The sequence below is a fragment of the Prionailurus viverrinus genome, chromosome E1 (genome assembly GCF_022837055.1).
Source record: "Prionailurus viverrinus isolate Anna chromosome E1, UM_Priviv_1.0, whole genome shotgun sequence".
NCBI lineage: Eukaryota > Metazoa > Chordata > Mammalia > Carnivora > Felidae > Prionailurus > Prionailurus viverrinus.
Window position 1 is genome coordinate 47,330,299 of NC_062574.1, and position 121,488 is coordinate 47,451,786.

At 54.3% G+C, this 121,488-nt stretch overlaps 4 protein-coding genes across 28 annotated transcripts; 3 read left to right on the forward strand and 1 right to left on the reverse strand.

Moving 5' to 3' along the window:
* The first annotated feature begins 27,140 nt into the window (after positions 1–27,140).
* Positions 27,141–61,036, forward strand: TMEM94 (transmembrane protein 94). 13 transcript variants are annotated; one of them, XM_047832047.1, is made up of 34 exons: positions 27,154–27,284; positions 27,492–27,580; positions 36,301–36,396; positions 37,349–37,478; positions 46,752–46,871; positions 47,206–47,333; positions 47,555–47,691; positions 49,365–49,567; positions 49,941–50,092; positions 50,469–50,571; positions 50,794–50,880; positions 51,155–51,271; positions 51,611–51,667; positions 51,923–52,027; positions 52,170–52,334; positions 52,556–52,765; positions 53,219–53,534; positions 54,019–54,192; positions 54,588–54,690; positions 54,815–55,032; positions 55,734–55,915; positions 56,005–56,143; positions 56,403–56,518; positions 56,647–56,746; positions 56,999–57,107; positions 57,303–57,492; positions 57,722–57,799; positions 58,087–58,172; positions 58,435–58,516; positions 58,764–58,912; positions 59,001–59,095; positions 59,204–59,297; positions 59,481–59,651; positions 59,818–61,036. In XM_047832047.1, the coding sequence occupies exons 4-34, from the start codon at positions 37,455–37,457 to the stop codon at positions 59,888–59,890; spliced, it is 4,083 nt and encodes a 1,360-aa protein (XP_047688003.1). In that variant the 5' UTR covers positions 27,154–27,284; positions 27,492–27,580; positions 36,301–36,396; positions 37,349–37,454; the 3' UTR covers positions 59,891–61,036. The 13 variants fall into 13 exon arrangements, 12 of the variants coding, with proteins under 12 accessions (XP_047688002.1, XP_047688003.1, XP_047688001.1 ...); XM_047832045.1 differs by lacking the exon at positions 36,301–36,396; XM_047832048.1 differs by lacking the exon at positions 36,301–36,396 and having other exon boundaries at positions 52,170–52,322.
* CASKIN2 (CASK interacting protein 2) lies at positions 60,846–74,440 on the reverse strand. Of its 9 annotated transcripts, none has more exons than XM_047832051.1 (20): positions 74,308–74,440; positions 72,620–73,162; positions 68,433–68,484; positions 67,804–67,901; positions 67,260–67,405; positions 67,065–67,160; positions 66,848–66,978; positions 66,555–66,663; positions 66,153–66,261; positions 65,814–65,908; positions 65,365–65,626; positions 65,124–65,245; positions 64,972–65,032; positions 64,803–64,894; positions 64,491–64,601; positions 64,311–64,412; positions 64,060–64,198; positions 62,420–63,895; positions 62,108–62,330; positions 60,846–61,682 (listed from the first exon to the last, which is right to left on the reverse strand). In XM_047832051.1, exons 2-20 carry the CDS (start codon positions 72,711–72,713, stop codon positions 61,592–61,594), a joined length of 3,609 nt encoding a protein of 1,202 aa, XP_047688007.1. In that variant the 5' UTR covers positions 72,714–73,162; positions 74,308–74,440; the 3' UTR covers positions 60,846–61,591. The 9 variants fall into 9 exon arrangements, with proteins under 9 accessions (XP_047688007.1, XP_047688010.1, XP_047688009.1 ...); XM_047832054.1 differs by lacking the exon at positions 67,804–67,901 and adding an exon at positions 70,201–70,285; XM_047832053.1 differs by having other exon boundaries at positions 72,620–72,733; positions 74,308–74,432.
* Positions 74,441–75,442: 1,002 nt separating this feature from the next.
* TSEN54 (tRNA splicing endonuclease subunit 54) lies at positions 75,443–82,792 on the forward strand. The gene is made up of 11 exons (XM_047832060.1): positions 75,443–75,594; positions 75,718–75,882; positions 75,990–76,053; positions 76,137–76,220; positions 76,545–76,643; positions 77,655–77,707; positions 79,213–79,314; positions 79,540–80,183; positions 81,257–81,317; positions 81,670–81,786; positions 82,302–82,792. Exons 1-11 carry the CDS (start codon positions 75,545–75,547, stop codon positions 82,450–82,452), a joined length of 1,590 nt encoding a protein of 529 aa, XP_047688016.1. The 5' UTR covers positions 75,443–75,544; the 3' UTR covers positions 82,453–82,792.
* Positions 82,793–83,933: 1,141 nt separating this feature from the next.
* Positions 83,934–118,835, forward strand: LLGL2 (LLGL scribble cell polarity complex component 2). 5 transcript variants are annotated; one of them, XM_047833196.1, is made up of 26 exons: positions 83,934–84,088; positions 95,506–95,600; positions 105,118–105,215; positions 106,442–106,523; positions 106,817–106,932; positions 107,371–107,529; positions 109,276–109,438; positions 109,581–109,713; positions 110,028–110,082; positions 110,680–110,834; positions 112,931–113,148; positions 113,221–113,288; positions 113,435–113,588; positions 113,678–113,782; positions 114,200–114,492; positions 114,594–114,744; positions 115,059–115,209; positions 115,842–115,958; positions 116,082–116,248; positions 116,645–116,909; positions 117,171–117,324; positions 117,581–117,609; positions 117,855–117,902; positions 118,096–118,138; positions 118,265–118,326; positions 118,496–118,835. In XM_047833196.1, exons 2-26 carry the CDS (start codon positions 95,526–95,528, stop codon positions 118,501–118,503), a joined length of 3,069 nt encoding a protein of 1,022 aa, XP_047689152.1. In that variant the 5' UTR covers positions 83,934–84,088; positions 95,506–95,525; the 3' UTR covers positions 118,504–118,835. The 5 variants fall into 5 exon arrangements, with proteins under 5 accessions (XP_047689152.1, XP_047689153.1, XP_047689151.1 ...); XM_047833197.1 differs by lacking the exon at positions 83,934–84,088 and adding an exon at positions 84,185–84,310; XM_047833195.1 differs by lacking the exons at positions 83,934–84,088; positions 95,506–95,600; positions 105,118–105,215; positions 106,442–106,523 and adding an exon at positions 105,270–106,339 and having other exon boundaries at positions 118,499–118,835.
* Positions 118,836–121,488: the final 2,653 nt, after the last annotated feature.

A 121,488-nucleotide genomic window follows, 5' to 3' on the forward strand; every position in this document is an offset into this window, starting at 1 on the left:
TTTCATTTGGAAGAGGATTGCTTGTAAAGTAATTCTAATGCTTTTTGTTTTTCCGGTTTCTCCTCCTCCTCCTCCTCCTCCTCCTCCTCCTCCACCCTCCTCTTCCAACCCCTCCTCCTTCAACTTTGTCTAGCTGAGGGTTTTATGAGACTTTACCCTGTCACAAAACACAGGGGAAGTTTACTGATGCCATCCTGTCCTCCTGCTCTGAGCCCCAAAGAAATAAAGCAACTCATTTCAAAGTCTTGCTGGCAGCCTTTCTGGGGCTAGGAGTCAACTGCTGAGTTCCTGAGTCTTTGGATCTGCTCAAGACAAGAAATTTCCATCCTCTCCCAAGTTAACACGAATATTTGGGCTTTAGGAACATGAAATCTCTGTAAGCATCACCGTGAGCTAAGATCAATATAAATTCCAGAACTGCCTAGAGACCAGAAGGGAGTGTCTTTATTCATGCACTCTGATATTTCGGAAAGTCAGAAAATCTTTTCCTTTGTAAAGCTGTGCTTATACACACACAGGCCAAAGATGAATTCAGACAAGTGGCTCCAAAGGCTTGTAGGATGCAGGGAAAGAGGATGCTTGTAGAAAGTGACAAATAGATGCCACCTCAAGGATCCTTCCCTATGTTCTGTGGAGGGAAAGTTCTTCAGGAGTCCCTGGCCTGTTTCGGAGGCCCTGAAAAGGAGAGAACACGCAGACCTGAACCGAAGGAGTAACTGAGGGGTTAGAAATTGAATGTAAATGAAAGATGAAGGAACTTGGGTGGACTTTCATTTAGAATTAAAAGGACAGAAACGCCTGGGTGGCTCAGTCTCTTAAGCATCCAACTTCAGCTCAGCTCGGGATCTTGCGGTTTGTGGGTTCAAGCCCGCGTCGGGCTCTGTGCTGACAGCTCAGAGCCTGGAACCTGCTTCAGATTCTGTGTCTCCCTCTCTCTCTGCCCCTCCCCTCGCACTCTGTCTGTCTCTCCCTCTGTCCCCAAAATAATCAACATTAAAAGATTTTTGAATTAAAGGGACAAAAGCTAGTGTCTTCAAGCACACAGAAGACGATCACCACTATTTTCCTTAAATACTGGCTACCAGAGGAACTGCAGCTGTAGCGAACTGGGGTTAGATCCAAGTGGGAACTTCCTGACATAGAGTTAAGTACTGGAATGTGTTGCCGAGGTCACAGAATCTCTTTCAATTGGGGTGATTAAATACTCGTTTGTTTGACAGAAGACTGAAGGCAAGTGAGTGAGCTCTCTTAGCTCTATATATACACACACACTCACCCTACTAACAGTGTGGCGACAAATAGCCCTGTTTATCCAGTAAACAGGTGCATCTTACGACCTGGGCAGGTTTAAATTCACCAAGTCGACCATGGATAAATATAAGATCTTTGGATTTTACGAAAAGAGACACCGGACTCCAGCAGGCCAGGGAGAGAAGGAAGGAAGGGATCCCTGTTCGTTCCACCCGGCCTCTGCCCGTTGCCTTCTCTGACCCGTGCTTCGGACCCTCCGGCAGCTGAGGGCAAAGCTAGGCTACCTCAAGTATCTCTGCCCAGTAGGAAGGCAGAGACCCTAAGCCCTGGGGGAATGTCAGCAATGTGGGCTTGGCAAATGCGGAATGTCGGGAATGAGTCCACAGTGCAGAGTTCAGATCCCACAGTGTGGCTTTGCCCTGCCCTGACGTCCTCCACCGCAGATGAGGGGCTCTCTGCTCTGGGAGCTACGAATCCTGCTTCTGAATCATATTGCTTTTCTGAGCCCATGTGTCTTATTATAGCTAGAAAGACTTTATCCTGTCTGGCTCAGGCTGCAGACAACTAGCTATACTGTCAAAATACTCCCTAAGCTTGGGATCCAACAAGACCACACAGACAGCTGTCTTTATTATCAAACTGTTCTGCCTGGTGTTTAGCAAGGTATTCCATTGCAATGCTCATCAAAACGAATTTCACTCAACTGGGGTGTATGGCTGGCTCAGTCAGTGGAGCGTGTAACGCTCGATCTCAGGGTTGTGAGCTCGAGACCCACACTGAGTGTCGAGGTTACTTCAAAAAAATTAAAATCTTGGGGCGCCTGGGTGGCTCAGTCAGTTGACTGTCCGACTTCGACTCAGGTCATGATCTCACGGTTCGTGGGTTCGAGCCCCACATCGGGCTCTGTGCTGACAGCTCAGAGCCTGGAGCCTGCTTCGGATTCTGTGTCTCCCTCTCTCTCCGTCCCTCCCCTATTCGCACTATGTCTCTCAAAAATAAATCAATGTTAAAAAAAATTTTTTTTAATTAAAATCTTAAAAAAAATCCGGGGTGCCTGGGTGGCTCAGTTAAGCATCCAGCTCTTGGTTTTGGCTCAGGTCATGATCTCACAGTTTATGGGATTGAGCCCCTCAATGGGCTCTTCGCTGACAGCATGGAGTCTGCTTTGGATTCTTTTTTATTTTTCTCTCTTTAAAGAAATAAGCTTTAAAAAAATAAAAACAAAAATCTTAAAAAATAAAAATGAGGGGTGCCTGGGTGGCTCAGTCAGTTAAGCATTCAACATGAGCTCAGGTCATGATCTCACGGTCTGTGAGTTCGAGCCCCGCGTCGGGCTCTGTGCTGACAGCTCGGAGCCTGGAGCCTGCTTCGGATTCTGTGTCTCCCGCTCTCTCTGCCCCTGCCCCACTCACACTCTGTCTCTGTCTATCCAAAAATGAATAAACATTAAAAATAAATGAATAAGTAAATAAATAAATAAAAATAAAAATGAGGGGTGCCTGGGCGGCTCAGTCGCTTGAGCGCCCGACTTTAGCTCAGGTCATGATTTCACGGTTCATGAATTCAAGCCTGGAATCAGGCTCTGTGCAGACAGCTTGGAGCCTAGAACCTGCTTCGGATTCTGTGTCTCCCTCTGTCTGCTCCTCCCCTGCTCATGCTCTGTCTCTCTCTGTCTCTCAAAAATAAATAAATAAACATTAAAAAAATAAAAAATAAATAAAAATCTTAAAAAATAAAAACAAGGGGCATCTGGGTGGCTCAGTCTGTTAAGTGGCCAATTCTTGACTTCAGCTCGGGTCATGACCTTGTGGTTTGTGGGTTTGAGCCCCACATCGGGCTCTGTGCTGGCCATGTGGAGCCTGCTTGAGATTCTGTCGCCCTCTGTCTGTGCCTCCCCTGCTTGCTCTCTCCCTCTCTCAAATAAAAATAATAAAACTTAAAAAAATAGATAAATAAAAACTAATGTCCCTCACAAGGAATTTTTTCAATAATGACAATTTCTGGGAGGATTCTCAGGAAACTTGTATATTAGCTGCCTCTGGAGAGGGGACCTGGAAGGAAGGGACAGGGCTGGAAAGGGACCTGTTTCTCACTGTATACCTCTTTGTTTCCTTTGAGTGACTTAAGTTGCATGTATTACCTATTCCAAAATAAATGTGATAATTTTTTAAACATAAGGTTTGTAAAATTCTGTGTGGAATTTAACTTGGCTCCTTCTCTTCCAAAGCAGGTTTTTTCCCCTTTCTTATTGAGCTCCCCATTTCACTGACGGTCACGACAGCCACATCCACCTGGTACCGACCACTTACTACGTACTGAGTGCTGTGCTCAGTATCTCCTGACCATTACCTCGTGATGTCGCTTAGCAAGCTAATGAGAAGGTTCCCTGGTTTTCCAGCTTCTACGGATGAGGAAACTGGGGCTTAGAGAGGTCCCGTAGCCCGTAAGTATCAAATGTAGAATTCAAATCTGGGCTTATCTGGCTAGGCCCAACATAACCCCCAAACATCCCGCCTCAGTAGCAATTAGAACACGGAAGTATAAAGTGCATCAGACATATTGGGGGGGGGGTGCCGTTGGGTGGTTCAGTTGGTTGAGCATCCCAATTTTTGATTTCTGCTCAGGTCACGATCTCAAGGTTCTTAGAATGGAGCCCTGCATCAGGCTCTGCGCTGACAGCATGGAACCTACTTGTGATTCTCTCTCTCCCTCTCTCTCTACCTCTCCCCTGCTCATGCACACGTGCTCTCTCTCTCTGTCTCTCTATAATTAAATTAAAATAAATAAATTAATTAATTAAAAATATTTAAAAATATTGTGAACTTTCTCACAAATTCCTTTGTCAGCCAAACCCTTAAAAGTCACAAAAGTGATGAAAAGCACTTAATGCACATTTTTCCCTGATAGCAAAGCTGGGTTTTTCAGTACCTGGGCCTTTTCATGTTGGGGGCACATCATTCTGCATGATAACTGACTAAGCCGGCTTATCGAAGTATGAGGCCTCTGATCCCCCGCAGCTAAACCCTGAGCGAGGGCCCTCTCAGCGGGACACGTCACAAGCAGCATTCAGATGGGAAAGAGGACACTTTTGGTCTGAGTTAGAAGACACCACCAATAGATACACCAGCTCTATTTCTGGTTTAAGTGGGGAAAGCTCTGGGGTTCAGAGCAAAGCTGTGAGAATCTCAGAGGCCCCTTGAAAGGACAGGTCCCTGCCTTACTGGCAGTTTCTATGGACACAAGAAGAAAGGACAGGATTGCAATGAAAAAATAAGTAAGCAGCCAGCAATTTGAGACAAGGCTGCAGAAGGCCAGGTGGAAAAACAGCTGATAATATATCACACGCTCTCATGAAGGCCCTGCCGCCCAAAGATAGAAAAGGGCTTTTATAAACAGTCATCAATTATTTCAGGTTTGTGCGGTAAAAATCAAGGAAAGGATCTGGTCATCGTCCTTAAATAAACATGCCCTCCTTCATGCAGCTTATTCACATAGTTAGAAGGAAGACTTATGATATACTTTAGACTTGGCAGTTCAAAAGCATCTTCACATACAGTATCTCATGCGATCAGGCAAGGGTCCTCATTCTCCCCAGTCCTGGGGTCCACCAACTTCTGTCTTCACACCCGCCCCCAACAAGCAACCACGTTAGGCATGCTGCCTTTATTTAAAAAAAAATTTTTTTTAATGTTTATTTATTTTTGAGACAGAGAGAGACACAGCATGAGCAGGGAAGGGGCAGAGAGAGAGGGAGACACAGAATGTGAAGCAGGCTCCGGGTTCCGAGCTGTCAGCACAGAGCCCGATGTGGGGCTCAAACTCACAAACTGTGAGATCATGACCTGAGCCGAAGTCCGACGCTTAACCGACTGAGCCACCAGGCACCCCTGGCATGCTGCCTTTAAAGAGCGGACCTTGGGAAGCAGCAGCAGGTGAGGTTCTAGGTCTACAGGTTCTAAGGTCAAGTGTTTGGGGCTGTATCCTTGACTTTAATTTGTGGGTTTTTTGTTTGCTTGTTTTTGTTTTTGTTTTTAGACAGAGAGAGAGCACACGAGAGGGGGAGAAGGAGGAGAATGTTAAGCAGGCTCCACGTCCAGCATAGAGCCCAACGGGGGCTTGAACTCACGACCCTAAGATCAAGACCTGAGCTGAGATCAAGAGTCAGACGCTTAACGGACTGAGCCACCCAGGCGCCCCTTGGGGCCATATACTTGATTTTAAACAATGTGGCTTGAGGTGATTCAGCGTTGGCACTGGAACAAAATTTAAGAGAGATTTCTCCCACCTTCCTTCTCAAAGTTTGCACTTTGGACGTTCTTGCAATTAATCACTTCCAAGTACAAGCAACCACCCAAGTGAGCCATGCGGCTGAGAAGCACAGGGGACAGAAACAAGCCTGAGCCATGAGACATGTTCTTTCCCAGTGCTCACACTTCTCTGCCCAACAAATTCCAACAGACTCCCTGGGGGTCTGGCTCCCAATTAATAGTTAAGACTTCTTGGGGTGCTTGAGTGGTCAATCGGTTGAGTATCTGACTCTTGATTTTGGCTCAGGTCATGATCCCAGGGTCGTGGGATTGAGCCCTGAGTCGGGCTCTGTAACTCAGCTTGGAGTCGGCTTAGGACTCTCTCTCTCTCTCTCTCTAAAAAGAAAGAAAGAAAGAAAGAGAGAAAGAGAAAAAGAAAAAAGTACTAGACTTAAAAAAATAGATAGTTAAGACTTCTAGAAACGATAAGAGGTAATGGTAGGCCATGACTGACGGAGAGTTTGTAGGAGAGAGCAAACCTTCCCATAAAGCGGTGTTTTAAACCTTTTCAGGATTTCATTATTTCCCCCCAAAGAAAAAAAGTAAATTGAATTCAAATAATCCTTAATGAGGGAAATTAAATACCAAGAAATGAAATTTTGTTGGGCAGAAATGAGCTTTGGAGGCTCACCAACAATTGGAATATGTACAGCTTTTTTCATCTTCTGAAAACCAATTTTCTTTATTCCCCTTTAGGGGCAATATTAGTCCTGTGGAGAGAATGCATTTCATAGAGGAAATTCAAATGTTTATCTTTTAGGGATATATTTTTTTCCTGGATGGCCATATCTGCATTCTTTCTTCTTCTTCTTTTTCTTCTTCTTTTTTTTTGAATTTTAATTTTAGTTAGTTAACATACAGTGAAATATTGGTTTCAGGAGTAGAATTCAGCGATTCATAACTTAGGTACAACACCCAGTGCTCATCACAAAGTGTTCTTCTTTTAATGTTTTGTTTTTTTTTTTTATTTTTGAGAGAGAGACGGAGACAGAGCGCAAGCAGGGCAGGGGCAGAGAGAGAGGGAGACACAGAATCCGAAGAAGCAGGCTCCAGGCTCCGAGCTGTCAGCACAGAGCCCAAGACGGGGCTCGAACCCACGAACCGTGAGATCATGACTGGAGCCGAAGTCAGACGCTTAACCGACTAAGCCACCCAGGCGCCCCACCATGCATTATTTTTAACTAGAAAATTATGAGCTATACCAAGCAACTAGTATTCTAATGCTGAATGGAAAATGAAGTTTGTTGTATATTTTTTCTTGTTTGAATTTTTCTTTCTTTCTTTCTCTTCCTTCCCCGCCCCCGCAAGGTAAATTTGGTCTTAATCAGTTTTTCAGTTTCCAAATCTGAAGCTTACATATCAGCAGCATTGGCCAAATTGTAACTCTGCAACCCTGAAATAGCCTGGCGTGGCCTGGCTGTTTATCAAGGATAAAGAAAACATACTGTACCTTCAAGTTCAGCTTGGATTTTCCCTTCTAGTCCAGAAGCTGGGAGGGCATGTTCCAAGTGGCTGGGATCCCCAGGCGGCTGTGCAGCAGGCATCTGCCCCCTATAGAACCTGCCCCTCCCCTGGAAAACTCAGAGGCCAGTGGAGAGGCGCTTTAAGCTCACCCGCTGAGGGAAGGGTGTGATGAATGACAAGCTTAGGACTTTATTTTCAGCCTCGACCCACAGCCCATTTATTGTGTGATCCTGAGCAAAACCATTTAGCGTGGTTGTCCTACCATTTTGCCTTGGAGAATGTGGCTACGATTTTGCGGACTGCGGCCCATCTCGCGGGGATGTCCTAGGCAGAAGGGAGGTAGGACCTCAGGAAGCAGCTGTGAGAGGACCCCAAGGAAAGGCAGTGAGTGAATTCAAGGCTTTATTACGAGAACAGCAAACAGCTCTGAACTTCAGTCCAATAAAGACGTTCAGGGAGCACGAAAGTTTGTTTGGCACTGAGTAACACACTAACCACACCCAGGATAAAATCTAAACACAACCAAGGCAACAACCGACATGGGTTGGCCTTTTCACTCAAGATGAACTGCTCAGCTGCAGGGCTGGCTTCTGAACACCTGCAGAGTGTTGTCCCAGCGAGGCCTCCGGTGTCTATTAGCTGACATTGATCACACAGCCATTACTGCACCCACAGGCCCCCGAGGCTGTCCCCCTGAGGTGGGGAAGATGGTAGTGTAGAAGGAGAGGGGACAGCTGAGTCATCGGTGTCACCAGCCCGGCAAGGGACTTCAGCAGAGAAACCGGAAGAATCTTAGGTGCCGTCCTCTGGCAAGTCCTGAAGCAATCCCCCCTCAAACCTTTCTGCTCTTTGTGTGGGGCTTGTTGGCCATGCAGATTCCACAGCTAACTTCCATTCATCTGCACGCCCTGAGACAAGTTCCCTGGGGGAGAAAGACCCATCTCTCTGAGCGGACACAGCCTCCAGTGCTGAGGGGCTGGAAAGGGGGTGCACGCGTGAGCTGAAGGGCTGGGAAAAGTACTCATGAGACTTCTGTTACACTCGATACCTAAACTGACCAATTATTTTTTTTTTTAAAGGTTTGTTTTTATTTCTGAGAAAGCGCAAGTGGGGGAGGGGCAGGGAGGGAGGGGGACAGAGGATCCAAAGCAGGTTCTGCACTGACAGCAGTGAGCTGGATGCGGGGCTCGAACTCACAAACTGTGAGATGGTGACCTGAGCCGAAGTCAGACGCTCAGCCTGAGCCACCCAGGTGTCCCCTTAAAGTGACCAATTTTTTTTTAAGTTTATCTACTTATTTTGAGAGAGAGAGAGAGAGAGAGTAAGTGCGAGCCAGGGAGGGGCAGAGAGAGAGGGAGAGAGAATCCCAAGCAGACTCCACTCTGTCAGCACAGAGCCTGATGCGGGGCTTGAACCCGCGAACTGTGAGACCATGACCTGAGCCGAAGTCAGACGCTTAACCGACTGAGCCACCCAGGGGCCCCAAAACGACCTATTTTTAAACATAGGAATATTTTATTCCTCTGTATTAACAGCACATCCAGACACTAACCAGTCCCCTTGCAAATTTCTGCCCTTGAACAGAAAGGGCCATGGATGAAAGGGAGCAGGTGAACTGATACAAACTCATGTCTCCCTTTAGAAAAGGAAGTGACATCAACCTTGTCGGGGAATGACCTGACATGAGGAATCTGCAACTGGCAAGGGTTTTTCTTCTGGGGACATTTTCTGTCATTCTCAGAGGCAATCCCTCACCGCTCGGGTTTTAGGTCACCCAAAAAGTCAGGCGGGTGCCAACTATGCAAAGAATCTCAAGACTGATGTTAACACCAAACTGGCCATTTGATTCATAGGATCCTTCACTACAGGAGGCTCAAGAGAGAGGCATTTAAGAAACTTGTCTCTAGGGGCGCCTGGGTGGCGCAGTCGGTTAGGCGTCCGACTTCGGCCAGGTCACGATCTCGCGGTCTGTGAGTTCGAGCCCCGCGTCGGGCTCTGGCCTGATGGCTCGGAGCCTGGAGCCTGTTTCCGATTCTGTGTCTCCCTCTCTCTCTGCCCTTCCCCCGTTCATGCTCTGTCTCTCTCTGTCCCAAAAATAAATAAATGCTGAAAAAAAAAATTAAAAAAAAAAAAAAAAGGAAAAAAAGAAACTTGTCTCTAGGGGCACCTGAGGGGCTCAGTCAGTTAAGAGTCCAATCTCGGCTCAGGTCATGATCTTGAGGTTTGCAAGTTCAAGCCCCACATCAGGCTCTCTGCTGTCAGTGTGGAGCCTGCTTTGGATCCTTTGTCTCTCTCTCTCTCTCTGTGCTCCTCCCCTGCTTGCTCTCTTTCTCGCTCTCAAAAAAAAAAAAAAAAAATTAAAATAAAAGAGACAAACTTGTCTCTGTATCCCACATGACCCAGCAATTTTGCTCCTAGGTAATACCCAAGAGAAATGAAAACACACGTTCACACAAAAACTTACGCACAAATGTTCCCAGCAGCGTTATTCATAAGGGCCAAAGAAAGTGGAAACAACTCAAACGTCTGTCAATGAGTGAATGGATAAACAAAATGCAGTCTATCCTTAGAATATTACTAGTTATTATTATTATTTTAAATTTTATTTATTTATTTTTTTTTCAACGTTTATTTATTTTTGGGACAGAGAGAGCCAGAGCATGAACGGGGGAGGGGCAGAGAGAGAGGGAGACACAGAATCGGAAACAGGCTCCAGGCTCTGAGCCATCAGCCCAGAGCCCGACGCGGGGCTCGAACTCCCGGACCGCGAGATCGTGACCTGGCTGAAGTCGGACGCTTAACCGATTGCGCCACCCAGGCGCCCCAAATTTTATTTATTTTTGAGAGAGAGCGCGAGTGGGGCAGGGGCAGAGAGAGAGGGAGATACAGAATCCGAAGCAGCCTCCAGCCTCTAAGCAAGCTTTCAGCCCAGAGCCTGATGCAGGGCTGAAACTCACGAACTATGAAATCATGACCTGAGCAGAAGTCAGATGCTTAACCGACTGAGCCACCCAGGAGCCCCGGAATATTACTGGCAACTAAAAAGAATGAAGCACTGGGGCACCTGGGTGGGTCAGTTGGTTAAGCTACTGACTCTTGGTTTTGGTTCAGGTCATGAACTCACGGTTCACAGGTTGGAGCCCCGCATTGGGTTCTGCGCTGGGAGTGCAGAACCTGCTTGGGATTCTCCCTCTCTCCCTCTCTCTGCACACCCCTCCCCACTCACTCTCTCTCTCTCTCTCTCTCTCTCTCTCTCAAAGATAAATAAATAAACATTTATAAATCAATCAATCAATCAGTAAATGGAATGAGGTACTGATACATGTTACAATGTGCATGAATCCTGAAAACATTGTGTTTAGTGAAATAAGCCAGTCACTAAAGATCACGTGTGTTCTATGAATCTACTTATATGAAAAGTCCAGAATAGACAGTCCGTAAGATAGGCAGTAGATTAGTGGTTGCCTGAGGCTGGAGGAGGAGGTGGAGGGAAAACGGACATGACTGCTAGGGAGGATAGGGTTTCTTTTTCAGATTCTAAAAATGTTCTATAGTCACTTGCTAGAATGGCTGCACATATCTCTCAATATACTAAAAGCCACTGAATGATAACTTTCTTCATTTTTAATGTTTATTCATTTTTGGGGGAGAGAGAGAGAGAGGGAGAGAAACAGAGTATAAGCAGGGTAGGGGCGGAGAGAGAGGGAGACACAGAATCCATAGCAGGCTCCAGGTTGTGAGCTGTCAGCACGGAACTCGTGAAAGTGAGATCATGACCTGAACCGAAGTTGGACACTTAACCGACTGAGCACCCATACTTTATTCATTTTTATTTTATTTTGTTTTGAGAGAGAGAGAGAGAGAGAGAGAGAGAGAGTAAGCGGCAAAGGGGGCAGAGAGAGGAAATCTTTTTAAAAATTTTTTTTTTTACTTTTTTACATTTTATTTTTGATAGGCAGAGAGAGAGACAGAGCACAAGTGGGGGAGGGGCAGAGAGAGAGGGAGACACAGAATCCGAAGCAGGCTACAGGCTCTCAGCCGTCGGCACAGAGCCTGATGCAGGGCTCGAACTCACAAACTGCGAGATCATGACCTGAGCCGAAGTCGGACGCTTAACTGACTGAGCCACCCAGGTGCCCCTAGAGGGAGAGGGGGAGAGAGAGAAAGAGAGAGAGAGAGAGAGAGAGAGAGAGAGAGAGAGAGAGAGAGAATCTTAAGCAGGCTCCACATTCGGCACAGAGCCTGACATGGGGCTTGATCCCACGACCCCAGGATCATGACCTGAGCTGAAATCAAGAGTCAGACGCTCGGGGCGCCTGGGTGGCTCAGTCGGTTAAGTGTCCGACTGAGGCTCAGGCCCTGATCTCATGGTTTGTGGGTTCGACACCCGCATTGGGCTCCATGCTGACAGCCTGGAGCCTGCTTCAGATTCTGTGTCTCCTCTCTCTGCCCCTCCCCTGCTTTCGTTCTGTCTCTCTCAAAAATGAATACATGTTTAAAAAAAAGAAGTCAGACACTGAAACGACTGAGCCACCCAGGTGCCTTTGAATAGTATACTTTAAATGGGTGAATTGTATGGTATGTGAATTGTATTTCAGTAAAGCTGTTAAAGAAAGAAAGAAACAAAGAAAAGAACCTAGCCTCTAGAGCCAGACTGCCTGGTTGGAACCCGGCAAGTTACTTGGACCCTACGGACCTCATTTTTCTCATCTCTGAAGTGGAAATGATAGTATTTCTAGCCTAATAGGGTTAGTATGAGTTACGTAAAGCGTTTAGAAGAGTGCAGAGTACATAGTAACCTTGCATAAAGGTTAACTATTGCTGACACTGTCATCGATCCCGTGTGTCCCCCAGTGCATCACCCAGCTGGTTTAGAACTATTCAGGAAAATGAATCGGAAGGATGCTTAGTAGTCAGTACTCAGTACTTGGTCCTTAATGCTTAGAAAGCACGAAGTCAGAAGCCGGTGGATATTCTTGTGGGTTACTTCACAGCCTTTGGAAGGCCCTTATGCACTCATTAGTCAAAGTCATCGAATGCGGGCTGGGACTGTTCTAAGTGTTGAGAAGATAGTAATGATCAAAATAGACACAATTTTCTGCTCACAAGGCCATTCCAGGAGTTCCAGCAGCGGAGTGACACGATCTCACTTCTGTCATGAGGAGGTCCCTGTGGCTACTGGGCAGAGACTGGGTGGAGGGAAGCTGGAGAAGCAGCAGGAACTGAGTTTGGCAGTGAATCATGGCAGCCGGACGGCAGGTGCTAGCAGTGGCCTGGACTGCGGTGGTAGAGTTGGGAGTGAGAGAAGTGGACAGATTAGGGCTGGGGGCACCTGGGTGGCTTAGTCGGTTGAGTGTCTGACTCTTGATCTGGGCTCAGGTCGTGATCTCTTGGTGGTGAGGTCAAGCCCCACGTCGGGCTCCACACTGAGAGTGGAGCCTGCTTAGGATTCTCTCTCTCTGCCTCTCATCGCCCCCTCTTAAAGTAAATAAATAGGGGCGCCTGGGTGGTTCAGTCGGTTAAGCGTCTGACTTCAGCTCAGGTCATGATCTCACGGTTCATTAGTCTGAGCTCCACGTCGGGCTCTCTGCTGTCAGCACGGAGCCCACTTTGGATCCTCTCTGTTCCCCTGTTTCTCTGCCCTTCCTCCACTCGTTTTCTCTCTCTCCATCTCCCTCAAAATAGTTACATAAAACTTCAAAAAAAAAACGTTAAAAAAAGATTAGGGCTGTAATTTGGAGTTAGAGTCCGCAGAACTTGCTGGTAGTTGAATACAGATAGTGAGGGAAAGGCAGGACTCAAACCTGACAGGTTGCGGCTGGAGCAGGTAAGTGTTTGCTCATGCTGTTTACTGCCAGGACGGGGAAGGAAGCTGTTCCAGGGAGAGGCCATGAGCATGTTTTGGATGTTCCAAGTCTGAGATGCTTCTTAGACCTCCGGCAGGGGTGGGGAAAGATGTCAAGTAAGCAATTGGCTAAGTGAATGTGGAGTTTAGGGGAGAGATTAAGACTGATACAAGGAGCACCTGGGTGGCTCAGTGGTTAAGGGTCTGATTTCAGCCCAGGTGATGATCTTACGGGTTCGTGAGTTTGAGCCCCACATCGGGCTCGTTGTTGTTAGCGCAGAGCCCACTCTGGATCTTCTGTCCCCTTCTCTCTGCCCCTTCCCCACTTGTGCTCTCTGTCTCAAAAATAAATAAACATTAAAAAAAAAAAAGACTGATATAAATGTGGATAGTCCTCAGAATATATCCAGCATTCAGGGCCAGGGGCTTAGAGAAAAACCTGAGCAGAGAAGAGTGGAGGCCCTCCTCATGCCAATATCCAGAAGGGGAGCCAGCACGGGGACTAGGGAGGGGTGAGCAGTGAGTGGGAGAGGAACCAGGACAGAGCAGTGACCTAGAAGCAGAAGGAAAGTCTTGTTTAAAAAAAAAAAAAAAAAAAAAAAAAACTTTTTAAAGTTTATGTATTTTTTTTTCAACGTTTATTTATTTTTGGGACAGAGAGAGACAGAGCATGAACGGGGGAGGGGCAGAGAGAGAGGGAGACACAGAATCGGAAACAGGCTCCAGGCTCTGAGCCATCAGGCCAGAGCCCGACGCGGGGCTCGAACTCATGGACCGCGAGATCATGACCTGGCTGAAGTTGGACGCTTAACCGATTGCGCCACCCAGGCGCCCCAAAGTTTATGTATTTTGAGAGAGAGCACGAGCACAAGTGGGGGAGAGGCAGAGAGAGAGGGAGAGAGAGAATCCCAAGCAGGCTCCGCACTGTCAGCGCAGCGCCCAATGTGGGGCTCGAACTCCCAGACTGTGAGATCATGACCTGACCCGAAATCAATAGTTAGCGGCTTAACCGAACGAACCATCCAGGCAGTCTTTCTAAGAGGGTGAGGGGTGAGCCGAGAGTACCATATAAGTTTCAGGAAGCTTGTCTGTTACCCCGAAGGAGGGGTGGTGACTGCTCACTGACAAAGAGCACTTCTCTGCAGGAGGTTTGACTGTTTCCTTGATGCTCTGCATCCTGTTGGACTGATGTAGCCTGGTCACGGTCACTTCTGGTCCCGGCTGAACTGCGTCAGGGATCCTCCCACAATCCCACTGGAGTGGTGCCTCATCCAACGGTACTGACGGAGATGTGAAACATCCCTTGCCCCTGAATTTTCTCCAAACCAACCCCCCACACAGGCATCTATCTACGTAGATGTCTCCACTGAAGGGTTGGGGAGGTGTGGGGATTTACATTGTAGAAACACAACCTTAAATTCCTATCAGGGACATTTTTTTCCTGAAAGTCCCTTGCTGTTTCCACAGTTCAGGCTCCAACCCCCGTCCACATTGCTCAGCCTTCCTCTCTGCTCTTTCCTCTCTTGTCCAGCTCCAGATTTTTGGTTCGATTTTCAGTGTAGAACATTTGGGTGCACTCTCTTCCCACTTTGGCGCTTGCGGACCTAGGCATTTGGGGCCTCGTCTTTCCTTAAAACACATATCAAGTCTTTTCCTAAGCAAAGACAGTGTCCTCACTATCATTTTTCTGTGCTACTCTTGGGACACAAACGTATATGTAAACAACCTCTCTGATAATCTGCGAGGAACTAAAAGCAGAAGGGCACTGTCTGTGCTCCCAGAGGGCGTAAATGTAGTTAATGAAATTGTCTTTACACCCAAGTGCTAAGAAGCAGTGTAAAAAATGAGTCCCAAATGCCAGGCAGAGAAGTCTGGAGCCGGTGTTTGGGAAATAAAGTGCTGGAGAAGGTTCCTGAAGTTGGGGTGGGAGGTGAGGATGGCCGGCTCCCTGTCTCCATGGGCTCCTCTTTCTAGTTTCTTTTTGTTTTTGTTTTTGTTTTCTGAGAGAGAGTGTGTATGTAGGAGTGTGAGCAGGGAAGGGCCAGGGGGAGAGAGAGAATCTTAAGCAGGATCTGTGCTTATTGTAGAGCCTGACGAGGGGCTCGATCTCACAACCCTGGGATCATGACCTGAGCCAAAATCAAGAGTTGGATGTTCAACTGACTGAGCCACCCAGGTGCACCGTCCTCTTCCTAGTTCATTTTCCACTAATATATCTTTCTTCTTCCCAAGCCTATCTTTTTTTTTTTCTTTTAAGTTTTATTTAAGTAATCTCCACATCCAACGTGGAGCTTGAACTCTTGACCCCAAGTTCAAGAGTCACATGCTCTAAGACTAAGCCAGCAAGGTGCCCCTCAAGGTGCCCCTGACTGTCTATTCTCCTTCATTATGTATGTATGTATGTATTTTAATAATTTATTGTCAATTTAGCTAACATACAGTGTATACAGTGTAGTCTTGGCATTGGGAGTAGATTCCCATGATTCATCGCTTACATACAACTCCCAAGGCTCATCCCAACAAGTGCCCTCCCCAACGCCCATCTCCCATTTTCCCCGTCCCCCTAGCCCCCACCCCATCAACCCTCAGTTTGTTCTTTGTATTTAAGAGTCTTTTATGGTTTGTCTCTCTCTTTGTTTGTAACTTATTTTTCCTTCCTTTCCCCTATGGTCTTCTGTTAAGTTTCTCAAATTCCACATATGAGTGAGAACATATGATATCTGTTTTTCTCTGACATATTATTTTACTTAGCATAATACCCTCTAGTTCCATCCATGTTGTTGAAAATGGCAAGATTTCATTCTTTTTCATCTCCGAGTAGTATTCTATTGCATATATATACCATATCTTCTTTATCCATCCATCACTTGATGGACATTTGGGCCCTTTCCATAATTTGGCTATTGTTGATAGTGTTGCTATAAACATTGGGGTACATGTGCCCCTATGAATCAGCAGTCCTGTATCCTTTGGATAAATTCCTAGTTGTGCTATTGCTGGGTTGTAGGGTAATTCTATTTTACATTTTTTGAGGAACCTCCACACTGTTTTCCAGAGTGACTGCACTAGTTTGCATTCCCACCAACAATGCAAGAGGGTTCCCCTTTCTCCACATCCTTGTCAACATCTGTTGTTTCCTGAGTTGTTAATTTTAGCCACTCTGACCTGTGTGAGGTGGTATCTCAATGTGGTTTTGATTTGTATTTCCCTGATGATGAGCGACGTTGAGCATCTTTCCATGTATCTGTTGGCCATCTGGATGTCTTCTTTAGAAAAGTGTCTATTCTTCTCTTCTGCCCATTTCTTCACTGTATTATTTGTTTTTTGGATGTTGAGTTTGGTAAGTTCTTTATAGACTTTCGATACTAGCCCTTTCTCTGATATGTCATTTGCAAATATCTTCTCCCATTCTGTTGGTTGCCTTTAGTTTGTTGACTGTTTCCTTTGCTGCGTAGAAGTTTTTATCTTGATGAGGTCCCAAAAGTTCATTTTGCTTTTATTTCCCTTGCCTTCGGAGACCTGTCAAGTAAGAAATTGCTGCGGGTGAGGTCAAAGAGGTTGTTGACTGTTTTCTTCTCTAGTAATTTGATGGTTTCCTGTCTCCAATTTAGGTCTTTCATCCATTTTGAATTTATTTTTGTGTATGGTGTAAGAAAGTGGTCCAGTTTCATTCTTCTGCATGTTGCTGTCCAGTTCTCCCAGTACTATTTGCTGAAGAGACTGTCTTTTCCCCATTGGCTACTCTTTCCTGCTTTGTCGAAGATTCGTTGGCCACACATTTGTGCGTCCAACTCTGGGTTCTCTATTCTATTCCATTGGCCTATGTGTCTGTTTGTGTGCCAGTGCCATACTGTCTTGATGAGGACAGCTTCGTAGTAGAGGCTAAAGTCCGGATTGTGATGCCTCCGGCTTTGGTTTTCTTTTTCAACATTACTTTGGCTATTCGAGGTCTTTTGTGGTTCCAAACAAATCTTAGGATCATCTGTTCTAGCTCTGAGAAGAATGCTGGTGCTATTTTGATTGGGATTGCATTGAATGTGTAGATTGCTTTGGGTAGTATTGACATTTTAACAATATTTGTTCTTTGAATCCATGAGCATAGAATGTTTTTCCATTTCTTTGTGTCTTCTTCAATTTCTTTCATAAGCTTTCTATAGTTTTCAGTGTATAGATTTTTTGTCTCTTTGGTTAGATTTATTCCTAGGTATTTTATGGTTCTTGGTGCAGTTGTAAATGGAATAGATTCCTTGATATCTCTTTCTGTTGCTTCATTTTTGGTTCACAGAAATGCAACCGATTTCTGTACATTGATTTTATATCCTGAGACTTTGCTGAATTCATGTATCAGTTCTAGCAGTTTTTTGATAGAGTCTTTTGGGTTTCCACCTAGAGTATCATGTCATCTGCGAGAAGTGAAAGTTTGACTTCTTTGCCAAAAGGGATCCCTTTGATTTCATGTTGTTGTCTGATTGCTGATGCTAGGACTTCCAACACTATGTTAAACAACAGTGGTGAGAGTGGACATCCCTGTCGTGTCCCTGATCTCAGGTGGAAAGCTGTCATTTTTTTCCCCATTGAGGATGATATTAGTTGTGCGCCTTTCACATATGGCTTTTATGATGTTATGTTCCTTCTATCCCGACTTTCTTATTAAAAAAATTTTTTTAACGTTTATTTATTACTGAGAGACAGAGAGAGACAGAGCATGAGCGGGGGAGGGGCTGAGAGACGGGGAGACACAGAATCCGAAGTGGGCTCCAGGCTCTGAGCTGTCAATACAGAGCCCAAAGCAGGGCTCCAACCCACAAACCACGAGATCATGACCTGAGCAGCCACGCAGGTGCCCCCTGGAGGGTTTTTATTAAGAAAGGATGCAGTATTTTGTCAAATGCTTTTTCTGCATCAACTTCTCTATTTAAAAGTGTTGGGGAGGGGTGCCTAGGTGGCTCAATCAGTTAAGCGTCCGACTCTTAATTTCAGCTCAGGTCATGATGTCACTGTTCTTGAGATGGAGCCCTACGTTGGGCTTTTTACTGGAAGTGCTGAGCCTGCTTGGGATTCTCTCTCTCCCTCTCCACCCCTCCCCAACACAAGCGCACGGTCTCTCTCACTCTCTCAAAATAAATAAACATTTTTTAAAAAGTGTACTTTAAAATATATAAAAGTGACAGGAGAAAGGGTGTTTTCCTTTATCTTCAGAGAGTTAATACTGGCTCTTCAGAAAACGGCTCCAACCTCCTCTAGAAGGACTTTCCAAAACAGTCCCTCCACAAAATGCTCCAAGCTCTCTGACCACAACAGGCAAGCTAGGTTAGGCTCAATTCCTATCGATGAGCAGTGAAATATGGCTTCTATTCTGGAAGATTAAAAATAGCTGTTTTGCAGCATGCAGAAGACCTGGATGTCAGTGAGATGCTGTTTAGTTATTTCTGGAAAGCAAAGAAAATAGAGGCCCCTCCTACACTGAATCCCAAAGATCAGTGGAAGGTGATACACTAATGGCATCATGGACATTGTGAACCAGATAATTCCTGGGTGTGGAGGCTGTCCTGTGCATTGTAGGGCATTTAGTAACATTCCTGGCCTCTATGCACTAGATGTCAGTAGCAGTCCCCAGTTGTGACAACCAAAAGTGTCCCCAGACATTGCTAAATAACCCTAGGGGCAACATCGCCTCAGTTGAGAGAGGAGATTGTTTTATATACATATACATATACCTTTTTCTCTTATTTCTCTCTCTCTTTCTCTCTCTCTCTCTATATATATGCCTTATTGAGGTAATGTATTTTTTTATTGAATTAATTTAAATACACTAAAATACACAGATTTTTTTTAAGGTAGGCTCTGTGCCCAGCGTGGAGTCCAACATGGGGCTTAAATTCACCACCCTGAGATCAAGACCTGAGCTGAGATCAAGATCTGGCTGGCTCAGTCGGAAGAGCATGAGACTCTTGATCTTGGGGTTGTGGGTTTGAGCCCCACACTGAGTGCAGAGATTACTTAAAAATAAAATCTTTAGGGGCACCTGGGTGGCTCAGTCGGTTGCGTGTCTGACTTCGGCTCAGGTCGTGATTTCGTGAGTTTGAGCCCCACGTAGGGCTCACTGCTGTCAGCCTATCAGCGCAGAGCCTGCTTCAGATCCTCTGTTCCCCTCTCTCTGCCCCTCCCCTGCTTGTGCTCTCCCCAAAATAAATAAATATTTTTAAAAAATCTTTGGAGGCATCTGTCTCTCTTAGTCAGTAGAGCACGTGACTCTTAATCTCACGATTGTGAGTTCAAGCCCCATGCTGGGCATACAGCCCACTAAAATAATAATTTTTTTTAATCTTAAAAAAAAATAAAAGAGAGAGAGGTGCCTGAGTGTCTCAGTCTGTTAAGCCTCTGACTTCGGCTCAGGTCATGATCTCACGGTTCACGAGTTCAATCCCTGCATCTGCTTCTGTGTTGACAGCTCGGAGCCCGGAGCCTGCTTCGCATTCTGTGTCTCCCTCTCTCCCTGTCCCTTCCCTGCTCACACTCTGTTTCTCTCTCTCTCTCTCAAAATAAACATAAAAAAAGAAGAAGTATAATCAACATTCAGGCCATTTCCAGTTCACAGTCACCACCCCAGAGGCCTGGCCCTGGCATCTGCCCCCTTTCTCAGCCTCTGAGCCATTTCCTCATGGCTTTTTCCTCCCCTGCTATCTCCTTCCATCCCTTCCTGCTGTGCTGTCGGAAGCCCTTGTATTTTTGTGAGGAAAATCTCCACCAGCCTCGGGATCTTCAAAGGACCCTCTTGCTATCTGCTTCCTTGCTCTAAAGAGTGACCTTCCCATTAAATTAAAGGGTCATTTTTCGGGGCGCCTGGGGGGCTCAGTCGGTTGAGCGTCCGACTTCGGCTCAGGTCACGATCTCGCGGTTCGTGGGTTCGAGCCCCATGTCAGGCTCTGTGCTGACGGCTCGGAGCCTGGAGCCTGCTTCGGATTCGGTGTCTCCCTCTCTCTTCTCCACTCATGCTCTGTCTCTCAAAAATGAATAAACGTTAAAAAAAATTAAAAAAAATAAATAAAGGGTCATTTTTCCCACGGTCCCTGATCAGAAGAAGCACTTCTGCCAAAGACAAGTACCTCGGGGCTGGGAAACAGCAGCCCCGTTTTCCCTGCTTTTGTGCCTAATTCCAGACCATTCCCTTTTTTCCTCATGAAAATTCCCTTTCAAAGAGCATGCCATCTGGCAATCATCTGTGACCCCACATGTTCCAGTCTGCTCCACGCTCTACCATGACCCTGTTTGGATAACCCATCCAGTTGCTTAGGCTATTCTTGCTTTTTCCCCCTTAAAAGAATTGAGATCTAAGTGGCATACAACATTGTGTAAGTTTAAGGTGTACCCGCCCACCCACAGCTTTGGAACTATTTCCTAAAGTTGCATTACCATGGAAAGAGATAATCAAGACAGAGAGTTGATCATTTCGCCGTCAGATGGGCCAGCAAAAATATTGTAACCATGTATGATGCAATGCAAAAAAAAAAAAAAAGTATAAACATACAAATTTCACCATAGACTCAGCGTTATTAAATTTTATTATTATATCTAATAGGTGAGAAATGGCACCTGTGTGTTACTTTTATTTATTTATTATTTTAATGTTTATTATTTTGAGAGAGAGAGACAGGAGTGGGCGTAGGGGAACGGGACAGAGAAAGAGGGAGACAGAGAATCCCAAGCAGGCTCTAAACTGTCAGGATGGAGCCCGAGGTGGAGGCTCGAACTCATGAACCGTGAGATCATGACCTGAACTGAAATCGAGAGTCAGATGCTCAACCAACGGAGCCCCCCAGGTGGCCCTGTGTTTGTTTTAAGGTAATGTTCTTTGCTTATTAGTGAGATCGAACCGTTTCCCCCCAAAACTAATTCCTAATATTCAGTTTCTTCTTGTGTAAACTGTCCGCTCACGTCCTTTGATCCTTTGGTCCACCCTTCCAAAGAGCCTGGAAGTGCCTGGAGGTCTGTCTGGAACTTCAGAGCAATAGAGGTACTTAGCGATTGGCAGGATGTGGATCCCGCCATTGATTTCTGACAAAGGACTCTTGATTCTGATTGCGGTGTTTAGCTCAGTGGAGTTAAAAGAATTTCAGCCCAGAGATCTTCGACCATCACCATCTCATGCTGCCACCTTTAAACAAATGATTAGGTGGAAAGGCCAGGAGGAAGGATGTTCTAGCACAGGGGGAGGGGCTTGTTCAAAACCTGCATCAAGTCCTGCGGAGTCACCCACGTTCTCTGACCCAGGTCTCAGATCTGCATCTAAATTTTTTTTTAACGTTTATTTATTCTTGAGACAGAGAGAGACAGAGCATGAACGGGGTAGGGTCAGAGAGAGGGAGACACAGAATCCGAAACAGGCTCCAGGCTATGAGCTGTCAGCACAGAGCCCGACGTGGGGCTCGAACTCACGGACCATGAGATCATGACCTGAGCCGAAGTCGGACGCCCAACCGACTGAGCCACCCAGGCGCCCCTCAGATCTGCATCTAGATGAAGTGAAGTCTCATAAACAGTCAGAATTGTTTCCTGGATGGTGCTTCTTTGTTCTGTGCTTTGCTCTCAACTGGCTGTTTCGAGGCATCTGGGGCTGAGCAGAAGTACCTTGCCATTAGAACTGATGCCATGTGAGGTCCAGCATGTAGAAACCTAGGTATCATTCGTCCCTTTTTCTCCCCGGACCTTACATCCCATCAATCACTACCTTTTGCCTAGTCTACCTGCTAAATATCTCTTGCACACATCTACCTCTGGCCACGCCGGCTGCTACCCCCTTAGCACAGGGGCTACGTCGAACAGATTACTGCCAAGCCTTCTCTCTAGGTTTCTCCAAGCTGCTGTTGCTTCTCTGCAATCCGTTCCCCACTCGGCAGCCGAAATGAGTATTTTTATTTTTTTAATTTTTAAAAATATGTTTGTTTATTTAGTTTTGAGAGGTAGAGAGAGCACAAGCGGGGGAGGGGCAGAGAGAGACACAGAGGGAGACACGGAATCAGAAGCAGGTTCCAGGCTCTGAGCTGTCAGCGCAGAGCCTGAAGCAGGGCTCGAATCTGTGAACCGTGAGATCGTGACCTGAGCTGAAGTCAGACGCTTCACCGACTGAGCCACCCAGGCGCCCCCAAAATGAGTATTTTTGTAAATGCCAATTGGACCGTGGTACTCTCTTGTTGTTCAACTCTCTTGTTGAAAACCCTCCAAGAGGGGTGCCTGCTTGGCTCAGTCCGTAGAAGAGGGAATTCTTGATCCCGGGCTCGTGAGTTCGAGTCCCACACTGACTGTGGAGATTACTTACCAACCCCCCCTACCAAGAAACCATCCATGAGTTTTCCAGAGCCCTTAGAATAAAGTTCAAAACCTGCAGCGTGTTGCAGAAGACCCCGGATGAGCTGCCCCCCGACACCCCTGGCTTTGTCTCCACCATTCCACTCTCCCCCTTCCCTGATCCAGTCATGCAGGAATCCCCTTCAGTTCCTTGGTCTCATATCTTCCTTCCTCAGGGCCTTTACGCCTTCCACCTCTCCCTCTGAGATGCTTGTTTTCATTCCCTTTGTCTGGCTAACTTGTCATCCTTCAGATTTCAGCTTCAACGTTACTTCTTCAGGAAAGCCTGCCCCAGCCAACCGAGATGTTAAGATGCCATTAGAGATGCTTCTTTGCAGCACTTTGCACACTTGTGATGAAGTAATTATTTCTTTAACACCTTGTCTCCACTAGAATATTAGCGACTTGAGGGTGGGATCCTGTCAGTTTTCTTCACCACCGTGTGCCCAGCGTCCAGTTCCGGTCCTGGCACATACAAGGAACTCAGCAAACATGTGCTGACCAATTGGCAGGTAGGTCAACATAGTATGATGTCGTCGGTCAGTTTCGAGCTGAGGTTTATTTTGGGCTGATTGGAAACATGTTTCTTAAATTCAAATTACACTGAAATGTTCAGCTCGATCTCTGAAATATTCCACAGGGTCGCAAAATGAATGAAGCAGTGATTTTCTGTTGGCTGTACTACCTAAGGTGAGGTCACTAGGTGTTACTACTGGCTAGTATAACAGAGACATTGCATCGCAGAAGGAGAAGGAGCTGGGGTGCCTGGGTGGCTCAGTCAGTTGAGCGACCAACTCTTGATTTCGGCTCAGGTCATGATCTCCCGATTGGGGAGACTGAGCTCTATGTCAGGCTCTGTGCTGACGGTGCAGAGCCTGCTTGGGATTCTTTCTCTCCCTCTCTCTTTCTACCCCCCACCTTCTCAAAATCAATAAATAAACATTAAAAAGAAAAGGAGGGGGGAGCCTGGGTGGCTCCATGGTTAAGCATCCGACTTCAGCTCAGGTCATGATCTCACAGTTTGTGGATTTGAGCCCCACGTTGGGCTCTGTGCTGACAGCTCGGAGCCTGGAGCCTGCCTCAGACTCTGTATCTCCCTCTTTCTCTGCCCCTTCCCCACTTGTGCTGTGTCTCTCAAAAATAAAATAAAACATTTAAATAAATAAATAAATAAATAAATAAAGGAGAGGGAACTTCCTGCTGGCAGATCCATTAGCTATATGGCAGAGTGTCACATAGGACAGACCATGGAGTATGCAAGGCCTTCATCCTTTCTCCTCTTTTCCCTCTACCGCCTCTCCCCTTTTGTTTTAAGGAGAGAACTATGAGTGTTTATACAGCTGGGGGGAAAGAACTGATAGAAAGGAAGCAACTAAAAACGCAAGAGAGACAGGATAATTGGGCACCAGTTCATTTATTCCACAAGCATCAGATGTCTATGGTTAAACAAAGCCAGGCACTTTGTTAATCAATACTGACACGCAGATGAGTAAGACACGGTGCTTGGAATTGAGGGGATCACAGGAAGAGAAATGTCACATAGATAATGCTATTAACTATACGAAACCTAGCAATGGGCGTATCCATTCTTTACACAGAATTATATACAAAGAAATGTTAGCTGGCACCCAGAAGTAATCACAAAGCAACTTCAAATATTATTGTATTCTCTTGAGAAAAATGCCAAAGGGGGAATTCCATACATGGTTCATAAGAAACCTTCTTAAACTCCTATTGTTCATTTCTCTTTCCCTCCTCCTGTCTGTTAAGGAGGACTCTGTCTTTACCTATTAGGTTCCCAGATCATTGCACAGTATTGAATAATAGGGGAAGGCATTTTACCTATTCACCTAAGGTATTTCTTTAAAAAAAATTTTTTTTTTTTTTAGTGTTTATTTTTGAGAGAGACAGAGAGAGAGAGAGAGACAGACAGACAGAAGCAGAGCATGAGCAGAGGAGGGGCAGACACAGAATCCGAAGCAGGTTCCAGGCTCTGAGCTGTAGGCCCAGAACCCAATGTAGGGCTTGAACTTGAGAGAACCGTGAAATCATGACCTAGGCCAAAGTCGGATGCTTAACCGACTGAGCACCCAGGCACCCCATCTAAGGTATTTCTCACTCTGCCCTAAAGCCTCTCTCTTCCATCGCTCCAAACTTCTTCCACCTCTTCTAGAATCCACACCACCTTGGCTCTTCTCTTTGCTTGCTCCTCCCCTCTTTTAAAACCGTCTGCTCTCATGAGCTGGTAACTCCTCTTCCTATCCAAACTAAACCAAGTCATTCAAGACTTGGCCCTTCTCAGTCCTACCCTTCCCCTATTAATCTACTGCTGGGCAATGATCTGGGAACCTAACAAGCACAGACAGAATCCTCCTTAGCAAGCAAGAGGAGAGAAAAGAGACTGGAAATACGCATGATTATTACTGTTACTGTTCTTATGAATTGTAATTTCTTAGTTGAAATATAGCTGAACACTAGTGCATTATTAATATTATTTTCCCGTGGTAAGTGAAGTGATACGGTTATCTAGGGGCATTCGGAACAAACAGAGCAGGACCATCATCATAAAGGACGATAGGGAGTTAGCCAGGAAGAAAGGCGGTAAGAGGCATTTCAGGCACAGTGAACAGGATAAGCTAAGGGCTAGGGATGGCAAATAGCATGTGAGACTGGGGTAGGGGGAGGGACTGAGGATACAGATGGGGAAATGAAGAGGGGTCTCTCTTTTTTGCAGGCACGTTGAGAAGGAAATAGAAGTAGCTGGAGTAGATGAGAAATGTCCAACTGGAAGGCCTTGGTTTCTTCATCTAGGTTAATTTGGAAGGGAGACAGAGGAGGCTCCAGAACAATGAAGGGTTGGTACAGCTGCCTGATATTGCTAGACAGCCATCAAGACATGACCACTTTGACCTCAGAGCTGCCAAAAGTCTTGCCAGGGTGAACTTAGATTGGGTCCACTGGTATGCTTTGGCTTGAGTGATTTGATTTACTTCTTCAGCAAAGTTTTACGGCTGGGGGTACTGGCAGAGGGAATGGTCAGGGGGTAAAAGGAGTATAGCACAGACCCTGAAACTGGTAGGTGCACAGTTCAAGTTTGTTGGGTGATATTCATAAAACACAGTGGAGCAGAGAAACAAGTGTGGCTAGAGGAGACAGGGGTACAAGGCAGAGCAAGGCAGGATGACTGTGTTACATTTGTTAACTTTCCAAATGTAGCCACGTAAACCTTCTGGGATGAGGTGGAAAGACATAAGGTATAGGCAATTGGCTAGTTCAATTCAGCAAACATTTACTGGGTACAAGGCTCTGAGTAAGGTGCTGTGGGGACTTCCAGGGTAAGCCGGCTGCCTTCAGGGAGCTTCAGATCTTACAAAAATAATGCTGTACAAAGCATTATTTTTGTAAAGGCGTCAATGGAGACACAAAGAGGCATAGCACTACACAGAATTTCAATGACTAAAAGTCAGGGAAGGCTTTGAGGCAGGGAGCGTTGGAGGTGAACTTTCAGGATGTGTGCATATTTGAAGGTTGGCTTTATTGGTAGGAGGGAATCTTTAAAGGTTAGGGAAGCTCTTGGGTTAAAGAGCAGAGAGGTGGGATGGTCTCAGACGCATTTTAAGGATGGAGAATCTGGGGTGCCTGAGTGGCTCAGTTGGTTAAGTATCTAACTCTTATTATTATTTTTTAATTTTAGAGAGGGTGTGGGGGAGAGGGGCAGAGGGAGAGAGAGAAAACCTCAAGCAGTCTCCAAGCTCAGCATGGAGCCCAACTTGGGGCTTGATCCCATGACCCTGGGATCATGACCTGAGTGGAAATCGAGAGTCAGACACTCTACTGACTGAGCCACTCAGGCGTCCCAAGCCTCCAACTCTTGATATCATCAGCTCAGGTCTTCATCTCAGAGTTATGCGTTCAAGCCCCACGTTGGGAGCCTAAAAATGGATGGTGAATCTATGCGGCTGCAGGATTAGATTGGCCTGTGGGGAATTAGCCTGGAAACCTATATCTGAGTTGATTTATGAGGGGCTTTGAATGTGAAGCAGAGAGATACAGACTTTGTCTATAGGCAAGGATAAACTGCAGAAGATTTTTGTGTGCAGAACGGTAACATGATTCAATCACTGTCTTAAGCAAGGCTAAAACAGTTGAAACACACATGATTAGGTACCAAAAGGATACCTTCTTGAGAAGGGAGATTTTAGTTACATAATTCATTAACAGGGGAAAGGGGCTCTTACTTCCCAGGGCCAGTCATGACCCTCTTCCGATTTTATAAACAGATTGAAAAACAAAACACAAAAAACTTAAGTCTCCAGACTTCCATCTCTGGGAAAACAGAAGTAAATACTGACACAGGCTTGCTTTGTTTTCCCAAGAGAGCTCTCCTAGACGATTTCTCTCATTATCTAGGGGGGAAAAAAATTAACTTGTTTTTCCCTTTAGAGTACAGCTGAGCTGAAGGGAAAACTGAAGTATCGCCTTAGATTCTCCAGCTTTGGTTTGGTTGCAGTATTAGTCTCTGAGCCAGGTGTTCACAGCAACAAGAAGGGAGCTTACTTAGAAGAAGTAGGAGACGCGGGTGCTCTGCAAAAGGGCTGATTTTAAAAAGAAAGAAAGAAGGCGGCTGGGGCGGGGCTCTGTCCATCTTTTTTGGATAATTACGTAGGAAAAGTAATTGAGGTGGAAGCCGTGCCCTCGCCTCTAGTCAGGACCTCTGAACCTGAAAGCGCCAGAGCACCATGCCCAAGGATGGACAGGGGTTTCCTACTCTCTTGCCCGCATCACTCGGCGTTTAATTCCGCCAGGCTCCCAGAGGGACGATTTTGGCTACAGTCTAGCGCGCAGTGCAGCCAATAAGAAGCCAGGAATCTCCACCCGTCTGGGATTTCAACCAATCGGCGCCCAGAACTTTAGCTTGCTAGCGGCGTCCCTGTTGTCCGAGAAAGGAGGCAAGCCCCCTTAGAGTTGCCAGCAACGGACATGGCCGCGGCCCCTGGAGGAGGGGACGTGAAGTGAGGAGGGGGCTGGGAGGGAAGAGGACGCGAGCAAGGAAGACAGCCCCCTGGGCCCCGGTAAGTACGAGAAGGCCAGTGGCCCGAAGCAAGGGGAGCAGGGAAGCAAGGGGGCGTGGGGCTCGGCCTTCGACGTCCTCTGGATTCTTGGCCAAGGAGAGAGGAGTCTGGGGTCTGCACCCAGGAAATGGCCTCGGGGGATCTCTTCGAAGGGGGAGTCAAGGGACGGGCTCTTGCCTCCAGCTCCTGGCCATTTCCTTTCCCCAGGTGCTCACACTTGTCCTTGGTCCTGGCTTGGCCCCTTGGGGGTCCCGCGTCAGATCGAAGCCTCCTGCCAACAAAGAACCCTGCCCCAGGTTTGTGGTGGCTGGGCCCTGGCGCAGGGGGGCTTCCAGCGCCGAAGCCCAGTGTATTTACAGGCCTCTGGGGGCCCACACCCCCAGCCCCAGTTCAGACCGTTGTCCCCGCTGCGCGCGCTCTCTGCTGCTGCCCGGGCCCTCGTGCTGACCGCGTCCCGTGTCCAGGTGGATGGAACCGGATGGGGCTAAACCCTGAGCGGCGACGGTGCAGTTTGAGCATGCCCTGCCTTTTTTTTTTTTTTTTTTTTTTTCTTTTCTTTTCTTTCCGTCTTTCCAGAAACGTTTAAAGACTCCTTAGAAGCAACTATAGGAACACAGTACTTGCCATCCTGCAAACCGACTGCTGTGCTGTGCCCTCCTTCCCCTGCCGCACACCCCAGAAGTCCAGTCTCGCAGTCCCTCGCGTGCCACGGCGTGAGCCCCTGCCGGGTGCCCGGTGCCAGATGCCAGGGAAACCTTGCCCTTTCATTGGTGTGGAACCACAGGCTGCACTTTGGCGTGTTCGTTGATTTTGGTCACGTGCTGCTACATCCCACCCTCTCTTCCGAGTTTTTGTGTGGCTCTAGGGAAAAAAAAAAAAAAAAAAAAAAGGAGGAAGCCTTGCACTGAAATCTGTTTCCCTTCAGGCATGTAATTTTAGCTTTGGAGATGTTAGTTTTCTCATGCTTTGTTCACACACTCAGCTTCAGTGACATCCTTCAGTTATTCCCCGGGCACCCTTCGACGACGGAAGTGGGGAAGGAGGAGCTGTAATGTTTTTATTTTACAAATGTGGAGAGAAACTTTTGGGAGGGGCAAAGGGGCGGGGCCGAGGTCACCTGGAGCCAGGACTGGAACTCTGAGGTCCAGATGCTTCAGTTCTTTATCCACTACACCAGTTGTTTCCTAGGCGAGATTGAGAAATCAAGTTCCTTAACTTCTCTGAGCTTCTTGCAGGGTGATTGAGGGCCTTAAACGAGAAAGTATACGGAGGATCTCTATCGATAGGTGTATATATAGCATAGGTACCAGCGCTTACTAGGTTGTTAATACATGTTTGCATTTGTTATTTGTAAGTAACCAACAGGTAGTTCACTGGCGGATTTCTTGCATTAATATTTATTGTGGTCTTTCTATATGGAGCCAAATGATTTCAGTGATTCTCAGTTGAGAGAGCAGGAAGGGATGGAGGCAAAGCATCGTAACCTCTTCCTCCATTTTGGCGGAACTGTTGTGTTATTGTAGTGTTACTGACAGGGATATGTCTCCTATAAGAACAGTGTAGAGGCAGAAAGACGTTGGGAACCACTGCAGAAGAAATACTACTGTGGTATGTCTCTGTGGTAATCTTGGCAAAAGAAGGGCTGATCTTCGTATTCCAACAGGTGGTTTTAATTTTTTTTTTTTTTTTAAGCAATGGCACAGATAAGGCACATCATCTGAAGAGTCAAATGAAAATGGTCCATGGGATAAAAAAGTTTGAAAATCACTCTAAAGATCAGAACACATCAGAATGTAGCCTATTATGAACCCTGGAACAGGGGCAGCGTGTTCAAATAAAATCCACAAATTATCTGCAAGTCTTATATTGGCCGCCCTGTTAGCTTTAACATCCTTGCTCACTGGTTCTTTTTGTTAGAACTTCAAATAGAGAAAGTGGTGGATACCACGGAGCCGCTTCCTTGACCGGGGAGGTGAAGTACAAACCATCCCCTTGATAATCAGCCTCCAAACAATTGAGAGTTAACTGCCCTTGAACTCCCCCCCACCCCCACCCCTACCCTGCCCCTTGTTTGTGGTGACCCGACATCAGAAGATTAGACCGGGAGAGCCAGGGCTGGGCGGTGAGATGGAAGAAAACAGAAAGCCCTTCACAATTCTATTTTGAGAAGTTGCTAGGGAGTGCCAGCTCCAAGTGTTGAGAATCAGCCTTTTGGAAAGCTTAACTCCTGCTGAACTAATGAGAAGTGAAGGTCACAGTACTTTGGTTCTGTCCCACTGCCCTTTCCCTAATGTTGGGCTTGGGAAACAGTGTCTATGAGGAGGGGGAAGGGCGCTAATGTAAATACTACCTAAGCCCAAGGCTTTACTGAACCTTACCTGGTGAGTTGAGTCTGAGCTCTCACAGTAGTGAGTTGGAAAGACACAAAACCTCTAAACCCATTCCTGGTGTTCCGAGTGAGAAAGTCCCAGGTCACGGTTGGCACTTCTCCACTGGTAAATGTGTGTCAATATTTTTTATCTTGTTATAGTGTCAGTGTTGTTTCCTTGAGAGTGTCTTTCTTTACCTAAAAGCTAGGTTCCTTTAAAAATATTGTTTGAACCCTGGTTTCCAAGCCTGCATTTGTCTCTAGTAGCACATTCCAAGCACAAATTCCAAGCCTGCATTTGTCTCTAGTAGTCTCTTAGTGAGCTAAAGGGTAGGTCAAAGCTGTAACAGGAATGTTTTTCTTCCGGAACTGACGCGCCAGCCAGAATGTGTGGTTTGGTGATCAGGGGTTTGTATAGTCATAAGCTTCGCCTGTGGCTGCTGAGACAGTAGTAAACAGTATTGGTCACATGGTGTGGCAAGTAGGGTAAGGGCCAGATTTAAACCCGGCCTGATGCCTGCCTCAAGCTCGGCACATCTCACGCTGATTGCTTTGGGTTTCCCTAGCTCCAAAGACCAAAGTGGTGGGGGAGTCAGGGGTGCCCAAGGGAAGGAGACCCTTCCAGGGCTTACAGCAGCCTTTGGGAAACCAGAAATCTCAGTGTAATTATATGAACCCAGTTGTTTTTTCTTTTTAAATGTTTATTTATTTTTGAGAGAGTGAGCAAGAGAGTAGGGGAGGGGCAGAGAAGGAGGGAGAAGGAGGATCCAAAGTGGGCTGTGTGCTGACAGTAGAGAGCCAGAGAGCCTGATGCAGGGCTTGAACTCGTGAATCTTGAGATCATGACTTGGGCCGAAGGCCGACGCTTAACTGACTGAGCCACCCAGGTGCCCCTGAACCCAGTTTTATTAATTTCAGGATCCTTTTGAAAAAGAAATTCATGATAGCAATATTCCTTAGTAGGGAGGTGAACAGAAAAATATTGGGAAGTACTTGGAAAAGATATATACTGGAGAGAAAATCAAAGATGTGTTTAAAAGAGCATAAATATCCCTGAAGTTGACATGGAACTCAAAAGGGGGAGTATTGCTTAGTAACATAAGCCAGATCTAATTGCAAAATCAGAATCAGAAGTTGGTGGGTTTTTTTTTATTGTGATAAAATCGATCATTTTCTTTTTTATTTTTTTTAATGTTTATTTTTGAGAGACAGTGCACGTGCACACGTGCACACACATGCATGATTGGGGGAGAGGCAGACAGGGAGAGAGAGAATCCCAAGCAGGCTCTGCGAGGGAACTTGAACCTGATATGGGACTTGAACCTGATATGGGACTTGAACCTGAGGCAAAATCAAGAGTTGGATGCTTGGGGCGCCTGGGTGGCTCACTCAGGCGTCTGACTTCAGCTCAGGTTATGATCTCGTGGTCCATGAGTTTGAGCCCCACATCGGGCTCTGTGCTGACAGCTTGGACCCTGGATCCTGCCTCAGATTCTGCGTCTCCCTCTCTCTCTGCCCTTCCCCTGCTTGTGCTCTGTCTCTGTCTCTCTCTCTCAAAAATAAATAAACATTAAAAAAAATTTTTTTTAAAAAGAGGAAAGAAATCTAAACCAAAGTCACAAAGATTTTCTTGTATGTACTTTTAGAAATTTTATATTTTTACATTTAGGTGTAGGATCCATTTTTAGTTAGTTTTTGTATATAGTGCAAGCTGTATTTCCAAGTCCTTTTTTTTATCTCAATGTTCAATTTTTCCAGTATAGTCTGTTGAAAAGACTTTTCTCCACTGAATTGCCTTTGCAGCCTTCTCAAAAATCAATTGACCAAATATATCTGGATCTATTTCTGGATTCTCTATTACCAGGCCAATACCACACTGCCTTGATTGCTGTGGCTTTACAAACCTTGAAGTTGGATGGTGAAAGCCTTCCAAACTTTGTTCTTTTGCGGTAGTCTAATGTGAATGTCTCTTATTACAAGTGGAACTGAGCATCTTTTCATATGTAGAAGCTGCTGGATTTCTTGATCTCTCAGGGTTAGAAGACATTATAAAAGGTTATTCCTTTCTTATTTGCTCCCTGATGTATTTATTATCTCCATAATTTCCCAGCCTCTGCTTGGATCCTTCCGGTGCTGGGGAGCTCGTTGCCTTTCAGGGCAGCCTGTTCCATTTTTTTATACAGTTCTAATTTTGTAAAAGATACCACTCATGTTGAGTCCCAGTCTGTCCCCCCTGGAGTAAGTCTGGCCCTCCATTCATGTGGCAGCCATTGTGTCCTTCTAGACGGCTCTTGCCAAGTGGCTAATCCTTTCCAGCATTTCTCATATCAGAATTTCCTCAACCTTTCTGCTGCTGTCAGAAAGCTCCCCACTTTTGTCAGTGTGCGTGATGGGCAAATGAACAAAATATTCCAGGTGTGCTCCGATAGGTACAAAAATCAGACTTACCTCTCTGTTTTTGGGGGATGTGGCATGTTGATTAATTAACATGTCTGTTAATGCAGCCTAACTGGAATGAGCTTGGGGTGGCCGTGTCACCTGTATTGAAATTGCACTTAATTAAGCCACTTAGAGTAGTTTTACACAATAGTTTTTGATGTTTAGTTATTTTTGAGAGAGAGAGGGGGCGGGGGTGGGGGAGGGAGGACAGAGGATCCGAATCAGGCTCCAAGCTATGAGCACAGAGCCTGATGCAGGGCTCAAACTCATGAACTGTGAGATCATGACCTGAGCTGAAATCAGTAGCCGGCCATTTAATCGACTGAGCCACCCACGCGCCCCTATACAATAGTTTTTGAACCTCAGCGTAGGACATAATATCGAATCTATTATAGTTAAATTGAATCTGTTAGGTGCAGCCTGTTGACATCTTCTTGGATCTTGACTTTTATCTTGTTTCCAGATTTATGCTATCTGAGATTAGCACACCATCTGTTTTCTCACCCAAGTCATTGATAAAAATATTGATTAGGATGCCACCAAGGAGAGAACCCTGAGGCTTGTTATTAAAAACCTCCTTCCAGCTGAACATCAATCCATCAGTTAGTACCCTTTGGGCACAGCTATTCAGCTGAATACAAGTCCCCCGCATTGGTTTTCTGGGTGTTGGGTATGGCTAGAGTATAAGCAGAGCTAATGAAGATTGTATTGGAAGGGATTAGAAGGACAGCCAACTCCTCAGCTCGCCCTCCGCCTGAACCTTGGGCATCCACTTAGCTCTTTTGGATGCCGGATCTGAACTTGGCACCAGGAAGCATCCGTCCCTTTGTTTCCATGGCTACTATGCTGCCTTTGTCTAGATACTCGTCATGGCAAACCAAAATTACTGTAATTTTCGTCTACCTCTTCTGCCTGTAATTTCTTTCCCTTCCCCCTCTGATCCGTTCTCTACCCTCTTAAAATACTGGGACCTGCTCAGAAGCCTTCAGCGACTCCCCAGGGTCACTTTGTTTTGGCCTTCAAGCACCTATGCATTTCAGCTCCTGATTCCCCTCTCTATGTGGCCTTTCATTTCTTCTCTCTTACTTAGGTCTTCTGCTCTAATCGAACAGATCAGATCACCGTCTTTCAAAAAGGCTCTGTCCACTTCTTCCTTGGTGCCTTTGTTGAGACTCCTTGTTCTCCCTCTTCTCACCCTTAAGCTTTCCTGAGTGCACCACTTGGGTCTTGGCTTCTTCCAGGAAGGGATCCCTGGCCCCGCCAGACCCCATTTGCAATTCTCATTTGGTATTTCAATGCCAGTGTGAATATTTAGTTATGTTTTCTCATAATATTCAAAACCTGGCTATAGTAGAAATCCCTCTATGGAAGGGACCATATCTTAGACTTTTGTCAAAGCAGGACCATTCCGTACGCTTAGTAAATATATACAGTTATTATGTGCAGTAGGCACTTGATAAATGTTCACTTCCCTCATCAACCCTTCTCTTTTATATCCACCATATCTTTTGTGTGCTAGGCATTTTAGAGCTTGGTAGAGCTGATTAGTTGGATCTCAGATCCCACCTTACTTTTTAGAAATGAACTCTACTGACGCAATATTTCCACAAGATAGGATGCACCTATTTATGTAGTTCAAAGAATTTTTTTTTTTAATTTTTTTTTCAACGTTTTTACTTATTTTTGGGACAGAGAGAGACAGAGCATGAACGGGGGAGGGTCAGAGAGAGAGGGAGACACAGAATCGGAAACAGGCTCCAGGCTCTGAGCCATCAGCCCAGAGCCTGACGTGGGGCTCGAACTCACGGACCGCGAGATCGTGATCTGGCTGAAGTCGGACGCTTAACCGACTGCGCCACCCAGGCGCCCCTGTAGTTCAAAGAATTTTGACAAAACTATACACCCTCGTAACTGCCACCCACAATCAAGATATTGAACAAAAGACCCCTGTGCCCTTTGCAGTCTTTCCCTCCCCATGACCCTAGGCAACCCCTTCCCTGCTTATTGTCACCATAGATTAATTTCACCTGTTCTCAATTTTATATAATGGGATCATATGCTATGTGCTCTTTTGTGCTTCTTTCACTCAGCAAGTGTTTTTGAGATTCAGCCACATTGTTGTATGTATCAGTCACTCCTCTGTTTGGTCACTCCTTCTGGGCAGAATTCCATTGTATGGATATACCACAGTTCATTCACATGTGAACAGACATTTGGGTTGTTTCCAGTTCTTGGCTATTTTGAATAAAGATGCTATGAACATTTGTATACAGTTCTTTTTGAAGAAGTATGTTTTCATTACTAAGATATATAGTGAATGTATACTTAACTTTCTTAGAAACTGCCAAAATGTTTTCCAGAGTGATTGTACCATGTTACATTCCCATCAACAATTTATGGGTTCATATCCTCACCAACACTAAATATTGTCAGTCTTTTTCATTTTAGGCATTCCAATAGGGTATGTATGGGTATTAATATTGATAAACATGAATATATTAATATAAATTTTAGCATTTAATTATTTAAACATTAAATGTTAATATTGAGTCTTCCAATCTATGAACATGGTCTCTCTCTCCATTTATTTAGGTCTTTATTTCTCTCAATAGTGTATAGGCCATATATAATAATTTTTAATGTTTATTTATTTATTTTTGAGAGAGAGAGAGAGAGAACAAGCAGGGGAGGGGCAGAGAGAGAGGGAGACAGAATCTGAAGGAGGCTTCAGGCTCCAAGCTGTCAACACAGAGTCCGATGTGGGGCTCAAATCCACAAACTGTGAGATCATGACCTGAGCCGAAGTTGGATGCTTAATTGACTGAGCCAACCAGGGACCCCTTACATATATATTTTAAAAAGTCATCCCTAAGTATTTTTGTGGGGGTTTTTTTTGGTGCTATTGTAAGTGATATTGAAAGTGTCCTATTTTTCTATATTTCATTATAGCACGTACAAATTTAATTTATATTTGTATTTTGTATTTTGACCTGTATCTTGTAACCTTGCACACTTATATGTTCTATTCCTTAGAATTTTTTCATATATTATCTAGCCTTCTGCAAATAAAGACAGTTTCACATATTTCTTTACAATCTTTATGCCTTTCATTTCTTTTCCTTTTTTTTTTTTTTTTTTTTAAGTGAGCTCTAGGCCCAGTGTGGGGCTTGAACTCATGACTCCGAGATCAAGAGTTGTATGCTCTACTGACTGAGCCAGCCAGGCACCCCTGTTCTCCTTACTTCTGAGTCTTTATTCTTTATCTAGGTGGCACTTTGTTCATATTTCTTCTTTCTTGGTGATAGTAATGGCAAGTATTTATTAACACCTACCATATGCTAAATACTGTACTAGACCCTTTGCATATAATATTTTATGTAATTCTTGTTCCTTCTTTGTGAAAGAGGCATCATTCTATGAACAAGGACCCTGAGGCTCAGAGAGACAAGTAATTTGCCAAGGTGATTTGGCAGTTGATACATGTTGGAGCCAGGATTTGAACCAGGGGTATTTTGCTTTGAAGCCTGTGCTTTCTTTCACATTGGACGAGGGGTAGAACTGGCCCTGTAAGGATCTAGCTGCTGGTTTCAGATCAGGCAGTTGAGGACCATTCTTTCCCAGAATCCCATGTATGGAATGATGGGAAAACAGAGACTCTTAGAAAAATGTCCTGCTCCTGGCTGCCCTCTCTGAACACTGTGGTTCCAGCTGGCCGCAAAGTTATTTCACTCTCGTCGTGTTGGCAGAAGGAGTTAAGCACAATCCCCATCTGGCTTCTGGTGCCTTGTTCTGTGTGGCAACTACCTCATCCAGCCCCTGCTGGGATGGGGCGTATGGGGAGCTTGCTCTGTACGCTGTACTTGTAAACATGGCCTGGGCTGCGTGACTCAGAGCGGCCTTGGGGAGACGTGGATTCAGCCGCTCAGGATCCCATTTCAGTTGGCTGCCAAGGACCAAATGTCACTGCACTGCGAGGCCACTTCCAGTGTCACTGTCTGTCTCTGACCCTCGGGGGCTGGCTCACTCCGCTCTGAAAGCCTCGGCTGCAAAGGCAGGCGTAGGGAGAGGCGTGGAAGCACAGACGCATGAGGTCAGCCCTGGTGCTGCCATGAGAGGAATCACACGGGGTCCTAGAGTGGAGTGGGTGACTGCAGAGCCTAGGCCTCCTGGCTGGGGTCCCCTGGACACAGCTTTTTTTGTTGTTTCTAGACAGCTCTTTTATGGATCATTTCTCCCGGGCTTCTGACCAGCTCCTCTTAACAAGGCTTTGCTACAGGCCCCAGAAAGAACTGCCCTAGTCAGCAGGTTGGTGCTTACTCCACAAGGAGTCACTGGGCACCAGACCAGATTACTCAGTGGCACCCTACCCAAACACTCCCTGGTCTGAAACCTTTACAGTGTGCCGGCTGCCAGGATGGATGGGTGACAGTCAGGGGCTGTGTGGGGAGGTAGGGCTAGTCTTCATTTTCCAGATTGTCGTCGAGATCGGATCACCCGTCCTGGTAGGTGTGTGCCCGGGTGCCCGTTGAGCGCTGCCCTATCAGCAAAGCACACGAGAGGTTCGGCTACGTGACACGTGGGCACGTGTGTGTGGACACGTGTGTGGGCATGTATGTGCGGGCATACATGTACGTGGGGGGGGCGTGTTTGTGGGCATGTGGGGGGGTTCCAGTTACCTTAATGCTCACTTTTATTTATTTATTTGTTAAAAAAATTTTTTTTATTTTAAATCTTAAGTAGGTTCCATGCCCAATGTGGGGCTTGAACTCACGACCCTGATATCAGCAGTTGCATGCTCTACTGACTGAGCCAGCCAGGCGCCCCCTAACTTTTATTTATTCTTAAAATGAATGAATGAATGACTTTCCCTGATCTTTTTTTTTTTTTTTTTAAGTGTTTATTTATTTAAGTAATCTCTACACCCAACGTGCGGCTCAAATTCAAAACTGAGCCAGCCGGGTATCCCTAATCTTTACTTTCTAAAAAGCTGAGAAATCAACGTTTTTCCTGCTTGCCGGAAGTCTGTGAGTTAGAGTACATGCGGAGCAAAACATAGTGTGCCTCCGAAAATGAGGGCTCACAGAGGGGACACTTCACCCCTCCGGCGTGGCCTGGGCAGGACCGGCCGGGCTCTGGTGCCCAGGGGTCAAGTCTTCCCCATGTAGTGCTCTGTTGTATGAACGACACCATCGTGTTTCTCAGTAGCTGCTTGTTCAACAACCGGGACTCACGGGATCTCTTCCGTCTTTCTCCCCAGATGCCGTGACTGTGACAGAGTCACTGGGCCTTGTACATGCTGGGGAGGAGCCTTCCTTTTGGGGGTGATCACATTCATCTGGGCATGCCTGCAGTACTCTGGGCCCATGGATCTGAAGGAGAAGCACGTGGTAGGCCATGCTCGGTTCCCTTATGGGTATTGTCTGTGTGCCTCTGTTGGACTCTCCCTACTTGTGTTTGCCTGGGGGGTCCTCACTGGGGGAGGCTTTAAGCCAAAAGTGACAGGGGGTGTGTGGCTCTGAGGATTGGGGTACGGGATGGTGACCCCCCCTGAGAGGGTGCTGTCGCTGGGCTGGGGAGCGCTCCGGGAGCCGGGAGCACAGGACAAGGGGTCGACCAGTTAGCGCAGCGGCATGGGAGCAGGTTTCTGATTTGGGTTGGCACCAAGCCAGTCTTCCACTTCTTGCCCAGGGGTGTGTAATTTCGTTGGCTTGCTCTTTGTAGGGCTCTGCCCCAACCTGCTGAGCCATGTTGAGTACTGTTGGGCACCCTCTCTGTGGTTAGAGAAGAGCTCCCCAGTCAGACTCCAAACACAGCTGCGTAACCAGCTGGAGGTGAGAGCCAGGAGGCCCAGGCATCTGCGAGGTCGGCCCCCCCCCTTCCTCCTCATTGCCTGACGCAGGTACACCTCCCAGCCTCCAGGTACACTGCCTCCTCCTGGCATCGGTCTGCCGTCAATCAGAGTATCCCTCTCCCGTGACGGAGACCACCCTGGCAGAGGTCCTTCCGTCTCTTGCCTGGACTTCTGCCACAGCTTCCCACGGGTCCCTCTGTCTCTGATCTCCTTCCTCCACTTGCTGTCAGACGAAGGTATCCAGAATGCAGAGATGGCCTTTTGTCCCCTCTGCTTAAAAGTCACCAGTGGGTCCACACCACCTGCTGAAACCTTGGGTGTGGTGGGCAGAGCCCTCCGTAATCCACTGCTGCCTGTTGGCCCAGTGTCCCTAGCCTCCCCCGCCGTGGTCTTTAGCACTAGTAATTCTGAATGCTTCAGAGTTTGGGCACACCGTCCATGTTTAAGCTCCTATTTTTTTTTTTTCCTGACAAACTCCTGCTATTCTTTCTTCAAGAGCCATCACCTTCTCCTGATAAGTCCTCCCTCCCCTCCAGAGGACCCTCTTTCCAGCAGTCATAGTCCCTCCGCCACTGTGCCCACCACACGGTATTGAAACAATCTGTCTGTCCCACTTGATCCCAGTGTCCCTGGCTCCTAGCGTAGAGCCTGGCATGCAGCAAAGGCTTAGGAAATATTTATCAGCTTGAACTTATGGATAATGATCTTCCTGCCAAAGAGATCTTGGAAGGTCTGGAGAGGGAGCTGTGGGTCTGCACGCTGGGTCCCTGGTGGAGCCTGGCTGACTGCTGGCTCGTTCAGCTCCAGGCTTCACATGCCTCTGGGCCAGCTGTGGAAGAGCTTGTAGGCCTGAACTTGAAGCAGGTATGTTCAGCGTCCTGTTCACAGATACCTCTGGCTGCTCTCCAGGGGTCCATCCTAGTAGGACTGGCACAGAGGGAAAGCTACTAGCCTGGCTGCAAGGCTGCTGTATACAGCTGTAAGAGCTGTGCACTGTTCAATTCCAGGGAGCACCCCCTTGAAGCTTTGATATTGTGTGATGTGGTGGCCTGCCTGGGTGAGGCTGAGTGTCTCAAAACAGAGGACGGTGTTGTCCTCTGGTTCCAGCGTGTTGCTGAAACACCAGGTTTCTAGTGAGTTGGGGAAATAAAGTTCTGTGATCCAGCCAGCGGGCTGGCTTCTCTCTCGAGCCTGAGTAAGAACAGTTGAGAGCCCAAGATGGTTAGGTCTCAGGGGTCATTTTTCCTAGAGAATTTTTCTTTATTCTCGTCTTTGTCCTTCTGGAGAGATGAGTCCTGTCCTAGAAACATCATCAGCTGCATTCATGGAACCCTTCCTTTGGGTTGGTGGAGCTCTAGGCCGTGGGGAGGTAGCCCCTGGCTTGGAGACACTTACAGTCCAGCTGAGGAACTGACAGTACAAGCAGTTAAGAAATAGAACTAGACACGGTTTCTACCGGAGGCGCCTCCTCGTGAGTTGTATACGTGGGCTTGTAAAGTTCACCCCGGGTGGCCTCCAAGAGTCAGGGCTTCTCGGAGGCATGGGAACAAAGAGAGCTGGATGGCAGAGGTTGATGGAAAGGGCCCGTCGTCCCCTGGCTGTAGCCCAGGATCAGCTTGGCTGTTGCCGGTTGATTTTTTTCTCCCCCCGCTCCCCTTCATGACCTACTGGTCCTCATTGTCCCCGTCAGAACCTTATCTCCTCGTTCCGGGTCCGCTGTGGAGGAGGTGCTGTGGCAGTGAGCGCCTGGGCTTCTGTTTCTTGGGTGCAGCAATCCCTTTTCACTTGCTGAGGCTGGCAGTGTGGCAGGGGCGGGGTGGGAGAGGGCCTCATTGGGGTCCCGCTGAGCCGCTGGCTTAGACCCTATGAAGCTGTTCTTTCCAGGGCCCATCGCACAGCAGGGAGAGTGCTTGCTTAGTTGTGGTGCCCACAGAGCAGGGCCCTGGCAGAAAGCAGAAAGGGAAAGTGTCTCCTGGGAGCAGGGGACAGGGGGATGCCAGTCTCTTCCTGGCGGTTTGCTAAGGCTACAGCCCACTGCACTGCTGCCTCCTCCACCCCCTGGCCTGCACCTCGCGGAGGCTTCCCGCCCTTAACCTCTGGACTGCCTGGCCCCTCCTTTTCTGCTCCTGTTCAGATCTGGATTTGGCAGAGGAGGGAGGGCTGGGAGAGGGCTGCGCTGGGTGGGGGGAGGAGAGAGGCGGACTTGAACTCAGCCGAGGCTCTCTCTTCCCCTCCCTGCAGCTGGAGATGGTGGAGATGGTGTTGTTGGTGTTGTCTAGGAAACAGGGCCCTGGAGAAAAGTGTTCAGGCTCTCTAGTTATTGGACCTGTTGGGCTGCTTCCTCTCCCTTGGGGTTTTACAGCCCCTTCCTAAAGGTGGTCTGGACGCAGGCTGAGAAATTTGCGGTCCACTCCCAAGGCCTTTTGAGGGTCTGCGCTGAGAGCTGCCCGTGTGTCAAATTCGGGGTCCCAGTGCTCGTGGAGCCCCAGGTCACTGGCTGGGAGATGAGGGCCCATGTCCGCAGGGGTCTCCTGTCCCAGAAGCTCTTTGGCAGGTATGTCTAAATGTGACTGCGTGATTATCAGCTGCTGGCCCATCTCTGCTGTTGGGGTTCCTCGCCCCATCCTGGTGGGAAGCTGTTAGGTCTTAGGTATTGGAATCCTCAGAAGCCCTTCCTGTCTGCTGGCTCCTCCCCCTTCAGCTGGATTCTTCCACTGGATTCTTCCGCCTGATTCCGGGCCCCCTGCTCTGCCTCTTAGAAGCCACTGCTCCAGGCTTCTCAATGGCCTGTCCTTCCCCTCCACACGGATGTGCTGCTATTAATAACTGGCAAGTCCCCCCTCCCCTCCTTCCTGCAGCTAGAACTGTGGGAAGAGCTGTTGCTGGCGTGGCTCCGTTCGGGGAGTCTCTGAGTGATTTGGGGGAGCTCTCATGGATGGCGGGCGCCCACCTTGCCCAGTGAGTTGGGGGCCAAGGAGAGGTGGTCTGGGGAGAGAGTCCAGGTACCCCTGGGTGCCACGGTTGCCCCCAGGTTCCAGCAGCCACCTCCTGCACGGCCTCTCCTCCCCATGCATGCACAGCCCCTTGACCGCGGGTGCCCCTCCACTCACCCCTCGGTGGCCTCTGATGAATGGACCGAGCTCCTGGGCATCTGGCAGAGCATCTACAAACTTTCTCCTCTCAGCCCGGCTCCTCCCTCCCCCCTGCTCGCCTCTCCCTCCCTCCCACGGCGCTGTTGCAGCACTGCCTCCTCCTCCCTCCCTAAATCTGCAGCGTGACTGGAAATAGGCTGAATTAATCAGCAGGCTGAAGCTCCACTCTGCACGGATCCGGATCCGCTGCGGCTCCAGCTCCTAGCTCCCCAGCCCTCGCCTCTCTTTCTCTCTCCTCTCACCCTCTCCCTCTCCCCCTTCCTGTCTCTTCTCCTCTCTGCTTGAGGGTGGCGGTGGAAGTTCTGTAGTTGACTTCTGTGGCTCAGGCTCTACCCCATGCTCTTTAAGCAGACAGAGCTATGGATGCCCCATCGGGGCAAATGCACCAAAGTGAGTATATGCCAACTTGGTTTTACATTTCTGTTACAAACGCCTTGTTCTCTGCTTTGGGTGCACGGCTTTGACTTAGCAATTTGCGCCAGTCTTGAAGGTGGGTGCCGAACCGCAGGCAGCTCAGATTATGAGGTAGCTGGGACTGAGGAAGGAGGCTGAGAATGGGAACCACAATGCCCGTGTGTCCAGGGAGCTGCCAGCCAGGCTTCCGAGGCACCCAGAGTAGGACTGGAGCTGAGTGTCCCAGTGGGGCATCCTATTGAGTTATGTTGGGACCTGGGTCTCCATGCACAGGTGACGGGAAGCCCTGGGCCTGGAAGCCACCCCTCCTTGGGGCCAGCAAGGAGGCTTTTTTTTTTTTTTTTTTCCCCCCCGGATCACATGGGTCATTGAGGTGGGAGCAACCAGGGCCAGGCTGATTTCTTCCTCAGTCTGGGTGGTCGCAGGAGGAAGAAGATGGGTCGATGGGTCGAAGTGCCAAGGTCAGCATGCGCCCGGAAGAGGAAGAAGCTTGAGGCTTTGCTTTGCCTGGCTGAAGACAAGGCTGATTTGTGTCTGGCCATGCTCAGAAGAGATTTATCCTAAAAAGGACCAGCTTCAGTGATTTAGGCACTATGTGGGTCCCTTCCCCACCTGCACTGGCTAAGAAAGCTGTGACCTGGAGACTTGGTTCAAGGGCCAGCCAGTTCTAATTAGTGGCTATCTGCTGTTGTCAAGGCTAAGGGTCCCCGTCTGTGTTTGTAACCTATCTACCTGAGCCTCTGGGACCTGGTTTCTGCTCCCCAAATAGGTGGAGTGGGAAGGAAAAGAGCAGCTGTGTGGACCTGTGAGGAGTCCTGAAAGGACAAGGGCTGGGGGCCAGGGACTTGTGGCTCCGGGCCACCTGGGAAACCTGACCGAGGTGGTGCGGGAGAGCTCAGGAGCGTTAGTTCTGGAAAGGCTTGTTAGACTGACCCAGATGCTCTGCGTCAGGCCCTGCAGATCTGGTCCTATTCAGTAGCGGGTTTTTTACAGTTCTGATTTGATGGATAGAGTCCTTTCCCCACCCTTCCGCTCCTTTAAAGCCCCATGCCCTCCCCGTGTCCCCCCTTTGATGACGGAGCAGGCAGGAGAAGTCCAGCTCATGAGGGGCGTTTGTGGCCAGCATCCCCTGAGCCTGGGTTTTGTAGGGGCTCAAGCTACTCTGTTGGGTCCACTTGAGTCTGACATTTAAAATGGCGGGATGGGGTTGCTTCTACCTGTAAAGCATCGGTGTGAGTGGGGAGGCAGGAGCCTGCCTCTGGTGTAGAGATCTCGACCAGCCATCCTGCCTCACCCTGGGAACGTCTTGGGAGGTGTCTGGCGGTGGGGCGGAGTGGCAGATTTTGAGCATCTGGAAGCAGGAAGAATCTCTTACTCCCTGTGGGTACTTAAGGCTGGGGCAGCTTTCTTGGCCCTGTGGACAAGAAAAGCAGACCTTCGGGTGGCGTGTGTACAAGTCAGGTCCTTCTTTCTCAAACCAACCATACGCATCCGTGTACAGGGTCCCCCCCCCCCCCCCCCCCGGTGCCCAGCCTCACTCGTGTATTGAGAAAGGCCGGCAGGGCCAGCTCGCGCGTGGCTCTTTCTTAATTTCCCTTGAAGATGCCCAAGTTCCGCCAAGTTCCTCGGCTTTGGCTCTCACGTTGCAGCAGGGAAGGTGCCGTGAGAGAAAACAGTGATTTTACCTGCAACCGGGACTCTCCCGCTGGAGACAGGGTGAGGTGTTGCTGTTCCGTGTCAGCGAGGGGGCCGTGGCATTTAGATGAGCGTGGCTGGGGCCAGGCAGAGGAGGCTGGCCCAGAAGGCTGTGTCCTCGCCCCAGGGCCTACCTGTACGGGCAGGCACTTTCTTCGGGAAGCATGTAATTACAGAATGGCTACTTTTGCTCTGCTGTGCTGTCTTTAATCGCCAGTCTGGAGCTGGTGTTCCTGGCCAGACACAACATGCGTGGGCAGACACACACAGTCCGTTCCGCAGGCCTCTGCTGGCCCTGACCCAGGAGCACTTTGCCCTCTGGCCCATACCTCCCACACCTGGAGACGCCTGGAGAACAGCAGTGTGCGGGTCCCAGGAAGCCGGGTGCAGAGAGAAAAGGAATCGGTTTCTGGGTTGTGGAAGGGGAGGCCCTGGGTTTGGGGGCACCTGGCATGAGGCAGCGGATGTCAGGACAGCCACAGGGCAAGCAGACGGGAAGTGTGGCTGTCCAAAGTCTAAAAGCCTGGCTGGAGGAGGGGCGCCACCCTGGTTCCCTGGTTGCTCCTCTTAGCCCTTGCCTGCCTTCCTGAGCATGGTCCGCATCCCAGACCCAGCAGCTTCCCACGTGACCTGCAGCCCCCTGGGATTTATCCCGCCCTCCCTCTGTCCTGCCCAATCCCCATCTCTTTGGCGGGCAGCCTTTCTACCTCTGCAGGCCAGCCCTTCCCTGCCTCCGGGAGGTTTTCTCACTGCAGCGTTCCTGGAGGCCCTGGCAAGTCCCAAGCTTCTTGGGAAGCTTCACGTCTCCCCCTGCGGAGAGGGAGCTCATAAAGCTCCTGGGGGAGAAGTGGGCAGGGGTGGAGGGGTGGTGTGGGAGGCCCTGTGTACCCAACTTCTTCTTCCCTGGCCCAAATCTTCTTCCCTGGCCCAGGCGTCACCCCCTGGGCCAGTCCCTTAGACATGAGAAGGCCTCGGGTCCCCTTTTCCTTTCTTCCTCCCCTCCCCCACTCCCGTGCAGGAGTCAGGGAAGCAGACGTACAGACCTCAGCCTTACCTGACACTCATTTGTCCTGGACCCCGGCTTTTCAGGAAGGCCCCAGGATCTCTGCCAGAGGGAGGTGGATGCTCTGGAGTATAGTATTTACCCATGCTAGGGTACGGGCCCTCTGCCCAGAGGGCCATTTCTTCCTGAGCTGAAATACCCAGTTATCCCCTCTGGGAAGAAGCAGCTCTTATCTTCATAATCCCCCAAAGCCAGCATGGAGAGTGGGGATTAGGGGAGATTTAGGCAAGGGATCTGGGAAGTCTTGGGGCCAGGTTTGCTCTGGAGCCCGTCCTAATTTCTCGGACTGAGAAAGCTGGCAATGGGCCAGTGTGGGGGCTCCACTCAGGTGGGTCCTACCAGGGCGGGTCTGCAGCCGGGAGACACTGCCCCCGTGCAGCATCCCATTCTAGTAATGGAGACGTGTGTCCTGTGAAAGACGAGGCTGCCAAGGAGAGGGCTGGATATGGAGAGAGGCACAGAGGAGGAAGTCTGGAACATTAGTGGGCAAAGCCAGGGCAGACCCCAGGGAAGGCAGGTGTGGAGTAGGGGAGGGCAATGGGCCGAGGCAGCCAGGGCGTCACCAGCTCAGCCACCCTTGATCAAGACTCAGTAGATGACCTCAGTCCCTTTCTTGACGCCCCAAGTCTAGGGCTTTGCTCCTTTTACTCAAGAACCTTTCCTGGTGGGAGCTCACACTGGTGCTCTTGGGATGGCCCTGGGAAAGACCCAGTTCTCCCCCAGCCCTCCTTTCCCCGGGGGTGTTCTTTTTCCCAGGACCCCCGACCTGGGGATCTGTGCATCAGATTCAATGTGTGCATCAATCCCAACTTCTGAAGTTTTGATTTAGTGGATTTGGGTGGGACCTGGGCATCCACCTTTTTAGAAGCTGCAGGTGTTTCTGCTAGAGATCCCGGGCTGACAACCCCTGATGGAGATGTCACTGGGATCCCAGAATCCGTGCGTGCATTCACTCAGCAAGCGTTCACTGAGCTGCTGCCGTGTGCCAGGCCCTGTCTTAGCAGTTGGCTGCAGGGGTGTGTGGAGATGGAAGAATTCAGACCTGTTTTCAGGGAACTGACAGCCAGGTGGGAGAGCCAGACAAGTACATCTATAATGACAGTTCTCCGTGATGCAGACTGTGAGCCAGGTTGTCCAGTGTGCTATTGGAATACAAACCTCTCCTGTAAGTGCAGCCCTTGGTTTTGGGAAAATTTCCCAGAGCAGGTGATCTTTGAGCTGAGTCTTGAAGGGGGAGTAAGAGTTGTCTGGGGCAGGCAGGGTGTTGTTGGTAGGAAAATGCAGAAAGGTACTCGCCCATCAGCTAGGAGAGCATGGCTTGCGTCAGGAGTGGAAGAAATGCCGGAAAGGGGACTGGAGAAACTAGCAGATCACAGATCATGCTTTGGAGTTTGGGCTTGATTGGCAAGATAAACGCGGTCAGTTGATCTGATGTCTGCTACTGTGGCTGGATGTCACAGTTGGTTTGGAAAAGGTAGAGACTGGAGGGGGGAAGGGGAGGTAAGGTTGGGGGGAGGGGGGTCACTGCAGGAGCTGTGCTGTCTGGGCCCGGAAGGGCCACATTCCAGGGTTTTGGATGAAACCACTCCTGGGCCCTGTGAAACAGCAGTACAGCAGTTGAGTAAACAGGCCAGAATTCAGGGCAGTGGTCAGGCTAGAGGTAAACTTCAGGAATTGTAAGCTTGGTGGTGATGAGCAACTACTCCATGATGGTGGCTGAGGTTGCCCTGGAAACTTATATGAATTTGTCGAGATGTCTTAGGGTGGGCTGTGGGGTTAGATGGACAGGAAAGAAAAGCCAGTCAGAGAAGGAGAAAACAGGAGCGAAACCCAGGAACGGGGCTGTCAATAAGAAGAGGCCAGGCTGGGGTCACACAGGACAACGTGGGTGGTCCCCAGTGTTGCCCAGGACCACCCCCATCCGTGCCCCGTTCCACCACCCTCGGTGACGTGACAATCGTCCCTTTCCTGGGAGCAACTGTCTTTTGTCTGAGATTGTGTCCTTCCCGATGCTGGAGCATCCTCCCTTCTGTGAAATGGTGGAAACAGAAGATCGTGGGTTTTTTTCTTAATGCTTTTACTAGGAACAATGAAGAGACAGCGTCTCTTTGTTAGTTATCCTCTCCCTGCTTAAAAACACACTATGTTTCGGCCTGTGAAATATAAAGACGGCAGCAGAGATAGAGGGGAGGTGAGGGGCCAGATCGGTGCGAGGGGTGGGGAGATGCCGATGGCCTTGGAAGGTGGGTTAGGAAACCCTGAGTAGAGAGAGTTGCGGGTCTGTTTCTGTTTTAAACTTGGCCTTGAGGAGTAGGGGATTTTTAACGTGGTGGAGATTTGAGCCAACACCCTGAGGGCTGGGACTAGTGGAGGAAGAGGAGGGAGGATTCAGGGGGGAGGGATGAGGGAAGGCCACTCCAGGCAGTGACTGGGTGGGGGGGGGGGTGCCCAGAGAGATGCTGAGGGCCTTCTGCTTCCCTCCCAGGGCGAGCCACCCTTGGCCCTGGGCCTGTCCACCCGGAAGGCCCTCAGCATCCTGAAGGAGCAGCTCGAGGCGGTGCTGGAAGGACACCTGAAGGAACGGAAGAAATGTCTCACGTGGAAGGTGAAGGAAGCTTCTTCACAGGGAGCCCAGAGCCTGAGTGGGATGGCGGAGAGGCGTGGGAGGCCCGTGACTCTCCCCGTGACCCTGGGCTGCCTCGCAGACTCATGTCCTGGGTGCACTTGGCGCAGGAGCCCGGGAGGAGACCGAGGCAGCCCTGGGGGGGAGGGGAGGGCGGGGGGGGGGGGGCAACCAGTCGGTCGGAGGGCTGGGGCAGGGTCAAGCAGCTGTGGGAGGAAGGCGGCCAGATTCCAGCAGGACGCTGCGTCCCGGCTCCTTCCCCGGGCCCTCGCTCCCCGCCGCCCTTCCTCACCTCCTCACCTCCTCACCTCCTCAGGAGATGTGGAGAAGCAGCTTCCTGCACCACAGTAACCGCTGCTCCTGCTTCCACTGGCCGGGCGCCTCGCTCATGCTGCTGGCGGTGCTGCTGCTGCTGGGCTGCCACGGGGGCCAGCCGGCGGGCAGGTGAGCTGCCTCCCTCCTCCGAGCCGCCCCACCCCTGCCTCAGGTTTAGCATGTCTGCACCACCACCCTCCCCCCCCCCCCCCGCCCCCCGCCCGGGTTGTTAGGAATCCTCAGTCCCTTGGCTGGCTGCTGTCAGCACCAGAACCAGACACGCTTTCCAGAAGGGGCCGGGGCGGGGGGCCCCTCTCCCTGCTAGAACCCCCTTCACTCCTTCCTGCCAGCCACGGGGCCGAGCTGGTGAGCGCCTCGGCGCTGTGCCTCCTGCTCCTTCTCAACCTCATCCTCATCGGGCGGCAAGATCGGCTGAAGCGCAGGGAGGTAGAGCGGAGGCTCCGAGGGATCATTGACCGAATCCAAGGTGAGGCCAAAGGTCAGGCGTGCCAGGCGTGATGCGTCGGAGCCCTGTGAGCTCTTCTCCCGAGTCCCAGCCAGGAGCCTGGCACACGGGTGGTCAGCATTCTGGCGGCTGTTGGCGTCAAGAGAGTGAGAAGGCTCACCTGCCCTCTTTTGAGCAGGACAGTGATAGCCAGGGACACCTAGGCGCATGCAGGTGTTGGCCTGGGCACGGCACGCAGGCTTGCTAACGGTGGGAGACTAACAGAGAAGACCCTCTCTTGGCAGGAGAACAGTGAGATTTTTCCCTTCCACGTCTGTCTTGTCCGGTGCTACTGGGCCGGGGCAGGTGGGAAGATGGGCCAGAGAAGTCTAAGACCTGCAAGAATCAGGGGTGGGGGCCCGGAGCCGGGAGCCCCAAATGGAGCAGCCCTGATCCTAAAGAAGGGAGTTGCTCAGTCAGATTTCTGCTTGTCCTTTCATTCAGGTAGTGGTTACACCCCAGCTATGGATCGGGGGTGTTAGGTTCTTCAGAGAGACGGTGGTTCCCACTTCCCAAGGGCATGTGGTCTTGTAAGAGAAACACCTGTTGTCTGAGACCTTTCTCTAACTGTACTGGGCAGCAGACATTTGAATGCTAAATGAGGGGATGCCTGGGTGGCTCAGTTGGTTGAGTGTCTGACTCTTGATTTTGGCCGAGGTCATGATCCCAAGGTCATGGGATCGAGTCCCATGTCGGGCTCTGTGCTGAGTATGGAGACTGGTTAAGATTCTCTTCCTGTCTCCCTCTGCCCCTCTCCCCCACTTGCATTCTCTATCTAAAATTAAAAAAATTTTTTTTAATTATTATAAATAAATAAATAAATAAATAAATAAATGCTAAGTGAGAAGACGTTGCTTCATTCTGAAATGACCAATGAGTTGCAGCCATGTGCCAGGCACAGGAAGTGACTGAGAAAGATGGGCCCTGCCCTCCGAGAGCTTAGTCTCTTGCTCAGGAAGCATCCATGGCTCCCTGTTGCTCATCAAAGCATCCCAGAAACTCTGGCCCAGGCTCCAACCTTCCTCTCCAGCCTCTTCTCCTGCTACTCACCCTCACGTGAAAACGACTCCCCAGTCCTGAAACCACTGTGGACTTCCCTGCTTCTGTGCCTCCGTCCTGCTGTCCTGCCTGCCCTGCTCCTCCCTCACTCGGCTCTAACTGAAGATCTTGCCCCTCCTTCAGGACCCACCCTTTTGCCCTGAAGCCACCTCTGATCACATCAGCTCCTCTGTGCTCCCTGCAGCACTGGGATCTTTCCTAACACTCTGAGCACATGCTTGCCTTGCTTTGGTGTTATCTGCCCACATGCATCTCTCTTTTCGGTTATGGCTCCTCAAGGGCAGGGACTGTGTCTTCTTTGATCTTTGCACCCCTCAAAGCCCTCGGCCATGGTTATGAAATGTCTTTGAATGGAACGGGGCTACAAAGAAGAAGAGCTTCAGGTGTTCAGAGGCCTTGGCGGTGCCTGGGCTGGAGCGGTGGGAAAGGCTTCACAGGGGAGGTGGCCTTGGGCGAGTCGGAGTGAATGGTGTGGGTTGCGGCAAACCTTCTGGGAAAGGAAGGAGAAAGAAGGCCGCGCTCCACGGTGTGTGCTGCCGGGTGGCTGGGGTGTGGGGCTGTGGGTGAGGTGCTTTTCCTCTTTCCATTCTCGTCAGATGCGCTCAGGGATGGCAAGGAGATCAAGTGGCCGGATGCCATGTACCCAGACCTCCACATGCCCTTTGCACCATCCTGGTCCCTGCACTGGGCATACAGAGATGGACATCTGGTCAACCTGCCAGTTAGCCTGTTGGTGGAAGGAGACATCATAGCTCTGAGGCCCGGCCAGGAATCGTTCGCCTCTCTGAGGGGGATCAAGGTAGCTCAGGACTTTTCTCCTCCCCTGGAAATGCCGTGGGAGCATCCACAGGCAATGGTGGGAGGGCCCCAGGGCTTAATCCTGAAGCTTCCTGGCCAGCTCACAGGCTTCTTGGCAAGGGCTCTTAGGAGAACAGAGAAGGGCTAGAATATTTTTCTCCTTCTTGGACTGTTCTTTCTTTTCTCTGCCCCTTAAGCTTGTGGGAATCCAGTTCCACAGCTGCCCCAACCCTCCGCCCCACAGCTGACTCTTTGCTAACTGATGGTCCCTAACCCAATGAACTGCTTCCATTTAGCTGGAATTGTCAAGGAAGGGTGGCTTCCGAATGAACCTGTTAATTGCCCTCAACCTCCTCCCCCTTCCTCCCTGGCAGGATGATGAACACATTGTCTTAGAGCCGGGAGACCTGTTTCCCCCTTTCTCTCCACCCCCTTCCCCCAGGGGAGAAGTGAAGAAAGGGCCACAGAACCCCCAGCAGCACAGACTCTTCCGCGTCCTTGAGACCCCTGTGATTGACAACATCAGGTAGGGTTGCTACCCTGCCTTCCTTCTGTCCCCTGACTTATCCTCGTCCCTAGTGGCTCTGTGAGCTGGGGGCAGGGGGTGGGTGACAAGGAGCCTTGTTTACGCTGAGGTTCCCTTAGGGCAGGCACCTCTATGGGGTCTTTTCTTTAGTGTCTCATGAGCATTCCTAGACTGGGTGATTGTTCCTCTCCCCCCTGTTGGAACTCTGAGGGGACAGCTCTGGAGGCTGCCCCAGACCCCTCTCTTGGGGGGCGGGGGACTTGGTGGGGGCCAGGGAATAGGAGAGATTGCCTGACTCAGTGATGCCCCGTAAAGGTGCATGTTTCTGGCCTCTTCCTGAGAGCTTGCACAACTGTAGGGTCACCCCTTTCTGCAGGTGGTGCCTGGACATGGCCCTGTCCCGCCCAGTCACTGCTCTGGACAACGAGCGGTTCACGGTGCAGTCGGTGATGTTGCACTACGCTGTGCCTGTGGTCCTGGTGCGTGAGGCGGGCCGCGCAGGGCAGGGGAGAGGGCCAAGAGAAAGGGGGAGCCTCAGGGCCAGATTCAGGTGAGCGTGTGAGTGAAGACAGGGATCCCAGAGTGAGCTGGCCAGTGCTGGGGTTGGGGGCGTGTAAGTGGGCAGAGGAAAGGGAACCTTAGAGCCCGAGTGTCTCTCTGGGTGGTGGGGGCTAAGGCTGCACCTCTCCTGTGCCCCAAAGGCCGGCTTCCTCATCACCAATGCCCTGCGCTTTATGCTGAATGCCCCTGGGGTCACGTCCTGGCAGTACACCCTCCTCCAGCTACAGGTAACCCCCACCCTATCCCGACTGTCGTGCTTTGCACTTTCTGTGGATCCTGGGTCCCCTCATGGCACCCTGACTGTTCCTTCCTCTCTGTAGCCCCAGGGTCCCTCAGGCTTCAAACTTAAGAATGCCTGCTTTCCTTCTTCTCTTCTTGCCCTGGACAGCTGTCCCTTTCTACTCAGGGAATGGCTTCAGGGCCGGGGAAGCCCTTCCCTCCCTCCCTCCTTCCAGGCCAGCAGCTCCTTGGGAGCCTTCAGTGTGGTTCGCGCTTTCCCAGGTGAACGGCGTCCTGCCCGTCCTCCCCCTGCTCTTTCCAGCCCTCTGGGTTCTGGCGACCGCCTGTGGAGAAGCCCGCGTCCTGGCTCAGATGAGCAAGGCCTCTCCCAGCTCCTTGGTAGGTTGTTCCAAGGCATCTGGGGGACAGTGCAAAAAGAATACAAACCAGGAGCAAAAAGAGGGTGCCCAGCGAATGGGTGCAGAGGGTGCCCAGCGAATGGGGGCCCAGCGAATGGGGGCCCGGCATGTGGGCAGGACTTGGGCAGCTCTCCAGGCCAGGCCTGGGAGAGGCCGGTGAGCGTCTGTCCTGGCGCTCAGCAGACAGGGGATTCGGGGACTGCCCAGGTGTCCTTTACCAACGGCGTTCGGAGCCTTGCTGGCGTGGGGCCCCCCACCTTCCAGCTCGGAGGCCTGTGTGAGGGTGGCCCCCTGAGCCGGCTCCCTCTTCTCTGCGCAGCTGGCCAAGTTCTCGGAGGACACTCTCAGCAGCTATACAGAAGCCGTCTCCTCTCAGGTATGCTCACCTGGGACACCTTTGGCCCCAGGCCCCCGTAGGCACCGACCCGAGCTCCCTCAAGCTGGCCCCTTGTGGAACCCTGGGGCTCCCCTGCCTTGTGGCCATTGAGTCTCCTGTCTCATGAGGGCAGCGCGCTTTGCCCAGACAAATGCCTCTCCAACCCCAACTTCCTGGCATCCCTGCACTGTTTCCTCTGTTGGCCCCAGAGGCTATCTCTAGGGAAATAATGCTGGACTTTGCCTCTTCCGCCAGGAAATGCTACGCTGCATTTGGGGTCACTTCCTGCGGGTGATCCAGGGGACGTCGCCGACGCTGAGCCATAGTTCCAGCCTGTTGCACAGCTTGGGCTCTGTCACGGTGAGGCTGGGCCCCGTGGGAGGACCCCGCCTCAGCTGGCCTGCCGCCTGGCTATGTGTGGGGTGCCTTTCTGCCACTTACGCGGACCCTGGCAAGTTGGGGAATGCCAAGCCCCCTTCCCAATTCCTGTCTCTCCCTGCAGGTCCTATGCTGTGTGGACAAACAGGGGATCCTGTCGTGGCCAAACCCCAGCCCGGAGACCGTGTTGTTCTTCAGTGGGAAGGTGGAGCCCCCCCACAGCAGCCACGAGGACCTAACAGATGACCTGTCCACCCGCTCCTTCTGCCACCCCGAGGTAGAGGAGGAGGTATGGCCGGCTCCCGGGGACCCAGCTCTGGGCCCGGCCGGTGGCCTCGGGGAGGGCGAGGCTAAGAGGGAGAAGGACGGCTCGAGCGCCATTAGGGTCTGCTGGGCAGTTGAGGCGGAGCCCCCACAGCCAGCAGTGAAGGGACGTAACTGCCCTGCCTCCTTGGTCCGTGGCAGCCGTTGGGACCCCAGTCCGAGGCCTGTGCTCCTTGTTCTCTTCAGCCCCACGAACGAGATGCCCTCCTGGCTGGCTCCCTGAACACTTCCCTGCACCTTTCCAATGAGCAGGAACGCGGTGACTGGCCCGGTGACGGTCCCAAGCCCCCTGAGTTCTACTCTTGCCACAAAGCACACGGCCGCAGCAAACACCCGTCCGGCTCCAATGTGAGCTTCAGCAGGGACACAGAGGGTGGTGAAGAAGAGCCTGGCAAGGTGAGAGGAAGGTGGAGAGCAGCCGTGGGGTGTCCCGGCCTCCCCGCCGAAGAGGCTATGGGGTGCAGATGTCACGGCCTCCATTCCCAGGCCGCCAGGCTTGGCCAGGCAGGGCCGTCTCCCAAGGCCTCATCTGGGACCCTTCCGGGAAGTAGGCCCTTTCTCCCTTTCTGGATTTCGCGGATGGTAATTGGTCGGGGCGAGGCCCTTTCTCCTAGTTACCACCTTCTAAAGACAGAAAGCTGGCGGCTTCCTCTAAAATATTTCCACCTGCCTGAAAGAGATCCTTCATTGTTCCCTCCCTGGCCTGGGTACTGCCATCGTTGGGGGTAGCTACTAGAAGCAGCTGAAGGCCAGCAAGGGCAGGGAGAGGGTGTCGGGGAGGGATGCACAGAGCGTGAGCACGAACCCTCCAGTCTGACGCTGTCCTCTCCCCTCCACGTTTTCCTCGAGGCCCAGCCCGGACTGGAGGGCGAGCCCTACGAAGCGGAGGACTTTGTGTGTGACTACCACCTGGAGATGCTGAGCCTGTCACAGGACCAGCAGAACCCCTCCTGCATCCAGTTCGATGACTCCAACTGGCAGCTGCACCTTACCTCCCTGAAGCCCCTGGGTCTCAACGTGCTGCTGAACTTGTGTAACGCCAGCGTCACGGAGCGGCTGTGCCGGTTCTCAGACCACCTGTGCAACATCGCCCTGCAGGAGAGCCACAGCGCCGTCCTGCCCGTGCACGTACCCTGGGGCCTCTGCGAGCTGGCCCGCCTCATAGGTATGCTGGCCGCCGCTTCCGAACCTACTGGTGCCCTGTGGCCGCATGGAGAGCGCCGTCAGCCCTCTTAGCTTCTTTTTTTTTTTTTTTTTTACTGTTTATTTATTTATTTTGAGAGAGAGAATGCAAGCAGGGGAGGAGCAGAGAGAGGGAGAGAGAATCCCAAGCAGGCTCCATGCTGTCAGCACAGAGCCTGATGTGGGGCTCGAACTCATGAACTGTGAAATCATGACCTGAGCCAAAATCGAGTCGGACGCTCAACCAACTGAGCCAGCCAGTGCCCCAGCCCTCTTAGGCTCTGACCACCCCCTTTAACCAGGCACCGTTCGGCAGTGCTTCCTCATCTCGTCTTGGAAAGTAACCAACAGCGGGATGAGCAGGGGAAAAGAAGCAGCCCAGCCTGACTCGGCTTGTCTCCGTGCCAGGGAGGGCGGTGCAGGTGCTTCCTCCCGGACGCTCTGAGTTGCTATCCCTCCCCCTGCAGGCTTCACTCCTGGGGCCAAGGAGCTCTTCAAACAGGAAAACCACCTTGCACTCTACCGCCTCCCCAGTGCCGAGATGGTGAAGGAAACCTCGCTGGGAAGGCTCTCCTGTGTCACCAAGCGGCGCCCCCCCCTCAGCCACATGATCAGCCTCTTCATCAAGGACACCACCACCAGTGAGCCTTCCAGGCTTGGCCAGCATCAGGCCAGACCTTCCTGGAGCTTGGCAGGGCGGAGCTTCTTTTAGGCATCCCTCTTTAGCGGCAGCCCGGGCAGATGAGCGGTAGATAACGTCCCGAGTCTTCTTTGCACGTGGCAGGGATTGGATTTGGGGACTGGGGCTGGGATGGCGTGGCCACAGGGGCCGGGACTGTTTGAAGGACGGGTGGCCTAGTGTCTGTATCACAAGCCCGGCACCTCCCACATAAGCCTGGGGTATTGTGTGGAGACCCCCAAGGTCTCCTTAGCACCCTTCTCGAGGATGGCAGGGTGTTCCCTGAGTGAGTGAGCCGGGAGGAGGGCAGCGGTGGCTTGGGGCACTCACGGCTCGGCCTCTTCCTCCCTGCCTCAGGTACAGAACAGATGCTGTCCCATGGCACGGCGGATGTGGTCTTAGAGGCCTGCACGGACTTCTGGGACGGGGCCGACATCTACCCTCTTTCGGGTTCTGACAGGTGGGTGAGGAGGCACATGCCAGTGCTGGTCGCAGACCGCCCTGCCATCTGCCTTCCCGCCGGCCCACGGGCAGGGGGGCATCTCAGGACTGCTGGCCTCACTCCTGCCCTGCTTCCCTGGCAGAAAGAAAGTGCTGGATTTCTACCAGCGAGCCTGCTTGTCTGGCTACTGCTCTGCCTTTGCCTACAAGCCCATGAGCTGCGCCCTCTCCTCTCAACTCAACGGCAAGTGCATTGAGCTGGTGCAGGCGCCTGGCCAAAGCAGCATCTTCACCATGTGCGAGCTGCCCAGCACTGTCCCCATCAAGCTCAGCACCCGCCGCAACAGCTGGAGCTCTGACGGTACCGTGCACATCCGTCCCTGTGGGGGCCCCGAGTGGGGAGGGCTTCCGGAGGGCCGTGGAGTCCATGATAGCAGAAGGGACAGTGGGCGCAGCATCAAGGTGGCACTTACCGCCTGGTGATGTGGGCCAGTCCCTTAGCCTTTTCGTGGATAGGTAGGTGCTTGCTCTGCTCTGCTCTCCTCACAGGTTTCTTGTGACACTCCGGTGGGATACTGGATAGCAAAGGGCTTTCTTTGAAAGTTATAAAATAGCAGTATTTATAGAACATTGGCCTTACTTGAATCAGACAAAAGGCCAGGTCACAACCCTGCTGAAACAGAGGGACTCAGAGCCACCCTGCCCCTCCCCACTCCACCAAACAGACAGACTCACAGGGGTCTTATGACCCAAAAGACCATGAATTGAGGCCATTGCTGAGAGTGAGGGCAGCCCCCTAGCCTCGGACCAGGGCTGGGCTCTATCGTTACTCCTGAGGATTGTCACCTGACTGATGAGTACCTCTCGTTGTCTTTTCTCCTGTGTCCGTTGGCTCCTTTGTATGTCTTGGCTGTGTGTGTGCGTGGCTGTGTGTGGTCCCCCGGGGCCCACGTGCTCATTGATTTGGGTGTGGCATCTGTGTGTGTGGCCTGGGCCGCCTCCTGGAATCTGCTGGCTCCTGGGTGTTCCTGGCCGGGCTCTGTGCCTTGTGCCTACCTGAAGAAGGGATCGGGGAGGTGCTGGAGAAGGAAGACTGTATGCAGGCCCTGAGCGGCCAGATCTTCATGGGCATGGTGTCCTCCCAGTACCAGGCCCGGCTGGACATCGTGCGCCTCATCGACGGGCTGGTCAATGCCTGCATCCGCTTCGTCTACTTCTCTTTGGAGGATGAGCTCAAAAGCAAGGTGGGGAGAGCCACCCCTCTCTGCTGCCCCTGATCCTTTCTCCCATGGGCTTGTGGGCCCATCTGTTCATGGCCATCTGCCTTTTGCAGGTGTTTGCAGAAAAGATGGGCCTGGAGACAGGTTGGAACTGCCACATCTCTCTCACGCCCAATGGGGACATGCCTGGCTCTGAGATCCCCCCCTCCAGCCCTAGCCATGCTGGCTCCCTGCATGATGACCTGAATCAGGGTAAGGGCGAAGTTTTGTGGTGGGGACGAGGTGGGTGTGGGCACTTCTCTCCTGGGAGCTACAGCTAGAAAGAGCCTCCGCAGATCCTTCCTGATAAGTACATTCCCTTGGAAAATGGCTCTCGTCTCCCCGCGGTAACAACAGTTGACAGCGAAGGAGAGGAGACCCAGATGCAGGAAGTTCTCTGCCATCTTCAGGGCAAGGAAAGGCCCCCAGAAAGGCTGACTCCAAGGTGAAGGACAGGCTTTCATCTCCACAGTGTCCCGAGACGATGCAGAAGGGCTCCTTCTGATGGAGGAGGAGGGTCACTCTGACCTCATTAGCTTCCAGCCGACAGACAGTGACCTCCCCAGCTTCCTGGAGGACTGCAACCGGGTATGACGGCAGGGTCTGTGCCCCTTCACCCCCAGAGGTAGCTGAATCACTGGCCCCGAGAAGGGGGGCAGGGAGGGACGGACCCTTCTCCCCAGTCCTGAGGCTCCTGGCATCTCTGCTCTCTCCAGGCCAAGCTGCCCCGAGGCATCCACCAGGTGCGTCCCCACCTGCAGAACATTGACAACGTGCCCCTGCTAGTGCCCCTGTTCACCGACTGTACCCCCGAGAGTGAGTACCGTAGAGGAATCTGGGCTGGACGAGCTTGGGAATCCAGGGGGCTGGAGCTGTGGGTGTGCCCTTTCTAGGGAGTCAGAAGTGACAATCGTTCCATGATATTCATGCTCCTGGGGGTAGGATTGTCCCCAAGAGGGGCCTGCTTCCCCTGTCTCCTGCTCTCCTGCCCCGTGGGTCTCTTCCCAGAGCCTCACACAGGGCTCTGCCTACCTGACTCTTGTGCCCCCCGACTGCACCCCACCCCAGCCATGTGTGAGATGATCAAGATCATGCAGGAATATGGGGAGGTGACCTGCTGCCTGGGCAGCTCTGCCAACCTCAGGAACAGTTGTCTTTTCCTCCAGAGCGACATCAGGTCAGGATGACATCCTAGAGCGGGGGCTTACACGGGCTGGGGCATGTTCCACGGCTGATCTTGCCCTAATTGGGACTGAGGGACCTGGACATGGTGGAAAGAGAGGGAGCAGGTGCTTGCCTAGTCCTATGGGCGATGGGATGGGGTCTTTGCGGAGTGTCGCTGAGGGGTATGCTTTCCCCCTGCGCTGAGCAGCATCGCCCTGGATCCCCTGTACCCATCCCGCTGCTCCTGGGAGACCTTTGGCTACGCCACCAGCACCAGCATGGCCCAGGCCTCGGATGGCCTTTCTCCCCTGCAGCTCTCGGGGCAGCTCAACAGCCTGCCCTGCTCCCTGACATTTCGCCAAGAAGAGACCATCAGCATCATCCGGCTCATTGAGCAGGTGGGGGCTCGGGAAGGCAGTGGGACGTGGGGCCTGCATGGGGTGGGGAATAGTGAGTGACACAGGCTCCACCTGGGCTCCCTAGGGCAGATGTACCTGCAAGAGAGCCTTTCCCGGGCACTGTTATTTGCCTCCACCCTTTCCTAGCAGGAGCATCTGGGGCATCTGGCTCTTGGCTGAGATCTGTCAGCTGTAGGCCTGGCCACAATCTGTCCCTCCCGGTCCCTAGGCTCGGCACGCCACCTATGGCATTCGCAAGTGCTTCCTCTTCCTGCTGCAATGCCAGTTGACTCTCGTGGTCATCCAGGTGAGGTGGGGCCGGCACAGGCATTGCCCCTCCCCCGCCCGCTTCCCCCGCCCAGGGCCATTTGAGTCTGAGGTGGCAGTTCGGGGGGATGCCGCACAGCCTAGGGGCCCCCTAGCCTCTGTGAAACCCCTGGGCTTTCGGTAATGATCCCATCAGCAGAATAGTGGCCCCTGTGGCCCCAGCTCCTCTGGGCACCTCTCTGGGCACAGGGCCAGGCGGTCCTGGGGCTCCAGGCATCCCACTGTTCGCTAGAATCTAATCATGCTTCCTGGGCTCTCCTGGTCCAGTTCCTATCTTGTCTGGTTCAGCTGCCACCGCTGCTGAGTACCACTGACATCCTGTGGCTGTCCTGCTTTTGCTACCCTCTGCTCAGGTGAGAGTCATTCTGCCCCTCCGTGCCCAGGCAGGCAGGGTTGGGATGTCACCGAGCAGCCCCAGGAGCCCAGGTTCTGTGAGACCCGCTTAGTGCTCATGTCTCCTGGTGCAGAGGGCACTGGGGGGCTCTCTCTCTTTCGTCTTATCCCATCCCCTCAGACCCCCCCCTCGCGTCCCAAAACTCCCGAAAGGCTACCCATGCGGGAATTGGGGGACAGAAGGCCACAGTCGCCACGCTTCACCAAGTCCCTGCTTTTCAGCATCTCTCTGCTGGGAAAGCCCCCGCATAGCTCCATCATGTCTATGGCCACGGGGAAGAACCTTCAGTCCATTCCTAAGAAGGTAAGCAACGTGGAGCCCTGTGAGCCTGGGCCTTTCCTGAGGGACGGGTGCGTGGAGGGGACGGAGCCTTGGGGGAGAGAGAGGTAGGGGCCTCCATCAGGACTTACGCCAACCGCAGGGGAGGTGGTGGTGTGGAGCCGGGAAGCGTCCTCCGCCCCTGGGCCTGCCCGTGTCCTGGAGAGCCCGCCGCGCCTGGTGCCGGAGGGGCCGCTGCCGTGGGAGTGACAGGCCTCCCTCTTCTCTGCAGACCCAGCACTACTTCCTGCTCTGCTTCTTGCTCAAATTCAGCCTCACCGTCAGCTCGTGCCTCATCTGCTTTGGCTTCACGCTGCAGAGCTTCTGTGACAGCTCCCGGGCCCGCAACCTCACCAACTGCTCCTCCATCATGCTGAGCAGGTGGGTCCTGATCCCACCCCCCCTCGCCCGCCCCCTGCCCACTTTCCCGGGGCCCAGAGGGGGCTGAGTCCACCCCTTGCTTTGGCAGTCATGCCGACACAGCTCCAGCCTGGTTTGACGACTTTGCCAACGGGCTGCTGACAGCCCAGAAGCTCACGGCGGCCCTGACCGTCCTGCACACGGGTGAGAGGCTCCCAGGGAGGGGGCCGGTGGCGGCCAGTGGGGCACCCCGGGGGCAAGGCCTCGGCCGGTGGGAAGTCTAACACTGCCCACTGGCCCTGTTTTCTCCAGTCTTCATTTCTATCACCCACGTGCATCGCACCAAGCCCCTGTGGAGAAAGAGCCCCTTGACAAACCTCTGGTGGGCCGTGACGGTGCCCGTGGTGTGAGTATCTTCGGGCGGAGGTGGGGGAGGGGCAGGGGACTTCGGCAGAGACTAGGGGGCTCGAAGGCAGGAGTTGAGCCAGAGGTTGAGTGCTGTCCCCCCTTGAGCTACTCGTACTGGGAAAAGCAGGGCAGGAGGCAAGAAGAGGCAGGTTCACGCAGGGCTGTCACTTCCCCCCTGCAGCCTGCTGGGGCAGGTGGGCCAGACGGCAGTGGACCTACAGCTGTGGACGCACAGGGACAGCCGTGTCCACTTTGGCCTGGAGGACGTGCCTCTGGTGACATGGCTCCTGGGCTGCCTCTCCCTGGTCCTTGTGGTGGTCACCAACGAGATCGTGAAGCTGCATGAGATTCGGTGAGCTGCCAACTGGGCACTCCCTCCAGGGTCAGGCGCGTTCCCCAAGCCTGTCACCTCCTGGGCACTTGCCCGCTGCCTGGACTTCCATCCTTCTCTGGGGTCCTACCCTGTTCCCGGTCTGGGGTTCTGCTCTAACCTGTGCTTTAATCTCCTGCCCCACCAGGGTCCGGGTTCGCTACCAGAAGCGACAGAAACTGCAGTTTGAAACGAAGCTGGGCATGAACTCCCCCTTCTGAGCCATTGGCCACAGTGCCCATAGTTGCCCTGGTCCTGGGGCTAAAGCCAGACCAGTTTCTGAGTCTGGGGAGTTGGTATCGCGAAGGTTTCAGGGTTTCCTCTTGCGCCCCATGGCACTGGAGGCCCAGCTCTGTGTCAGACCCAGCTGTCATCCTGCCCCCTCCCCGGGGCTTAACCGTGGAGGAGCTGGTGAGCCATGGCCTCGGCATCAGGCCAGTCTGGTCTTGAATGTATGACCTAGTGCACTTAGTAGAGGGGCCCTTAGCCCCCTCCACCTGTGGGCTGCCCCCCTCTTTAGGGGCTCTTAACCCAGGGCCCTCTGCTCTGGGGTCTCCGGGCAGAGCCGTGAACTGTGGGGCCAGGACCTCAGGGGTAGCAGCCGTGGGAGGTCCAGACAGGCCACTGTCGAAGGCAGCGGTGGTGGTGTATCCTCCCTGCACCCCAGCCTGCTTCCTGGGGCAGGAGCCTGGATGTGGTTGAGTGTTTCCCCTCCCTCCTTCTACGGGGGAGCCTCACGCTCAGACCTGAAGATGAAGAGCCCGCCCCCCCGCCCCCGACCCCACCTGGCCCTGGCCCCTCTTCCTGTGCTGCCTTCAAGCTGGCCTCGAGCGTCAGTCTTGGGGATGTGGCCCAGGGCTCCTTTTAGCCCCCTGCCGTAGTTCTCGTGTGAGAATGTTTTTACTGGTGTATATTTTTTACTGGAAATGAGCCTTTTAGGAATGAATGTAGACTGGTTTGTATTAAAACTTGTAAATTGCCTAAGAAAAATCTGTGGCTGGTCCATGAGGCAGCCACTAAGGGGCCCACCCAAGACTTTGGCTGGTGAGGGAGCCCCGAAAGCGAGGGGAGGGCCCGAGCCTTCCTCCTTCCACACTGGCAAGAGCCCTCAGGTCTGGCTCAGGTGAGAACCCTGGGCTCGGAGGTCCACGGCACAGATCCAAACACACAGCCCGATCACGTGGAATGACACTTTCATTGGTGTTAGTTGGGAGAAGAGGTTAATGGTTACAGAGCCGGGGCCTGGGCCAACCAGATCAGGCTTCCGGCCCCGAGGTGGGCAGTGGGCACTCTTGCTGTGGTTCGAAGCCCCTTCCCTTGTGTCCTCTCAGGTGGTTATAGATAGAATAAATTCCATTTAAAATATATGCATTTCTCTCTGCTTAAAAAATAACATTTACAGTTGAAAAAGTTTGGACTTTGGGCATCTGTTAATCCCACTGCCCCCATGCCCGCCAGCTTTGCCTCACTGAGGGCAGGCAGCAGCGGGAGCAGGGGCTGGCCTGGGCACCGCCACCGCCGCTGACAGCAAGCCCCTGGCTGCCTATTTCCATGTCCTGTGTATACCTGTGGGAACTGGGTCAGACACACAGCTTTCTCCAGCCTTTTAGAGTGCCAGGACAGCACGGCACAGCAGGCGTCAGTAGGTCCTCGGCACAGACACTTGAGACATTGGAGGTGGTAGGAGGGCGGAGGAAGCTCTTACCAGGGTCCCTGTCCACGGGGGCAGGGCTGTCTGGTCAGATTACATAGCGGGAGAGAGCCCTGCTGACATGTGAGGTTCTGACACGTCCCCTCAGCCTGCCATGAAGACCGCCCCCTAGAGCTGCAGTGCTGAAGGTCGCTGGCTTGGAGCAGCAGGGGGGAACCCTGCTGGGGGCAAAGGCAACGGACGCTGCACCATTGACGGCTGCCAGAAAGTCTCAATCAAGCATGGCATCCAGCTGGTCAGCCAGGGCATCAAACATGGTGCTGATGTCATCCAGAATGTGCTTGGTGGAGGTGCCGGGAGGGCTGCAGCGGGGGAAGGACTGGGTCAGATCAGAATGCACCCTGCTGGCCCTGGGCGGGCAAGGGGCTGTTCCTGAACACCTGGCTGGTGCCAAGCACTTTGTGTGCCCCTTGCTTCTCCCAGCCTGCTGAGGCAGCAGGCGCTAGTGTCCATTTAGTGAGAGCTCTGGGGCCCAGGAGGAAGTGCTGTGCTCGAGCTCACGTGCCTCTAAGCGATGGCCCCCAGGATTCCCCCCAGGTCACCTCTGGGGAACTTAAGAACCAGGGCTCCTCCTGTTTTAATAGGGGTCGCCCGGGCCTAAGGATCTGTCTGGGACCACCCCCCCTCCCACATTCCCAGGACCCCGGGGAAGAGGATTCAGGGGGAGCTGTTCCTTCCCTGCAGCCTTCTCTCCCTTCCTGCCCACCGGGCACCCAGCACCCCTCACCCTTCTCGTTCCTCTGTGCCAATGCTCTTCTCTGCGGCCCTTAATGCAGCTGCCAGGGATGAGCTGGTCTGTTCCAGTCTCTGCTGGGCCCGGCCAGAGCCCACGGCTCCAGTGTTCTCTGGCCTTGGAGGGGGCACGGGGCGGGGGCCAAGCCGAGGAGCCAGCTTAGGACCAGAAAATGCCAGCTGGGTGCAGGCCACAGACACAGGCTTGGGGGCTGTTCCTGCAGAGACAAAAAGGTTGGCCGTGACTTGGCTGGGCTTGACACAACCCTTGCAAACACTGCCCCCTCCCGCAGACCCTGCCTCGTACCTGCACCTGGCACCTTGATGAGGGCAGCGGGGGAAGCTGGGGGCTCGGTCTCCCCATGCCGCCAACTGCCCGCCGAGTTCTCCAGAGCAGGCCCAGAGCAGGGGGGAGCAGGGGGCGGGGCTGGGGAGCCGGAAGAAAGAGGGGCTGGAGCTCCCTGAGTTGGAAGGCTGCTAGGGTCAGGCCGGGGAGGGCTGGGAGAAGCTGAGGAGGGGGCCTCGCCGGGGGTCTGGGAGGGCAGGGGGGCAGCGGGGCTGGGCGTGGCACTGGCCACTCCGAAGGCCAGAAGTGCCGTCTGCAGCGGCTCTCTCTCCCGGCATTTGGGCCTCCGCTTAACAGTGTCTGATTCTGTGAGGTTGAAATCGAGGCCAGCGGGCACAGGCGTCTCCCGGGGTGGGGGGCCAGCTGGCTTCGGCCGCTGTTTGATAGTCAGGTTCCCCTCCTCGGCAAACGGGAGCCCTTCTCCTGAGCTGCCCCGAGATGGGGGCGTCCCCTCAGGTCCTGGCTCCTCCTCCTCTGTGTCCGACACGGGGCCAGCTGGGGCAAGTGGGCCGGGGGGCTCTGATGGGCCAGTTGGTTCACTTAGTGTTCGCCTTCGGGGCACAGAGGCCCCCTCCTTGGGCCCCGGGCTTCCGTCTAGTGGAGGCGGCTCCGTGGTGGGGCCAGAGACAGAGCTGAGGCGTTTAGGGGGTGGGGGTGGGGGGCCTTTGCGTCGGGCACGAAGGGCAAAGGACTGGCTGCGGGGGGCCCCTCGAGCTGGAGTCGGGCTAGGGCTGGTCCGAGCTAGGGCACTGCGTCCCGGTCGCCGAGTGAGGGTGGCGTAGCTCCCCAAGGCACTGCCCACTGGCCCTTCAGCCTCTCCCTCTGCTTCCCCCTCGGTGGGACCGGGGCGGCTTAGGCTATGGGACCGGCGCTTGGGCCGAGGTGGGTCTGGAGGAGTGGCGGGGGGACCAGCCAAGTAGGAGAAGGCACGAGGTGCACCAGGAGGTGGCCCCGGGGCTGGGCTGGAGGGTGAGCCCTGGGGATACATAAAAACATAAGGCGGGGGGCCTTGACCAGGAAGTGGGGAACAAAGCTTAGGGGGCCGCTCTGTGCCCTCTGGAAGGTTCCTCTCCTGTGGGGTGCTCGGGTCTCCACCACTGGGCTGGGGGGCCGGCTGTTCCTGGGAGTGACCGGACCCTCGTGAGCGTGCTCCAATGCTCTCCTGGCTGGGAGAGCGGGCAGGGGGCAGGGGGAGGGGCTCGGGGCCACCCCCAGCCATGGCTGCCTGTAGCTCTGGGCTCAGCTCACTGCCCTGAAAGGTGAGGAGGCGTGGGCCAGCTGCAGCCGGACCGTCCCCATTCTCCAGCCCCTCAATGGCCATCAGCTCCGGGCCTCTGGCTAGACGGCGGCCACCTTCAGCTGGGGCCTCCCCCTGCAGTAGGCCCCGCCGAAGCTCGGCCAGCCGTTTCACTCCCAGCATAAGCTTCTTCTGATGACCTGAGAGGGGACGGGTAGAGGCAACAGGGCTAGTGGGGGCTACAAAGGGTCACCTTGTTCCCCTTGGGATCCCATTCCCCCTTCTGGGCCTGACCCCTGAAATGTTTTAGACACCCTGGGAGGCACGTGGGGGCCCGGCCACAAGGCCCCAGGGCAGTCCTCACCGAGCTTGTTGACCCCGATCTCTTGCAGCTCCTCCCAGGTGAGGTCGGCCACCAGCCCCATGGAGTCGTAGCCACTGCTCACCAGCTGCTTGTGGTACTGCGGCAGCCCCAGCGCGCACAGCCACTCCAGCAGGTCCGCCTGGAAAAGGACCCCAGTGGAGCCGGGTCCCCAGCCAGCCTCAGCCCCCAAGCCAGGAAGGGCCCACACAGCCATGGCTGAAGATGGGTGCTGGCACCAGCCACCTGCTTACCGGGATGTAGTTGGGCAGCCACTCGGCGATGCTGAGCTGAGCAATCTCCGAGGCGATCTTCTTCCTGTGCCCAGGCTTGGTGACCCCGATGGCCGTCAGGTCCTGCCACACAGACTCGTGCCGTTAGGCCCCCTCCGGTACCCACTGGGCCCTCTGCTGCCTTCCTGCTGTGGCACCTACCTCAGGCGTCATACGGCTGATGGTTGGCACGTCGTAGCCAGCCTGCAGGAAGTGGGCGGTGTAGCCTTCCAGCTGGAACTCACTCAGCCAGTTATGAATGGCCTGCGCATCCTGTGGCGTGCGGGCAGAGAGTGAAATTAACAGAGCGGGGTCTATGGAGGAAGAGCCGAGGCTGGGGCCCAGCCATCAACCCCAGCCTCCCCTCGGGGCCCGGCCAGAGCAGGGGCTTGAGTCCATACTGAGGCCCATCCCACGCCGGGCCCACAGCCCACTTCTCAGTGCGGGGGGGTGGTGGTGGGGGGGGTGTCACACCTTCCCCTCCAGCAGCTGCTCCGGCCTCACGTCCTGGGTGAAAAGCTGTTCCCCAGAGTGGTAGTTGACCAGAGGGCGGTGGCTCAGGTTGTCTTCAAGAGGGAAAGAAATGGAATCAGGGGTGGCAGGATGGAGGAGTGCCCGCCCGGGTACCGTTTACCCTTCCTACCTGCCAGGGACGGGGGGTGCAGTCCTGGCAACACCTGGTCCTCTCCGGGGGAAGGCAGTGGCTAGAGACAGGACAGGAGCTACTCAGCACGTCGGGGAGCTGACAGCAGGGCGGAGGGCTCTGTCCTAGCCCCAATGCCCCCTCCCTCCTACCTGAGCATTCTCAATAAGAAGGCCGGTGCCATGGCCGTTGGTGCCCTCGGAACTCTGCCCGCTGCCGGCACTGCGGATGCTGCCCACGCTGCCCTCGCTGCCCACGCTATTCCTGTCACCTGCTGCAGGGGCACAGGCAAAGGGGTTAGAGCCCCAGTTGGCCTCACCAACAGCTGACTGGCAGCTTGCCAAGACCAGACACCCACCCCAGTGCCCAGCATTGCCCTCTGGGAGGATGTACCTGGGCTATCTGGGCTGAGGCCCACCCGAGGGAGCTGGCCATAGGTCAGAGAGTGCAGGGGGTCATCGGCAGGGGGCTGCTGTGTCCGAGAGAAGCCTGGGCGGAGGGGGGTGGGCACCGATGGGAGGCGGGGCGCGAGGATGCCCACTCGCTTGCTGACCACCTCCACGATGCCTGGGGGGAAGTAGCCCACACGGTCCGTGCCCCTCTGGCTCTCATGGATGTGGCCCTTCCAGCGGCCGTCGGGATGTTGCTCAAGCACCTGAGGCAGATGGGGCATGGGGGGGTGATGGCATCGATCACTTCCTGCACCAAGCAAAGGCAGGCAGCCAGCCCTATAGCCATGGTCCAGCTTTTCCTTTCCCCGCAAGGAGCTGATGCCCAAGTGCACCCACAGTTCTGCCCTTCCTGCCAGCATCCGGCCCAATCCACCTGTACCGGGGCCTCACCGTGATGACATCCCCTGCCCGGACATTGAGAGCAGTGGGATCGTGGAGGTTCCAGAAGTCCTTGAGTGCTCGGACCTTCAGGATCCCCGAGGCCTCTGAGAGAAGATACAGGGCTGGCATCATCTGAGGGTCCTTAGGGTGTCTTCCCACCCTTCCTGTCCCTTTCACGACCCTCCCCCAGGTTCCCGTTACAGCAGTCCCCTGACCAGCCCTAGGTTTGGGGGTATGGCATCTTGCTCCTGGGACATTGCTCCTGCTCCACTTCCTCGTACCCACTGGAGTGGCTCTGGCCACCCCCTCCCCCAACCCTGGGCTGGGTCTCCCCTCACACACACTCACCACGCAGCAGCTGCTTGATTTCTCGGCTGGCCTGGGAGGTGGTGAACTGATTCACAATGTCCAGTGCCGTCTGGTTATACGTGTTCCGAATGTTCACATCCACCCCGCCCTGGGTGCACAGTGTGAGCACACACTAAGAGCTTCACTTACCACTTCCCCCAGTCCTCGTGACTACCCAGGAGGCGAACGGTACCCACTACTTTCGAATTTTACAGACGAAGAAATGGAAGCTCAGAGATAGGATCAAGGACGAACTCAAGGTCATTCAGCTAGTGACAGGCAGAAGTGGGGCTTGAACCAGGTCTGTCTGCTTTCCAGTCACAAGGCCACTGCTTACCCAAACACCACCTTGTGGGTGGAGACCCCCTCCCACGTGCAGGCTGCCTGGGTGCCCACACTTACCTCCAGGAGCAGCCGGACTACCTCGGTCTTGCCATACAGCGCAGCCTCGTGGAGTGCAGTGCCTGTCTTGGTCTGCCGGTTGATCTCGATCCCAGCTCTCAGGAGCTGCCTGTGGCATGGGGGGGGGGGGGGGGGGGGAGTCACGGGGGTGGTGGGGGCAGGGGAGGAAGCAGACTGCCCCCGGCTGGGAGAGTGTTCCAGAGCGAGAGTGAAGAGGGCGGCAGGGCACCGAGGGGACATCACCCATTCCACAGGAAAGGGATGAGGAAGTGGGGGTGGGGGGCGGTGGGTACCTGATGACCTCTCTGTGGCCGTTCTTGGCAGCCAAGTGCAGGGGCGTGGTGTAGTTGGGGTCACACGGGTCCTTGGCCTCACCCTCCAGCAGCGCCACACACAAGTGACTGTTCAGTAGTAGCTGGGCCACCTGCAGCAACCAGCACCCAGGTTGGGCTTCCTCCTGAGACCCCACAGATGCCCACGCCCTGGCACCCTAAGGGCTACAGGCCTCACCTTAAGTCGCCCAAACTCGCAAGCCAGATCCAGGGGCGTCTTCTTTGCCTTGTTGACCAGGCAAGGGTTGGACTGATGCTGGAGGAGCATTTCTGACTGGGGTGTGGGGAGCGGAGTGAGGCGTCTGGCCTGGCCAGCGCCCCCCACCCCCACGCCCCGGCCCCAGCGCCCCTGCAGGCAAACAGGCTCTCATACCACTTCATAGTGTCCGTACTGGGCAGCCAGATGCAGCGGGATCTGCCCATCCAGCGAGGCGGCGTTCACGGCCGCGGAGGCCCGCAGCAGCAGCCTCACGGGCTCCAGCCGGCCTTGCCAGGCTGCGTAGTGCAGTGGGCGCATGCCTGCAAGGAGGGAAGGCGGATCGGAGGAGGTCCTGGGATGTGGTGGGGTCAGGGGAGGGAACTGAGCAGACTGTAGAGTCACCCTAGCTGCAGGGGGAGACGGACCCAAGGGCGGGGATGCTGGTCTGGTCAGGGAAACGTCTGGTCGCCTGGGGCTGAAGTCAGAATCCCACCTTGCCCACCATGGGTGATTCCTCACGACAGGAAGGTAACCTCAGCCTCCTCATCTGGAGAATGGGGTGTTAGTACCACCTACTACCCCAGAAGGCTGTGAAGATTAAAGAGGTAAAGCATCTGCAGGCCAGAGAAGCTGTGCCAACACGTATTAGCATTACTAGAGTGTAGCAGGAGCAAACTCTGAGCACAGGGTCTGGCTAGGGGACACACCGGGGTCTCACCATTGCTGTCTTTGATGTCAACGGTGGCCTGAGCCTCCAGTAGCAAGGCTATGAGCTCCAGGCTGCCCCCCAAGGCGGCATGATGGAGGGCAGAGAATCTGGTGTGGTGGGTGGGACACAGGGCAGGGGTGTTAGCGAGCGGTGCCCCACCCCCCAAATCCTGGTCTTCCACACCAGACTCATCCTGGAGGCTGGCAGGGATGAGTTACTTGCCCACTGTGCCCCGGCTCCCCCACCCTGCCAGCCCTGCCGTGGGAGCGCAGAGCAGCGGGCTACAGCATGAAAGGGCTCAGTGTCTGGGCTGAGAGGCCTGTTTGTCTGGCCTCCCCCCCCAGCCAGCCCAGGGGAGGGGGCCGTGGGAGCAGGAGCCCGAGGGCTCCTACCCTCTGGGGAGAAAAAGGGGGCCTAGCAGGAATCTGACCCAGGAGGCCCCTCAGAGAGGCACCAGGGCTCCCTCCCCTCACTCAAGGATAGCTCCACAGGCAGGAGGGTGGGCAGGAACCAAAGCTCTCAGCAAACACCACTCAAGGGCCAAGTTTGAGAGGGGAAGGGATTCTAGGGCCCAGGGCTTTCCCTTTACCCCTCCCCCACCCCCACAGCTCTCGAGGGGGACAGGGGCTCACACTCACCCATCAGCATCCTGGTAGTTGACGTTGAGTCTCTTCGTGGAGCCGAGGAGCTCTGGGGGATCAGAGCAGAAGGCATCAGGACACGTTAGAATGATCCGCCCTTACCTGCATCCTAACCAGCGCTCCCACCCCACCCTGCTCCCTAATCCAGCTGACCTCTTGGTGTGCAAGAAAGCACCTGCCCCATGGCCCTTCTGTGATCCTGTCCCTGTGGTTCCCCACCCGGCCGGCCAGCCCATCAGCTTGAGGGCACCCGGTGCAGGGAGCTGCTGCAGCAGTGGCCTGGCTTCCCTGGGCCCCCAGCCCAGCTTGTTTATAGAGCCAAAGGGGGCGGGAAAGGGGGGGACTGGCATGCCGTGCCCTCAATGGACAGGCCCACGAATGCATGGTTAGCATTCCTGCCTGAAAGGGCCAAGGAGTGTCTCATTGTCCCACTGGGCCGAGGGGGCTGCGAGAGAAAGGAGAGGGGCACTAGAGGCTGGAGGGCTGCAGGGCAGACGCCAGGACTGGGCCCAAGCCCGGGGACATCCCTGAGTGGAACGTGGTGAAGAAGGTGGCATCAGACAGAACCTGCGCTGTGCCCAGCTCTGCCATGTACCGGCTGTGAGATCCTGAGCAAGTCACTTAACCTGTCGGGCTTAGTGTCCTCATCTGTAAAATGGGCCAATCACAGAACCGGCTCACCAGGGTTGTGAGGATAATGCCTGACCCTCGTCAGCACGCCAAAGATGGGAGCCGCTGCCCTTTAGGACTCCTTACACGTTAGCCATCAGGGCCCACATGCCGTCCTCTGGTACAGTCCCCCCACTGGCTCCTGTCAGGGAGATAACTGCTGATTCTGCACCCACAGGCTCCCCAGCAGAGATGTCCACGCCCCGGGCACAGGGCTCTCTACGGGGTGGTGGCCAGAGGAGCCAGGGGCACGGGCAGGCCGCTGGTTCATCCCTGTCAGGAATGGTGACAGGATTCAGGCAGGTGTGCTCCAGGCAGGGGCCAGGACACAGGAGGGGGCGGTCCTTGAGAGGGAAGGGGAATGTCTGTCACAGGCGGGCCCCTGCCTCCTGCTGGAACCCACCCTTGCTGGGAAGGAGGAGGCCTGGCTCAACCCAGGCTGGGCAGGGTGCCAAGCATGCTGGTCCAGGCCTGCCCTCCAGGCCCTGGTGGGCCCCTGAATACCCCAGCAAGACAGGGCTTCATTCCAACAGGGAGGGATCGACGCGATAGTGAGGAGCATGGGATGGGGAGAGAGGGGACCCGCTACGTTTAGGGCTGAGCCGAATTAAGCTATGTACTACGCAGAAAAGGTAAATACAGAGCTGGGCAGTGACAGAAGGGGACAAGGGGTGGGGCTGCTGGAAAGAAACATAGGCCTCCCAGCCTTCCTCGAGGCCCCTTGGAAAGCCCTTGTCACACAGAACCATTCAGGGCAATGGAAAGGAAAGGGGCTTTAGAAGCAGGAAGTGTGTGGCCCAAAGTCTCCCCCTTACTGGCTGCACGACCTTGGCCAGCCAGGGTACCTCTCGGAGCTTTGGTGAAGACAACGAGGTCAGCGGGGAGGACACATAAAAAGTCCCTCCACCTGCTGCCAGCCTGGACGGTCCGGAATGGGGCAGCTCAGTGGTGAGATACAGCCCCTCCGGGGAGTGGCAGGACAATGTGACAGGAGGGACAGGAACAGGGGCAGGGGCAGGCTGGGTGGCTCTGTTCTTTCCAGAACAATGGCCGGAAAGGCGGTGGGGGAGAGGCTCAGAGTGACTGGGCTTGGGACCTTGGCTGGAGGGCGGAGGGTCCTGGTTCCTGGCAGTGGCTCCAGGCACTTCCCCTGCATCACAATCTTCTTCCCCGGCCTGGCTCTGGGGGTAGAAGGGTCACTCGTGATTTAGGCTCAGCCAGAGGATGTGAGCTCACTGGGCCACCCTCAGCCCACCCCATTTCCTCTGGCCAGAGAAGGAGACAGCTCAGAAAAGGGAGCAGGGGAGGGAGAGAGGGCAGGGTTGAGGCCAGGGCAGCTGCTCCTCTCTCCTCCCAGCCACCTGCTCCTTTAAGAGGACCTGGGAGGGCAGGGAATGCCAAACCACCAGTGACCAGATATCAAATGGAGGAGGCTGAGGGAGCACCTCTCTTTGGCCAGCCAGAAGGTTCTAGCCATCCACCAGAAGGATAAAGGGGAACCCTGGCACCTCCCTTTCCATCAGTTTCCTCTGCCTCACTGTGATATGGAGTAGGAGTTCCCAGCCTCCCTTCTGAGAACTGTTTTAGAGTCACCTGGAGACCGTTTTGATTTGCAGAGTCACAAGACCTCTAGGATGATTCTAACTCTGAGGAAGAACAGGGAGTTGGCACTTTCAGAAAAATCACTAGGTAATTCTGACGGGCAGCTGAGTGCAGAAGCGAGGAGGGAGGACAGGGACCCTGATCTGCCACACAATGTCTGTGTGACCTTGGGCAAATCACTGAACCTCTCTGAGTGTCAGTTTCCTTATCTGTAAGGTAGATGTAGAAATACCCATCTCACAGGTAATTGAGGGATTAGAACATCTCATAAACTGTGGGGTCTGCAAACATCACCTTGTGATCTCCTTTTTGCACCAGATTTCCTAGCTTCTCAGAGGACTGGAAGGGGAGGCTCAGTGCCAGGGCCTCACAAGGAGGCCCAGGACTCTGTCACTCTGTGCCCATGCCTACATTCTGTACAAGTCTCCTTGGGGGCTGAGAGAAGAGATCTCTTCCCCCATTGGCATTTTCCCTGGGGCGGGGCACCTTCCCAGGGCCTAGGAGTCTGGCTGTGAGGTTCCCGCCACCAGCCTCCAGACCCCACCCACTTGCCCTCCCGAGGGCCTCACTTTGAGGCCCCAGAGCTGTGAGGCCAGCAGCAGCTCAACCAAGGCCCTACTGGGCAGGTCGCCAAAAACAACACAGAGGTGAGGGGAGGAGGGGGAGTGGTTCCCACTCTTGGGCCTCCAGGGCCCTCCCAGGACCTCCTTAGCACCTTCCTTCCATCTGCTCAACCTGCATCTACTTCCCCAGGGCACAGAGACCACTCGCTGCCAGCGCCCCCCACCCCAGCCACTATTCCCATCTCCCCATACCTTGGGTCTCCTGCCCTAGTGTGCAAGTGGGTGCACATACACGTGTACAACTCCCAGGCCCTTCAAATCCATCCTTCTGGCACCCCAAACTCCCAGGTGTGGGTGAGGATAATTATATGTCTTCACATAGTCTGGGGGGCCCCTTCCTGTGCTTGGGGCTATAGCCCCAGCACTCTGAAGGAACCTTCCCACACCCAGCCCCAGTCTGGTGGCAGGGGCTACCTCCTGCCCCTGCTGGTCTGGGAACTCAGAACGAGTCCAGCGTCCTCCTGGGACTGCCCAGAGAGCTTGCCCTGAAGTCCAGAGGTCCACTCTCCTTGGAGGAGTGGGGTGGGGAGGGGTCTCACCACAGAGGTACCCAAGAGATGGGGCTCAGGTGTGGCCACCCATGCATAGAGCCCCTGTAGCCCCGTCAAGACTAGAGACCCAGGCTTTGGAGAAACCTCTAGAGAGTTAGCTTTGGCCACACACACACCCCAGGGGATACAGACAGATAAGTCCAGGGGAAAGGGGCTTTAGCAAGAGCTGAGATAGTGGTGAACTTTGTTTTAAAGCAGTAGAGATCTCTTTTTAAAAGCTTTCTTATAGGCACCCCCACTACACTGACATAAATGCAGAGATGCTGTTGCTGAATTGGGGGATGGGGCTGAAGCTCTAGCTATTCAGTCTTTCCCAACCCACTGCCAGAAATCTCGTGGCTCCTCTTCAGAAAAACCACCTGCTAAAGGCAACTCCATGAGGGCAGGAATTTTGGTCTGTTTCATCCACTGCTGTGGCCCAGTGTGCCTAGAACAGAGCCTGGCACACTGTAGGCACTCAAAAACCCCTTGAATGAATGTATTTCAACCCTTTTACTTTACAGGTGAGAACACTGAGGCCCAGAGAAGTTAAGTGATTTGCCTAAGGTTACACAGCAAGGGGTGACTCAACTTCCTCTCTGGCTCTCTCACAGAGGCATTCCTTATACAGAATAAGACGGTCCTCCTACTCAAGTCCCCAGATCACAGTGATCCCCAAGCCTCTCTCTGTGGCCTGAGCACACAGGGGAGGGTCTCAGCTAGACAGTCACCCCCCCCCCCACCCCCACCAAGCACTCACTTGTTTTTGCAGCCTTGACTTTAGCCACCAGTTTCTGCACACCAGTCACATCTCCATTCTTGACAGCGAGGATCAGGTCCTGTTCACGACCCATTCTGGTCCCTGGGCTGGGATCTGGGATCAGGAGTCCGGGGCAGAGGCAGGAAAACTTTAGGTCTAAGCCAAGGTCTCAGGGTACCATGCTTTGGCCCTTTGGAGGGCCAGGTGTCCTGGGGGAGTGTGTCTGGTGTCCCAGGCAGTGGGCTTCTTGTTAGGCACTGATGGGTACTCCCTCAAGGTGTTTCGTGAGCTGCCACCACAAGCAGGAAAACCGATCTCTGAGGGGGTGGAGGCTGCGTGGAAATCTGGACAGATATCTGCTTGCAGCGTCTGACAGCCCAGGGATGGGCTGGGGCTGGGCACGCCGATCTTCCCAGTGTGGCTCAGGAGCACCGGCGCCCACCCAGAGAGCAGCCAGCATTCCCTCGGGCCTCGGGCAGCAGCAGTGGACAAATCGCAAGGGTCTGGAAAAGGTGCAGTGCCTCTGCTGAAGGCGAGCCAGGCCTGCAACGGTCCCAGAAGTGGGGCTCAGAAGAAGAGGAAGACAGGGCTTCCAGGGAGCCCCCAAGCCCCCCTAGCTGCCCTTTTGAGTCAAGGAAGGGCCAAGCCACTCAAAGCGGGGAGACAGCTGCCAGGCATGAGAGCAGTATTTGGGGGAAGGAGGTGACTTTCTGGGAGGGGGAGGCTGAGTCACTGAGGCCCCAGGGCACCTGGCAGCACCTCAACCTGGGGGCAGGAGGGGCCCTGGCAGCACGACACACTCGGGCAGGCTGGGCCAGCAGCCTGTTCTCCACAGCCTGGGGCTCTGACACCCACAGACAACTGGTGGGCCAGGAGGTGGAGCCTGGAAGGGTCAGGCACAGGCAGGCGTGCAGGGGTCACTCCCTGTGGAAGGTGCCTGCCCCCAGACTCCTCCCAACCGAAGCTTTACAATAATAGCTGGATGCCCTAGCCCCAGGCTCTTTATGAATTCAAAGGGTGGGGTGGAGAGCTTATAGCTCCCCATTTCTGGCCGGGGTCGGCCTGCTGGACAGGGAGGCTTTACAGCACCTGTTGCTGACCCATCCTCAACCCTCGCACGGGATGAGGAAGCAGCTGGGCAGAGAACAGACAAGACCTGGGGTACTGTTTGCAAATGGGGCTGCCTGGCCCCCCAAGCCTGAACCTGAGGCCCGGAGCTCCGAATTCGCTGCAGAAAAGCTTACGTCAGTTTTCGGTGGCCAGGAATTTGTTGCCCAAGTCCTGTGGCATGAGACCCGCGCAGGCCTGGGGCCCTAGCTGGGGTCTTCTTACTCCCAGAACGTCCCAAGCCCAACCCAGATGGCACTCCTGCTCTTGCCCGCAGCCGACATGGGAGGAGGGCGCCCCTGGTAGAGCTTGGGGTCGGGCTGGCTCCCCCGCCCCCCGGAATGCCAGTTCAGCGCCGCGCAACCCCCAACCCAGCTCAAGCCAGGCCGACCCGGGGAACAAAGCGGCGGGAGCGACCGGGAGAGCCAAGCGCCGAAGGGATTGATGCATGAGGACGGAACACGGGCGCGAGGAGAACGGAAGGAGCGGAGAGACGAAGGCGCCCGCCGATCGCGAAAGAAAAGTTAGTTTGTGCCCGCCCTCAAAGGTGCTGACCACCAGCGCAGGCCCCGCAGTCTCACCTCTCCCAGCTGCCCCGCCGGGGGTCCGGCTGGCCTGGCTCAGTCCTTGGCACTCTGGACCGTGGCTCCCACTGCCCCCCTTAGCCCCTTTCTCCTCCTTCTCCTCCTTTTCCAAGGCCGGCTCGGCGCCTCCCGCAGGAAATCCCGCCCCTCCCCCCTCCCTCCCGCCGGATCGGGAGCAGAGGGACCGTCCCGGCCGCGCAGTCGGACTGTCAGTCAGAGCCTGCGGCCCCGCCCCCATCCGTGCCCCGCCCCGCCCCCAATAGCTTTCGTCCGCCCTGGGCACGCTGGCCCGGTCAGCGCATGCGCCCAGGTGAACGGGCCGGGGAGGGATGAGAATGCGCGCCGCGGTGTCCCGGTTGCGGAGCCGCTGCCACCTGGGGCCCTAGAGTTCAGACCTAAGGGCGAGATGCCCTGCTTATGACTGGGTGGCAGAGAAGACGTCATGTGAAGGGGTCTAGAAACCGAGATGCGGGGACCCCACTTGGGAAGCCCCCTTCCTTTTCGCCCTTCGCCCCTACTGGGACTCCCACGGTGACCTCCGCCCACGGCCAGAGTCGCCGACTCAAAGTCGCTGGTTAGAGCAATGGTGCCACCTAGCGGACCATGTTGGAGAGGCCCACGGTGGCTGTTGCAGGGACCCCAGCCTCCAGGAGGTGCTAATGACGGGCCGGAGTGGCGCTTCAGCACCATCGTGGGCCGGACAGCTCCTCCCGCCCCCGGCCCTGGAAGCCCGGCTTCTGAGCCCCTCGGAAGGGACCCAGTGGTAGACCGAGAAGGAACTCCGAACCCACCCAGACCGCATCTGACAGCCCACGATGGCCAGTCTACGAGGCTGGAATGCGAGAACCCACAACTCTCCCTTCTCTAAATCCTCCTTTCTTCCCTCCTTGTCCAGCCTGAGTGGTGGAGACTAAGCGTCCCAGGGCTAAGGAGGGGAAGATCACTCATTTATCCATACTACACTCTCAGACGCCGGGTTCCTCAATTTTTACTAGAGAGGAGCCCAGGGCAGGGCTGGGGAGGAGAGGAGCTCCTACAAATCCAGAAACCTGCAATCTCTCTGTCCCCGGAATCGAGGCACAAGTTTATTGGCAGCGGTAAGACAGTCAGGAAGGTAGGAAGCCGGTTGGTTGAGCCCGCAGCGGAGGCAGGATCCGCGGGCGCTAGGGCCCCGCGGAGATCAGGCGGTGGGCGGGCCGAGGGCGGCGCGCGCGCAGCCGCAGACCTCGGCCCGATGGAGCCCGAGCCCGCCGAGGTGGAGGTTCCCGCCGGGCGCGTGCTCAGGTGCGTTCTGGCTCGGGGAGGCGCGGGTCACGCGGAGAGGGCGTGGGGAAGGGGGACGGGAATCCGGGACGGGACCGGGCGGCCCTGACTGCGCCGCTCACCCCACGTCCCTTCCTTCCCCAGTGCCCGGGAGCTCCTCGCCGCCCGCTCGCGGTCCCAGAAGCTGCCTCCGCGCTCGCATGGGCCCAAGGACTTCCTCCCCGACGGCTCGGTGGCCCAGGCCGAGAGGCTGCGCCAGTGCCGCGAGGAGCTGTGGCAGCTGCTGGCGGAGGAGCGCGTGGAGCGCCTGTAAGGGGGACGGGCCGGGGCGGGGGCGGGGCCGGGGCAGGCGGGGCGGCCGGACCGCGTAGACTTCGCGGGTGGACTGAGACCGACTCCTCCCTACTCTTCGCTAGGGGCAGTTTGGTGGCTGCCGAGTGGAGACCGGAAGAGGGCTTCGTGGAATTGAAGTCTCCAGCGGTGAGCTGCCGGGCTCAGGGAGAGAGACCTGCCTTCTCTGCCTTTCTGGCTCCTTTGTGACATTTGCTCTGGGTCCTACACAGGGTAAATTCTGGCAGACCATGGGCTTCTCGGAGCAGGGCCGGCAGCGGCTTCATCCCGAAGAGGCCTTATATCTGCTGGAGTGTGTGAGTGGGGCCCCTGGGGGGTGAGGGAGGGTTGGGACCAAGGAACCGAAAGGACATGTTTTTATTGGAGAAAAAGTGTAGATGCAGAGGAGTATTCAAGAAGCTTGTAACCTGAATTCCAGAGCCGGAGACAAGAATACCGTGTAGAGAGCAGGGATTCCAGTCCAAAGCAGTGGTGCTGCCCTCCTTTCCCAGTTGGCCATATTCTTGCTGTGTGATGCTGGGGGCGGGGAGGGGAGAGGGCGCCCATATATCCCAGCCTGGAAGTTGCCCCACTGGGTGTGCCACCACAGCCACAAGGTGAGCTGTTGACCCCACTTCCAGGGCTCCATCCAGCTTTTCCACCAAGACCTGCCACTGTCTATTCAGGAGGCCTACCAGCTACTGCTGACTGAGGACACCATGACTTTCCTGCAATACCAGGTATCTGCTACCCTCTCCCAGGGGAGGAGTCACCCATCCACCAAGTCAGTGAGGATTTGTAAGTACCCATGAGGTTCTAGACAGGACAGGCGAGGGCTCTGCTCTCATGATGCTTGCATCCTAGTGGCAGTGGGTAACAAGTGAGCAAATCAACTGAACGATTTGACTTCACAGAACCAAAGGCTAGGAAGAAGACAGAGCAGGGTAACAACCCAAAGCTAGAGACAAATGTGGACATCACGAGCACACGGATGGTGTTTAAAACCACAGGGCTGTATGGGAGTGTAGACAGAGTAGAGAGCTGTCTGAGACCTGGAGCACGCTGGTGTGAGGAGATGGGGTGTGGGGGCGGGGGGGAGATAGAGAACCAGAAACGGGGACTGAGGAGTGTCTGACAGCCCAGGAGAAAAACCAGGAGGGGTGGTATCATAGAGGCCGAGAGAAGGACCAAGTGGGTGGCTGTGTTGAAGGCTGCTGAGAGATCAAAGCAGGATGGGGGCACTCCTGTATACATCTCTCTGATGCGGGCATTAGAACACAAGGATGGACATGGGGTTCTTTACCAAAAACCACTCCTACTGTACCCCTGTCTGTGGAGGTGTAGGGCTGAGTGGCAGGGGTGGGGGGTGGGCTGTTTACCACCTTTGCCACCTTCTTGTTCCCGTTGTAGTCAGGAGCTTCACTCTGGACAGCTCTGGTATCATAACGTTCTAGGGTGTGGTTCTTTTTTTGCTTCATCAGCTATTGTTTTTTGGGGATTCCACACTTAAATCACGAAAGTGCTAAATGTTATTTGTGCCCAGAGTAAGGTAAGCAAGAGACAGGAATTCAGAGACTGAGACCTTCGTTTGGGGAGGGTGTGTATAATGGAGTATGGTCCAACCCATGCCAGGGTTTGGAATCGGGGTGTGCAGGAGGGGCAGGGGAGGGGGGTGGGGAATGGCTCCCGATTGGAGGAACCATTTGGTGTTTTCAAAAGTGGACGTCTGATCTTTACTTTTTCTCTTTGAGGTCTTCAGCCACCTGAAGAGACTGGGCTATGTGGTTCGACGATTCCAACCAAGGTAAATCCCGATCCCGTCTCCCTCCCATTTGTTCTAATCCTGGGACCTGGTAGACAAGCCCCAAAGTGGAAAATGGCCTCTCCTTGGCTGGAGACATGGGCTCTGTTGGAAATGCTCTATTGAGAGGCGCGTTGGGACAAATCTGGGTCATTTCAGCTTATCCCGGGCTATCACATTGAGCCCCATCTTCAGCCTGTTCGCTCCACAGGTAACAAGTGAACACTTGCAGCTCACGACAGGTCCCTGGCATGTAGCTGTAGCGCCAGAGCAGTGCCTTAATCGGGGTGCGAGCACACTTGGTGAGGGCGTGCCTGAATGAAGGACCAAGTGAGGAATTAACAGTTGAGTTGGGTCTCACATACCTTTTGCCAAGTTAGATGTTCTTTCTTTCTGGGGCCTCTAAAGATCATCACCTTAGTAGCCCAGCATTGCTAAGAGTCATAGAGATGATCAGCCTTAGAGTGGAAACTGGTACAGCCTTCGCTGGTTCACAGTACGTCGCGAAAGCTCTGGGACAGCCATGTCCTTTCGTTCCTGAAAGTGGGATATATCCTAAGGAAATAGTCACAGATGTGTGCATAAGTTCACCTGTGAGAATGTTCAGTCATTTGACAATACTTGTTGATCGCTTGCTGGGTGCCAGGCCCCGGCTCATTGCTGAAGAAAAGCAAAATCACTGCCCCCACAGAATTTGCATTTAGCGGGGACCTTACATGAAGCATCATCACTTTGCAAAATGGTGAACTTGGAAACATCCTGTGAGTTCAACGGGGAAGGCATGGTCACACAAATTATAGTTTATCCTTTAGAGCGGCTCTGTCTGGTAGAACTTTCTACGGTGATAAAAACAGTCTATGTCTACGCCATCCAATATATGTGGCTTTGCAACTGTGGGACTGAATTTTTGTCTAATTTTCATGGATTTAAATTTAACCTTAATGGCTCCTTGTGCCTAGTGGTGGGTACCATTTGGACAGTGGAGTCTTAGCGCCATAAAAAATCATGGCAGGGAGGAATGCTATAGTGGTAAGGGGCCGTGTCTGTAATATATATTCTTAAGTATAAAAAAGACTAAATAGCAGTATCTGAGTACAGTGTCATTTTTTGTAGAAAAAAACATATGGAGACAGTATGTGTGTTACAGGGCTATCTGTGGTTTTGTTCATTTTTATTTTTCTGTATTTTCCAAGTTTTCTAGTTCTCTTGATTTTTCTCACCAGTGATTAATCATTTATTGCTGGCTCTGCAGGAGCCCGGGTTCCAGTAAGTCTCTGTTCAGAGGTGCCATTGGTGAGACCCAGAGGCCTGGGCAAAGATGCATGGGCAGGCCCCTGTGATTGCCCCCATTCAGCTCGCTTGCAGGTCTGCCCAGGGCCTTTGCCCTGGCGTGTGGCTTTGACCCTGGCCCACCGACTTGTTCCTCTGGGCCAGTCCCTCACAGAGTCCACTGGGAACTCCAAAGTAAGGAAGTCGATCTGTTGCCTACCCAATTCTCAACCCCACAGCTCCATCCTGTCCCCTTATGAGAGACAGCTGAACTTGGATGGCAGTGCCCTGTGCTTGGAGGATCGGAATGGCAAGAGGAAGAGGAGGAGCTCCAGCTCTCGGTAATGCTCCCCATGTGGCCACACCACCACCCCCCCGCCAGGGAGTTCTGGGGAGCGGAGCTGTTGAGGGAATGCTCATTTTAGGAACCCTGGAGAATGCATTGTCTTAAGAGCTGGGTTTGGGCGGCTCCCTTGTAGGACCCTGGAGGCAGTAGGCGTGCGTGGGACGTGTGCACTTCAGCAATCAGGAGCAGATGTGCTGGATTTCCTCCCCACGTCCCTCAGGTCCATTAATAAGAAGGCCAAGGCCCTGGAGAATCCCCTACAGGGGGTGGATGAGACAACTGAGAGCCTGACAACCTCCAGCCCACCTCCATGCAACCAGAACAGCCGATGCCCAGAGGAGAAACCTCAAGAGTCAAGCCCTGTAAAGGGTCCAACGGGTCCCTCTCTGCTTTTGGGAGCCCTGGAGCCCTGGCCTGGCCTGGCCAACGAGGGGGGTGGGTGCAGCCAGCAGAGTGGCAAAGTAGAGAATGGGATCAAGGGGGTTCGTAAGCCACGCTGGAACTTTGAGCAGATTTCCTTCCCCAACATGGCTTCAGACAGCCGCCACACCCTCCTGCTGGCCCCAGCCCCAGAGCTGCTCCCAGCGAACGTCGCTGGGCGGGAGACAGATGCTGAATCCTGGTGCCAGAAGCTGAACCAAAGGAAGGAGAAGCTCTCCAGGCGAGAACGGGAGCAACAAGCAGAGGCCCAACGCTTCCGGGAAGATGTAAACGCAGATCCCGAGGTGCAGTGCTGCTCCAGCTGGCAGGAGTACAAGCAGCTGCTGCAGCGGAGGCACCTGCAGAAGAGCCAGAGCCGCCCCGCACACCTGTGGGACCAGCCGGTCCACCCCTTGCTGAGTCCTGGCCAGGCAGACTCCCCAGGTACCCCCTCACCCTGCCATAGCCCCACAGGCCCCTGGCAGCTGAGGCATCCTAACGCTTTGAAAGGGGGTATGGATTGACCATGACTAATTGAGGCTTAAGAAAGATGGGACCGAGAGAGCTGTCAGTGGAGTGGAACCCACAAGGACAGTCTGTTCTGGAAAGCAGCAAAAGGACCCACGTGGGAAGGTTTGGAAATGGCAAGTCTGTGTCCGGGGAGAGGCCAGGAGGAATGAAAACTACAACTAGAGCCTTAAAAATAATAAGATGCACGTGGATGGCTCTGCCACCAGCTAGCTGTGGTCCCCTGTTCTCCCAGCTCTGTTAGAGGAGAACAAGGAGGTGCCATCTTGGCCAAATAAAAGGAAGGCTTACTGTGTATACCCTGCATGTTTAAGGACAGGGAACTAAGCACTGGGTGTTGTATGTAAGTGATGAATGACTAAATTCTACTCCTGAAGCCAATATTACACTATATGTTAATGAACTAGAATTTAAATAAAAATTTGAAGGAAAAAAATAGGGAACTGACAGGGCAACAACTATATTAACAGATTCAGGAGACTGTGATCTTTTATAAGAACATGGGAGATTCCAAGTAACTAGATTAGGTTTGCCAGATGAGTTCAATTTGACTTTCAGATAAACAGCTAACTTTTTTTAGTATAAGTATATTGCAAATATTGCATGAGACATACTTATAATTAAAAAAAAAAAAAAAATCTAAGTCCGGCAATCGTAAACTAGATGGCAGATTCAGAAATGTCAGAGGAGTCTGTGGATGGTGGACTTCTCTCCCCAACACGTTGTTTTCTTTTTTTTTTTTAATGGTTATTTTTTTATTTAGAAAGAGAGAGAGAGAGAAAATGTGTGCAATTAGGGGGAGGGGCAGAGAGAGAGGGAGATACAGAATCTGAAGCAGGCTCCGGGCTCTGAGCTGTCAGCACAGAGCCCAATGTGGGGCTCAAGGTCATGAACCGCGATATCATGACCTGAGCTGAAGTCAGACGTTTAACCAACTGAGCCACCCAGGTGCCCCTCCAACATCTTATTTTGACCTTATGTCCTCACAGCCACAGTGCTTCAACATATCTCTGTGCTGCAGACCACACACCTCGCCGATGGAGGTACATGGTGAGTTTCCAGGTAGTGCCTGTCTCCATAGCACGTTGCCTGCCAGCAGGAGTTGGCAGCTGGGATTTGACTCCTAAAGTTGGGCATGAGCTGGGGGATCATTCCAGGGACCCTTAGCCTGGCTGATATTCTAGGGGAGAGGGAGGGATGAGTGGCAAGAGGTAGATTTAGCCCGAGGGTTGAGATAGGCAGCTGAGCCTCCCTCTGCCTAAGTGGCACCTCACAGCAGGACCTCAGTTCCCCCTGGAGGAGGCCTCTTCCTGGAACTGGAGGAGGAAAAGCATGGCATGGAAAGGAAAGGGGGAGGAGTAGGAGATTCCCTGTTTCTTAAGGTTTCTCACTCTGTCTTCAGGTTGCTAGAGAAGTCTGGAGGCTTGGAGATCAGCTTTGACATTTACCAGGCTGATGCTGTGGCCACATTCCGAAAGAATAACCCTGGCAAGCCCTACGCCCGGATGTGCATTAGTGGGTATGAGACCATTGAGCCCTACCCTCAGGTTATTGCCAGTTCTCTTGTAAACCAAGTGGACGTCCTCTCCATGTCCCTGGGCAGTCTGGCAATCTGAAAGAAACCAGAGGTCCAGAGAGCCGTGACTGACCCAGGGCCACACAGCCAGTTAGTACTACAGGAACTGGAGCTTTCCCAAATCCTCAGCCCTTATTCCTGGCGTTTTTGGTAGTCTCTCTCCTGTGCCAATGTAGTGCAGGGCTCACCCAGTAGGAGGGATATGAATCAGAGGGATTCACAGGCTAAGAGTGGTGAGAACCTTACTTTTCCTAGCCCCCTCATCCACCCAAGGCCCTGGGTCGCTCTTGGAGAACTTACCAGAGCTATACAGTTTGCAGACAGGAGACTCCAGCGCCAGACTTCTTGTACCCCCAACTCCTGTCTTACCATCTCCCTTCCCTGGCAGCCTCAGAGGGCTGGGTCTCAAAGCTTATGGCTGCCTATGTCTCTGTCTCAGTCTAACTTTATCCCTACAGATTTGATGAGCCAGTTCCAGATCTCTGTACCCTCAAGCGGTTGTCCTACCAGAGTGGGGACGTTCCTCTGATCTTTGCCCTGGTGGATCATGGAGACATCTCCTTCTACAGCTTCAGGGACTTCACGCTGCCCAGGGATCTGGAACACTGATCACACCGCTCTGGCAGGGCTTGGGACCTGCCCTGGGGAACCTGGACTGTCTACTCTCAGGGACCATCTCAGCTGCCTCCTATACCCAGACTCTGACCTGTAGCTTCAGGAGCTAGTCTGGGCCTTGGCCCTGGGTGTCTGATGCTTGCAGGAGAAAGATGCCATGCCCCCTACCTGGCTTCCATAGCCCCATGCCTGAGATCGCTGCCTTGCAGTGATCCCCTTGGAACTCAGGACTAGATTTCAGAGACCCAGCGGGGTGGGGCAGAAGAGAGGACTCTGTGCCTTTAAATGAGAGGGTGCCTGCTTCGTGCGATAAAGCCAAAGCCATTAAAAAATAGATCCATTTTCTGCTGTGACTGGAGATAGTGAACAAGTCCCCAGCCCGATCCTGGGAGTGCAGAACAACACTCCCTCTCCCTCCATCGTGTGGGTGTGGTCCGTGGGAGCTATCCCCCAAGGCTTTCACCTCTGCTTTGCAGACCCACAGACAGCGAGGCCTTCTCTGGTGCGGAAGCAAAGAGAAATACTGGGGAGGGCAAGAACGCGACCCCGCACCTTTGTCAGGGCCTGCAACCAGGGGACGGGAAGTCACAGACCTAGTCTTTTCGGCTTACTGCATGGCCGTCCGTAGAGGGAGGCTGGCCTCGATGGGGCCTTCCCTGAATGCAGCAGAATCTGGGCAGAAGGGCGGTGGAGAGGCACCATGTCCGTGTGGCTTGAACCCTGGCGGCTTCGAGTCTTGCTGTGTGTGGAGCCTGCTATTCGTGTCCCGGGCCTCCGCGCCCCTTCCGTTCGCCCCTCCTCGCTCCAACCCGCTCGCCCTTTGTGCTAAAAACTCTGGTCAATGTTGCTGTCTGTCCCTTGGGGCATCGGACACCTTCCTGCCTCAGCAGCGACTCAGAAGACGGGGGGTCCAGGCTTGGGGCCCGCTCCGAGAGGAGGCGCTTCGCGGCGACACCCCAGTCCCCGGGGCCACCACGCTCTAGGGCCCCGAAAGCTGGCCTCCTGTCCGCGGGTCACCGGCTCTGAGTGGGCTGGGTGTTCTCGGGAAGAGCCGGCCTGGCTACGCCCCTCCCACAGCCGCTTAGGGCCGGCGTGGGGGAGGGACGGTTCCCCTCTGCGGTCCCGCCTGGGAGGTGGCTAGGACAGCGGCGCGTCCCAGGGACTATTTACTCCTCCCGGACGCGGCAGGACACTGGGCGCGGCGTGCGTCGTGAGTTCAGGTGAACGCAGGTGAGGCCGGGGGGCGGGCCGGCAACGCCTCGTGCATATTCACGCGGGCCGCGGTCCCGCCCCCCGCCTTCCCCCGGGACGTGGATTGGCCAGAGAGCGGCCACCGCCCGCCTCCCGAGGGCGCCCTCGCTGCACTCCCGCCCCGTCGGCGCAGAAATGCAGGGGGCGGGGCCAGTCCCGGGGGCGGGCCGCTGGGGCCCGGCGCTCGCGGCCCCGCAAGCCCTCCCGGCTCGCCCTTTATGTAAATAGTAGCGGCTCCGCCCCCTGCTCGCCGCGCCGGAGGTGAGCAGGAAGGAGACGGCCGCCCAGCAGCCCGTGGGCCGGCGGCGGAGTGAGCGGAGCCGGCGGCGGGAGCCGTGGGACGCCGAGGCCTCGGGCGGGGGCCGGCCTGGGGCTCCAGGTGAGGCGCGGGCCCGGAAGCACCTAGCCGGGCCCGCCCCCTCGGGGCGCCCTCCACTCGGGGCGGGAAGGTTGGGGAGGGCCGGGACCCCTGGTTTCACGGAGCGGGGCGGGGAGAGCTGTACAGGTCCGCTCGCCTAGCCCTGGATCCCGTGGCTCCGTTCGTCTGGGAGAAAGACACCTGTAGGAATTGCGGCTGGAAACTTTTTTCCGCCTGATCCGCGTGCGTTTCCACGATTTGAGCTTCGGAATTGCCCAGTAGCGTTGGCTTGGGGAAACGGGGAAACAAGTGCCCGGCCGGGCTGTGAGTGCAGGAGGTCACCGCCGGCGGGGGTGGGATCCCCGGGCCTTGGGCCCCACGTGCAAGGCGCCTGGCCCAGGAGGCCGGCGACGCGCGTCTCAGGTAGCCCGCTGTCTTCGAGCAGCGGCCGGAGCACGTTACCTCGGCGGCTTAGTCCCTGCCCCTGCCATCTGGGCCCACTCCCGGCCGGCCCTTTGTGCCTCCTAATCCCCGGACGCAGGAAGCCCGCGGGAGGGACTTCGGTCTCTGGGCCTTTCTCCGCGTCTGGCGGCTTTGGACACCTTTAAGGGAACGTTTGGGGATCCAGTAGGTTTTCCACAACGACGCGGGTGGGGTTGCGTTGCGATACGTCGGGACTTGGTGAGGAGTGAAAAATATGGTCTTGCCAAAGCGTGCAAAGTGTGCTCTCGGTTTGCTCCCGCTGGACACTTTGTACACACGCGCAGCTTTGGCAGTGAGAACTGACTAACCAGGAGAACCGTGGCGTGGCCCCCCCAGGCTCTCACCTGAGATACGAGGAGCTTTGGGTGAGGCGGCGGGCCTTGGACTCCGGGCCCCTTCCCGTGGGGATCATGTGCCAGATGCAGGGCGTCTGAACCGGGGCTCTTGGGCTCTTGGGATCTTACGCAGAGTTTACAACTCAGGGTCCTGTCAGGCCGCAGAGGGGATTGTGAACAGGGAGGGGAGCTGGGAGGGAATGAATGTCAGGGATACGGGAACCCCCAAGTGGGAAGAATGAAGAGGTAGTCTAGAATAGCTGTGGCCCAACCCGGGGTCACAAGGGCTTTCCAGGAAGACAGTCTGTTGTCTGTGTGAGCTGAGGCATTGGGAAGGGTCCTCGGACGCATGGTCCCACTTCTTTATCTTATCTGGTTTTCTTAAGTGATCTGCCCACAGTGCTTACCTATGGCAGTCAAGACTCTAACCCAGCTCTGGGGGCTCTGACCGCTGCTCACTCCTCTTCTCCAAAGTTAGACTAGGCCAATCTCTGTGGGGGCCGATGGACAGTGTTTCCAGTGTCTGAGGTCAGCCTGCTTCCCTACTGTTCCTTGAGTCAATGGAGTGTCCCCTTTGGTGGCAAAATAATATAATTTCAATAACTTCATAATTTAGCACTTAGGAACTTTTGAATACAATGGCATTAAAAGAATAAAAAGGCCCGTAATCCCAGATGAACGGTTAGTTTAAAAAATTAAAAAGGCGGTAGGAGCCTGGGACACCTGGATGGCTGAGTCGGTTAAGCGTCCGACTTCAGTTCAGGTCATGATCTCGCGGTCAGTGGGTTCGAGCCCCACATTGGAATCTGTGCTGACAGCTCACAGCCTGGAGCCTGCTTCAGATTCTGTGTCTCCCTCTCTCTCTGCTCCTCCCCGTCTTGTGCTCTGTCTCTCAAAAATGAATAAACGCTAAAGAAAACATTTAAAAAACAAAAGGCAGTAGGAGCCCATTGTGGGGAAAGTAAAACGTTTTAGAAAGTGTAAAACAGGGGCGCCTGGTGGCTCAGTGGGTTAAGCGGCCGACTTCGGCTCAGGTCATGATCTCGCGGTCCGTGAGTTCGAGCCCCGTGTCGGGCTCTGTGCTGACCGCTCAGAGCCTGGAGCCTGTTTCGGATTCTGTGTCTCCCTCTCTCTGACCCTCCCCCGTTCATGCTCTGTCTCTCTCTGTCTCAAAAATAAATAAACGGTAAAAAAAAAAATTTTTTTTAATTAAAAAAAAAAAAGTGTAAAATAGTCTACGGACATACCACCCTGAACGCGCCCGATCTCGTCTTATCTCAGAAAGTGTAGATAAGAGGCATAACTCCCTCTTGCCTGACAGTCTTTTTCCTTAAACATGGTGTTAAGTTTTAGTGTCTTTCTGGACAGCAGGTGTAGTTTTGGATCATACCTTGCTGATTTCTTGCTACATATACATAATCTTGGCTCAGTCACTTAACTAAGCCAAGCCCCAGCGAGCCTTGTTGACAGAAGAATGAAAAAAATGTCACGAACACGCGTGGCCTGGTTTATAGCAGGCATGGGGGTGTGTGTGAGCTGCTTAAATTCCCCCCATAAAGCATAAAAAGCGTCACCTGTGGGCCTCCGGGCAGACTCCTGAGCCTTTTGGACATGCTTGATGAGTTGTGAGGGAATTCGGCTTCTTTGTCCAGACGTCAGCTGAGAAGTCCTGATTTTTTTTTAAATATTTTATTTTATTTCTTTAAATTTTCTTTTAACATTTATTCATTTTTGAGAGACAGGGAGGGGCAGAGAGAGAGGGAGACACAGAATCCGGAGCAGGCTCCAGGCTCTGAGCTGTCAGCACAGACCCCAACACAGGGTCCGAACCCATGAACCATGAGATCATGATGTGAGCCAAAGTCAGACACTTAGCCAGCCAGACGCCCCAAGAGGTCCTGATTTTTGAAAGCCTCTGGAAGTCAGAACTTTTAAAAAGCAAATATTGTTCCTTGAAACTAGGGAGGCAGAAGGAGAGGACAGTGGCCTCTTCTAACTTTTCACCTTGCGTTTCTGTGGCCCTTGGTACTTCCCCCTGCTCCCTGGAAAAGCCAGAAGTGAGGCATGGTAGCCAGACCCCAGCTGGGGGCCTTTCCTGGGAGGAAGAGGGTATACAATCTAATCTTTTTGCTCAGCAGAGGGCTTGGCTGTATGCGTTTTATACCCCGTTGGAGGTGGAGGGGGATCAATCACATTCTTGCGTTGCTCTGTTGTCCTTAAGGAGCTTTAACTCCATGGTGCTTTCTTTCAACTTCGTTTAGGAAAGGGGTGTCCTTCTGGCTCCCGGCCCCAAGTCTCTGTGTCTGTCCCCCACTCCCAACCACCCCCCACCAGTTCCCTCCCCCCTCCCCCCATAGAGGAAGTGGTACCTGGAGCTAGAAAGTGTGGAGCTTCTACAGTCTGTAACCCGCGCCCACCCTCCTATCCCGTCTGCATCAAGCATACAGGGCAAGTCTCTGGAAACCTGTGGGGTTCCCCAGCCTTCCTGGTCCTTCCAGAAGTGTGAGGGGCAGCTGTTGAGACACCTGAGTGGCGGCCCAAGAGGCCCATGGTCCCTGCTCCTGGGTTGGCTGTCGTGAGCAGCACTGGCCGCCTGGACTTCCTTCTGAGTACTCAGCACCGAGAAGCTTCTTATCTCACCCAGGCGATATCACAATCAGGGCTCCTCCTGGGTCGAGGCGTGCCAGGTCTGTTTGGCAACTTTGTTTTCCCCTTCCCAGGAGCAGTCTTCAGGGAGAAGGAGGGTATGGGGCAGGAGAGGGGTGTCCCCCGGGGGGGCCATCGGTACTGCTTGCTCTTTCGCACTTCTCCAGCTTTGGCTCCCAGGGTTCCCCGGGACACCCTCCCTTCCCTGTGCCCTGGCACCGTGGGGCTCTGCTCAGCTCCCTTTGAGGTGACCTTCCTTCCCCGCCCTGCCTCTCAGAGGAAACTGGTACTTTGAAGAGTCACCCTCCTCCTTCCCCTTCCCAGGAACCACAGTGAATTCTTGAGCTAGGAGAGGCTCCTCTGGGCGTGGGGACAGGGAAGCTGCTAGGTACCTGACTCTACCCTTAAGGAATTCAGCAGAGACTAGAGCCTTCTCTCAAGACACCTGACTCAGTATTCCCAGGGTTTGATGAGAGGGACATCTGGGCACAGGACTACTTGATAATAGCAAATAATATTATTCTTGGAGCCTCCTTGCGGGGTGTCTTGGAGCCTTGGTCTGAGGCAGGGCCCACAAAGGTATCTCCAGCAGGGTGCCAAGCATGATGTCTACATGACCCTGGCCTTGGCCCAGAGACTTGAGAACAGCGTGGGGAAGTTCCCTGAGGGACCCTGTGGGACCCAGTACTCCTTGGGGTCAGTGGTTCCCAACTAGAGAAGACCTTTGCCTTGTTGATCTCTATTCAGTCCTAGCTGTTTACTCATTCAGGTAATAAGTATCTACTGGTGCCTCTACGTGCCCAGAGTGGTTTAGACACCAGCCATTAACCTTACACAAAACAGAGATCTCTGCCATCCCAGGACTCACGTTGTAAAGGGTGGGGAGCGTGAGTGACAGAAAACGAGCATAAGTAATAAAGTAAGTGTTAAAAGTTGATTCGATTTAGAATAAGAACAAAAGTAGGGGATTGGGACCACTGGGGTGGGGGGTGGGTTGCAACTTGGAGAGGTGGCGAGGGCGCCCGTTTGAGCACAGACTTGCAGGAGGTGAGGGAGTTCTTCAAATAACACCGGAGCGTCTTCCACGGCGGGCACGGAGCACTGGGGATCCAGCCATGGACAGGACAGGCGTTGTCCCTTTCTCCTGGAGCCGACCTCTCTTGGAACCTCCTTGGGTCAGCTGTTCAAGGTTTGAGGCAAGCAGGAGGCTGTGGAATGGGGCCTGAGAGGATGAGGCAGGCCACCTCCCACCCCAGAATGGCTTTCCTCCTCAGGCTTGGCCAACTCCAGTCTGTCACTTCCTTGGAGAAAGTCTGATGTTGGGTTGCAAAAAGGGACTGAGGCAGGCCTCCAGAATGGGGATGTGTTCAGGGAATGCATGCATTTCGACTTCCCACCCCATCCTCCGGGAGGGAAACCCTCTAGGAGGAGCCCTGGGTGCGGCAGGAAGGCCCTCCCAGGATTGTGGGATTGGCCTGTGGCTCCTTAGGATGGGATTGGGGGTTGCGACTGCTCTGGGCCCAGCCGGGGAGGCTCTGGCCACTGACCCAGGTTGTCCCATCCAGGCTTTGCCCTGCTCGAGGGGCCTGAACTTGGCAGACAGAGGGTGGTGCAGTCAGGTTGGAGCTCAGATTGGGGCTGGTACTCTCACTAACTGCTTGGGTTTGATATCTCTCCGAATGGGTTATTCCATAAGTGATAGAGTTACATGCGATGATGCAGGTGGAGTGCTTCCGATGGTATCTGGCCACGGTTTGGGTCTCGATCCTTGTTATTACCTAACACCAGCAGTGACAACCCTCTGGTTTCTGTCCCCTCTCTGGGTGTTCTCCTTAGTCCCACCTCCCACCTAGCCCCGCGCCCTTTCAGCCAAGGTGTGGTTGCTAAGCTGCTGGCCAGGGCACTGTCTGGTGCCTCTGGGAGATTGGGTTTCCCTGGGCAACACGGACGCCGGCAAAGCAGCCTTGGGTATCTCAGTTGGCACAGACAACTGCCCCAGTCGGTGAGAGCCCTGCCCCACCGCTCCCCTTGGTAGGAGGTTTACTCACACCCGGCAGACGGAAGGACACAGCCACACGCGGGCCTCACACAGGATGTCGTTGTCGCCCTCGTGGGGAAGGAAGGGTAGCCTCTGCAGCAGCAGGGGGCTGTGGGGAGTGCAGACAAAGGGGAAAGGAGAGGAGAGCTTGGGACTCCAGTTCATGCTGTTTGTGCTCCTGGAGATGGGGAACTCAGCCAGGTGCTGAGTGTGGCTACCGGGGCCTTCTTTCCCTCGGGCCTAGGTGTCCAGAGCCCTGCCCCTGGGCATAGCCTCTCCTGGCAGATCAATGGAGCTGACCAGGCTGTTGAGGGACCTTCTCAGGTCCCATCTCACACGTTCGTGACAGACGGGCTTAGCTTGGCCAAGCCTCTGCCTCTGGGCAAATGGCACCTGTGTGGGGTGAGCAGTCTGGGCTGGGACCCCCTTTTTCCTCCCTGCGAGCACAATCAGATCTGCTTAGAGATAGGGACCAAGACAAGCCTGCCCCATTCGGTTATTTTGTCTCTGCCTCTCCTGGTCTCTTTACTGAGGTCCTGAGATGCAGGGTTCATATGCATCTCAACAGTGGCGTCTCCCCCAAGGATGGAAAGGGAAGCCGGGGTGTGAACTTGCCAAAGAGACCACTCTCCTGTCTTTTCTAGGGTGTGCATCAGGTGTGGGGAGACCAGTCCTGGCCTCTGGCATGTTTCATGGCCGGTGGCAGTGTTGGGTGATTTGAGCAGCAGGAAGGGAAGGAAGGGAATCACCGGGTCAGCTGCCCACAGGGAACTCACAGGCTGGTTCCACACATGAGGCACAGACCTGTGTGGAAAATGGGTAAGAATCAGCCCCTGCCCCCCAACACACACGGCTCAGCCATCAGTCAGCAAGCTTCACATGGCCCAGCCCCAAAGCCTGAGTGCCCGCACCCAATGGAACAGGGGGCAGAGCCAGGAGGGATGCTTGGAGTTTAGTGCCGTCAAGGACAGAGAGGGCGACAGGCAGGAACTGACACTGAGGCTGGGCAGTCTTTAGGAGTTCAGGGGATGGAGGTGTTTCTCCTCACAAAGCCCCCTCTCTGGGGTTATGCTCTGGCCATGTGGCGGCCCTGGTGCAGGGAGCCAGGAGGACACTCAGAGCTTCTTACACGTCTCCAGTGACTGCCTCAGTCTCTTCTTGGCCTCCCCATTGGGCGTGGCCTGTAAAGTAGTAACGTCCTTCACCCCCAGGTCCCGGGATCCAGAAGCCCAAGGTCATCCAGCTGGTCCCACCCGCCTCTCTCTTCTCCCCTGTTCAGGTTAACATGGCTGGAGAGGAGCCCAGCCCCCAAGAGAGCAGGAGTGATCCCACCAATGGCACTGAGTGCCTCCTCTGAGCTTAGGGGCCCCCTCATACCTGACCACTCTCTGGGCCTTCGCCCCTTCTCACGTGTGATCCTCTTAACTGCCCTGCCTGGGAGGCAGATAAACCAAAAGAAGAAAAAAAATCTCCACTAATCCCATAACCCTGCCAGTGTGTTGTCTACTTACGTAAATATTTTTAAGAGTCTACCTGGCTCTCGGGTACATCGTGTGCATGTTTCCATGTCACTGTCTTCTGCCCCTTACTGACTATACGCCTTCCATCGTGGTGCTGAGAACACTTCACCCGCTCCCCGTTGTCAGCCCCTTAGGTGGCTCCTGATTTTCCCTGATAGCTTAATGACCAGCACAAGGCTGGGGAGAACATTCGAGGAGCTAAATGGGTGCCCTTGTCCGTGGTGTTTTTAGGGATCGTTTTAGCATAACGTGTGGTCAAGCCTTCAGAGCGGAGGGGGAGAATGGTCAAGATGGGTTCAGAAAACGCTTTTTAGATGATTTTTGATGTGTTGCATGAGGGACACGAAGGTTATTTCAGATGAAAGCACACATGGAGACCATAGTGGATGGAGCTTCGGGTGGGGGACTGAGCAGATGGGTTGGCCAACACAGGGCCACGTGGGGTGGGGGAGGGCAGGCCAAGGCAGACCCTGCCCAGGACTGTCAGCCGGCTCCCAGTGAACTAGGACTGAGACTCTCCTCGGTGGCCCGCCAGGCCCCCCTTTCTGACCCACTTCATCTCTCCTGTTGCCGGTACTCAGCCCCTGTGCTTGTCTTCATCCTCCTGGAAGATGCAAGCTTGTTCCGTTCCCCTGACACGCCCTGCACCTTACCACGGCTGACCACTTCCTATCATTCAGGTCTGGGTGGAGACGTTTCCACCTCTGCTCGTTCAATTTAGCAGGGGCGCTGCAGTGAAAAAGAGGGCAGAAGTCCTGAGTGAGAATGAGAAGGCTCATCCTTGTGGAGGGCTGCCCAGATAACAAACAAGATTAGTAGGGAGACTGTTTTACTGTGACCAGTGCTAAGGAGCAAAGCAAAGCTGGGAAGAGAATGTCCAAAAAGGGACATTTAAGTGGAGGGGAGGGAGCGGGTGGGCTATGGGCTATCTGGAGGAAAAGCATCCCATGGCAGAAGGAACAGCAAACCCACGGACCCAGATGCGGGAACATTCACTGAGTCCTTCCAACCACCACACCCTGGTCACTCTGTCTTGTCCCCTTCCTTCGTTTCCTTGTTGGCCCTGCTCTCTATCTGAAACTGTCCCGCTGACTGATTTGTGAACTTGTGAGTCATCACGGTCTCCCCTGCAAAGATATCAACTTGGTGACATAAAGGATCATGTCTGTCTTTGTCACTGTTGTGTCCCCAGCCCTAGGACAATGCCTGCTCCCTGCCAGCAGACCGGTGCATCCCCCTTTGCAGATGAGCTCGCTGGGCCTGGAGAAGCTACCTTGGGAGGCCACCCAGCTTGGAGGGGCTAAGCTATGGTGGTTGAGCCCTGGCTCTTTCCCTTACGCACCCCCTCCCACCCCACCCCCCGTTTCCCGCCACCCAGGAGTGGGCTGAGTAGGTAGGGTCTGTTCCCATACCATGAAGCTCCAGGTCTGGGTTCCTGAAGCTTCTCTCTGGAGAACCCGCTAATCGGGGGTGAGGGGAGCTTGAGGGTTTGCCTGGAGGTGTAAATCCAGCCAGTCCCAGACCTGTTCCCTTTCAAGAAGGGGTGTGCTTTTTATGCCTTGACCTGGGCAGTTATTTCTGTGTTGGGAGCAACATTGAGGGGTTGTCTGGAGTGAGGAACAGACGTGGCTGTTGGTCTTGGTCCTGGCTCCCCCCGCCTCACCTACCCCCTTCCTTGAGGTCCCAGCCCACTGTGGAACAGGTGGCACCTCGCCAGCACCTCACAAGCAGCGACCAGGCCCCAAGTCCCCCCCCGCATGGTTGGCTCTGAGCTGAAGGCACGTGGGAGTGTGTGTGTCTGCATGTGGCCGTGCCTTTTAATTGCAGGGATGTAATCAGGCACCCTCTGTCCTGTCGCATCCATCCTTCCCTGCCTCCAGAGTCCTTAGATTTGGAGTGCGCCAGACCTGGGGGCAAATCCAAGTTTTGCTGGTTTCTCCTCAGCGCCCTTGAAGCTCCCCACCCTCTGTGGTCTTCATTCCCTTGTCTGCCAAGTGGAGATATTCCACTCAACGTCAGGGGGGCTCGTGGAGGGTGAACAAACATCCGGAATGAGGTTTAGGTGCACCTTGTACAGAAGTGCAAAGGAAGGGTCAGGACATGTGCCGACATGCCACTGTGCCTGCGAGTAGTGGGATTTGGGGAGGATTTTCTCCTCTGGGTTGTTTTTTTTGTTGTTGTTGTTTTGTTTTACAGTGAGCAGGGATTACTTGAGCGAACTGTTTAAAAAGTAATAAAAATAACACGTAGGAGTCTGGTATAGCGCCTGGTATGCAGCAGATGTTCTGAGGGGCATTTGGGTGGATGGCATGGCAACCATCTCCCACCAGTCTCCACATCCTGTCTGCCTCCCTCCCTCCTCCCTGCACCTCGTCCCCCCGGGTCTGTGCCGTGTCACCCTCGAGCCTGCGTGGGTCCTTGGCACAGATGGCCCTGTGCCCTCTGGTCCTGACCCCACAGCCGGCATGGGTCCTTCAGGGCAGAGCCCAGAGCAGCCTCTCCCTGGAGTCTACAGGCCCCTCTCCTCCTCCAGGGCACCGCTCCCAGCTTCCTCTGGCTTCTGACCCAGTGACCTAGGCCCAGGCCGGGAGAGCGGACGCCCCCAGGAGCCCGGAGCGGAGCTGCTGCTGATTTATGAGCTTGTGCCACCCTCCCCCACAGCTGGAATGCGGGGCCGAGGCTCAGCTGTTTGTCCGGGAGGCCCAGCAGTGTTTTCACGCTTGGTCCCTAGAGCCTCCAGGACTTACCTGTGTTTCCTCCCTGACCTGCTCTGGGCCTTGGGTCCCGTGGGCACCTGGCAGTTTCCCGGCCACCTGCGGTGCCGTAGGGAAGGGGGGCACCCCATTCTGCCCTGGCTTCCCCAAAATGTGAAAAGGCCCAAACCTCTCACATCCACCCCACCCCCTCCTGCAAGTGGCGGTCTTTGTGGTGCCCCCAGAAGGTGATGGCCCTCGGGGGGGCTGGTCTTTACCTGTTCCCAGCCGGGGTGGTGTTTGGATTGCCCCAGGACGTGTGTCTATGCCAAGTGGGGTGACCCCTCCCAGCATAGCCCTTGGTTGCTCTGCCGGAAGACCACCACCGCCGCCCCCCTCTGCCAACCACTTGCCTTGGAGGGAGCCCCCAGTCTTGGACCACACAGGGTCCTTTCAAATGCAAAGCCCTGGCCTGATGGGTAATTTTTGTCACCTCCTGAGAAGCCAGAAACTAAAGGTCTCAGATCCTTCTTTTCCCAGTCTGGGCCGGGGGCTTTTCCCAGTCAGATCCCCCAGTCTGGGCCAGGGGCTGCCCTCAACCCGCACCCTGGCCTGGTGCCCCCTGGCAGGGCAACTCACTCCACATGCTACACTGGCCTGTCTTTATCTGCACCTCCTCCGGTGCGGGGGCCGGGTCTGCTTAGTCTCTTTATAGTGTCCGAGTAGGCCTGAGCCCCTGTGTTCCTGAGGACGGGCCTTGGTGTCCTGTGGTCAGTGGGAGGCCGTGCTACTGGAAGCCGGAAACTGAAAAGATGATCCTTCTCCCTTCCCCCAAGGATGATCCAGAAATAGTTGCCCTCGGATTGGGAATGCATTGTACATTCGGATGGCTTGGGCCGATGGGTTTGGGGCCTTGAGCTGGTTTCTTTATTGGGAACAGATTTCTTCTGATAAGGCTCCACTTAGGCCCATGGGAAAGGGAGTCACAGTGCACCCCATTAGAGCCCAGGGGAGCTGGGACCGGGATGGCCAGAGATGGGGGGCGGGAGGCATGCAGCCGGGAAGCCCAGGGCGAGGGCTGCGGCTTCCGAAACCCCAGTTGCCTCTGACTGTGTGCCCTGCACGTCACCCACTCAGGCTCCTGCCAGTTGTGGTGGGAGAGGCTTCCCTGCGGTCAGCAGGAAGGGTCTGCCCGGGGGGTGCTGGCCCCCAGAGGTAGCTGCCAGGCCTCTCTCCTGCCCCTGTTTGGGTTCTGGTCTGGGAAACCTGGTGGACAGCCTTTGTATTTCTGCCTCCCAACTGGCTCTCGTGAGAGAGGCTTGGGAAGTTTCCCTTTCTGTTTAGCTGGGCTTTTATGGTTTTTCAGAAAACAGGTTAACAATTAAGCTAATTAACCTCAGGGCCTCCACTCCTATAAAGCCAGGTGAAATGGCTTCCTCCCCCAGCTTCTCCCGCTGGCTTTATAAGGCCACAGGTGGCCAGGAGCAAGCGTTAGAGCTTCAACCAGCCCCGGACCTCCAGGTATAGAAGTCCCTGAGGTCCCTCGACTGTACGTTGCAGATGGAGCAAGGGTGCGCAGGAGGGTCGACGGTGAAGCCGCTGTGGGCCCGGGGAGAGGGGCTGGGCCCGGCCAAGCTGGGGCCTGGGAGCCAGGATGGGCGCTGGGGCCGGGGCTGTGCGTCTGCCTCACCCTGGTGATCAGCGGCTCCTCCTCTTTCGCTAGGAGGCTGCACACCAGGCACGATGAGACGGTTCCTGAGGCCAGGACATGACCCTGCGAGGGAGAGGCTCAAGCGGGACCTTTTCCAGTTTAACAAGGTAAGGGGAAGTGGGAGAGGCGGCCAGGTGTTTATGGCAGGCACCAGGCACCATATTGTCCACCCTCCACGGGCTGGGGCACTCAGCTTGCCTTTACCTGGATTAAGGTACTTCAGTTGGTGCTGCCTGCAGTCCCCCTTGGGAACCTGACTCTGGAAGTGGGGTCCAGTTGGCAGGCTTTCCTGGGAAAGGGCAGTGGGATGCCCAGGCATCAGGACTCCCTGTCCCGAGTGCCCTTGGCTGTGTGACCTCTGCAAATCACCCTGCTTCGTCTAGCCTTAGTTTCCCCACCTGTAAAATAAGGATGAAACAACCTGTCTCCTCACGGTGCTGTTGAGGATGCTTAGGGACAAGAGAGGTGAAAGGAGGCTGAACCCTGCAAGGTGTAACTGTGTTCCCGTGATGCCAGGTCCCTTGGGCACTGACCACAGGCTGTGGCTGTTCCCTTTCTCCTCACGTTGCCCCCAGAGGAAAATGCAGCTGTCCCTATAGGCCCAACGCAACAGCTCCTTGTGGCAGCTCTAGGCCTGGGTGAGGGGGGAGAGGCGCCTGGGACCATGTGCCACAGCTGGCATTTGGCTGCCCCAACCCCAAACCTGCTGCTCCTGAGGTCCCAGAAGCTCCCCAGGTCCTCCCCAGGGTGGCTGGTGCCTGAGAAGGCCAGAGCTGCCCTGTAAACAGGAGGAGCACAACGTGGTTTATTAGCTCTGCAGCCACCTAGCAATCTGCTCCTGTTTCGGGGTAATTAGCCTCTCTTATGTCTGCTTTGATCTGGGCCCGTGGCCTGCGTGCCTGAGCTTCCCTCTGCCCCACCAGGTGGACTGCAGGAAGCGGAGGACCATGGTGCTCTGCTCCTCAGGGGCACCTGGACCCCTCTGGGACGTGTTGATGGACGGGGCTTCAAATCTCACTGGGCCACTTAGCACTTGGGTGACCCTGTGCCTGTCACCCACGTCATAGACATGTTACAAGGATTATATGGAGTTAAATAGTTTGTGGTCCAGGAACACTAGCTGCTGTCTGTCTTCAGAGGCTGCCTCCCAGGGAGAGAGGGTTCCCAGGGGCTTGTTTGAGGCTGGTGGCAGTCCCCAAGTGTCCTGCCATTTTCCTCTGATTTTCTTGACCTGTGGCAGGCGTCATGATGGAGCTTTGCTGTGAGGCCACCCCCCTGTGGGATGAGGGCTTCCCTAAACGAGCACCTCCTCCCACTGTCAGAAGGAAGCTGTGAGCAGGATTTTTGGGCCGTGGGAAACGGGGTACAGGTGTTGGGAATGTGGGATCCCGGGGCCCCTGGGGGAAGTCTCTTGGTTCGGAGGAAGTAACCCGTGAGTTGGGGGGGGGGGTCTCAGAACATCAGCACCCACCTCGGGGCTTGGGTGACCTATGTATGCCTCCATTGCCCCTGATGACACTGAGAGATCTCACACCCCAAAAAGGTGGCCAATTCTAGTAGAAACCGGACAGACAGGCTCAGCAGAGGGAGGAACCCCTGCCCCAAGTTCCAACTGTGTGTTGGGGTGGGGCTGGGGTGGGGCTGGGGCAGAGAAATCATCTCCCCCCCCCCCCCCAACCAGTGCCCCACAACTGGTGGCCTTCAAACTTGGCTGCCCCATCCCCTAGGCCTGGCTGGGGAGAGGGAGAGAGGAGGCTCCTTGAATCCCTTCCTCCTTCCATTCACTTGCTAGAAACCTGCACTGAGCACTACTGCCCAGGGCTGGGGCTGTGGGGATCTCAGATAACATCTTTGCCCTCCAGGACTTTTATAGTTTGGAAAGAGGAAAGGAGCTGATGGTCTGAAAGAAATTCCACTTCCTGGGACTAGAAGAGGAAGGGGGGTGGGGGGGGGGGGATGTGGGCTGGTTTAGTCTCATCTAGACACTGAGTGAGTGGTGGACCCTGAAGGGTTGGGAATGGGGGATGAGGCCAGATCCTGGAATATTTGGAAGCCTGGGTGGTCCCACCCATGCCAGCCCCTCCCTGGCCCCAGGCTTCCCTGGAGTCAGCTTGAGGGAGCCTGGAACCTGGGAATCTAGGGCCCACCACACCATAGCTGTGGTGGGTTTTTTAGCAGGACAGTGAGCGATCCCATTTACAGTTTAGAAAAGAACTTTTTTTTTTTTTTTTTTTTTTCCTCAGAAGAGCATTGCAGTGATTGGATGAGGCCTGGGCCGTTGGAGGAGGGAGGGGGCGCAGGTATGAATAGAACAGGGCTTCTCAACCTCCTCCCTCTTGACATTTGGGGCTGGCTATGTGGTGAGAACAGTTTAGCAGCATGCCTGGCCCTGCTCCCCCAAGATGTACAGCCAGAAATGTCTCCAGACACGGCCCAGTGGCCCCTAGCTGAGGACCGCTGGATTAGAGAACTATTTAGGGCATGAGGCCTGGTGCTCAATGGGGGTGTAGGAGTAAGGGGGGCAGGGAAGGGCGGTGGGTGCCCAGCGTGACTGGGGGGGTGCCATTCCGGGCGGTTAATGGTGCCAGGCACTGGGGTGGGGAGCCCAGGAGAGGTGAGGAGCAGGTTAAGGGAAAGTGATACGTTTAATTTGGACAGAATAACAACAGTTATCCATTTATTGAGAGGCAGTTTGGTCCAGGGGTTAGTGGTGCCAGCCCCAGAATTGAGTGTCAAGGTTCACCAGGTGGGTGACCTTGGGCAACTCACTCATCTGTCCAGGGGAGACGACAGGAGCTACCCCAGAGAGTTGGTGGGAAGGTTAAATGAGTTAAGGTCTAAGTTGCAAGGCTGTGCGTGGCTGGTGGCTAGGGATTCAGAGCACAGCCCTATGGGCCTTCTCTGGCCCGAGACTGAGTTTGGGGAACCTTGGAAGCCTTGGGTGTCCGCACACAGGGGGATGGATACACAGAGCTGGAGTTCTGAGCCTTGGGTGGCCCATCAGTGCAGGTGTTATTAACACGGAGGTGAGGGGCCCTCTGAAGGGTGCCTATGGCTGGTGCAGCAAGCAGTGTGCAGACCAGACTGGTGGTCTCTGGGAAGGAGCTGTGCCTGTAGATGGATTCTCTGAACCCTCAGCCAGCCAGCTAAGGGGCTGGGTGGTTCCGTGGTTAGGGGCAGGGAGGCTGGAGCCAGATGGCCCGAGTCTAGATGCCAGCTGTGCCGCTTTCTCACTAAGTCACTGCAGACACGTATGTTACTTACCCTCTCGGCTCCTCGATTCCCTCATCTACAAAGCGGGCATCGTAATAGTCTCTACATCCAGGTTGGCACGCTAAGCAAGTGAAATGGCTTTGAATGGTGCCTGGTACACAGTTGGTGCCTCACCCCATCCTCATGACCGGTGCCTCACAGCTGGTGGCGTTCCCATTCTGCAGGTGAGAAAACTGAGGCCTCTAGGGTTTGCACAGCCTGAGTATATGGCAAGGGGTAACGCCGGCTGGGAACAAGGTCCCCCCGGTTCCATCTACCTACCAGCTGGCCCCTGAGGGTGGCGGCCTCACCTCCCAAGCCTCAGTTTCTTTCCCCTTGACCTAGTCTTCTGAGCCATCGAGGACAAGATGAGGGGACTGTGGAGCCTGCTGGACATGTCAGTGGGGAGGAAGTGATGCCAAGGGGACAGAAACTTCATGCCATAGTGAAACTCCTTCCTTGGAAATCACTTGAGGCCCCTCCCTCCCCTGGTGAAACCAGCCGTTGATAACGGCTCTGCGCCTTTCCTGCCCAGCCCGCCCATACTCCCCCCACCCCCAGGCCCTGAACAAACAGTGTGTTCCTGACCGGCTGCCCCTGTCCAGGACCAGGTTGTTTTGTCTTGGCTTTTTTGTGGCTGGGGCCCTGGTGTCAGGTGACAGCCACACAGGGAGGGCCAGGTTGCTGCCACCGCCAGGAATCTGAGCTGACCACACCCAGTACAGGGCAGTGCCACCCAGCCCAGCGGCTGGGCGTGACCCCTCTGGCCCTAGACAGCCCTCCTTCCAGCCCCCCAGCAAGATCCTAGGCCCTGGATCTTGGCCGGCGTCCTCCCTCACTGAGGACAAGATGAAGGGCCCCCACTGTCTCTGACCAACAGCCTTTGCTCTCTCCCTTCCGAGAACTTGAAATGGGGTCCTGGAGCCAGCAAGAGACAGACGGGGCTTTCTTCCCCGCACTAGGCTAATGTTGCAGTTTGGCGGCTCCTACAAATCTCTCCTTTCCCAACTGCTGTCAAAAGAGTTCATTGTTCTCTCCTCCCTTGGCAGAGGTCACCTGAGCCAGGTAGCAGGATAGGGGCAGGGCCAGGTAGGCTGGATGCTGAGCTCAGGAGGTAGGGGAGGCTGGCATCAGTGGCTGTCAGGCTTTGGGGCAACCTCCCAGCTTGAATTTGAGCTGGAGGCCTCTGCTGTCCTAGGCTGAGGCCCCTTCCCACCCCTTGTCCTGGGTGGAGGGATGATTCAGGGCTGCTGTGTGCCTTGGCAGTCCCACAGCAGGGCACCCCTGGGGCTGAGTCCACTTCCTGTGCCCCACATCGACCTCGTACTCTGCTGGGGGGCTGCGTCTTTAAAAGCTGTCAGAAGTTGGGGGCTGGGACAGCCAAGGAAAGGGGAGGCCAGGCTGCTCTGGGTTTCTAGCTCCTTCCTAACTGACCTCTGTCCTCTCCCCAAATCCAAACCCCCTCTTTCCCCATTCCCAACAAGACCCCCAGGCCTCTTGGAACGGGTCTGGGGCCACACCTCCCCCCCCTGCCTGCACTCAGGTTTGCAGCCTCCTTTGGGGATTTGTGGGCTTTAGTTGCATGTTTGCCTCTCTTCCCCACCCCTCCGCAGACCTGGGGAATCCCCTGTCCCCACACTAATTACATTTGAACCTACTCTCTTGGTCCCTGCCCAGGTACGGGCACCATGATGCTTCCTCCCCTCATTTTGTTCTTGGGGGAGCCGTGATCCCTTGAGGAAGGTATCCTGAGGAATTCCAGGGACGGATGCCTCAGGAGGAAGGCAGGCTCTAGGGGGCAAGGCCTTTGTGCTCTGGGGGGTGGGCTGAACCTTCCAGCCACCGTCTTCTTGAGGGTTTTGTTGAAGCTGCGGGTGGTCCTGCTCGAGGCAGTCGTAGGTATCCTCCCATTTATCAGACGTAAAATGAGGCTCAGAGAGGCAAAGAGCTCACCCAGGTCCCAAGGCATTTTAAGTGGCAGAAGGGGATTCAAAGCCTGGTGGGCCTGACTCCGTCCCCATTTGTTCTTTCTTTTTTTTTTTTTTTAATTTTTTTTTTTAACGTTTATTTATTTTTGAGACAGAGAGAGACAGAGCATGAAGGGGGGAGGGGCAGAGAGAGAGGGAGACACAGAATCGGAAGCAGGCTCCAGGCTCTGAGCCATCAGCCCAGAGCCTGACGCGGGGCTCGAACTCACGGACCGCGAGATCGTGACCTGAGCTGAAGTCGGACGCTTAACCGACTGCGCCACCCAGGCGCCCCCGTTCTTTCTTTTTTTGATACGTATGTATGTATTTATTTTTATTTTTATTACTATTTTAACTTACATCCAAGCTAGTTAACATACAGTGTAACAGTGATTTCAGGAGTAGAGTTTAGTGATTCATCACTTACATATAACACCCAGTGCCCACCCCAACAAGTGTCTTCCTTAATGCCCCTCGCCCATTTAGCCCATCCCCCTACCCAACACCCCACCTCCAGCAACCCTCAGTCTTTTCTCTGTATTTAAGAGTCTCTTCTGGTTTGTCCCCCTCCCTGTTTTTATATTATTTTTGCTTCCTTTATGTTCATCTGTTTTGTATCTTAAATTCCACATATGAGTGAAGTCCTAGGATATTTGTCTTCCTCTGACTTATTTCGCTTAGCATAATGCACTCTAGTTCCATCCATGATGTTGCCTTTCTTTTTTTTTTTTTTTTTTTAAGTTTATCTTTTTTGAAAGAGAAGAGAGAAAGAGCAGGGGCAGAGAGAGAGGGAGAGAGAATCCCAAGAGAATCCCCGTCCCGACACGGGGCACGATCCCACATGAGATCATGAACCTGAGCTGAAATCAAGAGCTGGATGCTGGGGTGCCTGGGTGGCTCAGTCGGTTGAACGCCCGACACTTGATTTTGGCTCAGGTCATGATCTCACAATTTGTTGGTTCAAGCCCCGCATTGGGCTCTACGCTGACCATGTGGAGCCTGCTTGGGATTCTCTCTCCCTCTGCCCCTCTCCTGCTTGTGCTCATGCACACGCACGTTCTCTTTCTCCCTCTCTGTCTCAAAAATAAATAAGCCTAAAAAAAAAAAAAAGGTCGGATGCTTAACCAACTGAGCCACCCAGGCGCCCCAGTCCCCATTCTTTCTAAACCAGCTTATGGAAAAGAAGGTGGAGACCAGAGGCAGTAGAGAGAGGCGGTGGGAAATGAGAAGTACAAGAGACTGAAGGATGGGTCCAACCTTTGTCTCCCTCCAGATGAAGGAAAAGAGGCCCACCAGCAGGAATAAGTCAGGTGGGAGGTAGGAGAACTTCCTGCCGGTGGGTTGGCAGGATAACGTGTGGCTGGAGAGGCTAACAGAAAAAGAAAGCTGCACGCTGTTTTCTCTTTGGCTTGACTTTCTTGCCCATATCCTGAGGCAGAATTGTCTAGGGCAGCACCTCGGCCCAACAGGAATATAACGTGAGCCACGTGTGTAACTTAAAATGTCCTAGCAGCTGCATTACAACATTTTTTTAGACAAGTGAGATTAACTTTGATAATATATTTTGTTTTTAATTTTTTAAAAACGTTTATTTATTTTTGAGAGAGAGTGTGTGCATGCACATGACAGAGTGTGAATAGAGGAGGGGCTGAGAGAGAGGGAGACACAGAATCCAAAGCAGGCTCTAGGCTCTGAGCTGTCAGCACAGAACCTGATGTGGGGCTTGAACTCACGAACCGTGAGATCGTGACCTGAGCCGAAGTCGGATGCTTAACCAACTGAGCCACTCAGGTGCCCCTGATAGTACATTTTGTTTATTAACTCAAAACGTCCAAAATATTGTTTCAACATGTAGTCAATAGAAATTAATGAGGGTTTTTCTAGGTTTTTTGTTAACACAAAATCTGAAACGCCAAGTGTATTTTACACTTACAGCATACTTCAATTCAGACACAAAATTTTCTTTGGAACTGTGTGCTCTGTACTTAGAGTTTGGGAGATTTGCAGCTTGGTCTGCCTGACTCCAGCCCCTGTTCCTTTAGAACCCAAGAACTCACCTGGAAAGTTTTTCAGTGACTGAACTGTATGCCCATTCTTAAATTTAAATTAATTAAAGGGTGCCTGGGTGGCTCAGTCAGTTAAGTGTCTGACTTTGGCTCAGGTCATGATCTTGTGGTCTGTGGGTTCAAATCCCCGTTTTGGGCTCTGTGCTGACAGCTCAGAGCCTGGAGCCTGTTTCAGATTCTGTGTCTCCTCTTTGCCCTTCCCCCCGCTCGCACTCCATCTCTGTCTCTCTCTCTCTCAAAAATAAATAAACGTTAAAAAAAATTTTTTTTAATTAAAATGAAAACTTCTGTTCCTTGGTGGCACTGGCCACATTACAAATGCTCCGTATCTCCGTGCAGCTCACAGCTGTTCTACTTGGCAGTGCGGGTCTCCTCCTGGGCACAGGGCTCCTTCCTGCAGGACTTTTTCCCCAGACTCCTCCAAATTCCAGAGGCTTTGGCCTTGTGTTCCTGCTGATTGGGATGATCGAAAAATACTACCGTCCCAGGAAACTTTTCTCAAGCCCTGGCTGCTGATTTCCTGAGGCCCCAGCAATCTGAGACTGGCTGAGGCCGGAAGGGGGCTCTGGGGGAGCTTGTCCCCGCAAACACCATCACATGCCCTGCCCCCCCCCTCCCCTTTTCCTGGGAAATGTTTACATTCCAGACACTCTGCTATCTCCCCAAGGCTTTTCCAGGCGCTGCATTTTTTACATAGCTGAATTGGGACCTGGGCTGGCTAGGGGGGCTCCAGCTGGGTCACTTCTGCTCTCCAGGCCATCCCTTCCAGGTGTAGCCATTTGTAGGGCAGACTAGTTCCTGGCAAAGAGCCAGACCTGGGGGGCCCTTCCACTTATGTGTCCCCAGAATAGAGACTCCGTGGAGCTCTTGTTCCTGGCCTGCCCCAGCTCAGGGCCTCCTTCTGTGAACCACCGTCCTGGACTGGATGAGCCAACAGGCAGCATTGAGTTTACTAAACTATCATGCCCACCGTCGTCAGGACTTCTCCTTTTCTGCTCCTTTGAGGCCTGATGGGACAGCTGAGGGAAGCCTAGAGGAGGACCCTGGGCCTAAGGAGAGCCGCCTGACTGGTACAACCTTTCTCTGCAGGGCAGAGTCTCCATTGCTTTAAAAAACGAAAAGTAAAGCAGCTGGCTGGCATCCTTTGCCCTGCTCTGATCTAGCTCTACAGGTTCGGCATCCCCTGGGGTGGGAGGCGGGGGGTGGGGAGGGCTGGTGGAGAAAAACAACCAAAAACCTCCCTGAAGATGGTTTATCAACCCAGATCTATAGTGTATACACCCATGCCTTTTAAACCTGGAGTTCCAGAACTGGAACCTCTGCCTAAAGAAATACTCCAAATTGTAAGCAAAGGTAGGAGTCCAAGAAAGGTCGTCAATGCAACTGATTGGCAACTGTAAAACCCGCAGAAACAAAGGTGTTCAACAACTAAAGCCTTGTGAGTTAGGGCACCTTTATGTAGGGAATTGTCCTTAGCCGTTTAAAAGTCACTTTAGTGCCTTTGACGGTTTGGGCCCGCTACATACAGGCGGACAAATGGGCGACAAAGCTATGCATGTCCGTATATATCCGTGTGGCACAACCCCAGTCAGGTCTTTGTATTTAGTAGAGACACACACGTGTACAGTCGCAACACAAGAAAGACTCACAGATGTTAGCAAGGGTCACTTCTGGTTGCGGGAGCATGGGTGATTTTTGTGTTCCTTTTCAAACTCCTTCATATGTCCCAAGTTTTCTATAATGTGTATTTCTATAAGAAATGAGCAAAAGCATGTGTCTGCAACAAAACTCTAGAAGCTTCTTTTCTGGAAAGATAGTGGAGAGACCTCACGACAGAAAGACTTGCGAGAGAGCAGGTGTTTGGCCCCGGAGGAGCCTCGGATGGCCCAGAGCTGGGACAGGCTACTGGGGGGTTCTGTCTAGCCCCTGGGACTGCCCCAGACTGTGGTACAACCAGGCTTCCCGAGCCATCTGGTCTGTTGTGGCAGCCTCCCCCAAAGCTTCCCTTACCCCCCACAGGAGGACTGGGTCAGTCACCCACAGTATGGGTGGTGGAGGAACCAAGTCAGAGTTCCTGGAAAGCATTGAGTGGCCAGTGTGGTGTCGGGGGAGAATGCGCTCCCAGGGCTGGCCCCAGGGCCTAAGACTGGGTCACAAACGGGTCTGGGATTGACTCAGCACTCAGGTATCTGGGTAGGAACCTGAACTTGACTGAATTTCTCTTTCCTGCTGGAGGTGGCTCTGTGCTGCAGCTCCTCTGTCCAGCCCTGGTGCCCCAGCCGTGGCGGGGCAGAGGGGACATGTCTGCAGGTTCCATACCCACATGGTTCTCGTTGCAGACAGTGGAGCATGGATTCCCACACCAGCCCAGTGCCCTTGGCTACAGCCCGTCTCTGCGCATCCTGGCCATTGGCACCCGCTCCGGAGCCGTCAAGCTGTATCCTTTCTGTCCTCCCAGCTCCCACTGGGGGAGGGGCCCTGGCGTTGGTGGGATTCAAATAAAAGTCAGTTGTAGATGACCCCTCCTGGTACTGGGATGTTCCCTCTTGGGGAACCCTCTTGCGTAGCCTCTTGGGAGTCAGCCCCAAATGCCGGAGGTGGAGTCAAGTTTTTTGTTTTGTTTTCCTTTCTCCCACTTAGTAGACCTGGGGTAGCAGGCCCAGGGTGCTGTCCAAACCAGGGTGTCCTTGGGTTTGAAGAGCAGTGCTAAGCCTTCCAGATGCTCCCCAACCGTGCATACCTGCCATGTACACACAGGCACATCAGAGAGTAGAACTGACTGCTGATTGGCAGAACATTGGTCTGAAAGGGCCACATTTTATCCAAAGCATTGGTTCTGGGCTGCGGGGGCCTCTGCGTTTCAGAGGCAAGCCCGAGGGTTCCAGGATGATGAAGAATCACCGCTTGGGTCCTCTGGCCTGGACTACGAGTCTGGGAACTTCCCCAGCCCCAAATCCCCACTGAGTCCCTAGAGTTGAGCCAGTTGGGACGTGGGAGTACTGGGAGATGGGGAACCACCCATGGGGAGCCTGGCTGGAGCCTCCAGTGAGGCTGCGGCTCCCTCCTGTTCCTCTTATGCAGCAGGGGCGGGGGAGGCGGGGACACCTCTAGCGGGCTGGCCTAGGCTGGAGGTGGCGGATAGCACTCCCTCGGCTGGTTAATCATTGCCAGGCTACAGCCACATCCTGGTTACCAATCCCCGGTGCCACAGCTGCTGGGGTGGACCCATGGGGGTGCCCTGTCTTTTTCTCAGGTGCCACCTTGTGGTAGCTGATGGGTTTGTTGCAGCTCAGGTGGGGGGGGCTGGGCACTGTAGGAAGCAGCCCAACAGTTACCGGGATAAATCTTCATCATCCTAGGGTGTCTGCCCGCTCCTCCCCCCACCCCCCCACACACACCTGCCTGGCTGGAAAAGTTCTCCCTGGTTGGAGCTGGCTCCACCTCGGGGTGACATCACCACTGGCCAAGGGTCCTTGGGCCAGGGCCACTGCCGTCTCCTCCCGACCCAAGGCCCCGGTCACTGCCGTCTGGGAGGAGGGCAAGCCCTTCTGTGATGCTGAGGTATTTACACTCCTTGCCACGTGGGCCCAGAGGTCCTGGCCCTTGGGCGGGAAGGGGTGGTGTCCTGCCTTCTGGAGCTTTTCCTGAGCCTGCCACTCATAGCTATGGTGCCCCAGGGGTGGAGTTCATGGGTTTGCACCGGGAGAACAATGCTGTGGTGCAGATCTACTTCCTACCTGTCCAGGTGAGGGGGCCCTCCGCATCCTCCTACTCTCACATCACCTGGAAGGGGTGGGGAGAGGCAGGCGTTTAGTAGTCCTGGGTTTGGTTCTGATAGGAGGGCCTGGGACCACCTCCCTCCCCCCAGCTGCGGTTCACAGACCACCCTAAGAGCAGCCAGGGGTCTTTTGGTTCTGGGGTTCCCTGAATCAACTGGCGCGGGGTGGGCCACCCCAGTGTGAAGGGCCCCAGTGAATGCTGGCCCTCCCTGGTTAGCGACACCACACACTCCTGGTTCCTGTCCCCTTCCCTCCCTAGTGCCAGCTGGTCACCCTGCTGGACGACAACAGCCTCCACCTGTGGAGCCTGAAGGTCAGAGGAGGGGTGTCAGAGCTACAGGAAGATGAGAGTTTCACGCTGCGTGGCCCCCCAGGGTAAGGACCTGGTACCCGTCTTCTCCCGGCCAGCCTGACCGGCGCACCCAACTCCTGGGTGGAATCACCCTGTGAAGGTCCTGTGGAGCCCTTGGTGGTCCTGGCAGTTGTTTGAGCCAACACATCCCCACATGCGGGTGCTCTGGAGGAGCAGGGCCCTCCACGCCTACGCCGTCTGCACAGGAGGCTCTGGGAGTTTTTTCTGCCTCCTAGCCCAAGCTCTCTACCATCTGTCTTCTGTCTTGGCAGGAGACACTCAAAATGTTTGTCCTGGCCCAAGACACCATCAGACCCCGTTAAAGGACCTCACGGGCCCGCTTTCCCCAGCCACGGCCTTTCCCAGGACTGCTGAGGGCAGCTGGGAGTCGGGGATCCTAACCCCAGGGTCTCCCCTGCCTGAGTGGCAGCCAGCTCACAGGCAGCCATTCTCGTCCTCAGGGCTGCCCCCAGTGCCACACAGATCACTGTGGTCCTGCCTCATTCCTCCCGCGAGCTCCTCTACCTGGGCACCGAGAGTGGCACCGTGTTTGCGGTGCAGCTGCCAGCCTTCCGCACGCTGGGGGACAGGACCATCGGCTCGGACGCTGTGCTGCAGGGGTGAGCTGGACACCTTGTGCCATTAGGAAGCTGTTCCCTCCAACTGAGCGTGGCCTTCTCCCTTGAGTCCCAGTAGTGTCTCGGGAGCTCATAATTTCTCTCCTGGGAAGTCTACGGGGAGGGGAGAAGAGACTCTCAGCCCCCAACCTGTCCCTTAACTTGAGACTCTCGCCCCATAATGTGTTAGCACCATAGCACTCTGAGGAGTCTTGGGGGTAACCTGTCATTTCATTTAAAGGTGAGGAAAATGATGCTCAAAATGATTTTGTAATGTCACCAAGTCTCAGTCCGGCAGTCTTCACGCTGATCATGTGAATTTCAAAACCCCAGGGGCTCCGCAGGGGGGCAGGTGGGGCCCAAACCTCGTGTTGCCACGTCAGGTGGGGCAACTCCTGGTGAGATTTATGTTTTGGCGTCCGTGCTAAGTTTTCGTTTGCATGCAGGCCCCATGGCCAAAGCTCTTGGACAGCCATAAGCCTGTAGGTTTCTTCGGATCACTCTGGAGGCTTTACTCCATGACGATGATGATGTCGGCAACAGAGAGGGAGTCAGATCAGGTCTGGGTGTGGAGAGAGAGTGCCAGGGTCCAAAGGAGGAGGAGACGAAGCACTGGCAGTGGTGGAATGTTTTGCCATTTCACGGGACAGAGAGGAGGCCGGGGTCCTGGGATGTGGAGCTGCTTCAGGCTCAAGCGAGCAGGACCCTGGTCCCGAAAGGACTGGCCTTCCAACGTGCTCACATCGCTCAGGGCCCACTGTCCAAGGAAGAGTGTCGCTGGGTTTGGGAGGATTCCTACTTGGGGCTGGCTCCGCCTGAGCCCAAATGTCTGTCTTTGCCACCCGGCAGGGTAGCGTCAGGGCAGCACGACCACGGTCAGAGCAGGACTGTTTGCGGGTCAGCAGGCATGGAGGCTTCTCAGCCTGGGCGCCCCGTCTGTGGCCAGGACGGCAGGAGGACCTGTTCCTCACGTGTGGCCCTGCCGGCACCCACTTGACTCTGTGCTGGTGGGAGTCTAGTTGCGGGGGGGCCTCCCCCAGCCTGAGTGCCCCGGGAAGCCCCTCCTACCAGTGTAAATCCTGTTCTAAATGAAAAGAGGTTTGGCTTGGGTTGGCAGAGAGGGGTCCAGGTGTCTGTGTTTCCTGCTCTCCCTCTTTGGTGTGGGTTCTTGGTCCGTTGCCTGCCACCTCGTGGTCTTCTGTTGGCTTCAGCACCTCCAGACTTCACGTCAGCATTCCGGGCCCAGAGAAGGAGGAGGGGGACAGGGCTCAAGGCCAGACCAACCTAATGTAGGGAGTTTTATTTTGTGGGTTTTAAAAACTGTTTCCTTATGAAATACCACTTCTGCAGAAACGCACTAAGTATGAATGTGCAGTTTAATGGATTCTTGTAAAGTGAGCGTCCCTGCAGCCACCCCCTGGACAAAGAAATAGAACTTTGCCAGCCTCCCAGGAGCCCCCGCTGTCCTTCCCGGTCACGAGTCCCTCCTTCCCCCGAGGTAGCCACCGCATCAACTCTTCTGGAAGCCACTGCCTTGCCTTTCTTCGTAGTAGTGTAACCGCCTGCGTTTGTGGATGGATATACAGGATATATAGGTTTCTATATATCCTTGTCCTCTTGTGCACATGGCTTCTCTCTCCCTGCGATCTTCCCACGCTGGCACTTGCACGCCGTGAGCAACTGTGCCACATGCTCCGTCCTGCCCTGTTGGTGGCAGCAGCGTGGGCTCACAGTGCTTCCCTCGGCCAGGTTGCCCGAGGACGCCCGCCACCGGCGGGTGTTCGAGATGGTGGAAGCTCTGCAGGAGCACCCCCGCGACCCCAACCAGGTCCTCATCGGCTACAGCCGCGGCCTCATCGTTGTCTGGGACCTGCGGGGCAGCTGCGTGCTTGGCCATTTCCTCAGCAGCCAGGTAGGCGGCGCCTGGGATGGTGGCGGGTGCCGCGTGGCGCTCTCAGGCCCCCGAATCACCTAAAGCCCTTGTGCTGAGACCTGCGGGCACAGGACCACCACCCTGACCCCAGCCTGCGCGCTTTCCCTCTCTTCCTCTGCAGCAACTGGAGAACGTCTGCTGGCAGCGGGACGGCCACCTGATTGTCAGCTGCCATTCCGACGGCAGCTATTGCCAGTGGCCTGTGTCCAGCGACACCCAGCACTCGGAGCCCCTGCGCAACTGTGTGCCTTACGGTCAGTGCTCCGTCCGCCTAATGGGGCCTGGCCCTGCCCTGTAAACTTGCAAAGCAGTGTCCTCTGTTCCCAGTCTGTCTTCCCCACATTCGGGTGTAGGTGCCCAACTCCTAGAAGCAAAACTGGGGCCCAGAGAAGTGAAGGCTCTGTCCAAAATTGTGCAGCAGATTTTCAGATGCCCGTCATGGCTTTCTCAAGGGACTGCTCAGAGCAAGACTCCTATGCAATCTGCTGCATGGGTATGGGCATGAAGGGTCTGGGCCCTATGGACATAGGGGTGGAGGGCCCATTCAAGCTGGTTCCTTGTCTTGTAGGTCCTTTTCCTTGCAAAGCTATTACCAAAATCTTCTGGCTGATCACCAAGCAGGGGTAGGTATCAGTGCTCTGTCCTCCCTTTCAGCAGCCTTCCGAGGGGCTACTCTGGCCTCTGCTTGTGGGAGGCGGTGCCTAGGGAGTGCCTTGGGGGTCCCACATCGGTGTCTCAGATGCCAGCAAAGGGAGAGAGGGCTATTCATTCGTACCTCTCATGGCTAATGCCTGAGCAAACATTTCTGACCTTTCCCTCCACCCTCCCGGAAAGATGATTCAGATCAGCCGTTTTCAGACTCTGTTTCAGCAGGAGACCTGTTTCTTCAGAGACCTACAGGGAAATCTGACGCATAAACAGGAGTAGGGTGGGCTGGGGGTGGAACCCGGGGTAAAGCAGGAGTGGCTACAGAGGCTCAGGAACCCCAGCCTGGGTGCCCCCACCTCACCCCCAAGTTCTCCTGGGTTATTGCAGTCAGGAAGAGAGGGCGGTCCACCCCACCCTTTCTGGGGACCTTGAATGAGCACTTACTTTGAGACTGGGCTCCCTCCCTGGTCCTGCCACTCTGATCCCTGGAAAGTCTAAGCTGTCAGCTCAGCCTGTGGCTGAGGTACTGTTGGGAGCCCCAGCCCACCCCACGGCTCTTCTGTGCCCGCCAGGTTGCCTTTCACCATCTTCCAGGGGGGCATGCCGCGGGCCAGCTATGGGGACCGCCACTGCATCTCGGTGGTCCACGACGGCCAACAGACAGCCTTTGACTTCACCTCCCGTGTCATTGACTTTACTGTCCTTGCTGAGGCAGACCCTGCTTCAGGTAGGTGGGCTTGGGAAGTGGGTGAGGGGATGCGGCCTGTCCATTTCCAAACGCACCACTACCTGAGCCCCTCAGCCCCCCTGCACCCCTCTCAGTGCCTTTCCCTTCCCCTGCTTGTGGCTTCATCCTTGCTGGCCACGCCTCCCACCTGCTCTGAACCCTCTTCACCCTTGCTCGGCTCTGATGGGACTGAGCCCAAGGCAGGCAGATCTAGGCTGTGGGGCTTAACAGCTACCTAGCTGAGGCAAAGAGGTCCTGGCTTAGACACGCGAAGCCCTCCCATTGTGGGGTGGGGCAAGTGGTGCCGTGTGGGGCCTCCTGGAGCTGGGCCAAGACAGCAAAGCCCTGAGTCAGCCTCGTAAATTGGTGACAGGCAAGACCAGAAAGGGCGATGTCGAAACCTGGAGCGGAGGCCTGGCGGGAGATTCCCAGGAGGGCGGGCCTCTCCTCCAGGTGAGTCCAGCCTCACGAGGCCAAGGCCTCCAGGTGAGGGGCTCGGGCCTGCTCCGGACACCCTGGGCTGTATTCCTGTGCATCCTCAGCACCACAAGACCACTTGCTTTCCCTCCTTTCTCAGCCTCTTCCCTCCTCACGCCCGATGCAGGATGCCGGCGGGGGGGGGGGGGTGGGGGGGGTGTCGGTCGATTCTTTAGGATTTTCTACAGAGATGGTCACGTTCTCTGTGAACAAAGACAGCGTTACTTCTTCCTTTCTGACCTGTGTCCCTTTTATTTTCTTCTCTTGTCTCCCTGCAGTAGCTAGGACTTGTAAACAAGCAGGGGGCATCTGCCAAATTCCTGATCTTAGCAGGAAAGCTTCATGTTTCGCACTATTATAGTCACATGAGCTGTAGCTTTTTTGTGGATGATCTTTACCAAGTTGAGGAAGTTCCCCTCTCTTCCTACTTAGATTTTTTTTATCATAAATGGGTGTTAGATTTGTCAGATATTTTTCCTGCGTGGATCAATATGATCACATGTTTTACTTTAGCCTATTGATGTGATGGGTTCCGTTAACTCATTTTCATGTGTTGACACAATCTTGCACACCTGGGATAAATCCTACTTCGTTGTGGTGTGTGATTTTCTCTATATGTTTCTGGATTTGGAGCTTGTTTTTATTGTTGATTTTGGGGAGAGAAAGCATGAGTGGGAAAGGGGTGGGGGGCAAGGTACAGAGGATCCAAAGAGGGCTCTGTGCTGACAGCAGAGGAACCATGAGATCATGACCTGAGCCAAAGTTGGACACTCAACCGACTGAGCCACCCGCTGCCACTGGAGCTTATTTTTATTTATTTGTTTGTTTGTTTAGAGAGGGAGAGGGAGAGAAAGAGGGGGCCCAGGTGAGCAAGGGGCAGAGAAAGAGAATCCCAGGAGGGGCAGAAGGAGAGAGAGAGAGAAGTGGGGCTCGCCTGAAGTGGGGCTCCTGCTCACCGGAAGCCGGCCTTGAGCTCACCCCGAAGTGAGGCTCGAGTGGAGCTTGTTTTTAAAATGCCGATTCTGGGGCACCTGGGTGGCTCAGTCAGTTAAGCATCCGACTCTTGGACTCTTGGTTTCGGCTCAGGTCATGATCTCACAGTTTTGTCAGTTCGAGCCCCACATCAGGCTCCAAGCTGACAATGCGGAACCTGCTTGGGATTCTCTGTCTCTGCCCCTCCCCTACTTGCACTATCTCTGTCTCTCTCAAAATAAATAAATAAACGAAAAAAAATTTTTTTGTAATAAAAATGAATTAATAAAATAAAATGCAGATTCTCCAGGGGTGCTTGGGTGGCTCAGTCGGTTAAACGTCCGACTTCGGCTCAGGTCATGATCCCACGGTTTGTGGGTTCGAGCCCCGCGTCGGGCTCTGTGCTGACAGCTCAGAACCTGGAGCCTGCTTCGGATTCTGTGTCTCCTTCTGTCTCTGCCCCTCCCCTGCTCTTACTCCGTCTTACTGTCCCTCAAAGATAAATAAATGTAAAAAAAAAAAAAAAAAAAAATTTAAAATGCAGATTCTCTGACTCCAGCCCTAGAGCTTAAGATCCTGCAGGGCTGGGCTGGGGCAAACTGCTTCCCACGGTTCCTGCAGCCCCTGACCCTTGGCCTGTCCCCCAGCCTTTGATGACCCCTACGCCCTGGTGGTGCTGGCCGAGGAGGAGCTAGTGGTGATTGACCTGAAGGCGGCTGGTTGGCCACCAGTCCAGCCTCCCTACCTGGCCTCCCTTCACTGCTCCGCCATCACCTGCTCCCACCACGTCTCCAACATCCCCCTGAAGCTGTGGGAGCGGATCGTCGCCGCTGGCAGAGAGCAGCACACACACTTCTCCACCATGGTAAGTCTGGCACCAGCCCTGGCCCCACCTCGCGCCAAGCTCTCCCATGGACTTCTTGGTCTCATTCTTTAGGAGTGGCCCATCGATGGTGGTACCAGTCTGGCCCCAGCCCCTCCCCAGAGGGACCTGCTGCTCACAGGGTAGGTGACTTTCATGGCACTCTCCTCCTGCCAAGTAGAATACGCGGGGTGGGAACAGACCCCAGAGCGGGTGCGTGCCAGTCCCGGGCCTCCCGGGCACCCCTGGCCTGGCATCCCTCACAACTGGCAGGTGGCTCTGCCCGCAGGCACGAGGATGGCACAGTGCGCTTCTGGGACGCCTCCGGTGTCTGCTTACGGCTACTCTACAAACTCAGCACGGTACGGGTGTTCCTCACCGACACAGAGCCCAGCGAGAACCTCAATGCCCAGGGCGAGGATGAGTGGCCCCCACTCCGCAAGGTGAGGCCGGGAGCCTGGAAACCAAGCAGGGCAAGGACAGGCTGGGTCTCGTGCTTATGGCCACTCGCGGACCTCCTCTCCCTTGTCAGGTGGGCTCCTTCGACCCCTACAGTGATGATCCGAGGCTGGGAATCCAGAAGATTTTCCTCTGCAAATACAGTGGCTACCTGGCTGTGGCGGGCACGGCAGGGCAGGTAGCAGGCTGGGCTGGGGCAGGGGGTGCAGTTAGGAGGAGTGATCAGGGGACTTTGGGCGGTGTCCAAGGATTGGGGGGCAGCAAGGACAGACACCAGCCTCCCGGGCACCCATTGAAGATGTCGCCAGGACCATCACCGACTCTTGTGGCTCTTGTGCTTTTCCCAGTGGATAGAGGTTGCCTGGTCCCATGAGAGACAGGCCTTTGGGATGATTGTTTCTCCTCCAGAAACCAGGATTAAGGGCCAAGGATCGGGAAAGGCCTTCCAGCTCTCCTTGGGCCCTAGGCTTTGGTGTGGGTCCCAGGTCCTTCACTCTCCCACTCTCAGGGTCCCTGTGGTCCCGCTATTCCTTGGTGCTGGGCGGGGGGTGGGGGGGTGGCTCAGCCCACCTGCCCCCCCCCCCCCCCACCCCAGGTGCTGGTGCTGGAACTGAATGACGAGGAGGCGGAGCATGCCGTGGAGCAGGTGGAGGCCGACCTGCTGCAGGACCAGGAGGGCTACCGCTGGAAGGGCCACGAGCGCCTGTGTGCCCGCCCGGGGCCCGTGCGTTTTGAGCCCGGCTTCCAGCCCTTCGTGTTGGTGCAGTGCCAGCCCCCGGCCGTGGTCACCTCCTTGGCCTTGCACTCTGAGTGGCGGCTCGTGGCCTTTGGCACAAGCCACGGTTTTGGCCTCTTTGACCACCAGCAGCGGCGGCAGGTCTTTGTCAAGTGAGCAGCCCTCCCGGGGTGGCCAGGGCCTGAGTCTAGGGCTGGTGCTGGGCAAGCACCCTGGGGCCCTGGCAGCACTGATGTCCTGATGTTCCCCCCAGGTGCACGCTGCACCCCAGTGACCAGCTGGCTTTGGAGGGCCCCCTGTCCCGTGTGAAGTCCCTAAAGAAGTCCCTGCGCCAGTCCTTCCGCCGGATACGGCGTAGCCGGGTGTCAAGCCGGAAGCGGCGGCCAGCTGGTCCCCCTGGGGAGGTGAGGCCGAGACCGGCCACGAGCCTGGGGCGGCTGGCAGCAGGTCCAAACTAGCCCTCCCTCCCCCGTGGCTTTGGCTGCAAGCACCGAGCAGGCTCACGTCCTGCCCCGCTGCCCACTAGCTCTGTGGCCTCGGACACACACACGTTGCATCTCTGGGCCTCAGCTTCCCCAAGTGTAGAGGGTTAAGTCTTCAGTTAGTATCACCGGGTGGGCAGTGGCCATCTTCCCCTGGAAGGACTGGTGCTGGGCAATTGGATCGCCCCAGGAAGGGGAGGCCAGAGCCCCCCTCAGCCTGACCAAACCCACTGCAGGTGCCGGAGGGAGGCGCCAGGGCTGAGCGGACAGGTACGCAGAACATGGAGCTGGCCCCTGTGCAGCGTAAGATCGAGGCTCGCTCAGCAGAGGACTCCTTCACGGGATTCGTCCGGACCCTCTACTTTGCTGACACCTATCTGAGGGACAGTGAGTGGCCAGCCTGAGGTGTGGGGGGCCCAGGAGAGCACCCTTTGGCCTGAGGGCGTGTTGGAGGCTGCTGCCCGGCCTGGCTGGGAGCATGGGGAGACCCGATCCTCTGCCTGCCTCTTTCTCTCCCGTGCCTGGGTCTCCAAGGCAGGTTGCCCTGGCTTCATACTCAGCCTCCACCACTCTAGAAGTGTGACCTTGGACGTGTCACTTAACCTGGGGTCAGCTTCTCTCCTGTAAAGTGGAGGAATATCTTCCTCCAAGAGTGCCTGCTAGTACCCAGTGTGCCCTGCAGAAGCTCCCTGCCGCCCGCCCACCGCGGCAAGAGTGGGGTGGGGGTATCTGCTGCTGTATCTTCAGGGCCGAGCTGTCCCGGGTTCAAGACCACCTGTGCCTGGGTCCCTTAGTGGTCAGAGAGCCTTCCCAGCTCTTCCCATCTATACCCCCAGGAAATAGGCAGGGCCCATAGCCATTCCGTTTTACAGAGGAGGAAACAGACTTACAAGGTTTGCTAGCTTGACCTTGGGGTCACACAGGTTGTGAGTGGCAATACCAGGACATCAGCCCAGGTCACCTGGCTCCACCTGACCCCCGGAACTGTGGGTTAGATACAAACCTTTGCTTCCCGGCAGGCTCCCGCCACTGCCCCTCGCTGTGGGCTGGCACCAACGGTGGTACGGTCTATGCCTTTGCCCTGCGTGTGCCCCCCACCGAGCGGAGAATGGATGAGCCCGTGCGGGCCGAGCAGGGTGAGTGCTGGGCAGGGGGAGAGCAGAGGGTCCTTATCTGCCTGGGATGGGATGGGGTGGGGTGGGGTCTGTAGTCTCACCCTCCACCCCACCATCAACCACCACTTGCCTCTCTCCCTGCAGCCAAGGAGATCCAGCTGATGCACCGAGCGCCCGTGGTGGGCATCCTGGTGCTGGATGGACATAGCGTCCCCCTTCCTGAGCCCCTGGAGGTGGCCCATGACCTGTCAAAGAGCCCAGACATGCAGGGAAGCCACCAGCTGCTTGTGGTGTCAGAAGAACAGTTCAAGGTGTTGCTTGGATGGAGGCGGGGCTCCCTGGGGATCCCTGGGACATCTGGGGAGTGCAGATCCTGGGCACAAATGACAGTGGCCGGGATTCACTTAAAGTTGTATTTGCAGCTGGTATGTGACAGACTACCGAGGCACTGAAAAGGAGAGGGGTAGAGATCCTGGGTCCCGGGGTCAGCACGGGGGCACTGAAGCGGGACCTGTGTCAATAGGGGGGACGGAAAACACAGACATGGAAATAAGTAGCCCTGGTGTCCCTTCCCGGTCAAAGCGTAGTGGCCGCATGTCCGAGCACTGAGCGGGCACAGAGACTGGGCAGTCGTTGCTGGGGAGTAGGGCCCTGTGACGGCACCAGGCACGGAAGCCATGGGTGTGAGCCGTGCCTTGTCCCCCCAGGTGTTCACGCTGCCCAAGGTGAGCGCCAAGCTGAAGCTGAAGCTGACCGCTCTGGAGGGCTCGCGGGTGCGGCGGGTCAGCGTGGCCCACTTCGGCAGCTGTCGAGCCGAGGACTACGGGGAGCACCACCTGACTGTCCTCACCAACCTGGGTGACGTCCAGGTGGTCTCGCTGCCCCTGCTCAAGCCCCAGGTTCGGTACAGCTGCATCCGCCGGGAGGATGTCAGCGGCATTGCCTCTTGCGTCTTCACCAAATACGGCCAAGGTGGGCACAGCGGGGGCGGGCAGGCGGGTGCGAGCAGCCGGGGGCTGGGCGGGGTGGGGACTCCCGCTGCGCTGCCAGGGGCTGCTGGGAAGGGCAGCTTGGGGTGTTGCGGCCAAGGCCAGGCTGGACTGACTGACTTCAGAGAACTTTTGAGGGAGGCCCCGGCCCCTCGTTCCTCCTGGGAGGAAAGTCCCGTCAGCAGCTGCAGGGCCTGGGAGCCATGGGCTGGCCTCACCTCCAGGCTTCTCCTTCCCCCCCCAGGATTCTACCTGATCTCACCCTCAGAGTTTGAGCGCTTCTCTCTCTCCACCAAGTGGCTGGTTGAGCCCCGGTGTCTGGTGGATTCAGCAGAAACCAAGAGCCACAGCTGCCCCCGCAACGGATCAGGCCCAGAGAAGGTCTCAGGCCAAGCCAGGTCGGTAAAAGGACAGGTGGCCTTTGCCCTGGCCCCTCTCCTCTGAGCTAAGCCCACCCTCCTGGCTCTGGCTCCCTGCCCCCCCTTCATATGCCCCTCCCTCTCATGGAAGCTGCCATCCAGGGCAGAGCTTGGTTTATCACCCTGGCTCAAGGTGGGCCAGGTCAGTTGACCTCATTCTTCATGGGATCAGGGCTTTCTGAGCCAGAATGGGGAGCCCAGAGACTCCCAGTCCTCACCATCTCTCTCCCCACAGGAACTCAGGGAGCCAGAGTGATGGAGAGGGTAAGACAGGGTTCCCTGTGCCCAGGGGTGGGGGTGGGGGACAGATACATTGTGATACTTAGGCCCAGACCCAGACCGAAGGGGAAGGAAGGGAACCCCAGGCCAGCAGGTGGTATTGGGGCTAAGAGTAGAGACGGCATCGCTTCCAGTCCTGGGTTCTGGGTTCCGGCACTGCCGCTCTAGTAAGGAGGGAGCTGGGGCAGAGGAGGTCTCAGGGCTCACCTGACCTGGCCCCTGCCTTTCAGAGAGGAGGCCTGGCCCGGTGATGGAGCACGCTCTGCTCAATGATGAGAGTGAGTTGGGCAGGACTCGGTGGGCCGTCGTGAGGGATGTCCCGAGGGAGGCTTGGAAAGCCAGGGTGGAACTGAGGGCCGTTACTCTGAGGGAAGCAGACCTGTCCGACACTCCATCAGCAAAAGGGGGAGAAACATTTGTGTCTGGCCCGGTCTCTGCCGGCCTCAGCAGGCCTCTTCCCCAACCCTGCAGGGGTCCTGAAGGAGATTCAGAGCACACTGGAGGGAGACCGAGGGTGAGTTCCTGCTCGGGCCTGCAGGGGTGGGCCCTGAGGTGCCAGGAGTTCTCTGGGAATAAGGGTCCTCGTCTGGTCTCCCCGAGGTCCCCACGGATGGTAACTGCCCTGTCTTTGCCCGTGCAGGAGCTATGGCGACTGGCGATCTCAGCGAGTGGCCACGGGTTACAGCCTCAGCAATGGGGGAGGTAGGGGCTCTGGGCACCGCTGCAGGGCTGGGGGGCGGCCGGGAGGGTATGCCTCCTAGTTGGGGAGGAATAGGAGAATGAGCCCACACACACCCCTGGGTGGAGGACTGAGGCCCCCCGGCCTGCCCAGGAGGCCCCCGAATTGCCACTGCTCTGTGTCCTTCCACAGCAGAGTGAGCAGGTCGCAGGTCCAGGCTACGCGATGAACACACACTACTGAGGGCGCTTCCTGGGGCGCTGCCCCCCCGGCCCCGGGAGGCCCATGAACTGGGCTGTGCCAGGGACTGGAGCCAACCCCGGTGCGCACCCTGCTGCTGCTCTTGGCCTCGGAGAGGAGGGACCCCAGGGCCGTGGGGCTGCCCCACCTGGGCCTTGTCTGTCTTGGTTCTTTTGTCAATGTTGCACAGTTTTTTCTCCCTCCCCTTTTTGTAGTGGGCTGGGTTTTAAATTATAAATTTTAACTGCCTCTGGGTGAAAAAGTTTTTAATAAACACCTTATTACCTCTTCACTGGACTGGTCCAATGACTGACTTTTTTAATTGTGCAGAAATTTTCTACGTAGACAGAAATGATTGGTAGCCGGTCCCTTGCCTTTGCCCCTGGGGTCCAGTTGCTGGACCAGGCTGGTACTCCGGAGAGTTCGTTTTTTAAGCTGTTGAGTCAGAGCAAACTGTGTCTGTTCATATCTGAACACTGTGTCTTCTGTCTTTGGAAACGAACGGCCAGAGTTAACCACCCTGAGGGTACATGGCTGCATCCCAGGGTCGGGGGCAGAGGGAGTCCCCTTTGACCGGCCTTTGCTTGCTGTCAGAAGGGGGAGACACTCACAGTACCTCAGACCTGGTGGCTTCTTCCAGACTTCAGGGAAGGACTGTGGGGTGCTGCTGAGGTCAGAAGCAGTTCCCAGAAGTGAAAGCTCTTACCCCCAGATGAGGGGCTGGATCAGACCACTGTTATGGTCTTTATAAGCCAGGGGGTTGAGTCTACTTGATTCTACTTCATTCACCTGTCTTTGTTGAGTACCTATTATATGCCAGGCGCTTGGGGTCAGAGGTGGCCAAGATAATGTGGTCCCTGCCCTCTGAGGCTCACAATACTAACAAGGGCAGGAAATCTTAGGATGCAGGCAAGCCGGGGGCCTGTGAGAGATGTGCCTGGGAAGGTGACGTTAAGCTGGGGCAGGGACGTGACCAGGAATGGGCTGGGTGCTCCGTTCTACACAGAGGATAGAGGGGCAGGCAGCACTTGAACTGGTCGGCCTGCTGTGGGATTGTGTTAAGAGTTGAGGGTAGCTGGCAGGAAGTGTGCCAAAAATGAGACCACCAAGTGGCCGGGGCCAGACTGGGACCTCCTAGAGCCTGGCGAGGGTAAGGGCACTGCTATGTGCCACAGGAGCCCACGTGGCCTGTTGGAAGGACATGGATTACCGCACAGGGCAGAGGAGGAGTCCAGGCCCGGGTCCCTGGATGGATACGCCATGGGAGAACCCTACCCATCACCCTCCCGCCAAGCATGTGCAGCTCCAGAATCTGGGTTGTGTAACTTGGGCCACTCCAGCTCTCCTGTTCTCCTTAGAAGTGGGGGTGAGGGTGGCACTTACTGAGACAGAAGTCCCAAAAGCCATAAGGAAGGGGGAATAGTTGCCCCAAAGGGAAGAGGAACACAGACCATGGTCGCAGAAGCAGTGGAGAAGGGATGCTAGGTAGATAAAAAGACAAAGCTACAGACAGTGGGGAGTGCTGTGTACCCTGCAAGACAGTCTGGACTTGATCCTGAGACTCTGGAAGCATCTGAAGGGCTTTGAGCACAGAAGTTCCATTATGAAGTTCATTCTTCCAAAGACCACTGTAGTTTAAATCCCAGCAAGTTCCACTCATGTGACAGGCACATTGCCTTCCTGTTCTGCATCCCAGTTTTTTCTGGGGGAACGGGATGATAAGAGTATCCCCTCACAATCTGTTGTGAGGTTCATGGGAGTCCACGAGGTTCAGGGTTTCGTGATGGGGGTGACCCTCTGTCAGGGTCAGGGAGAACATGTTAGAATGCACAGGATCTTTATTTTTATCATAAAAGAAATTAAGCCTTATGTATATCCTGGACTGGCACTCGGTCCTCAGTCTTTCTGGAGAGCTGGACAGCTACACACACACACACGTATCAAGACTCTGAAAATGGATTTACCTCTGCCCTCATTCAGGATGAGCATTGCCTTAAGTACTTTGGGCTACAAAGTATTAACTCATGTTGGTGGTTCGCCTGTTTTGGTTCTAGGAAAATATTGGGAGTGTGAGATCAACAATTTTTATTGATAGGTGTGCACAAGTGGAGGAGTTTGGCACTGTGTAGAAAGTGGATTAATGGAAGCTCAGCCGGCATGGAGGGAGGTTGGAGGGTTCTGCCGCTTCTGTCCAGGGGAAGGTGGCCATAGTGGCTAAATGGAGATAGTGAGGGGTTGGGTTGACCAGGGCCACTGCCAGATGGAGAAGGTGAGTGGCAGAGGTCACTGCTGACACCAAGGGCCCTGCCGATGTACCACAGGCAGCTGGGCACATGGTCTGCAGACTTGGATCTGAGGGTCTTCAACATCAACAGGTGGGAGACTTAAGTGTTCACTTAGACTTGGAAGTCAGGCAGACCCAGTCCTCAAACACTGGCTTCACCTGTGACCGACTGTGTGACCTTGGGCAGATGACCTCACTCTTGTGCTCTAGTTTACTTACCTATAAAACAGGGCATAATCATAGGGCCTGCCTCAGAGGGTGGTAAGGATTAAATGAGAGTCTGTAAAATCGCTCGGCACCTTAACACCCAACCAAAGGAGGTGAAAGTTACCAAGCTACGGTGGCTGGTGGTAGGGGCCAGGAGAGGAGGAGACGGTTCCCGAGGGAGGGAGGGAGAGTGGAGCATGGGCAGAGGAGGACCCACACACACTGGAGGAGCAAAGCAGGTGAAGGAAAGAATGGGGAAAGTGGGAGCCAGAGGTGAAAGCTGGGCTTAGAGGGAGAGTCCCCTCTCCCTGGGAGGCTCTGGGAAGACAGCTGGCCACACCCATGCAACTGAGTGAGCTACAGGCCCCGGCCTGGATCAATAGGGCAGAGAGGAGGGCACCAGGAAGGCAAGAGATTGGAGATACATCAGATACGTTGTAATGGGCCAACGAAA

Excerpts from the sequence above, each read along its gene's own strand:
- TMEM94 (XM_047832039.1), top strand. The coding sequence starts at position 41,431 with ATGCTCTTTAAGCAGACAGAGCTATGGATGCCCCATCGGGGCAAATGC. Across the intron at positions 58,173-58,434 it reads TTTTGCTACCCTCTGCTCAG|CATCTCTCTGCTGGGAAAGC; the intron begins GTGAGAGTCATT and ends CCTGCTTTTCAG. Across the intron at positions 58,913-59,000 it reads TCCTCCATCATGCTGAGCAG|TCATGCCGACACAGCTCCAG; the intron begins GTGGGTCCTGAT and ends TTGCTTTGGCAG.
- CASKIN2 (XM_047832051.1), bottom strand. The coding sequence starts at position 72,713 with ATGGGTCGTGAACAGGACCTGATCCTCGCTGTCAAGAATGGAGATGTG. Across the intron at positions 65,909-66,152 it reads AATCAAGCAGCTGCTGCGTG|AGGCCTCGGGGATCCTGAAG; the intron begins GTGAGTGTGTGT and ends ATCTTCTCTCAG. Across the intron at positions 63,896-64,059 it reads GATCGGGGTCAACAAGCTCG|GTCATCAGAAGAAGCTTATG; the intron begins GTGAGGACTGCC and ends GTCCCCTCTCAG.
- TSEN54 (XM_047832060.1), top strand. The coding sequence starts at position 75,545 with ATGGAGCCCGAGCCCGCCGAGGTGGAGGTTCCCGCCGGGCGCGTGCTC. Across the intron at positions 76,221-76,544 it reads CCTTATATCTGCTGGAGTGT|GGCTCCATCCAGCTTTTCCA; the intron begins GTGAGTGGGGCC and ends CCCCACTTCCAG. Across the intron at positions 79,315-79,539 it reads AGGAGGAGCTCCAGCTCTCG|GTCCATTAATAAGAAGGCCA; the intron begins GTAATGCTCCCC and ends CACGTCCCTCAG.
- LLGL2 (XM_047833194.1), top strand. The coding sequence starts at position 106,052 with ATGGGTTTGTTGCAGCTCAGGTGGGGGGGGCTGGGCACTGTAGGAAGC. Across the intron at positions 109,439-109,580 it reads GCCATTTCCTCAGCAGCCAG|CAACTGGAGAACGTCTGCTG; the intron begins GTAGGCGGCGCC and ends CTTCCTCTGCAG. Across the intron at positions 118,139-118,264 it reads ACACTGGAGGGAGACCGAGG|GAGCTATGGCGACTGGCGAT; the intron begins GTGAGTTCCTGC and ends TTGCCCGTGCAG.